At 31.8% G+C, this 144,179-nt stretch overlaps 4 protein-coding genes and 2 long non-coding RNA genes across 12 annotated transcripts; 4 read left to right on the top strand and 2 right to left on the bottom strand.

The window, feature by feature from the left end:
* The first annotated feature begins 18,355 nt into the window (after positions 1-18,355).
* LOC139488027 (probable chitinase 10) lies at positions 18,356-41,651 on the top strand. Its single transcript, XM_071273342.1, has 15 exons — positions 18,356-18,536; positions 19,351-19,607; positions 23,072-23,196; positions 24,193-24,316; positions 24,928-25,113; positions 26,278-26,388; positions 27,161-27,332; positions 28,080-28,250; positions 32,214-32,452; positions 33,464-33,588; positions 34,163-34,262; positions 34,727-34,909; positions 37,371-37,490; positions 40,337-40,649; positions 41,431-41,651. Exons 2-15 carry the CDS (start codon positions 19,353-19,355, stop codon positions 41,577-41,579), a joined length of 2,373 nt encoding a protein of 790 aa, XP_071129443.1. The 5' UTR covers positions 18,356-18,536; positions 19,351-19,352; the 3' UTR covers positions 41,580-41,651.
* Positions 41,652-47,142: 5,491 nt separating this feature from the next.
* LOC139488030 (uncharacterized) lies at positions 47,143-55,525 on the top strand. Of its 3 annotated transcripts, none has more exons than XR_011655915.1 (6): positions 47,143-47,244; positions 48,434-48,546; positions 50,297-50,483; positions 51,205-51,422; positions 52,327-52,411; positions 53,145-55,525. It is a non-coding gene; the product is annotated as an uncharacterized lncRNA (long non-coding RNA). The 3 variants fall into 3 exon arrangements; XR_011655914.1 differs by having other exon boundaries at positions 50,297-50,494; XR_011655916.1 differs by lacking the exon at positions 50,297-50,483.
* Positions 55,526-64,637: 9,112 nt separating this feature from the next.
* On the bottom strand, positions 64,638-74,790 carry LOC139488031 (uncharacterized). 4 transcript variants are annotated; one of them, XR_011655919.1, is made up of 5 exons: positions 74,359-74,790; positions 71,432-71,587; positions 70,555-70,655; positions 68,561-68,673; positions 64,638-65,953 (listed from the first exon to the last, which is right to left on the bottom strand). It is a non-coding gene; the product is annotated as an uncharacterized lncRNA (long non-coding RNA). The 4 variants fall into 4 exon arrangements; XR_011655918.1 differs by lacking the exon at positions 74,359-74,790 and adding an exon at positions 73,786-74,288; XR_011655920.1 differs by lacking the exon at positions 74,359-74,790 and adding an exon at positions 72,511-72,581.
* A 3,773-nt stretch (positions 74,791-78,563) lies between these two features.
* Positions 78,564-80,494, top strand: LOC139488029 (chitin-binding domain protein cbd-1-like). Its single transcript, XM_071273344.1, has 3 exons — positions 78,564-78,710; positions 79,073-79,141; positions 80,226-80,494. Exons 1-3 carry the CDS (start codon positions 78,650-78,652, stop codon positions 80,372-80,374), a joined length of 279 nt encoding a protein of 92 aa, XP_071129445.1. The 5' UTR covers positions 78,564-78,649; the 3' UTR covers positions 80,375-80,494.
* Positions 80,495-94,671: 14,177 nt separating this feature from the next.
* Positions 94,672-109,106, top strand: LOC139488028 (chitotriosidase-1-like). The gene is made up of 11 exons (XM_071273343.1): positions 94,672-94,725; positions 95,974-96,034; positions 99,237-99,425; positions 99,680-99,936; positions 100,872-100,996; positions 101,959-102,082; positions 102,559-102,744; positions 104,035-104,145; positions 104,763-104,922; positions 107,332-107,427; positions 108,844-109,106. The coding sequence occupies exons 2-11, from the start codon at positions 95,974-95,976 to the stop codon at positions 108,990-108,992; spliced, it is 1,458 nt and encodes a 485-aa protein (XP_071129444.1). The 5' UTR covers positions 94,672-94,725; the 3' UTR covers positions 108,993-109,106.
* A 2,614-nt stretch (positions 109,107-111,720) lies between these two features.
* On the bottom strand, positions 111,721-126,374 carry LOC139488018 (uncharacterized). Of its 2 annotated transcripts, none has more exons than XM_071273322.1 (10): positions 126,240-126,374; positions 124,319-124,510; positions 123,892-124,001; positions 121,829-121,955; positions 121,175-121,303; positions 120,145-120,300; positions 119,450-119,557; positions 115,851-115,922; positions 113,846-113,912; positions 111,721-113,184 (listed from the first exon to the last, which is right to left on the bottom strand). In XM_071273322.1, exons 1-10 carry the CDS (start codon positions 126,289-126,291, stop codon positions 112,989-112,991), a joined length of 1,209 nt encoding a protein of 402 aa, XP_071129423.1. In that variant the 5' UTR covers positions 126,292-126,374; the 3' UTR covers positions 111,721-112,988. The 2 variants fall into 2 exon arrangements, with proteins under 2 accessions (XP_071129423.1, XP_071129425.1); XM_071273324.1 differs by having other exon boundaries at positions 111,721-113,305; positions 126,240-126,309.
* Between the last annotated feature and the right edge of the window lie 17,805 nt (positions 126,375-144,179).

The raw sequence follows: 144,179 nt of genomic DNA, 5'->3' as shown, positions 1-144,179 counted from the left end.
TATTGGTTACATTTCATCATACCCAAAGAAGAAATAGAAATAAAACACAAAATGTTACGCAGAAAGTTTAAGATTAAGCTTCACAAACTCTACCTCAAACCGAGTTGTAATTCTTGACGCAAGACTGATTTTTTTCTATACTAATTCAATCAGACTGAGTAATATTTATAATGAAAACAACAACAAAATCTTTGCTATGTCGTATTCAGTAAATTTAAAGAAAGAAGAACGATACATTGGAAACGACAAGGGGAACATATCTGTGGTAGAAAAAAATCAACATGTCGTCCGTTTGAAAGAATGGTTTCAACTTTTAAAATATAAAAAAAAACCGAACTCCGATAAAAAGATCAAAAGATATCAGAAGATGTGATATGAGTGCATTCAATTTATAAAAGTAAACCATTATAGTTCAAAGTACGGTCTTCAACACGGAGACTTGGCTCACACCGAACAGTAAGCCATGAAGGGCCCCAATTTTACAAGTTTAAAACCATTCAAACATGAAGACCAACGATCTCATCTATTTCAAAAACGAGAAACGAGAACCACATGAACAAACGACAACTACTGAACATCAGATTCCTGACTTAGGACAGATGCAAACAATAACACGTTTTAATGGTAAAAAACATCCACCCTTATCTAAAAAAAATAGTGTAACATCCCAACATAAAGAATTCCATTGAATTGATAACGATGTTTGAATAGAACAAACAGACATGACAGGTAAAAATATCAAAAAAGGGAATCAGCAGTCAACATTGTGTATATATTCATAATCACTTTAAAAACAAACAAATGTGTCAAGAAAATGGCATATATATATAGTTGATGTGTTATACTCCGTTTTAGTTTGTAACCCGGAATTGTTTTCTCTAAATCGAAATATGGTAGCAATACACAGTTAGGAAAAAAACTTAAAATTGACACTCATAATTTTTAAACACCCTCTTTCCCCTCCTGTCTAACAAAGAAGGCTTTATATGTGTGTTATGCATGTATATACTTATAGAAAGAGAATCTTCCATAGATTTGATTTCTAATGGTCATAAGGGTGAAATATAATCCCTCTTGGGTGTAACCATGGCAACAATCTGCATTTCTTAGATACAAAATATAGCAAAAAAGGGGGGTGAACATGTCACAAAAGTCTCCAAAATTTGGTCTAAAGGAAAATTTCAATCAATTACAGTAATACCTTTCCTGAATCCATAGGTTTATATCTATCAAGTGGTCCCAAAAAAATCATATGCTTATCTGCTCGTTTTTCCATAAAATTGAATTGAAAAGATCGAGCGCAAAATCTTTGTTGATAAACACTACAATAATGTATGGACCTATGAACGGTACGGATAGGAAAATACGGACTGTCAATCATATAAATGGCCTATAAAACATGTTAAAAACAATCTGAATGTTCATATAAACCCACTAAGAAGGCTATATTATTCTTCAATTATCTAAAAATCAATTTTATTGTACAAAAACTTTCACATTTAAAAAATTCACAGGGGCCATAATGCGAAACTAAACTTCTAACTGTGTATTGCTACCTTAAGGATTAACATTTTTTTCCCCAATTCTACTTTAAATGGATTTCTGTTTTCTACTAGGTAAAACGAGCAAATTGGCCTGCTAGTTTTGAAAATCGGTTCAGAAATAAATATTTTATGAAGGTTAGCAGTTGACACTGAAATGCAACAAAAAAGTGATTTTATGAAACATGCCATGTCAAAGTGCATTTTCTCCTTTTTTAGTCAAATTTCTAAAACTATACCTTCTAAGTCTGTCTTTTCTTGTTTAAAAACTTAAATTAACCTTAACAGTAGACAAATTTTACAAGTTAAAGCTATTTTAAAGCTCTAGAATGTCAATTTTGTTGTGTATTACCATACCAAAGCCTTGGTTAAAATTTAGTAAATACTGAATTCATTTATAATAGCGGGAAAAAATTTAGGCTTAATTCATGCTAAATTGTGACTTTATACTTGCTAAAATAATAAATTTGATTTAGTCGCATGAAAAAATATAAAGCGTTCCCTTCTAAGGTTTCTACATAACGCGCAATCTTCTTTTCCAAGGGGTAGCCAATAAAGTTTCAATTTATGACGGAACCAAGTCTTTGTGTCAAAATGTCTATATTGGTTGCTAAGGACAATAAACAACAAAACTAACATATATTGTCATTCTAAAGGTTGTTTCTCCCTCAGAATTGTATCTATAACCTAGTTATCAATAGATTTGTGGTATGATTTGTCTAAAAAAAAGCAATTCTTTGCTTTGTCAAATGCCATAAGGTAGCAATACACAGTTAGGAAAAAAACTTAAAATTGACACTCATAATTTTTAAACACCCTCTTTCCCCTCCTGTCTAACAAAGAAGGCTTTATATGTGTGTTATGCATGTATATACTTATAGAAAGAGAATCTTCCATAGATTTGATTTCTAATGGTCATAAGGGTGAAATATAATCCCTCTTGGGTGTAACCATGGCAACAATCTGCATTTCTTAGATACAAAATATAGCAAAAAAGGGGGGTGAACATGTCACAAAAGTCTCCAAAATTTGGTCTAAAGGAAAATTTCAATCAATTACAGTAATACCTTTCCTGAATCCATAGGTTTATATCTATCAAGTGGTCCCAAAAAAATCATATGCTTATCTGCTCGTTTTTCCATAAAATTGAATTGAAAAGATCGAGCGCAAAATCTTTGTTGATAAACACTACAATAATGTATGGACCTATGAACGGTACGGATAGGAAAATACGGACTGTCAATCATATAAATGGCCTATAAAACATGTTAAAAACAATCTGAATGTTCATATAAACCCACTAAGAAGGCTATATTATTCTTCAATTATCTAAAAATCAATTTTATTGTACAAAAACTTTCACATTTAAAAAATTCACAGGGGCCATAATGCGAAACTAAACTTCTAACTGTGTATTGCTACCTATGACTTTTGAACACCGGTATACTACTGTTGTCTTTATATATACAAATAAACTCATCATATATACCGGGATTGAAATTTTTGAAATCGTGTCAGACGTGCGTTTCGTCTACAAAAGACTCATCAGTGACGCTCGAATAAAAAAAAAGTAGGTAAAAAGGCTAATTTAAGTACGAAGTTGAAGATCACTGAGGACCAACAATTCCTAAAAGTTTTGGCTAAGGATATCTATTCCTGAGGAAGAAAAGCCTTAGTATTTCAAAAATTCAAAGTTTTGTAAACAGTTAATTATTAAAACCATTTCAAAAATATTTCATTTCACCACTGAAGTGCTGACTACCGGTTTTGTTATACTCTCGGGAAATATAAAGTCCACTAGCAGTGGCATCGACCCAGTGGTTGTAATAAATTCTTCATAGATACAAGGATTGAAATTTGATATTTGTGTCAAACGTACGTTTCATATACAGAAGACTCATCAGTGACGCTCGAATAAAAAAAGTGAAAGAGGCCAAATAAAGTACGAAGTAGAAGAGCACATTAGTAAAAAACGAAAGACGAGAATACAGTATGTATAGGTACCGAGCCACGTCAAATTGATATTACCAATAAAAGACTAAACGGTGAAAGTAATATCATATAAAGTAAAAAAAATAAAATAAAGAATGGCATTTGGGAATGTGTCAAAGTGACAACAACCCGACCAAAGAGCAAAACACAATCGAAAGCCACCAATGGGTCTTCCACGCAGCGAAAAACTGATCCTGCAGCCGGAACAGGCCTCAGCTGGCCCCTAAATAAAATGTATACTAATTCAGTGACAATGGACATCATACTAAACCCCAAAACAAACAAGACTTACAAAGGCTAGTAGCTCCAGGCTTGAAACAGGCGCAAGCATTCCGTGGGGTTAGCATGTTTTTGGTGATCCCAACATTTTTCCTATACCGCTATCTAATGTAGAATAAAGAAACACATATCAATACACACAGTAAAACTAAGTATAAAAGAATTTCGAGTCCGTTGTCAGACTAGGTAACTAAAGAAACTAAGCAAGATGAAAATGATACATAAAGCAACAAAGGAATACGATCAGTAAATGACATGCCATCTTAAAACCTTAATAAAACTGATTGAAAGGTAAAATAATTATATAATACGCTATAAGAATGATAACCAACGTACGTACCTATAATATATACTGCAAGACCATCGCGTATTATTTGCGAAGTTGAAATGGAATATTCATAAACAAAGACTTAGTATTTTCCGATGAACTTTAAAAAAAAAAAGGACGATACGTTCTTCGACACACCCCTGGTTTATGAACCTTCAACTCAGACACTGGTGATGTTTAACAAAGTCTAAGAAGCAGCTGCAAGTTCTTGAGTACCACATGAACTGGGAAATGTAATTTTCCATATGCAGTATGGTATCCCAAAGTAATGAATTTATATCGAATGCTACCAGTTTTATGATCAAAAGCATTGTGGATTATTTCTTTCATTCAATATTTCAATTTGACATGGGGAATCGGAACTGAGAGATAATGCTCAGGCACCTCCATAATTGTGCTATAAATAGGTAGAAACATCCTAATGGAAAACTTAAATATTCTGTTTTGTCTTAAAATATCAAACCGCCCTAATAGCCAATTTCCAAATTTAAGTCAAAATACAAATGAAGCTTATTTCTATATGTGGTATTCATAATGTTAATTTCAATGGGAAAGATCAATTATGTCACCGAACTATGAATACTTAGTGAGAGATCATCATTTATATAGTTACAGGGTAGGTTAACCTTGGAATGTGATGTAGCAGCACAACGGGCTGGGAACTTTTTTCTGACAGAAGAAACAAGAAAACTTCTATTCTTCTAAACTTTATTCTACAATTTGTATAACGAACAAGCTCCTAATTATTTACGAGCACTTATACCACCTCCTGTATCATTTTTTGTCTGGATATTATCTTTGAAACAACAATGACCTCATAGTACCTTTTTGAAAATTAGAACTAACAAAAAATGTGTTTTTCCAGTACTATAAGAGAGTAAAATAAAATCGATAGCACAATCGGAAATGTAGATTCAATCCCAAAGATAGGTATTGCTTCGATAGTCTTCGACTTTTTACTTGTTTGGCTTTATACCTATTGATCTGAGTGTCACTGATGAGTCTTATTTAAACGAAACGTGCTTCTATCGTATTAAATTTGATTACTATTTACACCACTGGGTCGATGCCACTGCTGGTGAACGTTCTGTCCCCGAGGGTATCACCAGCCCAGTAATCAGCACTTCGTTATTGTCATAAAGATAAATTATTTGGTATTTTTTTTATATAAATTTACTGTTTACACAACTTTAAATTTTTCGAAACAATAAGGAGTTTCTCATCCCAGACATAGATTACCTTAGCCGTATTTGACACATTTTTTTTAGAATTTTGGGTCTTCATTGCTCTTCCACTTTTTACTTGTTTGACTTTATAAAAATTTTGATCAGAGCGTCGCTGATGAGTCTTATGTGGACACAACGCACACCTGGCGTTTTAAATTATAATCCTGGTACCTTTCATAACTATTACCTATGAAATATATCACATCAATTTGAAGCCCCAAAATATTATCATGTTTGAGAACATAAAGCAAACATTATATTATCAGGCTTTGAAATACATATTCAACTCTAAATTCTGACCTTTTTAAATTAAATATAATTAATTTTCCATGCTGTCGGTATTTTAACTAATAATTATATAGTTATGTATGTCGATGAATGTGCTTTTTTGACGCAGTACTGCTGTTAATCTTTTTTTTGGAAATTGTGAACTTTCTTCATTATAACTTTTGTACAAATCTATAATTATCTTAGGTTGTTGTTGTATGTCTTTATATATATCATAACTCAGTTAAATAAGGTGCATCAGATCGAAAGAAAACAACAAAAACAATCAATACACTAACAAAAGAATTAAACCGATATGAAACCGAAATAACCGATACGAGAGTTCTCAAAGTTACTGGAAACAACATGCAAATAACATTTCTAAAGGATCATGTATCTAAGTTTAAAATAGCAATCTGAAAACGAGTGTGATTATCTTAAAAAAAATGCAATTTAAAAGTTGTATGTGGAAAGAATAACAATTAAGGCAATCACAGTATATTATATTTTTTCACAATGATTGTCAGCAAATCTAATGTATTTTTTTTTATTAAGCTATAAGATAGTTATTCCAATGCAAACGCTGATGATATGCATTCGGTTCGCTAAAATTCAAAGTTATACAAAATATATGAGTTCATCCACAAAAACAAAAAGACGAAACAGTCAATAAATAAAGGCAACAGTAGTAAACCGCTGTTCAAAACTCATAAATCCATGGACAAAAAAAGAAATCGGGGTAACAAACTAAAACTGAGGTAAACGCATTAAATATAAGAGGAGAACAACGACACAACATTAAAATGTAACACACACAGAAATACTGTCTATGGAAAATATTCGTATGAAGGAGATGTAACTTAACTTGAATCATTATGGTATTTTTCAAATGGAAAATAAAGACAAAATGTATCTTTTCAATAATGTTAATAGATATAGGAAGATGTGACAGGAGTGCCAACTAACAACTCTTTACCCAACTCACAATTTGTAAAGAGCAAACCATTATAGGTCAAAGTACGGCCTTCAACAGTATGAAAATAATAGCTATGATCACATAATTTTTCAGAAGAAAAAACAGTATTTTTGTGGATTTGGTAAAAGCAAAAAATAGTTCAAAAAGATCTATGATATATAATCAAAACCAAAATTATTTATCTAAAGAAAGGACGGGCTAATTTTCCAAGCAATTTTTTATTTATTTGACAAAGCATACATGTTTTATGTCATTTTAATGGAATAAATAGCAACTTGAAAGACTTAACATAGTACTTATTTAAATTTCATTAACATTTTATAGTATTTGTTATAAAACGTGTTGTTAATATAAGATGACATTTTCGATGGAAAGAATCCGATATCTGAAATGAATCTCCTGCCATAAAGTTCTAACATAAGGATTGATTGAGTTTACATACAGTTAAAATGGTAATAAGTAGACAAATATGTAAAATAGTCGTAAAATAAATAAAAACATGTTATTATTTTATAAGTATGAAGCTACATGCTGTTTTACATAATCAGAAGGGAAATGATATAATTCACGATTTCACAATCGTACAAAGAATAATTATGATCGTCATTTTACAACCGGACAATCTGTCAAGGAACGGAAGCGTCTTCCTGATGATTAAAAGAAAGAAAACCGACATTTCTATCTTAGTCATACATATGTAATATTACGCTGAAGTACTTTTTATATATCATATTGTTAATAGTTCTTACTCTTCAATTTTGTACTTAATTTGAGCTTTAACACGTTCTTTATTGAAGACGTTACTGACGAGGTTTTTGTAGACGAAACGAGCTTCTGGCATACACAATTGTACGCCTGGTATCTAAGTTGAGTACATTCAGATACGGTCAGGATGTTTAAAATGGTACATTCTGAATACAAATTATATACCTGCTGATTGATTGAGTTTGTATGTACATGAGCAACACGACATGTGCTACATGTGGAGCAGAATCTGCTTTCCCCACTGGAGCATCTGAGATCCCAGTTTTTGGTGGGCTTTGTGTTGCTCAGTCTTTGGTTTTCTATGTTGTTTTAGGTACTGTTGTTTGTATTTCTTTTTCTTTTTTACAAATGATGACTATGAATTTCCCTTTGTTATCCTTTGTCTCTCTTTTACACCGATTTTGTGTTATATAAAAATTGAAACATAAATAAATGTTAATTGTTATAAGTTATGAACATTTATGGTCCAGCATTCTGTTAATAACTTAATACTTATCTTTTGTCAATGCAGACAAGGTCATGCTTTTGTCAGTCTGTTTATGAAGTCTTAACATTAAATTCGATGAATATATGTAGTGATTGATATTTAAGTCTTTGACACATGGTTTTATTTATTAATATAAATGGATATGCACTAGCTCGCAGTGTCTGAAAGTACCACCAGATCGGTTATTTGTTATTGAATTTCGTTCCGATCTGACGAGTAGAGACATTTCCACTGATTTTAAAGTTAATTGTTTTATCATAAATCCAGCCGTTGGCTTTTATCTTTTAAATTTTTTTTACATTTTGTGATATTCGATAAAAATTTCAATTCAATTATCAGAAAAATGGAGTAAAACACGACTACAGAATATTAAAACAGCATTGAAATAAAATATAAAAAAAAACTCAATGAAAACAACAACAAATGTTGAGGTGTCAACTTTTTAAAAGACTGTTGTTTGTCTTTTTGTCGTTTTTTAACATGGTATCGGCGAGTTTTTTGTCACGGAATTTTCTAAGACTTGTGTTTAATTGTTGTGAAAGTGTCTTCGGCCTCTTTTATTCTTGCTATTTTGCTATTTTCCTATTATTTGTTATTTCATTAAATCAATTGAAGTCTTTGTTAATTAAATCGAGCATCCTTTATACTGACACTTATTTTATATTTCATAAAAAACTTATGTTGAGGTAAATGTTATATTATAAGTATAACAAAACTTACAGTGACGTTGTTTTCAATTTGACGATTAAGTGATTAAGCAATTTTTCATAGTTGATGAAAATGTAATCTGACCTTTGATCAAATTATAAAGAATGTTGGTTGCTTTATCAAATACTTTTGATAACACGACAGAGAAAGAACAAATGTAAGAGTACATTACACGGTATATCGTTTTCGCGTGACCAACAAATTTAAATTGGACAGGGTGTATTAATAAAGAATCTTTTTTCTATTATATTACATCTCCCGACTAATGTCATCATCAATTATATTGTTATACGTGATCAATTTTAGGCGTTGGTCTAAAGGAATATCAAGAAGAAAATGTTCATTGTTGTTTAAAAATACTTCCTGCTTCTTTTGAGCCATGTATTGTCATCAATGGGTTTGGCAACTTCCTTGTTAGGGGTAGCCATCATCCAGAAAATGTTTATTTGAAAAAGAAGGCCTATGAATATTGTATAAAAAGGGATAAATATACTAATACAGGAGCCTCTAATTCAGAGGTTTTCATTTGTTGCTGCACATACTATTTGTGTTCGTCAATTGTATTGTACATAAATCAGGCCGTTAGTTTCACGTAGGAATAACGTTGAAATTGTCATGTGCAGGCTTTGTACAGACTTTATTTGAGTGTCAATGCATGCTTTGAGTTTATATTAATAGTAAGAAGTTAACTTTCTTAATTTCACCTAACTATTGCTGTAAAGGTACAAAGTATATGATTTATTGGGGAATGAAAATATCATTATCACTAATTTACTGAAATTTGATCGTGACTTCAAATATAAAGTTTAATTAAGTGTCGTTAAAAGTAGTAAGAAATTTATAAAACATTTAATTTCACGGTATATCAACATTTGCGTGACAGAAAATTATAAAAATGGACTCTGTCCATAAAATGAGAACACAATTCCGCTTTGTATTTCATCACTATGCAATATAGAGATTTGATCTATTCGATGTCCTGCATGTGGGGGCGTTTGTTTTCAATTTTTAAGAAATAATCCAGTTTTCACTTATTTTACATCCACAGACCAACGTTGTTTACTATAACCCAATCTGATACTTTTATTTTAAAACAGGGCCGTCGAAGTTTGTTAAACAAATGATTTTAAGTTTTCAATTTAATAGATAAAAATGATCTTTTTGATACATTTTTATTTTTGGATTTCTACAAAACTACTGCTTCAAACTACCATAATTATAAGAAACTGTCTCATTTTGGTTTTGTCTATATTTTTACTAGTTATGAATGTACGAAGAGTTGAATACGAATAACAATAACGGTACCAATTTTACTGCACCAAAGGCGAATTTCCAGAATAAATGTCACTTCAGTGATGCCCGAGGTCAACATTTAAAAATCAAAAACTGATTAAAAAATAAAAGAGCCGATAAAAATAAAAACGAGAAAAAGTAAAGCCAGAGCCGGCCAAGGAGTAAGAGCAAGGTTTATTTCTTAATTTCAAATAATATCCAAAATTTTGTAGCAGCGAATTATGATAACAAAATATTTGGATATACAAATCGGCAAAATAAATGATCAAACGGATAACCGAACTATTCATCGGACAATAATTCATATCGCTGTAAAAAATTCTTTTGAATTGCATGCGCAAAGAAACCATGCTTTGGGAGATTTTAAAAAAAACCATTGAAATATATTAAGCAATTAAATAAGAAAAAAAAATCAAAATACACAAGGTTCCATCATTATAATAAATATTCATAGGAAAGAGGGAACACTTGTATCTCATTTATACACAAATAAAATAAATTTTTGTATTAGAAAATTATAATTTAAATGTGAAAATAGATATGGTAAAGGAATTGAAAGGACAAGGTTTTAAATATTTAGGTTTTCGGGATGTAGCAAAGTAGAAAAGCACACACCTACGTCATATGCTATTTTAATGATTGAGGATATTATCATTTTTCGGGAAAATACACGATTTGGTGAAACTGCAAATCATCACAAGAAGGAAACGTTAACAATAAAGGCAACTGTAGTATACCGCTTTTCGAAAGTCAAATAAATCGATTAAGGGAAAACAAATCTGGGTTACAAATTAAAACTGAGGAAAATGCATCAACTATAAGAGGAAAACAATGAAACAAGAAAAACACTAAAGTGCAACAAAAAAACAAATATTTTTACAAATAATTTAACTTATCACTAGTCTTTGTTGGTTTACGTTTACGTATTGTGACTTGGATGGAAAGTTGTCTCATTGGCAATCAAACCACAACTTCTTATGTCTATTATCATTTTTGAATTTTTTAAACTTATCTATATACGCTGTTGTAAATAGTTAAAGTATATCACTAATTCAGGTTGCTACGACCTTTTACTTCAATTGTACATTGCGGTTATTTATGGGAAAGGCAAATATTAAGCTACATGAACAGAGTTGATTTTTTGATTTTTTTGATTTTGTACTTCAACCAACTCGATCTGTTTTTGTAATATATATATATATATATCTGTTGTAGAGTTGTCACTGACTCAGACGTACTTATATATATATAAGTACGTCTGAGTCAGTGACAACTCTACAACAGATTTATCCATCGGATCACCAGTAATGATGGTGATACATGGCTGTGTACATTTTTTTGTTCTTCACTCGCCGGGATTCGAACCCATGCTATTTAATTTTTTTAAACATTCTAGGTTCTACTATAGGTATAACAAATCTTATAGTGACTTTGTTTTCAATTTGAAAACGATTTAGTAATTAAGCAATTTTTCATAGTTGATGAATATGTAATCTGAACTTTGATCCATGTTAAAATAAAATGTGGGTTGATTTATCAAACATTATTGGTGACAAAGAGAAAAAACAAATGTTAGAGTGAATTACACAGTGTGTCACTTTTGCGTGACCAACAAAGCTAACAATGGACAGCTGGGTGTATTAATATGAGATCTTGTTTGATTGTGTTACATCTCCCAACTAACGTCAACCTCAATTATATTACTAACATCATGATCAATATGTAGGCGTTTGTCGAAAGAAATACCAAGAATGAAAAGCTCAGTATTTAAAAAAAAACTTCCTTGCTTGTATAGGTTGTTGGTTTTCATGTTTTTGATGGTTGGGGTCTTTTATATATGTTGCATGCTACGCTGTAACACCAACAATAACTATAACCCACGAGAGCTTACCATAAAAAAAAATAAAGTGGCCCTTTTGTCGTTAAAAAAAAGAGTGACGAAAGATACCAAAGGGATAGTCAAACTCACAATTTGAAAATAGACTCACAACTCCATGGCTAAAAATAAAAAGACAAACAGACAAATAATAGTACAGAAGACACAACATAGAAAACTAAAGACTAAGCTACACTAACCCCACAAAAAAACTGGAGGTGATATCATGTGCTCCGGAAGGGTAATCAGATATTGTGGTACCCGTCGTGTTGCTTATGTTAATTTACACTCAAAAAGACCTTCCATTTCGATTTCTGAGTGTAAGTGAAAGTATCAAACAGGTCCGTCTATATCTTATCATTTTTTCAATCAAATTTTAAAGAAACATTCACCAAGGTAACTAAACCTTGGTTAATCGTTAATACATGGCCTACATATAGCGGCCTCCTGGTTAAAGGATATGATGTGGTTATGTCACATCAAACATGCAGAATTTGAAAAGGTCCCACAAAATGTGGTGATTTTGTTTGCTTCAAAATATATTATTTGACTTTTAAAGTACGTACTTATCACTGTACATATTCTCTTCCTTTTAATTTTGTAAACCATATGTGTCAGTTGCAATAATGGTAAGAAATATATGCAACAGTTCCAATAATGGTAAGAATCAAAATTGAATGAAATATCAAATAAATAACAAATTACTGGGGGATAAAAGAGCAAGTTGTTACCCTTAAAAAAATATAAACAATTGCGAAGCCGAGTACATATCAACTCTTTTATGTTTTTTCGATTCGTTATATTATAAAATTGAGAATGGAAATGGGGAATGTGTCAAAGAGACAACAACCCGACCAAATAAAAAACAACAGCAGAGGGTCACCAACAGGTCTTCAATGTAGCGAGAAATTCCCGCACCCGGAGGCGTCCTTCAGCTGGCCCATAAACAAATATATACTAGTCCAGTGATAATGAACGCCATACTAATTTCCAAATTGTACACAAGAAACTAAAATTAAAATAATACAAGACTAACAAAGGCCAGAGGCTCCTGACTTGGGACAGGCGCAAAAATGCGGCGGGGTTAAACATGTTTGTGAGATCTCAACCCTCCCCCTATACCTCTAACCAATGTAGAAAAGTAAACGCATAACAATACGCACATTAAAATTCAGTTCAAGAGAAGTCCGAGTCTGGTGTCAGAAGATGTAACCAAAGAAAATAAACAAAATGACAATAATACATAAATAACAACAGACTACTAGCAGTTAACTGACATGCCAGCTCCAGACTTCAATTAAACTGACTGAAAGATTATGATTTAATCATATGAACATCAGGCACAATCCTTCCCGTTAGGGGTTTAGTATCATACCATCATAACATATATGAGAAGAACATAACCCGTGTCATGCCAACAACTGTTTTTAGAATAAATGTGTTTAGTTCCGATGCAAAGACCTTATCAGTGACTCAATATTAACGCCAAAATATGCAATCTTTAATGACTTGACAACAGTATCGTAATTATATCCCTTCTTAATAAGTCTATTCAAAGGTTTTGTAAGTTTCTGAGGTGAATACTGACACCTTTGTGCTTTATAAAGAATATTTCCATAAAAAATTGGATGTGAAATACCTGAACGTATTAGAAGTCTGCATGTTGCGCTATATTTTCGAATGATGTCTTTATACCGATGATAAAATTTAGTAAATGCTTTGACTAGTTTGTGATATCGAAAACCCTGGTGTAATAATTTTTCAGTAATACATAAATTTCTCTCGTTAAAATCTAAAACATTGTTACATACACGAGCGAATCGTACAAGTTGAGATATATAAACACCGTAAGATGGTGACAAGGGAACGTCACCATCTAAAAACGGATAATTAACGATAGGAAATGAAAAATCATCCCTTTTATCATAAATTTTAGTATTCAGCTTTCCATTAGTGATATAGATATCAAGATCGAGAAAAGGACAGTGGTCATTGTTAGTATTAGCTTTATTCAAAGTAAGTTCAACAGGATAAATTTCATTAATATACATACTGAAGTCGTCATTATTGAGAGCCAAAATATCATCCAAATATCTAAAAGTATTATTAAATTTGTTTATCAGATGTTGTTTCGATGGGTCTTTGCTTATTTTTGTCATAAATTGTAACTCATAACAATACAAAAACAGGTCCGCAATAAGTGGTGCACAGTTAGTCCCCATTGGAATTCCGATAATCTGACGATATACGGAATCCCCAAAGCGAACAAAAATGTTATCTAGTAAAAATTCAAGGGCATATATAGTATCAAAGCATGTCCAATTAACATAGTTTTTTTGTTTATTGCTACTAAAAAATGACCTAAAAGAGTTTGAACATATATATTCACATTCTGATTTTTTGAATGCCCATTTAATTAGGTGTGTGAATTTTTTCTTAATGAGAATGTGAGGCAATGTGGTATACAGGGTAGAAAAATCAAAACTTTGAACAGATTCAAAATCACCAATATAAGCATGCAATTTATCAAGTACTTCCAACGAGTTCTTGACACTCCAAAAGTAATTTATTCCACTATTTTCGAAGGCCTTATTTGAACAATTTATTATCAGGTTTTTAATTGTACCAAGTGTGCTACTAAGAAGAATAGACAATTTAGTGGTTGAACAATGGCTTGAAGACGAAATAAATCTATATTTGTAAGGGGTTCTTATAATTTAGATGTATTTTGAATAATCGATTTCTGTTTTGATACTTTCATTTGTTAAAATGTGAGAATAAAATTTACAAAAAGTTCTTTCTGATCCATGCATAAGAGTAGAATACTACTAGCGTACACATCAGTAAAAACCCATGCAACCTTACACGAAGGATAATAATGCTAACTGTACCTCTTTGACAACAAAAAAATATTATTCTTCAATTTTAAAATGTTTGTATGTTATCTTTCTCATTTTTTTATTTTTTCCACTGTCACTTTCTGTTGAACTCGGTCTATTTTCTAAACTAACCATTTCACCAATATGCATTTGTTAACTAATGTTTCATCTACATACACTTTTGCTTCATAAAAGCAATGGATGCACGAGTAGGCATCCTTTATTTCAATGTCAATGCATGCTTTGAGTGAATTTTAATAGTTGCAATGTAACTTTCCTAATGTTTTCATAATATTGATGTAAAGGTACAAAGTATACGATGTGTTGAGGGTGACTAAACTATTACCACTAATGTACTGAAATTGACCGTAACTTCAAATGTAAAATTTAATAAAGTGTCGTTAGAAGAAGTAAGAAATTTATAAAACATTTAATTTCACAGCAGCTCCCTTTTTGCGTGACAGAAAATTATAAAAATGAGCTCTGTCCATAAAATGAGAACACAATTCCGCTTTGTATTTCATCTCTATACGTAGATGTTATCTATACGCTGTCCTGCATGTCGGGGGCGTATATTTTAAATATATATTAATACTTATTTACTTAATTTATTTCACTTGACTGGGCGGTGTTTAAGATGTTCTCTTATTGAAGACCAGTCCATCTATAGACAGGAGTTTTGGGATAAACTCATCAGTAAAATGTCCAGTTAGTCGTCCCATATCATACACTCACTTCTTTTGTATATGCGTTTGGTGACACTGATAGGTGATTAGAATTCAATGATAATTATAACGGCAATCATCCTTATCACACACATCTTAAAATAGACTGACCGTATGCAAATTAAAACATAAGCTCCGCCCGATCAGTTGAAATAACATTGGTAATAAGAAAGAATGAATCCAGATTTCGCTTTTTCTAGATCAACAGACCTACACTGTTAACGGTAAGACAATCTGATATAGTTTTAAAACAGGAGTTTTGTTAAACAAAGATTAAAATTTGTTAAAAAGTAATGAAAGGAAAATAAAGTATCATAATTTTTTTCATAAATTTTAATTGTATTTTTTTTTTACAAGAATACAGCTTCAAACTGCAAAATGGAACTCTCGAAATTTTAACTTGTTAGGTTTTGGAAGTTGCCAGCACATTGGTCTAATGAACGACATTATAAACGAATAAAACAAATATACAAACAATCCAGCGGACAACGCTCGTTTCGCTGCAATAATTTAAGTTATATTCTTTTAAATTGCATTCGCACTTTCATCTGCTTCTGTAGAGTTTCGGATTTTTTTCCTCAAAACTATATGTAGCAATGATATAAAAAATCAAATCAAAATACTGTTGAAAATTCAAGATGCGAAATTGTATTATAACTTGCAAGCTCAAGACGCTAGTGTATATTTCAATTTACTTTTGAATGCAGTGAACACATTATATTTTCGAATAACTATTAGTATGTTACCGAATCAGAAATAATCAAGAACTTTATCGCGTTATCATTATTTTTTTAAACCCGCACATACAACTCTGTTTATAGATATATGTTTGTTTTGTAGATGGTCATAACGATTAGTGTGCTGGCTCTCTTTACTGCAGTTTTCGTACTGAACGGAATTGGTAAATCTTTATTTACATGTATATATATATATATATATATTCAAACATTTTTTTTAACATTCCTCAATTATTTTATTGGCTCCAATGATTTCCGTTTTTTTAATAACACTTTTTTCTTTTTTTCCTGTAACTTGTGCCTATAAATTGATTAGTAGTGTTTTCGTTTGAAAATATTCAGGTATAAATAGTTATCAAAGGTTCCAGGATTATAATTTAGTACGCCAGACGCGCGTTTCGTCTACATACGAAGCTCATATCAAAATATTTTTAAAGCCAAACAAGTACAAAGTTGAAGAGCATTGAGGATCCAAAATTCCAAAAAGTTGTGCCAAATACGACTAAGGTAATCGATACCTTGAATAAAAAATCCTGAGTTTTTCGAAAAATTCAAAGTTTTGTAAACAGGAAACTTACAAAAATGACCACATAATTGATATTCATGTCAACACCAAAGTGCTGACTACTGGGCTGGTGATACCCTCGGAGACGAAACGTCCTCCAGCAGTGACATCACCCAGTGGTGTAAATACATAAGACTCGTCATATATAATATATTTATTATCGATACTTCCTGCTTCATCAGATTAAGTTTAAACGGACTCGGGAAAACAAAGTTAAAAACAAGATTTATTGTTCATGACTCGGTCACGCCGATTGTAAAAAGGTATGGGACATTAAGGACTTCATTTAACTTTTTTAACAGCAAAAAAAAAAAAGAGAGGAAAAATCAACAAAAAAAATAATCAAAATATGTTACCAGCTGATCTTCAATCAAAGGAAGAGCAATGTGAACTAGAATTGCCATTGCAAGCAATAGCGGATGTCACCCTTCCCCCTATTGCCACTAAGCGGCAGCCATTTCAAACTTGTTTAACAGTAAATGCACAAATATGCATGGCTATTCATCTTTTTGTAAATTTTCAGTATATTCAGAGCATTTTAAAGTATTTCACATTTATACCGTTTCCATGGCAACGGCAGCCATTTTGAAAATTTCAAAGTCAAAAATCTCATCTTATCTTGTCAGTTACCAATTATATCAAATTTCATTAAGTTAAAACCATTTTGAGAATTTTTGACATTTTTGCAGTTTCCATGGCAACCGTGGACATTTTGGAAATTCCAACTTCAAAAGTCATATCTAGACTTGATAGTTAACAATCATATCAAGTTTCATCAATTTTGAAGCATTCTGAAATTTTTGCTCCTGTATCCATGGTTACATAGTAGTTCCAATGATTATCAAAATCATTCAAACCCTGTATATAGTGGACAACTATATTGCATAAAAATTTGATGATTTTAAGTTCAAGCATACCAAAGTTATTCACCAAACCCGGAAGTTTTTGGAGCATTTTGACCTTTTTGCATTGTTTCCATGGAAACGGCAGACATTTTGGAAATTCCAACGCCAAATTCCACATCTACCAAAGTTGCTCATCGTTATACTAAAGTTTCAAAAAAATTGGAGCATTTCCATATTTTTGAAATTTTTGGTGTAGTTGCCATGGCAACATAGCAGTTCCAAAATGTGCCAAAATCATCCAAAACCGGTATATAGTGGGCACCTACATTGTATTAAAATCTAAAGATTTTAAGCTTAAGCATTCTCAAATAATTCAAGGAACTCCAAAATTATATTTTTTCACCATTTTTCCGTTTCCATGGTGATGGCAGCCATTTTTTAGTTCCAAAGTTGCACAGACTCTGGGGAGTCAGGGTTCCTTGTTATAGTGCACCATCATTCTGATTGGTACTTTTGGTTCTGAGAAAGCGGGCGGACAAAATTAGGTGGAAGTATAATAATAATAATAATACAGAAAAAGAAACAGAGGAAAAGCAATATGTCACCCGACATTGTCGATCGGGTGACATAACTATAAAGGATAACTAGTGACCCTTAAGTGTCTGCATGGATAGAGATTCAGATGCAAATGCCAAAGTACACAACTTTTCTCATCACCTGATGTTATAAACTATCATTATATATAATATAAGATAACTTTTTAACCAATATTCCAATCTTTTTTTACAGTAGTATGGAAAGAAAACATAGTTTCCATCTGTTTTTAAGCGTTTAATTCTGCTTTCTATCACAATGTGACAGGTGATGCCAGAGCAGAGTACAAAAGAGTTTGCTATTACACAAATTGGGCACAGTATCGACCGGATCCTTTCAAGTATTTCCCCGAAAATATTGACCCATTTCTCTGTACGCATATTATCTACGCCTTCGGAAAAGTTAGCGGCCTCGATATCCAGCCATATGAATGGAATGACGCAGGTCAAAACGGTAAGAAGTACAGTATAGAAAAACATGTTATGAAATAAGTTCCGTACGCACAACACGTGTCTTTTCTAGAATCTTTCCTTGAGCTATAATGGTTTACTTTTAAAAATTGTTATTTGGATGGAGAGTTGTCTCATTGGAACTCGCACCACATCTTCTTATATCTATATAACATACATCAGGTGCGTCTGATATAAAAACGTTTAGCAAACCAAAAATATGATGCCCCTACAAGTAAAAATGGAAGCTAATAAGAACAGCCAAACCAATTATCGTTGCCTCAATTGAAAAAAAACTCCGCTTTTATGGATTTTATGCGACAAGAAAAGACCTTCATCAGGAACGGTCAAGTCAAATATTTAAAATCCAAAGATGTATAATTGCCGAAACACGCGAAAAGCTATTTATAAAAAAGAGGGAGTCGCATTCCTTTTTAGTACATTCGTAATACTGCATAATACTGCATTCCTAAGGTATGTCTCATTGAAATTGCAATAACGCAACGGCGACAGTGAAACTTTATTATTGACATACTAGTATAAGGAAATGAGAACATATGTTTTGTTTTTTTTAACATTTCAATTGAATTTCCTATCTTGATTTGTATTGTAAATATGTATTTCGTTTGATATTATTTGCTAAAATCAAAACCTTTAACAGTTTTCTGTTCTTGGGTACGGACGTCAATAGTGCATATACATATTGTGTAATACATCTTTCCAATGTAAATTAATATTCAGCACGAGGTTGAGATGTTTTAAGTCATTGTTACTTGTCATCATCATTCGAAATGAATCGCAATTTTGTTTTCCAAAAGGCATGTATGAGAGGACAATGGCATTAAAAGCAAAGAATCCAGATTTGAAAATTCTGATTGCCATTGGAGGATGGAATCAAGGATCTGGTCCATTTACAGCCGTGGTTGAAAATGAAAATGATATTTACACGTTTGCTGGAAATTCCATTGATTTCCTCAGAAAACACCAATTTGACGGGTTAGATTTGGATTGGGAATATCCGGGAAATAGAGGAAGTCCACCTGAAGATAAACAAAGATTTACAAAACTTGTTAACGTATGTACTATTTTGATAAAAACATCGAGCTATTCGTGAGGGCATCTAACGCCATCGCATGTCCGTCGGTTAACCTTTTAGGAATCGACAGCAACTTCGTGAGTTTGTGGAAAATAAAAGCAACAATAGTAAACCGGTATTCCAAATCATTGGCATGCCAAAATATTTCTGAAAGACCCTGCGTACATAGGCAATTTTCATTAACATCAATTTCACGTGAATTTAAATTCCTGTGAATCTCACATGAAGTTCACCTCAAATTAGCTTATACGTGAAACTCACGTGAAATCAGTTGATGTGAGTTTCACATGAAATTATATGAATTTTATCCACGTGAAATTCACATGAATTTTGTCCACGTGAAATTCACATGAAGTTTGTCCACGTGAAATTCACATACATTTTCAAAATAAAGTTATTCAAACACCTTCTAATTTTTAAAGTTCAAGTAAAATCATGAAAAGTACCAATTTGTTTTTTGAAAAGATCACGTAAAAATAATGTGACTTTTTCACAAGAGAATTCACAGGAAAATGTTCATGTGAGTTTCATGTATAAGCTCGTTTGAGGTGAAACTCACATGAAATTTGTCACAGTAATTTCATGTGAGATTCATGTGAAGTTCACATGAGCAAATTTTGCCTGTGTTATGAACAAGTATGTCATTTTTCCAATTGTAAGACCATCGCGAAGACATCTGGTCAAATCGTGTCATCTTCGTCTTAACCTCGTGTAATTATCGGTGCCATACAGTGTTTTTTACCTCGCGAAGACATTACGATGGAAACAAGAAGCTGTCCGATTGTTTTTAGGAGGCTACACGAAGCCTGTGTAATGCCGTTGTGTAGCCATCATATTATGATACGTTGTCATCGAGATGGGACCATTGTGTCGACGAAGACAGAACAACGTTTGTACCTCAAGCGTTTTACATGTGTCATGGTATCTAACAGGCTTGTCTCTGAACATATTCCGCAGACAGTCCAGATGAACTATACAGTTTAGAGGAATGTGTAACTGCCAAAAACTTTTTCACAATAAATAACTGCTCAGTTCCTACAGAATGGCATACTTTAATGATGAGATATTCAAGAATTAGAAGCCAGCAGTATTGCTTCTTTAGACGCATCTCAAAGAAAATGATAAGCAACTCTTACATGACAGGCAGAACCTCAGATTTCTCGTTGTCATAATTTGCTATTTACCTTTCTAGTATTCGACAGTTTCTCTATCTCTATTGGCCAGTGCATAGGAAACCGAGTTCTATAAAATTGAGAATAAACAGTGGGAATATGTTAATGAGACAACAACCCGACCAAAGAGCAATAACAACCAAAGGCCACAAATGGGTCTTCAACACATCGAGAAAATCCCGTACCCGAAGGCGTGCTTCGACTTGGCCTTCAACAAAAATATGTACTAGTTCAGTGATGATTGGTCACACAATGGATTTCGGACAAAAGAAGAGACTGCTATGACTACTATAGCACTTTACTAATGGAGCTGAAGACAGAAGATGAAAGGGCCTTCTACAACTGCACAAGACTTTGCAGAGGCGTCTACGATGTGGTTCTACGAAGAACGAAGAATATAAGCCAAATTCCAGAACCAGAAAGATGTTTTAGAGGCATTTAGCAATGACAAAGCACTAATTGATAGTAACAATGAAAGGACAGGGACCACTAGAAGCAATCCAGGAGGGGAGAAAAATTACATGATACCTAGGTTTCTACTTTACCCCAAAATATTTTTCGGTTCCATAGCAAGACAGGATGATCCAGTAATTATTCCCACATAGCGGTGACAGTAAAATCAATACATAGACACTAAGATTGTGATGATGAACAAATAATTTTCACATACTAGTATTGCATTGTAACTTTGAGCAAAATGTGTCTGGAGAAATATATATCATTTCTATAATTTTGATCGAAAATTAATTTGATACAGAAAGTTTTTAAGCCATCGTGACTCTTTATACGAAATCGGATAGCCATTGCGTTGCCTTCATGTGTCCTGCGTAATAACGTAGTAATAAAAAATCAAAACTTTGTGTTGCATTCGTGTGTGATTCGGTGCCATCATGTGACCATCTGGTAGATGGTAATTGCTTCTGCTGATGATTCGCTGTTGACCAAGCTCGTGAACACCTTCGCGCGAAATTAAACATTCCATATTCGTATGGCCATCTGATGTCAATTTTGAAACAGTGTGACACCTGTATTACAACTGTTTTTTGTTACATTTTACGATATTTGTCTTATTGGAGTTTAATGCTTTGTTGGTGTTATCTCTTATCTGAGTATACCGTTACCCTCTGACTGATACTTATTTCCTCCCTCCGAAATCTTTCAATTGCAGGACTTAAAATTTGACCTTTACTGAGTATCAGGTTAAAAACAAATCGCAAAAAGATATCAGGTAATATTTAATACATCAGTTACCTTCTCTTCAATTTTAACTACCGATTTCTGAAATACAACAAACATGTATTCACATTAGGACCATTTTCAAAAGGTCTATCGATCTTTACTTCAATTCATAGCTCCATGTATACATAAAGGTTCTAACTATTTAAGGCTTATTTCTAAACAGATCAAATTCTAAACTCTTAATATTACACACACAAAAAAAGGAACAATTTTGACAGATTCTAGCTAATTTTCACTTTTTATATTAAAACTATTTACTGAGTATATTTATATCTCTCAATTGATATTCCCGGTCTTGTATTACTATCATGATTTTCTTGATAGAGAATTGCTACTCACAAGGAAACTATTAAACCAAATGTTCCAAATGGTGAAGTTTAAATCATCCCTTCATAAATTTTACGGACGCCATCACGACTTGGTTGACCATTATGTAATAACCGTTTCACAGATGATATCGGATATGTTAATTATGTCGTAACTACAATACCCTTTCTGTTTTACGAATGTGACCTACCGAGTTAGACTATTCACCGGATTTATAATAACATAAGCAACACGACGGGTGCCACATGTGGAGCAGGATCTGCTTACCCTTCCGGAGCACCTGAGATCACCCCCAGTTTTGGTGGGGTTGGTGTTGCTTAGTCTTTAGTTTTCTATGTTATGTCTTCTGTACTATTATTTGTCTGTTTATCTTTTTAATTTTAGCCATGGCGTTGTCAGTTTATTTTCAATCTATGAGTTTGACTCTCCCTCTGGTATCTTTCGTTGCCGTCTTTTACAATCTTATCCAAATCCATTTTCTGTTAGAAGTAAAGTTTTGTATGCAAATTAGTTCAATTTGGTTCATCAACAGGCATTCTACAGCAATTTTCAGGACTTTTTTTCCTCGATTTTATTGAAATATACAAAATTGTTGATTTTTTGTTTAAGTTAACGATTGATTGATATTGATATTAAATGAAACGATACAGCGAAAATCTGTCCAATATCTTTTTCTCCATTGAACTTCAAACCGATGTTTTATAGATACTGAGAATGGAGTTTGAAAATGAGGCCCAAGCATCTGAAAGAGAAAGATTGTTATTAACTGCAGCCGTTGCCGCTGGAAAGGGAACAGTAGAATCAGCTTACGAAATCTCAAAAATAGCGGCGTAAGTTGAAACTGCTGTTATATGAGATAGATCTAGCCTTCCTCTGTTATTTTTTTTTCAAAATTTCTCAATGGAAGACAATCAAGGTGACAATAGGTCAACACAACATCAAACATTACAAGTCATGCAGGTATATGACAGTTGTTTTTCATTTGTCCCGTTGATTGATAGCGTTTGATTTTTTCAGTTTTTATGAACATCACCTATTTGAATTTACCTTAAAGTTCGTAATTTTTGCTATTCTTTTTTATATAGAAACTCACTATAGAACAATACCAACAAACTCATCGAACTATATCGTAGTTCAACATTGAGTAATGTACTTTTTCTTGTTTCTGTTTCAGTTTTAGAAGCAAGTAAAAGTGTTACATAAATTTATGAGAAAATAAAGATTTGTCTTAGAATATAAATTCCCCTGCAGCAATTACAGAATTCATTTTATTACAATTATGATAATGTATTAACAAAATAATTAAAATTGTTTCTGGTAATGCTGTAGACTTCAGCATATTTATAAGACTGATTTTCGTGTGGAAGCGATATTCTACGAACCTTTCATCACTCTGTATAACAACTCTTTTTAAATGACTCTCTCAGGTAAGAGTGAAGGTTGGCGTTTCTTATTTTTATAAAGATGAGACCGTTGATTTTCCTGTTTTAATTGTTTACACTTGTCATTGTGGGGCCCTGTATAGCTTGCTGTTCGGTGTGAGCCAAGGCTCCGTTTTAAGGGTCATATTTTGACCTATAATTGCAAACTTTTTATATATTGTGGCTTGGATAAAAAGTTGTCTCATTGGCACTTATACCACATCTTCTTATTTACATTGTGATCGAAATTTATAGCTTCGATTCCCTTTTTAGGAAATCTTTGTGTTTTTTACCAGACTAATGGAATCATGTGGTTTATGATCGAGTTGATATTAGTAGTGCATAATTAATTATTAATCAAAATTGATTTATGAAAAGGAAATCTAAATATTTATATAATCACAGTGATCTAGATTTCATCAATTTAATGGCGTACGACCTTCATGGTTCATGGGAAAAGAAAACCGGTCACAACAGTCCGCTGTATGCTAGAAACGATGAAAAAGGAGACGAACGAACACTCAATTCGGTAAGGATTGATGTATAAGATATTAAAGAAAAACAAATTTGGAACACATTTGTAACAGTGAGAGATTTTGTGTTGTGTGTTTTCCGTTCAATAGAATTCAAATTTTAACAAACAGAGCATCTAAACATAATTACGGCTGAATAGTCAAAATCAGCGACGTACTGATATAACAAACAACCAACGGAAAAGTAAAGTAATTTAGTTTCTATTATATTATTGCAGCCTAAAACAACTCGTAAGGTCTTTTTGTATCGCAAGGAGTAAATAAACTCCGACATACTCTTAAAGAAGTAAGTAATGTTACAGTTTTAAAATAAATAAAACATTTTCGATTAGACTAAACAGCGATATTACGTTAATAGCTTAAAAAAGGGTTTTATTTGATTGTACATGTTGCATTCTAATGTCTAATGAATTTAAGTGAAAATCATCCATTTCTTTTTACAGCAGGTTTATCCCGTTATAGCAACATAAAACAGTACTGCACATAATTTGATTTAAAGCCATAATATAAATCGAGTATTCAGATTCAGGTTGTTGGTAGGACATGATTTGTAGGTAACACTAATTTGATTGATTCTTTTTTTTAAAATGCATCTTATACATTGTAGGACTGGTCTGCTCAAAATTGGGTAGATCAAGGAACACCAAAAGAAAAACTTATCCTTGGAATTGGAACTTATGGTAGATCATTTAAGTTGGCAAATTCCGCGAACAATGGATTTGGTGCCGCAACTGATGGTGCAGGATCTCCGGGAAAATATACAAAAGAAGATGGCTTTCTAAGCTACTATGAGGTTATTGTTTTACAATATATATATTTCATTTTTTAAAATTCTTTTTCAAAAATAGAGCTAAATATTAAAATTAGGATATCTGTTATAATTGCAAAAGAGACATAAAGGCTATAAATGTCCCCGACATGAAAAATATTGCAAAAATTTGGTCTCTGACGGTTAGTTGTTTATTAAGCCATCATCTCACATTTCCTTATAAATCTTTTTTATATATATAAACCACAATTGCACAGTCAAATACTGGGCTTGACACAACATTGTACATATATTGTTGCCGGCATGAGTTGGGGTCGTATTGGCATTTCATGATGATAACATTAAACACTGGTGTTATTGAGTAAAGAATAACCAATTCAATTGGTTGATACATCAGATACAAGTTATTGTTGTCTTGATAATTTTGAGCACGATTACCATACTCAGGATAAGAAATCAATCGATCAAAATAAAAAAAAACATTAAAATTTCACTTTAGGCAATAGGCAACCATTGAAAGAGGTTCGTAAAAGAAGAGGGACGAAAGATACCAAAGGGACAGTCAAACTCATAAATCTAAAACAAACTGACAACGCCATGGCTAAAAATGAAAAAAGACAAACAGAAAAACAATAGTACACATGACACAACATAGAAAACTAAAGAATAAACAACACGTACCCCACCAAAAACTAGGGGTGATCTCAGGTGCTCCGGAAAGGTAAGCAGATCCTGCTCCACATGTGGCACCCGTCGTGTTGCTTATGTGATTACAAATCCGGTAAATAGTCTAATTCGGTAGGTCACGTAGGACGCGTGAGTTTTATCTGTTTTATGAGCACTTACCCCCTTTTAACCAAATGTACAAATAATGTCTATTTTAGAAAGGAAAAATAAATCACTTTATCCTGCACTCATTTATCGACGCCGGTTGTTTCATACAGTAGCATCATCAAAAGAACAGTGAGACACAATCGTTTACTGTTCAAATAGTTACGTAGTTTCGTACTCTGTGCACACTTTGGTATTGATGTTCGGACATTTTTTGAATTCAAACGTACAGTGAATAACATTGTGAATAAAAAACCAACAGCAAAATAAAAGTCATCAACTCCATCAACATCTTGTATAAATAAACAAAAAAGAGAATGTTAAACTCGTACAAAAAAAAATCATTTTATATTTTAGATTTGTTCAAACGGATGGACAAAAGCATGGAACGATGAGCACCAAGTTCCATATGCATATTTTGGAGATCAGTGGGTGGGATACGACAATGTTCGAAGTGTAACACTAAAAGTAAGTAAGAAACATGTCAGACAAGTAATATACATTTACACACCGAAAATGATAAATACGGCTCATGGTTGTACAAAATGTAACACAATATTTCAAATAAAACGAGCATATAATTCTTGGAAAGAAATAAAACATGGCAAATATGACTCAGGATAGTATATAATTATGAATGCATTGTTGATTAAAGCTGTCATTGTCAGTATGAATTTTCTAAATAGTAACCCCAAAAAGGTGTTGATAAATTTGATTAGTTGTTATGATTTTGAATACTAGTATCTATTTATCAAGTTATATACTGATATATTAGCTCTTGTTGATTGACCAATTATCATGTTGGACATCAATATGATGTTATGCGGGTTTCGTGTCTACAACACTCCTCAATTTGTATGCTGGATACCCAAAGTCGTGGAAGACAATAAAATGTATGGCAGCTAGCAAACTGGATCAGCATTTGCAGACATCTAAAATTTGTAAAAAGCAAACATTGTATCAGGCAGAAGTTAAATCATCTTTATCACAGCTACAGTGTTTCCAATGTTAAAATGATTCTAAATGTACTACGTTTAGCCATGGTAATTACGAAATTTTGCATGTTCAACTGGAGAATGTTACATTTTTTGGGGGGGGGGGGGGGGGGTAGGTTCAATATACGCAAAATTAACATTTTTTATAGCTCAATTTTATTCAACACAGGGCAATTCTGGTTCATTTAACATTACGATTTTGTTTTACAAATAAGAAATCATAATTCACAAATATAAATTTTCAGGCTAAATATATTAAAGAGAAAGGTCTAGGAGGTGCTATGTTCTGGGCTCTTGATTTAGACGACTTTATAGGGGATGAATGCGACGATGGCGCTTATCCTTTGATATCAGCTGTAACAAAAGAACTCACAAATAATGACTCACCACCGCCAAAACCAGTAACTGCTCCGACGGGTAATACATTGATTTTAGAAAAAAATTTATTGGAACCACTGCTTATTAAAACATAAAATAAAAAAAACCTGACGTCTTAATGTATGACTATTATTCATGTTCATAATCAAAGTTACATATCGTGCATATGCTATTTGATATTTAACAGAAAAAAAATGTTGGGACCTTCCGGAAAAATCATACTTTTCTACAATTTGATAGGCATTAATTAATGAATAGACTCTACAAAGGGCGATGACCGTTTTTGTTTGATTAACGTCAAGTAGCAAATGTGTCTTGCATATACAGGACGAGAACATATTTATAATGAAACCCATATTTATATGTTTTTCGAGTCATTTGGGATGAGGAGGGCAATAAATACAGGAACTGGATATGGGGGTATGTCAGATAAGAACCTTCGAAAAATTGTTGCTCTAGTTCTTTCGTATACAGAAATCGTGACACTTTCCTTACAAGAGTCATCAGATTCAGTTTTTTTCTTTTCTTCAAAATTTGGATTGTCCCTCTTTTTTTGATACTTTGAAATTTTCCGGTAAAATGTAAAGTGTAGTAGAACAAAATGTACAACATGTACTCTGTTCATTAGTTATGAAGTTAAATACTTATCTATATATGGCGAGTGTAATAGCTTTTGAAATTTGTTTAGCTGTCAGAAGAAAGTTTAACTTAGATAAACTGTAGTTATGTACATCATTATGTCATCTATATAACATTCTAAAACTTATTTTATGGTTAAATTAACAGGTTTTCACAGAGTATGCTACTTCGACAACCAAGGACAATATATCAAAAGTCCGTATACATTTGAAGCAGCACAAATAGATGGAAACCTGTGTACTCATATAATCTATAAATCAGCTAAGATAGTAGGAACTGATATCATGCCTACAGAAACCAATGATCTAGGAGATAGTGGTAAGTAATACGGAAATAATACGGAAGCCTACAAAAACCAATGATTTAGGAGATAGAGGTAAGTAATACGAAAGCACTGGAGTGTCATGCACAAATAAAATTACAACTTGTGCGCACGAGCTAACTTGTGCTCATACTATCTTCTGTGCACAAGTTGTTATTTTATGTTTGCATGGCACTCCAGGGCTTCTGTATAAAGAAATGATCATAATACTTTCTAAACCCAATATGTAAAATTGTTTTTGCATTTAAATAAGATGACTTAATAATCAGTATGTGCTTTTTGGCAAATGTATATCAATTAAGACTTCGATGAGCTGACAAATTACACAATAGGAGTTCATTTAGGACATACATTATTTCATTATATACATAATTTAAAATTGTTCCTAAGTCATATCCAGTAACGGAATATTTAGATTTTTCTGTGACAGAGTACAATTTGAAAGTCAGTCTCTTTCAGATTCTCAACAGGTTACTTATGTTGTCATACAAGTGTGCACAAGTAATGTGTTTATACAATTGAAGTACCAATTGTATGTGTGTAGTTAAGGGGGTAGATCTTGGTGCAGGGAAATAACTCTTTAAATCAGTTAAGCGCTTTTAAAATCAGGTTTTATCCATGTATTTTATGCATTTACCTTAAACAGATTTGAAATAATCTATGTAATCTGTGAGCTTAGAATATATTTATTAAAATGGTTGACACAAACGTAGTGATGGTTTTAATTTCCCCTAACCTATGTTTTCCTCCTTAAACGCCACGACTTTCAAGATATTTGCACGACTCCAATTAATATAAAAGTAAGACAATGTTGTGAGATTGTTAATGAGACAACTCACAATCAAAGACAAAATGACGTACGTTATCAACTGTATGTCACTGTACGGCCTTCCACAATGAGCAAAACCAGGACCACATAGGAAGCTCTAACCGGTCCCGAAATAACAAAAATGAAACAATTCAAAGAAGGAAACTAACGGATTGAATTATGTTCAAAACGATAAACGAAAAATCAATATAATATGTAGCAATTATTGACAGGCTCCTGATGTTGTTACAGGTACATACAATTTGTGGCGATGTTAATAATTCTTTCCAGGCGCCCAACTCTCTCCTGAACTTGGGACAGTAGTGTAACAACACAACATAACAACAAACTGTAAAAATCAGTCGTACAAGGCTTAACTTATCTGATTGGTACAAAGCACAAAAACACAAATGATACAAAGTACAAGTCTGAGAGTACTCACAGTTAGGAGATAACTGTATTGTATTTTAAGCTCCGACGGCATCAATTGGGAATTTGATGGTCGCAAATTAAGTTTATTGGCGACGCGTTAGCGGAGACAGTAAACGGGTATTTCCGACCATCAAATCCCAAATTGATGCCGTCGGAGCTTAAAATACAATATCGTTATCTCCATTCTAATGAAACTGACAGAAAACAACGTTAAAACATGTATATAAAATCTGTCATATGCCGTCTGCGCTTGCGCGTACGTCCAATAGCATCAATTAGGAGATAACTGTATTGTATTTTAAGCTCCGACGGCATCAATTGGGGATTTGATGGTCGCAAATTAAGTTTACTGGCGACGCGTTAGCGGAGACAGTAAACGGGTATTTGCGACCATCAAATCCAAAATTGATGCCGTCGGAGCTTAAAATACAATATTGTTATCTCCATTCTAATGAAACTGACAGAAAACAACGTTAAAACATGTATTTAAAATCTGTCATATGCCGTCTGCGCTTGCGCGTACTTCCCATAGCATCAATTGTCAATTGATGCCATGTAAGAAAGTGACGTTATCCAATCAAAATGAACGTTACAAACGTTGTTGCATTAGAATTGTCAATTGATGCCATGTAAGAAAGTGACGTTATCCAATCAAAATGAACGTTACAAACTTTGTTGCATTAGAATTACAGTTCTAGTTACAAGTCAATAACAACTATTAGAAAATCATGTATCTAGGACTAAAATACAAACCAGTACACAACCAATAAGTGAAATCATTACTGTTGTTCTGGAGGACCTTGAAATTTGTCAGTTGGTCGATACTTGCTTTGATTTTTTTAGAGGTGCAACTGAACGTCGAAAGTCAGTAAAGCCTATGTAACACATTACTGGATAGCACAAACGAACGCCTAACGGATGAAAATAAAAGTTGTCCGTTGAAAAAATTGTTATCCGTTGGGAGTCCGTTGATGTACTGACCGAATAAAACGGACGTGTAACGAATGCATAACGGACACACACCGGTTATGCAACGTACGAGAAACGGAAACGTACCGGACAGAACGGATGTCGAACGTACATCCAACGAACAAGTACCGCATAAAACGGACACCTAACGGAAGCGTACGGATAAAACTGATAAACAAGATATACGGAAAAAATAAAGGCGACAATAATAATACATGTAAATCGCATAAAAATTCAAATATGTTTCTGTGTAACTGGTTATGGTTTGTTCTTCAAACTGCCACCAAAGGGCAATGTCTGGTCTGAATAAGAGCTGCTTGATTGTAAAGACGTGTCCTTACTACTTGGCATTTCTGACGCGAAATTTTCAATTGGCATTTATCCGTTTCAGATCCGTTCATCATCCGTTTTATCCGTTATACGTCCGGTAGAAGTCCGTTTCTCATTCGTTCAACATCCATTTTATCCGTTAAACGTCCGATAGAAGTCCGTTGGTGAATTTAGCTTCCAGACCTCCAACGGATGTATAACGGACACGTAACGGAAACAAAACGGAAACGAAACGGACGAGCACCGTAAAAAACGGACGCCTACCGGCCGTTCAACAGACGTTTCATTAAGGTTTTGAACATGCTCAAAAATTTCCACCGGACAGAACGGACGTCGACGGATAAAACGTACGCTAAACAGACATGCAACGGATATAGGCGGACGTCTAACGGGTAAGAACGGACGTCTAACGGACATGAACGGATTGAAAAAAAAGTTATCCGTTAGGCGTCCGTTCAAGCTATCCGGTAAGGTGTGACCGAGGCTTAAGAGGGAAATGTAATTAGTTATCAATTCGTAGATCTGCTAACTCCTAGGGCTTAAATATTCAAATTCATTAAAATATGATAATATACGATATTATACTTTCTTGAAAAAAAAATGAAAGACAAGATTTTCAGCAGCAGATATTCAAGCAAATATCACAATTTTCGATATATTCTGCCAATTATAAAAACTAAAAACCGTAATGATATATAATTTGAATTCTTCTGAAACAAATGTTGCGACGACCCATAGAAGAGTTTACCCATGACTGTTTTCCGCTGTTCTACTTTCCCTTTTGTTTGTTATGCTCTTTGATTTTCGCTAATTATTAATTGATTTTCTAACTATTGGTATCAAGTGACCATAAAAGAAGAATTCTGGAAACATATGTCATGCAAACGGGTATAAAGTAGCATGTGTATTTCAAAATCCCGACTCAAAAACATCCAACCATCACTAATCAATTTGATATTTAAAAAAACATTTGATAGCTTTTGTTATTTGTTATGAAAAATAAATATAAAAAAATTAATGGTCTAGAGTACGAGACCCATCATGGGCTCTCGGATCAAGACATTTGTAAGTTCTAACCAAGTACGGAATAAAAGAGAATAGAACTTTACAAATTGTGAAAAGTAATGAATCTGGCTACGCTATTATCACTGATTTGGGAGTAAAATTTCAAAATGTTCTGATTGATTAATTGTTGGTTGGTTAACGTCCAGTGGCAAACATTTCATACAATTATTTCATGCATGTTCAAAAAAGAGTTATTCTATTATTCTATGAATGGTATATTATTATGTATTACTAATCTGTTTCCAATTTAAAATCATGATAATTCATAATCTATGTTTACATACCTACCTATTGGTGTCTTAGCGACATTCCAGATTTGTTTACATAACTTACAATGGAACTTTTTTAATTTAAGGTCAGTATGCCGAAGTTTTTTGGCTAAGAATGGCTAAGCCTGATTTGAAGATTCTTCTTGGAATAAACTCAGAAATGATAAACCCATTTAGTCAAATGGCACAATCTGCTGAAGCTATGGAAGAATTCATTGTTAACGTACTGCTGTTTGTCAGAAAGTATGATTTTGACGGCATTGATCTGATGTTTGATTTCCAAGGTTCTTCTGGTAACAAGGTCAAATTTACAGACCTCATTAAGGTGTGTACAATAAAAACGTACAATATTAATGTATTCTATATATATGAGAATCCAGGATTTTGCAAGGAGGGGTGTGTGGGGTCAGAAACGAGGCAATGTTAGGAGTGGGACATGTAAAAAAGTATATACATTAATTTATATATATATAGCTTCATAAATGGTCCTTTATCTTACACAAAACCTTATAAACTGGTTTTTGCCTCCCACTTTATATGATCACACATATGTACATTTATTTTGAGATGTACCTGATTTAGTACGTTATATCATTCAAAAACGTCATATCAGTTAAATAAACATTTCATTTCAAATTTTCGTATCAATATTTGTTTTTTGGAATGTTTTCTAAAATGTCTTATTTTCGATCTATGAGTTTCAATGTCTCTCTGGTACCTTTCGTACAACTTTTATAATATTTAAAACAATCTTCATTTAAGGTTTTTTTTACTTTCGTTAAGAATGTTTTTGATGAAGTTTTGTCAAAGGACTATAATTCATGTCCTCACAGTGGCCACTTTAGAAATGAAATGTATGTTTTAATTGAATACTGAACTATAACCTTAATTACTAATTTATTCATATAGTAGATTTATTGCCATTATCAAGCTATCAAGATATACACAATGTAGTGTAAATAATTTAAAATCTCCCCTTAAGGAAAAATGTTTATTTTTTTTTTACAGCTAAGATATATTTTTAACGTAATAATAAAACGATTATTAGCCATTCTGAGAAAAAAAGTGTTTATTTAATTTTTCAAGCCCTTTTATACTGAGGTTTTTCTAGGACAACAAATTATCAATTTGAAAGGAATATCATTTAACCTTACACATAATTATAATATTATAATATTTATTTTTCTGTGTATATATTGTCCTTATCAGTCTATCCCGACTATGACTGATAGAGGTAAAATGCATTTTTATACAAAGAGAACGTGCGACTGATTATATGTATGTATTTGCCAATCACTTTTATATGATTCTATTTGATATCTTTTATTTTTTTAAGTCAATACGCAAAATATTTGATATGGATACAAACACCATGCGTCGTCGTCCCTTGATTATATCAGCAAGAGTTCCACCGTTTGAAGTTGATGTTACATCTCGATACGATGTTGCTTCTCTAAGTCAGTAAGTACTGAGGTTTTGCTTAATTCACATGTAAGATATATACAGGTAGTATATATCGATGTCTAGGTACAATATCAGGTGTAGGAAACATGGAAACATATACATCAGTTTGACATCCTGTTAAGGACACTGAACTATCGGTGGCGGCTGTCAGTTTTGAGCTTTTAATCTTTTTGTAAACAAAATTTGTATCCCAATCTCCCATGCAGAGTTATCGATCCTTTCTGAGAGAGAGAGAGAGAGAGAAAAAAGGACCGATAACTCTGCATGGGAGATTGTTTTTATACCTGTTTCACTGATTAACAACACTTATCTCCCTTTACTCATAATTTCATGCGAATTTAGAAACATATTTTGATCGACTAGCTAAATAAATTTAACATAAAGTAAGACCCTTGATTTATGTATATTGTATGGTCATACCAGCATAGAGGGTCATTTTCTTAATGAACGATTAAATCTCATGTCGTTGTATACTCAAAGATTTTCGGCAAATTGATGACATTTAGGTCTTTTTTTTTTAAATTTCTATAGTATCACATCTAGATTATACAGGTCTATATATTTTTTCCAGATATCTGAACTTTGTCAATTTAGAAGCATTCAACTTTAACAGAGATTATGAAAATACTATTGTTCATGGAAGTGCTCTAGATGGCGATAATATGAATGTGGTAAGTTCTAATGAATTGTCAAGCGCCGTTTTGTCATGGAGTAGTATAGCTGTTATACTTAATTTCTTTTTATATATTTTTTATGACATGTAAAGCAAGTTTGGTTTTATTTATATCGTGTAATCGTTCTGAATAAAATAATTATTTCACAACTTGAAGTGTATTAAACCCAACAATAATGGAATTTAATACAAACAAGACTCCATTTTACATCCGCCAAACCTTATTTACACTGTTGTTTATTCTTGCCGATAAAAAGCATGATCTGCTTCCTTTCTTATGCACCTGAATTCACCCTCGTTTTTTTGTTGTGTTCATGTTTCTCAGTATTTATTTTCATTAACATTGCGTTATCAGTTTATTTTTCTACTTATAAATTTGAATATCCATTATGAATCTTTCGTCTCTCTTCTGTAACAGACATTGCGACATTGTTTATAAATATGAATTGCTTCTTTTGCCAGAAATCATCCATAAATGTATGGCTTAAAGCTGGATTATCAAGAAACAAACTGGTAGTTGGAATACCTGCATATGGCAATACATACGAAACTTCACCGGGAACACATATGGTAGGAGCTACTGCATTGGGTCTAGGAAAGGAGGGGCAATGGAGCCTTCAGAAAGGAAAACTGGCCTATTATGAAGTAATTATTCGTACTTGAACGATTCTGTTTATGTTAGCTTTATTGTAAAACGTACTCCTTTTAATACAAATATAAACTACACATTTGTTTTTATAGAATTGACCAGTTGCCGCTAATTAAAAGCTTGTTTTAAAAAAGAAAACATGTGGTGTTACTTTGGTGCCGTTTTACTATGTTTTTATACTAATATCCCAACTCTTTCGCTATGCTCGTGTCTGTAGTGACGTTTTGGATTTCAATGTGCGTAATCTATATATTTCCAGTAAATTATAAATTAAGGAATTTTGAAACCACAAATTACTTAAAGTCATTCCCAAATTCGTCATAGATACAAATGATATGGTTTGGAGGCTTGACTGTAGAAAACTTATTTGAAACGGAAGAGCACATAAAACATTTTACTGTGATGTTGATAAGCGAGCCCAAAAACTAAGACACAATCCGGGTAAACTTATCAATCCTTTTGATAAACGTATTCCACGTATAATTACACTATAACTAAACTTTAAATATTGATTTTATTGGTATAAATATTGATTTCGTTATCTGTAAATTAGAACCATACTGCACTTTCATGGTACTACAATCTTTCCTCAACTATATATTATAGCATTACACAATGTAATGTTTTTCTGTGACTGTTTATAACGTTTTGACACTTAATCCATTGAATGTTGGATGTGTACTGATTGATATTTTGTTCTTAGGTGCATGATTTTTTTATTAGTTACTATAGGCTTAGAACTAGCCGTCAGTAACTGCGAGAAGTCTCAGATCTTGTCTTTTTGTTGTGGGGATGTTTAAGTACCCGTCTACGTCCACTCTGTGTTTTTGTTAGATATGCTATATTTCGTTCCATCTGATGATTTAAGCCTCTTTCAAATGTTTTTTTCAGGGTTTGTTAGTATTCTCCGATCTATACTTCGTGTTTTTTTTTTTTTTTTTTTTTTTTTTTTATCATTCTGAGGATTTAAGCAGTTTTCAACTGATTTTTATATTTTGTTCTTATGCTGTGCTGTTACACTACTGAACCAGGTTAGGAAAGATTTAAGCGCCCACAAACTTGTTAACCCCGAAACATTCTTTATCTTCATTGTGTGCCTGTCCTTGGTCAGGACCCTTTACTTTAGTGGTTGTCGATGGTTCATGCCTGCCTTATTTGTTCTTCGTAAATTGTTTTGATATGAATTAGGCGGTTAATTTTTTCTATTGAATTGTTTCATATTTTTCATGTCGGGGCCTTTAATAGCCGACAATTGCAATACGGTAAAGGTTTTTCTCATTGTTGAATGCCTTACAGTTGCCTATAATTGCTTACATCCTCTTCATTTGAACTTAAGTTGATAGTTGTCTCATTGGCAATCATACCACATCTATTTATTTTTATATTCAATCAAACACACTTGCACGTAGAGACTGAGTGTGGTATTCCACATCATGATCATGTTTAAAATTCATTTCTATATTCTACACATAACTGTTTAGCTAATTAACCTGACGATATTGGGATATGGGTATTTAGTCGGATCTTAACACGTACTTGTGATTTGTTTAAAACCGGTTTTAACGAAGAAATGTCGAAACGTTCAAAACTTAATTAAATCTGTTTTTGAATAAGATGGTGCAAGCATACGATTTTTATTGCGTCTTACACTTTGAGAAGCGAATAATCTTTAGCTACTTTATTTAAATATTGTGTAAAAACGTTAATTATGAGCTATGAAAGTCAAGTGGCTCAAGCATTTTACTGAGGAAGTTTTAAAAAAATGCAAAGAAATATTTTAACAGTGGGTTATATTTCATTAGTCTTTACTATCTATAGATTAACAACTTTTGATTATATTTATAATTTAGAATCATCATTGAAGGTGGAGCGCGATTGCACAGTTAATTAATATATTGATGTGCCATTTGTATGCAAGAGTGACATTCCGTTGTATTATGTGCCAATTCGAAAAAGTTATGCGAGTATTGTCTCCCTTTAAAAGGTTCATTATTTTATAATTAAGTTCAGGTTTCTGATATTAATTTGAATAGTTACAAAATGTATCGATTCAATATATTTCAGTTTTTGTTATTGGTGTATCAAAAACATTGATGTACGAATACAATTTCATAAATTTGAAACGTTTAAAATGATTACATACCAATATAAAGAAGACTATGATTGAAATCTGTATTAATTATCCTCCCTTCATAATTGATTGATTGGGAAATGAACCAAAGTTCTCTAAAGGTAATCACAGAGAGGGACTAGCAAGCAATTTTTAATTGTAGCTTATTTAACGTTAAAACAACTTTCCACTATAAACAAATGTTATTTTAAACAAATATAAGGACCTTGTTAGCTAAATCTACAATTTGTATTAGATATTATGAATTTTTATTACAATAGATTAATATGCTACTGATAACTTTTTAGATTAAATCATATTGATAGCTAAAGACATTATGTTTTTAGGTTTGCAGGAATATTGGTAGTTACTGGACTCGAGTTATGGATACCACACAAGGCGTACCCCATGCATATTATTATAATCAGTGGGTTGGGTATGATGATACGAGCAGCGTACAACGAAAGGCAAGTGCTGTGAAACTACGTTTCCCCCTTTGCAATTCTGAAAACTTCTTTCCTTTTCAACAAGATTTTTTTTTCAAATTGAAGTAACTTTCTTTTTTTCCCTTGTATTGTACATAAATCAGGCCGTTATTTTTCTCGTTTAAATTGTTTTATATTTGTCATTTTTATAGCTAACCATATGGTATGGGTTTTGCTCATTGTAAAAAAACGTATGGTGACACATGATTGTTAATTTCTATGTCATTTGCATTAGGTCTAGTGGAGAGTTGTCTTATCGGCAATCATATCACATGTTCTTATCTTTAAAATATGTATGTAACTTTAAAAGTAGCTGATGACAAGGTATTTAGGTTTACAGTGCCTTTAGACAGAGTATTTTGAAATGATACCGTATTTCTTCATCCAGCGTTTATATATGACTTCAGCTGTATATATAAGACTAACAGTAGCTACTATTGACTTTAATTTAACGAGTCGTCAAAAATCACTGATTTAAAAGAAGCAGCGTTATTAAGATTGCAATACAAAATTTATTCCTAAAAACGACAATAATGCTTAAAAGTCACACGAGGAATGACAAATAATTCATCCGATTAAAAACAAAACACAAAATATGACAAAAATGGATAAGAAATTGTGTTTCAATGAACTAGTTCTTACATGTCTATATTTTAATCCAGTATAATTATTTTTCTATCAATACACAATTGATATATTTGGCGTCTCCCTTCCTATGATTCTGAGTATTGGTTGTTTTGAAAACAGACCGGAATTTCCTTTTCTAAATTTCGGTTAAGCAATTTTTCAGGGTTTTCCATCGGATCATCTGCCAATTTAATTTCACATAACTTTTTATTGAAAGTAGATTTAAATTAAATAATAGAAAAAGAACGTTTGATTTTTTTCTGTTTAAAAGTAGTTGGGTTAATTTTTTTGGAAACAACACAATTCCACGAATCAAACGAAAATACTTTTTATGTATTGTAAATTTGATGTATCTGCTAGAATTTTTCTTTGAAATTTTTAGCTACATGTATCAGAAATGCTCTTTAGATTATTTTTTTTAAATGCATATCTTTCAATTATGTAGTCAGATATGTTGTCGTTTTAAACAATAGATGAGGATAGAATGACAAAAGGGGTGATTTGAACTATAATCTTCTAATAAAAAAAAAAAAAAAAAATCATTATAAAACAAAACAGTGATGATTTTGACAAATATTTCCATACTATTAATTAATTTTCTAATAAAAAAAATCAAAAAAAAAATCATTATAAAACAAAACAGTGATGGTTTATTTCCATACTATTAATTAATTTGAAACGTCACTATTGAGTGCTTCTTTTAGTAGGACATACGTAATAACCATTTTTCCAGATTGTAACAGTGTAAAGATAGAAATTATGAAAAATATATATGATTATAGCACGTAATAATGACAATGAACAAATAGTCGAACCCTAGACGCTACGTATACATATTCATGAACAAAGATCGATTTGAAAGTAAAGTACAACCACAACAACAGTCCTCAAGTATCAAAGTACAGCAAAGAATATCGCATACTTAAATTGTGCCAATACAAGGAGAACATGTTAGCTTACATAAAAAGTAAAATGTTTCTATTTCCTAAATAATTTGGTAACAGCTGCATGCTGGGGAATAAAAAAGAGGCGAAAACAAACACCAGAAGGGATGTCGTTGTACAAAATATTTGAAATCTTGCGTAAATCGGCTGAAATCTATATTTATAGGCTAATGTATCTATGGTATATAAAGCTGATCCAAGCTGGATGATGGCTTATACTTGTTGATTATTTGTTTCTACGACTGCCATTTTTAATCTACATATTCTGTTTTATTAAATATTTAATTAATGAAGTTTTACATATTTTCTCACGTATTTATATTCCACCTGCAACTTTGAATTAAATAAAATAACATCTTTTACCAAGCAGGGCTGATGATATAAATTGAATGGTAAAAATGACAAACAATGCGAGTTTCCTTATCAATACGCATGTACATATATAATGCATGAAAATCCTCTGGTATTTAGAAGTAAGTAAGCCAAGGCTCCGTGTTGAAGGCCGTTCATTGACCTATATTGGTTTACTTATATAAATTGTTATTTGGAAGGAGAGTTGTCTCATTGGCACTCACACCACATATGATTTGCATAATAGGGAATACGTTGATATGATTGGTCAAGAGAACTTCCGGTAGTTGATTTTGACGTTGGTTATTTTTCGATAGACGACGTTGACCGAACTTCTTTTCGTTATTAATGTAATCAAGATGGCGGCGATGATAACACCGACGTTAACAAAATTTGTTTTCACTGCACGTTAATCGTTAAATAAAATAATACACAAAAACATTCTTTTGAATGATAATAGATTTTGCAGTTAACTTTTTATCAGATAGCAAATTTCATAGAGTACATATTTTTGCGTAAACAAACAAATATATTCAAGCGCCAGGCCTATTTATGACATAAATATACAATTTACGTGTGATTGAGGTAACGAGTGTGGAAAAATATATTCCTTACCTCTAATCTTAAAGAATTATAAGGATAAAACGCCATTTCAAAGGAATTTATTATAGTGTATAAACTGGACCAAGTCACTGACAAACTTATCATAAGAGTCCTTTGGACTTTTAATTGTTTGTGAGTGAATTGGTCGAGTTTATACACCAATATATTCCTTTAAAAAAGCGTTTAATCTGATAATACATAAACAAGGCCGATTAGGAAATCGTAAACTTTTCAAAATGAATCAATTAAAATCTTTATACGTTCATGGAATTGAACTTGTTGTTTGATGTCATTTCATTTCAGGTTGAGTACATTTTGCAAGAGAACTTGCTGGGAGTAATGATCGATGATTTAGGAATGGACGACTTTGCTGATAATTGTGGTGATGGCAAATTTCCATTGTTGTCAAAAATTAACGCCGTTGTGTCGACAGCTCCAACACCAATAAAACCTACTGTTGGTCCTTTTATACCTCGCCCTACAACTACCAAAGCAACTACAATAACTACCAGGACGACAACAACACCCAGACCACCAACGACAACAACAAGAACAACAACGACAAAAACAACTACAACAACGATGGCTCAACAACCTGTTAAATGTGGCTTAGATGGTAAGCATTTTTTTCCTGCACTGGGTCGATACCTCTGCTGGTGGACTACCAGTCCCCGAGGGTATCATCAGCTTAGTAGTCAGTACTTCGGTACATGATTTACAACAAACCTTTCTAAAACTGTCCGTTGATAAATTTTGAAATTATAAAGAAACTAAGGTTTCAACTCCCTCAAGCAAAGTTGACCTTAGATGGTTTTGGTTTTTAGGTATTTTTTGTCATTTAGCTCTTCAACTATTTCGGTACTTTTTCATAAAGGCAATAGTAGTATACCGCTGTTATATATCCTCGGATTTCAAATATTTGGCTTTGAGTGTTCCTGATGACGGTAAATCCAGAAAACTGCTTCGGCCACACGAAATTATTAAACGTGTTGTTTCAATTTTTAGCATAAATGATAGAAAAGATCCTCAATGTGGCCTTTAGAATTTGCCATACTTTATTTAACACAACACAACATCGAACTTGAATTAAAAAAAAGTCTAAAATTGAAAAAAAACTAAGTCAATGACACCATCATTAAGCATATGCACAAAGAAGTTAAATTATTTCGTTTAGTATATTATTAAGTTGTAATTATCTGTATTTCTAATCTTATTTATTTGGCGGTGCCAATTTCTGAAAATAATTATGATTTTCTAATTCTGTCACGGGATCATTTGAGCAATAATTAAATTTATATCAAAAGCTAGTATTAATACATTCCCTTCATTGATTGAGGGACTTTCCGTTTTGAATTTTCCTCGGAGTTCAATATTTTTGTTATTTTACTTTTTTCTAGGTCCAACACCATGCAAACATGGAGGATTCTATGCAGATACATGTGACAAGAATGTCTACTATCGCTGTTTATGGGGTAAACCTGTGAAAAAACGTTGTAACTGGATTCTTGTATGGAACCAAGCAGGAAAACGATGTGACTGGGCATAACATTGTTAAAAGAATTTGACTTTGAAATCGTGGAGTTATTTTTGCTTATAATAATATATTATTCAAACATTGTTTTAATGTTATTTTTTTCTGTAGTTTTCTCTGTATCTCAAAATATATTAGATTTTCCATGTTTTTTTCATGTCAAATTAAAGTATACTGAATGTCACAATGAGTCCATTATTGACCTCGAAGCAACACGGTCAAAAGTTGCTATCATATTAGAAATAGAAAAAAAATACTGTTAACTTGGTTTTGTAACGAAAACGCCCTGGACATTAGCCAACAGTTAAGAGAAAAGATACAACGTCCCAGCAAAAGGAGAAACATGAACAAATAAACAACAGTTTACAAAGTAAACTTGAGATGGACGGTAACAAACCGTTTAAAAAACCAAGGTCAAGCGCACCAGAAAGGTAGCAGGTTCTTCTCAACTGCGTTAACGATTGATGTGCATCTTGTGTTAAAATCACTGGTAAATAATACGACTGATTATGCATAATATCATAGTGGATAAAGAAAGTCGTCTTATCAAAAACATACATTCAATTAGTAGCCGGTACGTACAAATAATATTAATTAAATCATTGCCGAATATGAAAGGTTAAAGTATAACAGTTGGATATAAAAAAAATCCAGCCATTACATGAAATGAAAAAAAAATCCCAAATTCAACAAAGTAAACTCTAGTCAAATTCACACGATACCTTTTAAAACCATTAAAAGTTGAAATCGGGGACAAATGTTGATACATGTTTTCAGACATGATTATTTTTCTGCCAACAAAATGTCAAATAAAGGAAGTGAAAAGATTTGTTATACCTATTGTTCATATATTTCATGATTGACCTAGTTTCATTTCAAAGAGTAATCGGAAATATGTTCAACGATCAATTGAAATTCAAACACGAAAAGGATGTTATTGTAATGTCTATCTATAGAAGGGGAAATATGTATGAATTCATTGTGTATTTTGTTAAATAAAATTTGGGATATTTTTTAGAGCGGAGAGTCCATTTGTTCGTCATATCTCCTTTTATTTATTTTTTATCTAATAATTTTTCGGATTTATTTTGCCATGATAGAGAAATCCGAAATTCACATTTATTACAACATTTTTTCTGAACAATCTCTGAATAAAAATTTTCACATGTAAAGTAAATTTGCACCTCAATTGGTTTGTTATTTTACCCTGTTAACTCTGGGACTTTCCTTGAGCAATCTTTGATTACGCCATTGATATATCAGGGTCACCTGTTGTGAACCCGTAACTCCTCCTGAACGCAATATCAAAGTTGTTCAAATTTTCTCAGAAAATTAACTATATCATGCCATTGCATATTTTTTTAGGAGTGATGAGGGACTGAGATCGAATATAAATTCATAGATCATGTTATACGAGCATTTTTTTGCGATTAATACTACACTCATAGAGATAATATGTAAGTCATTATATTTTGCATGTTGTGGGGTGGGGTTGGGGTGGGGGGGGTCATAAAAAGAGTTTTATCGATATGCGCATCTTCTGCAGAAAAAAATGTAGCGTTAATGTTTTTACCTGCCACATCACATGTTTTTAATCTTTTTCAAAGTATGGAAACTAAACAGTGGTTTTCTTATTTTATGTTTAAAACGTGTTTGCTATTTGGAAAATTTGGTGTTGATGGCAGACCTTTTTAGTTTGTGTTTAAATAAGTCACGACTTCGCTAATGTTGTGAAAATTTGATCTTGATACGTTGTAAAGGTACCACTCTTTTGTTGGAGACTGTATCGTGTCTTATTGGTTATTACTCGATATCTCCCGGTACCTTTATTCAGAAATCAGTGGTATTAATTATAAAATAATTAACATTCTATCATATCAAAAATGAAATTGCAAGCCTTCAAGTGTGAGTGTAATCCTATTTAATTATCTTTGGTCCATTCATATGTTGTGTTAAAGCTTTTGATTTTACGATTTGCTAAGGGAATCTCCGTTTAGAATTTTCCTCGGAGTTTGGTATTTTTGTTGTCTTACTATTTACATGTTGACAAATAAAGAAATGCAGTTTGAATTTGTCAATGACATAAACAATTCCTTATATGATTCATATTTAAAAAAAAAAAATCAGGAAAAACATCCTTCTATGTTGCACTTTGTAAAAAAAACTGTTTCACAAACCTCGTCTTTTTCGTGGATAATATATAATACTCATGTATTATTTGTTTTGTTTATATACTGGTTCCCATACATGATCTCTATCCTTCATCTCATAGAGACATATCTTGGAAATGTTACTTCTGCCTTGAATTCCGAGGAAGACCCAAAGTGAAGGGAAATGTAGTGGAGAATTCTATATAAGATATAAGTGTAAACTCTTAGAAATCTGGGGCATATAAATATAATTGTTGAAAATATGTCGCACAGTCCTTTAATTTGACCTTCAAAATTTAATAGTTATATTAAAAAGAAGATATGGGGTATGATTGCCAATGAGACAAATGTCTACAAGAGACCAAAATGACACAGACATTAACTATAGGTCACCGTACGGCCTCCAACAATGAGCACAGCCCATACCGCATAGTCAGCTATAAAAGGCCCCGATAAGACAATGTAAAACAATTCAAACGAGAAAACTAACGGCCTTATTTATGCATTTCAACTATCTTTTCTAAGATATAATTTTTTACGAACTTTCATAGTAAAAGTGGTATAATTTAGCCGTAATAGGCGTTCTTATGGGAAATTTGCTTTGTTTATCATTACATTATGCAACCTCTGAAAGTGAAATGGCCATGATTTATTGGTTACACTTCATTTAACTACAGTTATATTCCGTACGATAAAAGATTGGGAAACGTTAAGGCTAGGCTGAGAAACATTTAGAACTATTATTTGAACCTCAGAAAAGTTGTTTCAAATGTGTCATGTTTGCCTATATTCAATGCGAGTTCGCATGGCGGCTGATACATACATAGACCCATTGGTAGCCTTCGGCTGTTGTCTACTCTTTGGTCGCGTTGTTGTCTCGTTGACACATTCTCCATTTCCGTTCGCAATTTTATACCAGGAGACGCGAACAAATTCATGTCGATGTATCCTGTTGTTCTCCTTTAGAAATTCATCGGTAAACCAATGTCGACTATCAAGTGTCAGAAATTAACATCATTTCATAGAAATAATCTGACAGGTAATAATGAAATTCATTCAGCTATATAAGCTATCAATATGTGTCTGAGGTGTTAGTACATATAACTGAAAAAAAATAAAAACATACTACATACAAAATTATTGTATCTAAAGAACATATTTTTTCATCCACATTCTGAAATGTAGGTTGTCATATGAGTTATCCTTTGAAAATAAAACCCTTATGCACATCATCATAAACATCATTGTAACTTCAAGCTCCAGATCTAGTAGGAGCAGCACTTGCATCCACCCGATGCAACTGAGGTTATCCTATTAAATAGATCTTATGTTAGTGGGGTTACGTTGTTCAATAGAGGGTATGGTATACCATGTTAACACGTGTTAGGGGGTTATTCTATTGAAATAGAGAAACACAGTATTATAGCCATGCTAGTATATGGTATGGGGTTATCTTATTTAAGTAAAATAACACAGCAATGGTACAAATTTTGCATATGGTATGGAGTTATACTGTTCTAATAGGGTAAAACGGTACAACGATGTTGAAGCCAATAATTTTTTTTTATCCTACATCCGGAAATTAAAACTGCGGCCTAAAAACCAAATACCATGAGACTAACACGTTATTTGATTTATTATTGTTGATCTTATGATTATAGGGTAATTCATGAATATTGGGGAATATTGTCACGAGTAGAGTATGGATTATAAAGATGGTACGTTTGATGGAACTTCCAAATATACAGCCGAGACCGCATTCGATCAAAACTCGTAGTTGAAAAGCATTAGAAAATATCGAAAATGATTATTTTTTATATAGATACGTATCCCTCTGAAATCACCTACTTATGGAAAATGTGTGATAAAATTACTTAGATAAGTTCACAATAATTTATTCAAAGGTAAAACGATAAGCACTGTTCCCTAATATAATATGCCGGATACAATAGAAATACTAATGACCATCATATACTATATGTATAAATGCTTTATTAATAACAAATATAAGAGAGAAGATGTGGTATGATTGCCAATTAGACAACTCTCCACAAGAGACCTAAATGACACAGAAGTTAACAACTATAGGTCACAGTACGGCCTTCAACAATGAGCAAAGCCAATACCGCATAGTCAGCTATAAAAGGCCCCGAAATGACAATGTAAAACAATTCAAACGAGAAAACTAACGGCCTTCAAATGATTTAAATATAAAAAAAAAATGAACGAAAATAAATATGTAACACATAAACAAACGACAACCACTAAATTACAGGCTCCTGACTTGGTACAGACACATACAAAAAAAATTGAGAATGCAAATAGTGAATGTGTCAAAGAGACAACAACCCGACCATAGAGCAGACAACAGTAGAAGGTCACCAACAGGTCTTCAATGTTTATTTTCCAATCAAAATTCAAGGTGGCTATAGTGACAAATCTAAATCGGTGACCCCCAATTTTTTTCCTTCATATATTGTTCCTCAAATCATGAAATACCTTCACACAAATATTTTAGGGGGAAATCACTGATAGGTTGATAGGCTGAATAAGTTGTTAAAGGCTTTTTCAAAGTTTAGGACTACTTTATCTTAGGAAAGGATTTATGTGGGTGAAATGACCTTGAAAAATAGTTTTATTCCCAGCATTTTCATCAAATGAGCATTTAGTGTTTCAACCTAAATAATAATCTCAAGCTGATCTATTAAAAGATGACGCGGCGACAGCTTTCTGTATGGAAATGTTCGTCAGAAAAGCAGAACGCTAATTTTATATCATTTTATGTCAGTAATGACAGTATATCGGAGGTTTCTCTCTAAGCAAGTACAAAATTTCAGAGACAAGTTGTTGTCTCCATGGTTACTTGCAAACAGTCAAGTTTTTGAATGATATACTTATGTCGACCCCCGCAACACACCGTGTTTTGTTTTTTTGGTATTTGTTTTTTTGCTTTTTTGCTTATTATCTGAAACTGAGACTATTATAACACATAACCTCAGTCTTAAAAGGCGAGATCATCGGACTCACCGTTGCACACACTTTCACATAGAAGATCATCAAGTTGAACTATATGTAAAAGACAAAGAAATAGCTCGTAGAACATTTTAAGAGAGGGCACAACCAATATATAAACTCAATGATAATGACACTCTCAAACATATTAATACAAAATTAACAATTACTAATCTAGTATAACCAAGGATTTGTATAGTAATATCTTACTATACAAATCCTTGGTATAACTGATCTTTAACCCCCCTTTATAGATGATCCATATTTTCATATGTAGAACAGGTGCTCTCTTTATATATAGTACTGCTTCTCCTTCCACCATTGGGCATCTAACCATAGTTACATGCTCAGCTCTGCCTCAAGTGCTCTCTATTTTACTATCCACACCGATATGTGTCCACACTTGTAATTTTTTTTTTCTTTTCGGAAAATACTCATTTCCATTCGGAACTTAGCTAGATCTACCACGATGTTGATGATGGGGCGCGGCCATTATCTCTCACTGGAACAGATAGTAGGTAACCAGACATTTTCAATGTAAATCTATCCTATTCTGAAAGATAAATTCCACAGTTATAGGGATGAAACTTTAACAAGCAATACAAGTACATTAATCAGGAGTAATAGGGAGTTTCACCATATATATAGCTAGTGGAGAAGAAGATAAAATTGTATAAAAAAAATCAGTTAATCTATTTTGGAGTTTTTGTCCCCTTTATAATGCTTTTTATCAGTTTTTTTACTGTGACCACGATATGTTTAGGAGCTAGGTTAAAAGTTTACTGAGCTGGAAAATGGATCAGCATGACAAGACGTATTATTTTTGACTGAAATTTGGAGAAAAGTCTATAAACCTGTTTTGGAGTTATTGCCCCTGAAATAATATACATTTCCAGTTTTTTTAGCTTTTTCCATGAAAAAATAGGAGCTCAGGTGAAAATTAAACATGTAAAAAGGTTCAACCTAACAAGATGAATATATATCCTAAAAAATTAGTGAATATTTGGTCCCGATCACTGGTGTCAACTTATATTTGAAGTTCCACTGGAAACTTTGTTATAAACAATGTCATAATATCTATACCTGTAGGAACACATATTCTATACCATTTATTCCGTGCGGAACATATACTGTAATTTTTATTCCTCTGGAAATAATATTCCAGAATATTTTTCCTTTCGGAACTTAAATTTATATGAAGGAACTTCTATTCCGTGACACCCCCTGTTTCGATTTAATCTTTTTATCAACTTGTACTATACTTTTATTCACACATTTTTTGTTGTTATTTTGAAAACATTTTTTAAATATATACATTAATTTAAAGAGAATAATTGGCATGTCGGTGATTACCAATGAGACAACTCTTCACAATAAATGACATAGAAACTAATAATTATAGGTCACTAACAGTGTACAGCCTTCAACAATAGAGGGGGGATAGGAGGGGTCTTGATCCCGAAATCCCGGACTTGAAAAAACGAAATCCCGAGGTCCCGAATTTAAATAAAGCAAATCCCGACATCCCGAAATCCAAAAAAAAGGATTCCCGGATCCCGAAAGGGTCAATCCCGAAATCCTGAGCTTAAAAACACCCGATCCCGGAGTCCCGATAAAGGTCCTATCCCCCCTCACAATAAGAAAAGTCCTTTAAAATGCATAGTCCACTATGTCACGTATGTTGATTTTTTACTTCTTTTTTTTCAGTTTTGGCTGTTATCTGAAAGTTATACATGTTATAGGAGCTTAAAGCTAAACCTGTAAATTGCAAAAAAATATATAAAAGTCTGAATTAGCAAACTGGTGATTTTATTCTTCAGGTGAGCAATATAGGCACAGATATAACTCTTGTTTGTCTTTTTAAAAATTGTTGTGTCTATTTTTGATTGCCATATTTGCATCTTCTCCCCCTTTTTTACATCCTTCAATGAATATCATGATTCTTAATAGTTAATTTCTTTCCTTCCATATTAAAATAAGGAGATGTGGTTGATGATTGCTAGTGAGACAACTATCCACATGAGTTCAAATGAAGGGGATGTTAAACCATATACCATGTATACATGTTGCCTTCAGCATTGAGAAAAACTTGTTATACATGTACCATTTGGTTGGCTATAACAGCATTGTACCAAAATGAAAAATGTAAACTAATGTGAAATTTAGAGAAAACGTGAAATTTAGAGAAAACTTGTGGTCTAATCTATAATAGTTTGACAACCATTTAAAAAATCTGGTTTTTATGTTATTATATAAAACATCACTAACATGTTAAATGACAGGGACTTGTAAAACATTGAATGAGTGATATGAGTACGTTACAGTAATCATGTTCATTGAACAATATATAGTTCTGTTACCATTCATACATTTGACTGATGAAAAACTTGACAGTAACATTCAGTGAATGGTATAAAAGTTAACAACTATAGGTCACTAGATATATAAGAAGATGTTATATGAATGCCAATTAAACAAATCTCCATCCAAGTCACTATTTTTAAAAGTAAATCATTATAGGTCAAAGTACTATAACTTCAACATTGAGCCTTGGCTTACACCAAACAGCAAGCTATAAAGGGCCCCAAAAATGACAAGTGTGAAACCATTCAAATAGAAAAACCAACAGTCTAATCTACCGGGGTATATAAAAATCGAGAAAGACTTATGAACCTCATCAACAAATGGCAACCACTAAACATCATGTTCCTGACTAGTAAAGGTGCAAACAAATGCAGCTGGATTGAACGTTTTGATAGGTACCAACCTTCACCCTTATCTGAAACAACAGTGTAACATCACAACATAGACAGACACTGAACATATGTATAATGCCTTCAACAATGAACAAAACCCATGCCATGCATAGTCAACTTAAAAAGGTCCTGAAATAACAAATGTAAAACAATTCTAAGGAGAAAAACTGAATTACCTGATTTATGTATAAAACAAAATAAATGAAAGAATAGATGTAAAAGACATTTATTTAACCAGGTTTGTTTATTTGTCCAATATATATTAAATATGATAAAACAAAGATTTTTCTACACTACAAACATGTATTCATGGTATAAAATTTAGATTTGATGTCATTTATATCCTACATTTGTACATGTGATTTACAAAAGTTGATCTTTTCTAGTATTGAGAGTTAATTTCCACCAAACTCAAATACAAAAAGGCTGTTTACTTGAAACACATGAAATTCAGGAAAGGCACTTTAAAATCTGCTTTATGATAGAGCGTCAAGTACGATAAAAGATGTACATCAGTGAACATGGTGAAAATATAAATGAAAATATATATTTTTCACTATATATTGGTGGATACCCCCATTTTATAATGGCCTCCCATGAACACCAAGTATGTTTAAATTGATCATCCCTAATAGACATCCCTAATGGAAAAAAGCATACCTAACCTCTACTTGTTTCAAGCTTTACCTCAAAGGAAAATTTACTCATTCAAATTTTATGAAAACATTGTGTTCATACATTAGTTCCACTACATCTTTTAGGAGAGATCTGGAAACTAATTTGTATAAATTGAAATCTTTATCATACATTTCAGGACAACCTTCTCATTTATAGTGGCAGAATATATAATTCCTATTAACTGACGAAAAATAAAGGAACTGTTGAAAATGCATGGAGAAATTTGTTGGGCAAGGACAGACATAAAGCTTAACATCAGAAAACCTCTGGATTCTCGGAACTGTTTATCACATTGACTTTATCAACATGATCAAATCAGATAGGTTTAAAAAAAGTATATATTGTAAAAGACTTTACACCTTTCACAAAATATCTTACTACTAAAAATGCTAGCAAGTATTGAATTGTTCCTGACACGCAATTATTATTATACCCCTTATCTTGAAAAGATGGGGCATTTATTGATGCACATGATTGTCAGTATGCTGTCTGTCCACCATTAAAAATTTTAGTTTTATGATGATGATTACAGTATCACTTGACCAAATCTGATGAAATTTAAACCACTTGGATAATACTTTATACTGGTCAAGTTTGATTATGATAGCTTTGATGTTTATTGTTCAAGAGTTATGACTAAATATGCCCCTTATATAATTATCCACGACCACCTTGAAAGTTTTTTTATAATCTCTTTCCAAATTTTTTTTAAGTTCTTTAAGAACTGTGACAATGCAAGTTGGTTCATGAATGACAGATCAAGTTAATTTTGACATTTACTGTTTTAAGAGTTATTACCCTTATTTACCTAAAAATTCAGATTTATTTTGTGTTTCTTGTTAATAATGCACCATTTGAAAAACTCTTTTTTCAATTTTATTATAATTTAACACAAGCATGACAAGTGAGGAAACTTAAAATACTGGTCACATTCAATTGTGATTTTGGTTTGCGGCAACTTAAAAATCCTAGTATGAATTATATATATAGAGTATATAAAATGTTATTCTGCAACATACACCTGTATTCCCAACTCTATTCTAGGCTTGAAGAATTTTCAGTTTCACTTGACATGAGTGCATGCAGGATGATTTCAGCTTTAATCAACACACAGTACTGGGAAGAAGTTAAGACACACCATGTGGTATATGCTGTCAGAGATGAAATAGTGAAGAAAAAAACAAGCCTGACTAGGAAATGTGACATTGATCCACTTATGACAAAGATTTCAGTTTATTGTCCATTGACCGGCATGTGATTAGGTATAGTCTTACCGGTACTTTGGATACCATGCTTTTGTGTCTTCCACTACTATTGGGAGCTGTTGGGTGTGTGTATGATTAATGGAAGAAACCACCAATCACAACAAAACTAAAATGAAACTTATTTCTCTTATTTTTTTGTGTTTATTTATAAATAAATAACTGCATATCTTAAATTTTTAAAGAAAATCGTAATATTTAATAGTTTTCTGAAAGTTGTATGTTTATTTATGGTAACAACTTAACATTATATATGTAAACCAACTTATTTTTCAGGGATAGTAGATTTTGTGGAAAGCCCTTTCCAGCTGACTTAGCAGCAATTTATTCTTGTGATTTTCAACCAAAATGCTATTGATTTCTGTTAGGAAAGACCCAAATTTTAGTTAATCCTGACAATTTTCATTCCAATTAAATGCCTTGGGTTGAACAATATCAAATTACCTAGTAAGACTGGCTTTTTATTATGCCCCACCTACGATAGTAGAGGGGCATTATGTTTTCTGGTCTGTCCGTTCGTCCGTCTGTCCCGCTTCAGGTTAAAGTTTTTGGTCGAGGTAGTTTTTGATGAAGTTGAAGTCCAATCGACTTCAAACTTGGTACACGTGTTACCTATGATATGATCTTTCTAATTTTAATGCCAAATTAGAGATTTTACCCCAATTTCACGGTCCACTGAACATAGAAAATGATAGTGCGAGTGGGGCATTCGTGTACTGAGGAAACATTCTTGTTCTTCCCTGCTTTACCTCTGACAGACAACATATGTGCCTTTTCTTTCTTTCTTAAACTCACAAAAGTTTCAAAAGTAATACTAATAGTCTACAAAAATAAGTTGTGTACAGTTTTGTAGATTTAGGATCTTCTTTCAATTATACATTTATTACACACTTTTTAATTACAGTGATATATTATATAATGGAAAGTTAAAGCTGGAAGTAAGGTGCATACCATGAAAGTACCTGACAAGTGGACTTGCAAGATCTGGTGTAAGTGAACATTTGTGAATTGTTGAAGAAGCACAATAAAAGAAGTCCATGAAGTTTTTGAAGATCTTGTTGTCAGGTTAATTTCAATTCATCCCTTTCATGCTTTACACATTTGTTTGCCTTAATTGATATATCCCCATTGATTGACATATAACTTGATACCAGCTAAAACACAAGTCACCTAAAATCGGATTGCCATCAAATCTTAACTTGTTGAAATAGTGTACATAGCTTTGTGCTTTGAACAATTAGTCCAATTAAAACTTTCAACAGGTTGTCAACTATATTAAGCAAACATATTCAACAAGTGACAAATAATATCAAAAATATTTTAACACCCTCAGCACTTTTATAATATGTACAATATCAGAATTATTAAAATTTATGTTATTTGTCCAATGATTTAACAAAAAAATTTATGAGGTTCAGTAGTTTGATTGATTTGAAATAAGATATCAAATATCAGAATGTCAACTGAAGAAAATGTAGAGAGTGCACAGAAAATTTATAAGAAAATGTAGAGAATGCACAGACAAAATAAGAAAATATATGGATTCACAGAAACAATAGTTGTATAATCATGTATATAGGAATAATAGGTATAATATTAAGACTTCTAATTCTGGATACTATTTTTTGTTTGCAGAAATCAGAGATGTATTGAATAGATTTTAAATGGCACTGTTAAATCTGACACAAAATAATCTAATAGATGTTATTTTATTTTTTTCAGTATCTGACTTTATTGGTAGATGTAATTGAACAGTTTAATAAACCAGCTCCAGAAAATCTAGATCATTGTTCCAATACTCCAGCAAAAAGATTTATCATTAGAATTCCAGGAAGTCACAACAAATTTATTTTATGGTTTGATCCTAAACACTATCATCATTGCAATGGGTTTAATATTATACCAGGCTCTTGAGTCTGAGGAAAGGAAAGTTATTTTCCTTAGTTTACTGTTAAAATAGAGAACCTGAATAATGAAAAGAAGCTTTTTTTTGGCATGTGATAGTAATTATTTTATTGAAGTTGTATACTGGGTTTACCCTGCGTCCATTTTCTTCTTGCCACGCCTTTGGCTAATGCTTTAAGTGGTTTTCATGAAACTTTGATGAATTATTTATTTCTATTGAAATGAGCTACCTTTCGTTTGATTGAAATTTTAGATTTTACTTTTCCTAGCTATGGGGATTTTTTTGTTAAAAAAAAGGGGGATTTTCCTGTTTTCGGACAAGAATTCATAAGTGCTTTGAGCAGTTTCATGGAACTTTGATGACTGCTTTATTTCTATTGATGTGAGCTCCCTTAAGCTTTTTTTTTTTTTTATAAATTTCTGATATGAAATATAGGCATTATGGAATGTTATAAATGAGAGGCATATAATGTGCTCATTGCACTGTTGTATATTTAACTAGTTCATTGTAAATTCTATTTCTCAAATTAGGTTTGTGTGTAACGTCTTTTTTATTGGGTTTTTTTTCTTAAAAGTTCCTCTTGCTCATTTTTCTCTTACTTATTTAATTGTATTTTATTGTAAACTTTAAGTTTTTAATCAATTGAAACCTGTTGACTATTTTTTTTAAACATCATTTATGGCATTTAACTATTTATTGTATATATTCTAACTATTTTGTTGTGATGTTTTTTTGTTGTTGTAAACTTTGATATGTGAGAAACTGTGAGTGAATAAATGTCCCTTGTTTCATTGTCAATGTCGCATGTTTTGTATCTTTAAGTAGAAATCAGGTATTCTTAAAACAAAACATTTATTTAATCTGAACTTCCAACCTCATTTAGTTTCCACATTTATGAAATTTATATCAAAGGTTTATACATGTATCAGCAATGTCTCATCCAAATATATCTGTTTTCAGTGATTGTGATGAATTTTATATTATATATCTGTTTTCTTTAAAATATGTAAAACTAGGTATCTAGTTTTCTTGTATGAAGTAATATGTTATGTTACGTTAATTTCAAGGTTAATTATTTTAACTTTGATATTTATTTTTTTCACTATGAAATCAAAAATACTTGACATATTGAATATGTTTTTATTATGGAAAATTTTAGTACTATATTTTTTATGCCCCACCTACGATAGTAAAGGGGCATTATGTTTTCTGGTCTGTCTGTCCGTTCGTCTGTCTGTCCCGCTTCAGGTTAAAGTTTTTGGTCAAGGTAGTTTTTGATGAAGCTGAAGTCCAATCAACTTGAAACTTAATACACTGGTTGCTTATGATATGATCTTTCTAATTTTAAGACCAAATTTGACTTTTGACCCCAAATTTCAAGGTCCACTGAAAATAGAAAATGAAAGTGCAAGTTTCAGGTTAAAGTTTTTGGTCAAGGTAGTTTTGGATGAAGCTGAAGTCCAATCAACTTGAAATTTAGTACACATGTTGCTTATGACATTATCTTTCGAATTTTAAAGCCAAATTAGATTATTTACCCAATTTCATGGTCCATTGAACATGGAAAATGATAGTGTGAGTGGGGCATCCGTGTACTTTGGACACATTCTTGTTTTAGTTCATGTTAATTAAGTTTATAACAGTTTATTATTATTACTAGTTTACTTAAAGGCACACATTGTATGCAACAAGAGCAACACAATATAGTATACAAAATGATAAATTGGTCAATAAATATGACAAGAGAAGAAAAAACACAACCCTTTTATCACTAGGGGTGGGAAAGAGGTTTTAAGTATTTGTGAAATATGGTCAGGATAGTACTAGCATAGGACAAAAAATTTCCAGATAGATATAGTATTAGTATAGTGTTTATGTACTTTGCATTGAAGCTAATATTGACCTGGTTTTACGAATCAGGTTTGTCAGTTCTGTTCCGCTTACACTTTTCCGTTGTTTTGATGTCCGACTATTTCATGGGCAAAAACTCAATCAATACTTATAAGTGTCATATTTTATGCTTCAGTCAAAAACGAGAATTATATTTATTGTTGCTTTAAGGGTATAATATGTGTTAGGATTATGTTTTCTATTGAAGATTTGGGAGTGATGTTTAATGAGTATTTCTGATGGTATATATGCTACGTAGAAATTAAATTTTTAGTTGCCTTTTCAATAAAGCAATCATTTACTATTATGAAGTTTTTGTGTTTGTTGCCAATCTCAAATGGTTTTAACAGCGAAAGCAGAACAGTAGTAAAAAAAACAAATTGACCACAGCAAGTTTTCTAGTAATTAAAGTAATAAGTAAAAAGCTGCTTTGGTCATGATGTTCATAATGGCACCATCTTCCCTATTTTGATGATTAAAAAATCTTGTATTTCCTTGATGTCATAAACAATTTGTGTACAAGTCAAATACAACTTCCAGTTGCTTGTTAACAGTAAAGAATACTACCACAGCAGAGTAGATCAAACAGGACTTTTCTAAATATTAATTTCAAAAATTAAAATCTATTTTAGTTTAAAATGATAAAATCCCAATAATAAATATGCGCAATAATTTCTGAATTTACAGTATATGAAATTAGGGTTTTCAAACCACTCCTTTTTTAAGTGAATGGTTCAAGAATGAATAGTGTAATATATATTATCTGCACATCAATGAAACAAAGCCATGATCAGCTAGCAAAGAAATTAATTTCTCATACAGATAAAATATCGAATAAGTGATTAATATAGGTAAATTTTTAGGACAACTTTCTCTTTTAACATGTTTATGACTGCAAACATTTGCAATCATAAAATGGTATGGCTATTTAAATGGTGTTTAAAAGAAAAATCAAAGTCTTTGATTCTTGGGATTATGAAAAATGCTGGATATAACTGCACATTTAGATTTTTGACCCCACTTTAAATTGGTCCATATCAAAGTCCAAAGGATCCAAATTGTTTGATTTCAACAAATATTTAATATGTGGTGTCCCTTTTAAGATGCTGAATCTTAAGTGAATTTAGACATTGATTTTTTATCCCAATTTTCAAATTAACTGGTCCATATTGAGATCTGAAGGGTCCAAAATTGAAGATAAATGGACTTCATCAAAAATTGAATTCTTCGGATTGTTAGATATATTGAATTAAAACTTGTGTTTAGATTTGTGATTTTGGGCCAAATTTTCAAAAAAAAATTCAAATATTGGGTCCATTTGATATGTTGAATCTTATTGTGAAATAAGACTTTAATTTTTGGGCTTACTGAGCAAAATTATGGCAAGCCGTTTTGCTATTTATTATAACTTCATTAAATCTCATAAACTTTATTAGATATCTTATATAGTTTATAATGTATATTATATAGTTTATAAGATATCTTCTTTAGTTTATAAGATATATTATAAAGTTTATGAGATACCTTAAATAGTTTGAGATATCTTATATAGTTTATGAGATATCTTATATAGTTTATAAGATATCTCATATAATTTTCTTTATAAGAAATCTCATATAATTTTCTTTATACGATATCTCATAATTTTCTTTATAAGATATCTCATATACTTTGAAAGATATCTCATATACTTTGAAAGATATCTTTTAAAGTATTATTAGATATCTTGTAAACTATATTTTTTTTTATATCATATATGAGATGTTTTATAAGATATCTCCTTAAATATACAACATATCTTATATATTACATGAGATTTCTTGAAATTTTAATAAATAGTAAAACAGTTTGCCATACATATTGGTCCGTTTTGAGGTCCAACAGGTCTTAAAATTAAATTTTGTATGATGAACACAAGGTGTTTTGTTATATTGTGAATCCATGGACCTGTATGTTTCTGCTGAATCTAACCATATATTTATAGGTAAATGAGATAAGAAGATGTGGTATGATTGCCAGCAAGACAACTCTGTTCAAGAGGCAAAAATGTTGCAGTCATTAACAACTATAGGTCAACTTGCAGATTTTTTACAAGGTTAAAAACCCATAAAAACTGAATAATCAGCTATAAAAGGACATCAAATTACAAATGTAAAACAATTCAAAGGAGAAAACTTACAGCCAATATATGTTAAAAATAATGAACGAAAAACAAATATGTTAAAACAGCAACAAACGGCAGCCATTGAATTAAAGGCTCCTGACTGGGACAGCCACATACGAAATGTGGCGGAGATGAAATAGTTGGATGGCGCAAAACCTCTCCTACCATGGGACATTGGTACAACAGCACAAAACAATGAACTATAAAATATAACAAGCAACAACCATTCAATTTAACTCCTTCCTTACTTGGAACAGGCACATACAAAATGTGGTGGGTTTAAACTAGTTTGAATGCTCCAACATTTCCCCTAACAAACTATATAAAAATCAGTTGGAGAATGGCTTAACTCATCAGATGGGTCAAAATAAAAATATAGAATCTTAACAAAAACACAATGTTTCCAATTTCAAAATTCTTGGACCACACTCATTTGCGGTCAGAAACCTATGCTGTCAAATATTTAATCCCAATTCAAATTAAAAACTGTATCAAGATTAAATGATGTGTATAGTTTCCCCAACTGTTCAGTGTTCGATAAGGAATAAATGTTCCATGGTTCAACGAAGCTAAGTTTTATGCAAAATATATGACATAACCAGTTTACTGTGTATCTATTTACCAGCATTACCATCATTCTAGTATACGCTAGATTGAGTGATCGTTGATTGCTTTAGTCCAGTGGCAAAAATTTCTGCACGTGAGACATAGTTTTTTGTTTACTTTAGTCCAGTGGCAACTATTTCATGCATGTGAGACAGAGTTTGTTGTTTGCCTTAGACCAGTGGCAAATATTTCTGCACGTGAGACATAGTTTGTTGTTTACTTTAGTCCAGTGGCAACTATTTCATGCATGTGAGACAGAGTTTGTTGTTTGCCTTAGACCAGTGGCAGATATTTCATGCATGTGAGACATAGTTTGTTGTTTGCTTTAGTCCAGTGTCAAATATTTCATGCATGTTTGAGACAAGAAAACTATGCGTACAATAGGTAGGTCGTGTAACTGCTATATTCCGTCTATGGACAGAAAACATATTTTTTTACATTCTATCAGACGGAATGATCTTGTCCTTTGTTAAAACTTCGTAATAACTCTGTCTCATAGACGTATATGAAGGTTATATAGGGTCTATACCTATCGAATAACTTTGTCACATTGGAGTCTTTTTTAGAGCCTATTTTTATCGAATAAATCAGATGATTCATTGTATAAAAGCTATATCCATCAAATATCTCTGTCTCAGGGTTTATACTTCTCAAATAACTCTGTCTCGTATACCCATCGGATAACTTTGTCTCGTTGGTGAGCGAATGTTGTATAGGGTCTAAAACCCGGCCTCGAAAAACTCTGCTTGATTGATGTATGAACGTAATATAGGGGCTATATTCGTCGAATAACCCTGTCTAAATGGTATATGGACGTTATAGAGCTTATAACCATCGAATAACGTTATCTCATTAGTGTATAAATGTTGTATAGAGCCTATACTTATTGAATAACTTGAGTTTCATTGGTGTATGAACACTATACAGGGTTAATACTTCTCAAATAACTCTGTCTCATATACCCATCGGATAACTTTGTCTCGTTGATGTATGCATGTTGTATAGAGCCTTTTCTTAATGAATATCTCAGTCTCATTGATGTATGAACACTATACAGGGTCCATACTTCTCAAAAAGTGTCTCATTGGTGTATGAACGACGGTTATATAGCCATCGAATAACAACCCTGTCTCATTGGTATATGAACGTTATATAGAGCTTATAACCATCGAATAAAGCTATCTCATTAGTGTATGAACGTTGTATAGAGCCTATACTTATCGAATAACTCAGTCTCATTGGTGTATGAACACTAAACATGGTTAATACTTCTCAAATACCTTTGTCTCACAGGTGTATGCACGTTACATAGGATCTATACCCATCGAATAACTTTGTCTCATTGGTGTATACACATTGTATAGGGTTTATACCCATCGAATAACTTTGTCTCATTGGTGTATACATGTTGTATAGGGTTTATACCCATCGAATAACTTTGTCTCATTGGTGTATACACATTGTATAGGGTTTATACCCATCGAATAACTTTGTCTCATTGGTGTATGAATGTTGTATAGGGTCTATACCCATCGAATAACTTTGTCTCATTGGTGTATACACATTGTATAGGGTTTATACCCATCGAATAACTTTGTCTCATTGGTGTATGAATGTTGTATAGGGTCTATACCCATCGAATAACTTTGTCTCGTTGGTGTATGGACATTATATAGAGCCTATACTTATCAAATAACTCTGATTCGTTGGTTTATGAACGTGGTATAGAGTATATGTAATTATATACCTCTCGAATAACTCTGTCTCATATGTGTATGAACGTTAAATACATTGTAGGGTCTATACACATCTTATAACTCTGTTTCATAGGTATATATATGAACGTTATAAGGTCTATAATATCGAATAGCTCGGTTTAATAGGTGTATGATCGTTATATAGGGTCTATACTAACCGAATAACTGTCTCATTGGAATATGAACTCTATATATCGAATTGATCGGTCTAATAGGTGTATGAACCTTATATACCCATAGCGCCGTCTCATTGGTGTATGAACGTTGTATAGGGTTTTTATATATCGAATAACTATGTCTCATTGGTGTATTCATGAACGTTATACAGAGAATTATACTTATCGAAAAATAAAAGTAATGAAATTATGCATTTCAAATAAAGTTGTCTTTCAGTGCGTCGTTTTACCTACGTTACCACAGTCTAGTAACCGCTAGATTGATTGATTGCTGTTTGCTTTGCGTCCAGTAACAAATATTTCATTCATGTTCAGAACGAGATCATATTAGCGATCACTTCTATAGTAAGGGTAACCGCTAGACTCTGTCCGTCCAACAAACTATTTACGTCCAGTGGCAAGTTTTGCATTCATGTTCAAATTAACAGCGAATACAATAGTAAGGTCATATAACCGTAGGACTCCGTCTGTCAAATTGACTAGAAATAAAATCAATTTTCGGCTTCTACCTGACGAAATCATTTTTTGATTTGGTCTGCAGCTTAGTATTAATATTGCAGCCAGTAAATAAGTACATCCGACGTGCAGCCACTTAAATGTCCGTCTGAATACCTTTATATGTGTAAGAAATGTATCCATACCATCATGTTACAAATATATTTTATGAACGATGGTGTCCGCCTGTTTCAATGATTTGTTATATACGAAATGAATCCAAAACAATGACATTACTGACTGTATGCAAAAACCACAGACAATAATCACGCAAGTACCATAGCAAAACTTACAGACTGTACGTAAGTACCACAGACTATACACTACTTAGACTGTATCTAAGAACCACCGACAAAACTTACAGACTGTACGTAATAAACACAGACAATACTTACAGACTGATCTAAGAACCACAAACAATACTTACACTGTATCTTAGAACCACAGACAAAACTTTCAAACTACATAAGAACCACAGACAATACTTAGACAGTATATAAGAACCACAGACTGTATTTTCAGACTGTATCTAAGAACCACATACAATACGTACAGACGGCATCTAAGAACCACAGACACTACTATAATGTTGTATCTAAGAACCACGAACAATACTCTAAGATTTTGTCTAGGAACAAAAGAAAAAAACTTACAGACTTTCACAGGATCTAAGAACCACAGACAATACTTACAGACTGTATCTAAGAACCACAGACAATACTTTGACTGTATCTACGAACCACAGACAATACTTTGCTTGTATCTAAGAACCACAGACAATACTTACAGACTGTATATAAGAACCACAGAAAAAACTTACAGACTGTGTATAAGAACCACAGACAATACTTACAGACTATATATAAGAACCACAGACAAAACTTACAGACTGTATCTAAGAACCAGAGAATACTTAAAGACTGTATCTAAGAAGCACAGACAAAACTTACAAACTGTATATAAGAACCACAGACAATGCTTAAAGACGGTATCTAAGAACCACAGACAATACTTTGACTGTATCTACGAACCACAGACAATACTTTAACTGTATCTAAGAACCACAGACAATTCTTAAAGACTGTATCTAAGAACCACAGACAAAACTTACAGACTGTATCTAGGAACAACAGACAATATTTATAGACTGTATCTAGGAACAACAGACACTACTTAAAGACTGTATCTAGGAACAACAGACAATACTTACAGACTGTATCTAAGAACCACAGACAATACTTTGACTGTATCTACGAACCACAGACAATACTTTGACTGTATATAAGAACCACAGACAATACTTACAGACTGTATATAAGAACCACAGACAAAACTTACAGACTGTATCTAAGAACCAGACAATACTTAAAGACTGTATCTAAGAACCACAGACAAAACTTACAGACTGTATCTTAGAACCACTGACAAAACTTACAGACTGTATATAAGAACCACTGACAAAACTTACAGACTGTATATAAGAACCACAGACAATACTTACAGACTGTAAATAAGAAGCACAGACAAAACTTACAGACTGTATATAAGAACCACAGACAATGCTTAAAGACTGTATCTAAGAACCACAGACAATACTTTGACTGTGTCTACGAACCACAGACAATACTTTAACTGTATCTAAGAACCACAGACAATTCTTAAAGACTGTATCTAAGAACCGCAGACAAAACGTACAGATTGTATCTAAGAACCACAGACAATACTTAAAGACTGTATCTAGGAACAACAGACACTACTTATTGACTGTATCTAAGAACCACATACAAAACTTACAGACTATCTAGGAACAACAGACAATATTTATAGACGGTATCTAAGAACCACAGACAAAACTTACAGACTGTATCTAGGAACAACAGACAATATTTATAGACTGTATCTAAGAACCACAGACAAAACCTACAAACTGTATCTAAGAACCACAGACAAAACTTACAGACTGTTTCTAAGAACTACAGACTGTACATCGGAACCAGACAATATTTTCAGACTGTATCTAGGAACCAGACAATACGTACAGACTGTATTTAAGAACCACAGACAATACTTTTATGCGGTATCTCAGAACCACGGTCAATACTTACAGAATGTATCTAGGAACAACAGTTTAAACTTGCAGACTGTATCTTAGAACCACAGACAATAAATACACAGTATCTAAGAACCACAGACAATTCTTACAGACTGTATCTAGGAACAACAGACAATATTTACAGACTGTATCTAAGAACAACAGACAATACTTACAGACAGTATCTAGGAACAACAGACAATACTTACAGACTGTATCTAGGAACAACAGACAATACTTACAGACAGTATATAGAAACAACAGACAAAACTTACAGACTGTATCTAGGAACAACAGACAATACTTTAATACAGACAATATTTACAGACTGTATCTAGGAACAACAGACAATACTTAAGACTGTATCTAGGAACAACAGATAACACTTACAGACAGTATCTAGGAACAACAGACAATACTTACAGACAGTATCTAGGAACAACAGACAATACTTACAGACTGTATATAAGAACCACAGACAATGCATATCAGGGTTTGCCATTTGTAAATTATTTGAATTTGCAGTGCAGTTGTCTTGTGTACATTTGCCTTGCATTTTTTATCATCCATATTTAACTCCTTGTTTCGTGTACATGCCTTATATCTTTTATTATTTATATTTTACCAATTGTCTCTTTTTCATTTACAAGTCTTACATCTGTCATTATCTATATTTAAATGAATTAGACTAATGTCTTTATTTATCTGCTTGTAAAGACAGTCTGCGCCAAAAACATTTTCATTTACTAGTCCGTAAACTAAAAATCAAAACTTGTCCCTATATGACTCTATAAAATTTTGAAATTTTCTCTAGTTTGAATCAATATTTACTAGTCTGGGTTATCGGATTAGTGGCTAACGGTGCTGACTACTTTAAAGATACAGTAAAAGTACATTTTATAGGCAAAAAAAATCATTTTTGATTTCTAAAAACAAACAAGAGTGCACACGCTGAAATGTCTCATATGCTTTACTGACCATTGATTTTATGGTCTTTTAGATTAAGGTTTCACTACAAGTATCACTGACAATTCATATTTTACATAAATCCTGTTAGACACACATGCACATCTAACAATAATTCAATATACCAAATATATTTGACCTATTGCTTAATATAGTACTTGAAAAAAGACCAAAACACAACAAACTTAACATTGACCAAAGAATCATAAAAATTAGATCAAGGTCAGATGAAACCTGCCAAACTGACATGTTCCCCTTTACATACATAACATATAGTTGACCTGCTGCGTCCAATATTTTAGAAATAATAAATAATGATAATAAATAAGCAAGTCGGCAAGATATACAAACAGAGACAACATTATCTCTAATGAGATTTCAACCGACATAAGAATGGATCTAATCACAGAACTTTAAGGTCAAAGTCAAAAGAATCCGGTCTGACTGAAATGAAGATCTTTGAAAAAGACACACTGATAATATCTTAGAATCACAGACAATTCATACATGTATACATGAAGACTCTTTTTAAGAAAACCATGTAATTCACAGATTGTATCCTGTTCTAGTTTTACTTATAAACAAGAATGTGTCCTCAGTACACGAATGCCCCACTCGCACTATCATTTTCCATGTTCAGTGGACCGTGAAATTGGGGTAAAAACTCTAATTTGGCATTAAAATTAGAAAGATCATATCATAGGGAACATGTGTACTAAGTTTGAAGTCGATTGGACTTCAACTTCATCAAAAACTACCTTGACCAAAAACTTTAACCTGGAGCGGGACAGACGGACGAACGGACAGACAGACGAACGGACGGACGGACGAACGGACGCACAGACCAGAAAACATAATGCCCCTCTACTATCGTAGGTGGGGCATAAAAAATAGGTGAAAATAGTAAAGTCATCATTTAATAAAAAATAATTTCACACAAAAAGTCATGCTTAGCTACAATACTAAATTCAATTCAGGCTTTGTGTTGCACTCAATTCCTTCTGTAAAGAGGAAATGAACTTTAAATATGATAGTTGAAGCAATTTTCTCTCTGTTTTCTATCTTCTGCTGTTTTATTTTCTATATGATGCAAGTATATCTATTACTGGAACAGCCTTCCTTTTAATAAACATATTGGATACAATCAAATCAATCAAAACATGTTTTATTAATTTTATTCTTTATTATAAAACTTTAAATTTTCTAAATTTGTATATATATAAATATATGTAAATGTAAATAAAAACATTATCATAAATACCTGACAAGAAAATTATCTATACATTAGTGACATGCATAAAGCACAATTTATATTTATCATGCATAATATCATGGTACAAAACAAAATAGACAAAAAAGTAACCTATTAAAAAATATGGAGCAAGAGGGCACAAAGTGTTTTTGAGAGATTTTTTTTAATTAGGAAGACAAATTCAATAGATATCTTTATATTATATTAATCTTTTATAGACCAAGTAAATTTATCAACAAATTTACAAGTTTCAAAAATTAATAATGAACAAACCAATTTATCTTACAAAAAGACACTGTTTAATACATTTTCTTTTATACATTTAAATAATTATGAATTAATTAATTGTGACTTTTTGACTGAGGCTTGTTACTCTAAGTCCTATGGCTTTTTTTTGTTTTTCAACACATATTGTCAACAATCAACAAACATAAATATGATTAGTCAATTCCAGTTTATATATTCATCTTAATTTAAAGTACAATTATTTGCAACAATGAAGTATTAGCATATCATAATCATTATGTATGTTTTTCTGTACATGTATTTATGACATTTAAAAATCACGTTTTGAGGTATATTAAATTATATGATAAACACATCCTCTATGCAATGAAGACAATCCCAATAAAAATAATAGGATTTAGAACTAACCTTTATTATACAAAAAAAAATCACTGTTGTGACACAAAGTTTTTTTTTGTATGGAGTCTTAATAATTTGTTTATATTTTAGAAATTTATATTTATTTATGCCAAGACTCTCTAATCTTTTCAGAGAGGCATTCATAGTGGACAGTCCTTATGGCATATATTTTTTTCATAACTAAATATAATTGGGGTGGATTAATACTACACATATCAAGAAATAATAAAAACACAGGTCATACTTACAAGGTATTCAAGAATGACATCTTAATCCTAAGAAATAAAAAAACAAAACAAAGTAACCTTACTAAAAACCTCCAATAGTTGTCAATAGTACTCACATAGGAAAAGGCATAAAAAAAACCAATTACAACATATCTAAAAAGGAGCAATTACAAAACAGATCGGTATATTAGAACAATACATTACATAAATTTACATAACTCTATCGTAGTGGTAAAATATCAAACATAAGCTCAAAACTAAGTGCAATAAAACAAGTCTTCTCTGTTCTTTAAAGACATTCTTGCCCTTCACTCTTTGACACTTGTATGGCAAGCACTAAGAAGTCTTGATAAATCTAAAATAGAATTGTTTTCATGTAAAATTCACAAAAACTGGTTCAATTATTGAAATAAACATACATTATAAAATGAAAAAAAAAGTTGAACTCCAAAGATATATTAAGTCAAGTTGGAATGATGTCTTAGTTCTGGTTTTAGGCATGTTGCAAAAGATCCTTTTTGGTTTAAAATATTTTACAAAGTATAATGCAATATTATATGACTTGAACATCTTAAGCTTGGAAGTTGGATCAAGCTATCAAAAAATTAAGTTTGATAAAGTGTATTTAAATTAAAAAAAATATATCCTTTTAAAATCAAGGGCAGATAATTACATTGATTTGATAGGACACTTTGTGTTTTGTATTTATTTTTAAAGAACAGAAGGCTGTGGCCCCCTATTTTTATTTGATGTTTCAAATGTTCTTATAAAAAGTAATTCTCTGATTAAATTTAAATGTAATGCAACTGGGTGAGTATTGCAACAATAAAAACTTGTATTCTAGTTACTAAAACATAGATATGTTAAGACTCCTGATTCACCTGTACTTTTGTGGAGATCTAACTTCGTAATATATGTAAAGAATATAACAAGGACTTTTGTGATCCTAGTTTGAAACAAGAGTGAACACAGAACAGCATGGATAGTATTTGCCATTCTGAGTGTATTGCATAAAACTGGGAGTCAACCCACTAAAGGGTACCCCACCCCCATTCCAATTCATCTTCTGAAATATTTCAGACCAATATGATTTTCCTTCATGCACATTCTTGTACTGTACTTGATATAAAATTTCAACAATATCGATAAAGCAGATAAGGAGAACATCCACTTATCTTACTAAACACTGTTGCAACATATTGCAACATTAAACAATTAAGATCCATTTCCCCCTTAAAATATTTCAGACCAGGATTATTTCCTTCATATACATTCTCTGGTGGTGTCAGTCTACTGTGTAAATTTACATCAATATCCATCAAGGTAATTAAACATAGTTGCACTTACAGGTCCTGTTGCCACTTATTGCAATATTAAACTAATTAGGTTCAATTATCTCCCTTGAAAAGTATTGGATCTGGACTATTTCCTACATACTCAAGTCTTAGGTTGTGTACTGCAACAGTGTTAAGTTTCAAAATCAATCAATGCAAATAATGGAACTAGGTGAGTATTTGAGTTGCACTTACGAGACCTGTTGCCACTTATTGCAATGTTAAACTAAGTAAATTCAATTATCTCCCTTGAAATAATTTAGACTCTGTAAAGTTTCATCTTATTGGTACATACATTACAGAGGAGTTAAGTTTACAAGACATATGAAACAGACAGACAGACAGACAGAGTGATTCACTCCAAAAACTTTGTGGGGTTTATAATAAGTACAAGATTATATATGTCAGGAGTCAATTTAAACAATTATCTTCAATAGAATTAGCATACAGTACAGAGAAACAATTATTTCAGAATTTTTTCAGTATTTTTTAAAATTTTGGATTCAGAAGAATAAAATGCTACAAGTAGCGAAAGTTCACCAAAGTTTCATGAGAATTCAGTGGCGGATCCAGAACTTTTCCTAAAAAGGGGGGGGGGGGGGGGGGGGGGGGGCTGACTGACCTAAGGGGGGCCCACTCCAGTCATGCATCAGTGATTCCCTATATAATCAACCAAATTTTTCCCACGAAAGGGGGTCCCAGGGTCCCGCAGGGCCCCCCTGGATCCGCCTGTGGAATTGCTGAAAGTATTTTTGAGTTATTGTCCAATAACTGGAAAATTCCCTCTTTTGTAATGAATAAAACCCCATAACTCTGAACTATAAAATCTAAAATTTATATAATTCTAAAGGGACCTTACATCAATAGATATAAACAATTCACCAAAGTTCAATAAGAGCTGCTGAAAGTATTTTTGAGCTATTGTTTGAAAACTGGAAAATTCCCTTTTTTTAATGATTAAAACCCTGTAAATGGGAAACACAAAAAATTTCAAATTTATAAAAATTGAAAGGGAGTTTATGTCAAAAGATATAAACAATTCACCAAAATTTCTTGCAAGTTGGTGAAAAGTCTTTTTAAATGATTGTCAGAAAACTGGAAAATTTCCCTTTTTTTAATTAATAAAACCCTATAACTCAGAAACTTAAAATCTAAAATTTATAAAAATAAAGGATCTCACCTCAATAAATATAAACAATTCACCAAAGTTTTAGGCAAATTGGTTTAAGCTTTTTTGAGTAAATGTCTGACATGTTGACGATGGATGGACAGACAACAGTATACCATAATATGTCATGTAACCAGGCCTATAACAATAACTGTGAGAAGACAGTTTTGTGTCATTTCTGAGTTGATTAAATGTTTCATAAGTTATCCCATGGAAACTGTTCATGGCAGCATGTCCAGTCTGCCTTACTTGAACAGAGTACTAACCAGTTTTCTATTGGTTAATAAAACATAAAATTTCAATGAAAATTATGTTAAAGATGAATTGAAACATTATCCAATATGCCTTAATTAAATGGATTTTGATGAAGTTGTTAAATTAAAGTGCTTGTTTTTTCAGAGCAACTAATCCTAGATATACTTCAGTCTCAAACATAGCATTTTTTTGGGGTGATCGATACCATTGTAGGTACTGGATTTCTTTCAACATCACCAGACAGCTGTAGGATTAACATTTTGAAGTTCTTTCAGTACCTGCTTGCTAAAACCTTCACTATTGTTACTTCATTACATCCTGAAACAATAAACATATAGTTATATATTTGTATCATATATGTAATATTAAAAACAGTAGTTTTATATATTTGATAAATAGCCTGCTGTTTAATCTGTATTGCTCAACTTTCTGGCACACGAAATGCAACTATAAAAAAGATCTCAATGAAATACCATACAAAACACACAAAAAATAAAAATAAACAAAATAATTCTATGAACAACAATGACTCAAACTGTAAGGTAACACAGGTGCTTCCAATAAATAATTAAGCATTTCTCTTGAACGCTTTCAAAACAGAAGTAAATCTCAGGTGCTAGGGGTCAGAAAGCAGTTGATATTTACTCTCCTGTTTAAATATATGATAAAGCGTACAAAACATGACGAAATCTGTATCACATGCCATACAAGATATCTTGTATAGTTAAAAAGATATCTTATACAGTTTATAAGATATCTCATATAGTTTAGGAGATAATGATGAGAAAATTGAGAATGTGTCAAAGAGACAACAACCCGAATATAGAACAGACAACAGACAACGGCAGAAGGTCATTTACACATCAGACTGTGCTGGCTACCCAAACTTTAGATACACCAAACCAGACCCTTTTCAGAAACATGCAATATGTGGTTTTAATTTTAGAATTCATTTATACATTTCAATGTGTTCTACAAGGATCGCCAGTACTATATACACCTTTCAAATAAAACTCAATTACCAAACTATATTCTATATATTTTGATATTTACACCTTAGTTATGCCTATTCTGTTTTAAATACTTTCTACTTTCAAGTATGGTTTTTTTTTCTGGCCCAATTTGGTGGTGGTACATGTTTATATAAAGTCTATTTGAATTTTTTGGCTAAAAATTCTGCTCAAACCAATGCTTAGGGCTATCTTATACTTGCAGTGATTTTTTTTTGGCTCTGTGTTGAAGGCTTTAATACTGTAAATAGTTAAGAAAAAGTGCAATCAAGCCCTGATCCTTTGATTTTTGTGTGTGCTTATAGAGCCTTGAAAACAAATAAAATCCTGTGGACATCCATACTCTTATTATGTGAAGAAACATCCTACTATATCCTACTAAGCTGTATCTCAAAAACTGTAGGAGGAGAAAGCCGGAAAAAACAATGTACTCTTATAGAGAAAAACAGACAGTGGGATAGACAGGGTTAATTAATTGAGCTTTTACATTTTGTAAGATTTAGTTTACCAAAAAAATAATGAGACAAATGTCAAAAAAATATAATAGGCACAGCAACTGTGCAAAATGTCATTGGCCTAAGTGTTTTGGGGCTTATACAAGACAAATCTCATAATATGAGATTTCTTACAACAACAAAATATACGCTAAATTTCACATTAATATAATATACACATTGCACTCCTTCCTAAACATTTTGAACATATATATCAATAAAAACAAATACTGATTTTAAAGAATCACATTAAATTCCTTACAATACCAAATCCTTAAAAATAAGTTTTTCTCAGAGGATTTGCATTTATATGAGGTCAATATTGCAATACTTTTAGAAATTGTTGACTACGGTACATTTGGTTGTGGATTGAGAGTTGTCTCATTGATAACCAAACCACATCTTTTTTTTTTATATAGAATCATTCCTCCCTTTAAGATTATTATATAAAATAAATGGTGATATGATGTTGTCAACTACATAATATGGTAAACAGACTTTTTCTACTATTCTATAAAACTGGAAAAGTCTCACCCATAATTATAAAGACTATGTTATCCTTTAAAGTTTTGCTACAGATCATATCATTAATTGTTCTCTTAAGTAAGAAATTTATGCGCTTCACAATAAGCATGATTGAAAGTTTGTCAAAGTAGCAATAAACATTACGTTAGTCATACAAGAGAAAAGTATACCTTTCTTCTCAACATCAGAAATAGGACTAAAAAAAAAGCTTGATCACAATTGTTGTCTTTTCTTTGAGCACATAGACCAACTGTTTTTGGTACATATATCCCTATAAAAAGAAAGTTAAAATGGAGATTTTAGTTATCCTGTAAGTTAACTAGGGTATGTAGAAAACCCTACATTAAACTTGCTCTACAAAACACTGTCAAGAATATTATTTTGTCTAGACCATTATTAGTTATTCCATGTGAAGGACAATTTTTTTTTTCAAAATAATATTGTAATACTAAACTCTAGTTACTAACTAAATAGTAACACATTATTCATTTTTTTTAAATTAATTTCATTGAATAAACTGTTCTGCTTGTCCTTCTCCAAATAATAACTCTTGACATGAAGATGCATGTAAAACTAATAGAATAGGCTTGACAAAATGCTGGAGGTCATGCACATTAAGTTAAAAGGTAAATTGGGAATCTGTATACTGTCATAATATTATTGAACTATTAACCCTTTTAATCAGTACAATATAAAAATGTCTTCCATAATAAGTTAATATCCTTAATCATCTAAACATCTTCCTCTTATGTCAGCAGAAAATAATACAATTATTGATATAGCTATTCACATTCAAATCATGCAAAAAACTGTAAATATGGTACATATGGACCAGTAATTCTATAGATTGAAATTGCCTTAGTACATCAGCACCTGTATACAAGTATCTGAGTATGTTTTGAAAATGTAAAAGATTAGTTTCCCATGTTAACTTACTGGTGATTCAGTAAAAACAAAAAATATTGAAGCAACAATATACCTGTGACCTGTCTCAAACCTACTTATATTCAATTTTTGCTTAAAAGTATCATTAACATCTCATATCACCTTGTAAGGGAAAAGTAAGAGTGTGCATTGAAACTGAATCAATGCCACTTTCCTCTTTTTGCTGGATGTTGAATCTTCCAGTCTAGTGTGTGGTCTGTTTCGGGCAAAAACTATCTAATCTTTGGTGGATTTTTAGTAAAGCAGATTCTTTTCATTCTACAATAAATAAACAAATTTCAATATATGTTCTATTTGTTTTACATGCAATGTATCAAGTTTCATTAAAACCATTCACATTGGGAGTTTTGCTTAAAAGATACTACAATAAGTCTTCAATTATCTCCCCTTTATAAATTATGACTCAAATAAATGGGGAATGTGTCAATGGGACATAGATGATGCACCCTATGCATATCATATAAAGTTATAAAGGGACATAACTGAAGAAGAGTAAAATTGACCCTACCCAAATGTGCATGTTGATTTGCGGTGTCAGATCAGTATTGTGTATAAGTTTTATTACATTTGTTTGAGACTAACTTATGTTTGAGAAAGGAAGCAAAAATTCAGCATTTATTTCCATTTTTTCAGCTTATTACCACAAAATACTTTTGTTACACAGCATAGTTATGATCCATTTGTAAACTTTGGGAAGTACGGATGTGCAAAAGAATGTAGACATACAGCCGGACACGGGTAGAACTTTGTGTCCTCTCATCATTTCAAGGTATAAGAGGAAAAACCTTGCAAGACGATCTCAAAACAGACAGACCAACATGTATCATGATTCCTATGTTATCGTAGTTTGTTGTGGTATTAGTTAAGAAATAGTTCATGGAAGCCAAAGATTGTTGGAAATTTACACATGGCCTGGGCTGAGATATTCAAATTTTATCCTGAGCGTTAGCGAGGAATTAAATTTATGAATTTCAGGCCATTTGTAAATTTCCAACAATCTATGGCTGCCATAAATTATTTCGATTCTAATAGGATAAATACGGTCATTAAAAAATTGAAGTGAGGGTTGGTATTTTGTGTGTTTGGTTGTTCTTTTTTATTCCTTGTTAGATCAAGCTCAAACATTCTAATAAATCTGTAGCTTGCATGGATTGTTTCGTGAATAACTGCTCGAATAAAACCTGTTTAATTCTTTTACTTCTCAATCCCAACATTTGCCATATTTAATTTACATGTGTTTCTTGTAAGCGACAGTACTAGCTGTCAAATTCAAAATTGACATTTCGTAACCAAAGAGCCGCCATGTTGACTTGCTGAAATCTGTAAATATTAGTATAATGCATTAAAATAGAAAATAAAACATATAAATACATCAGAAATCCATTTATCATACAAATTTCTATTGTTCACGTAACGGAACACCTTTAACTCTAGCGTTTTCATTTGTATGACGTCATGTTTTGAAATGACTTGAATTCGCCAAAAATATTAATAGACTTTCGTGAATTTAATTTAATTTTGATATTGTTGATTTCTCTGAACTCTTGGGCATTAATTTTTTTATTATGCATCTGAAAAAGAATAAAAGTTCTTTTGTCTTTTTTAATTGCCATTTTTAAAACAATAAAATCGGCAAAGAGTTTGCAAAGTAGGTTACAATACATGTGGATTTACGTGGGAGGTATGTTGTAACAGCCATTATTATGTACATCTCTGAGTCTGTGCTAAGTATAGATATATTGAGAATTTTATCACGGTGTTGTTTACAAAGCAAAAGCAGCCCATTATATTATGTACTTTCATTCCACTGAGCATTCATTCCGGGTATAACTGTTTATTATCACATATTTTGTACTGATATGTACGTTTTTGCATGGCCAATAATAGCCGGAAGTCAAGGTTGGTTATCAGCCCTCGGGGACGATATCGATATCAGCCCTCGAAATCCATATCAAGCCCCCGAGTTTAACTTCCGGTAATCAATCAACTGTGCAGGATTCAAATACACCATAAATCCTCCAAATAAAGTACACTGGCAGAATCAAACCACTGTTACATAACCACAGCCTTGCATTATAGGACTAGTTGCATGGTCTACAGTTAGTTATTCTATACCAGCTGAACCCTTATTATATTAAAATTAAGTTTTATAGTGGCAGTGATTCATGCAACATAATTCTGCAAGTTTTGTGCAATAAACAGATAAACGTTCTGCAATATAATGTGGGCTTCTGGATCTCTGAGTGTGGTGTTATCAATAAATAAACTAATATGTCTTGGTAAGCTTGCATTTAATGTAGCACCATTCTCATATTATCCCTGATAAACAAATGTATTTTTTCATGTTGTTTTGCCTTCAACTTTTAAGGGGGAAGTTTTTGCACTTGCAGTAAGACATATGTATTTCATTCTAATATTTTGGAGTAGATAGATATAACATTTCTCTATTAATCAACCTGATGAAAGAAAGTTTCTGTCTCCTATTATAAATTGTCCCACTTTCTAGGCCAGAATTTACCAGTCAAAGTGAAAGTGAAAGTGAAATTGACTAAACGGAAAATAAATTTCACAACTTCCGGTCCAAACGTATGAAACAATTCCGGACAGTACCACTGCCACTGTACATTTTGCTACATGTATCGGCCTCAGCTATGGGCTGACCGAGAGGTTGCGCGTTTTGCAGTTAAAAACGACGTCGTTAATCAATATAAACGTTTGACAAATATTTATGTTTAGCAAATATAACTCAATTTTTCATGACACGTTCAATTAGATTCATCGATCTGCGGGTGGGTTTTGGTTAACGTTACAGTCAAGTTAATCATGATCAGTGTTAGCTGGTTAGTGCAATAAAATGTGTTCCAGTTTAAACTAAAGACAGGCTCGTTTAATATTCTACAATAAAACGTGCTTTAAGTCAAATCAAAAAGGGACGGGTCGAGGAATAGGAATTATTGGAAAAAAACTTCGTAGTAGGTAATATGTATAATTGTTTACAAATTAAAGTATGCATTTAATTCTCAACTTACTTGAATCTTTATTTTACATGATGCAGCGTTAGTCGTATCATGACAAGATGCAAAAGTTTGGTCAATTAATGCGGTAACAATGACCTCTACACTCTCTGTTTGCATGTGGCTTGAAAGTTTTGGGGTATTGTTTTTTTTGTATGATTATACAAGAACTACAATGATTGGCCAATGTTCAGCCTCTATGTCATACCAAAATATCTGTGTTTTTTACTTGAATAAGATAACCCCATACTCAGTTTATCCTATGTGCTAACATTGTATAATTTCTGTGTTACCCTTATTGAATAGTATAACTCCATACTATATGTTAAATTTGTATCATTACTGTGTAATCTTACTTGAATAGGATAACTCCATACCGTATACTAGCATGGTTATAATACGGTGTTACTCTATTTCCATAGAATAACCCCATAACATGTGTTAACATGGTATACCATATGGTCTATTGAACAACGTAACTCCACTAACATAAGATCTATTGAAGAGGATGACACGGGTTGCATCGGGTGTTGCATCAATGTAATTATCGCGGAAACCTACTTTTTTGGGTGGAAGTAAACACGCGGAAACCCATCTTTCATTTCATTCAAATAATTTAATAAAGGACGTCTTTTTTCCCCTGATATAAAAAAAGACAAAAATAAGAATAAAAAAGGCTGAAATTAACATTGAAGAAATTATATACATGAACTATTTACACTTAAATCTATCTTTAATTGTTCAGTGTCTTTGCTAAGTAACCTGAATATAAAGACCATATGTTGATTATCATTGTGATCAATTCTTCATTAACACGTCTTTATTTAATGGATTAAAGGTTTCGATAAAAACTTTATAGTGTATATAGGAAAACATTTTGATGCAAGTATTTGTATTCTTTATTATGTTCACCATCAACAGTTAATATGAATAGTATCTACTAATAATAATCACAAAATCAAACAAAGTTTAATCTTACCGGGGCATTTCACAAAAAAAATATTGATATTCATGCAAACATACGTAAATACAAGTCTTTGTAGGTTGAGCACGTAATAAAAATTGAGAATAGAAATTGGTAATGGAAATGGGGATTTAAGAATGTTCGCTACTCTTATTTTTGACTTTTTGTCAGATGTTCGGAATCCTCTAGTTTTATCCATAAATTAACAATTTCTTTTTCTTTTTATATGTCTATTACATACAATTTAACAAGCCAATTTTGAAAGTCTTATAAAATCCTTGTTATTATGTTACAGTTTTTGAAAGAAAAAACATGCCAATGTTAACTGAAGGAAAAATCTACAGAGATTAAATTCACGCCATATCTATTTTTTTTTTTTTTAAACTTTTTAAAAAAGGGACGAAAGATACCAAAGGGACAGTCAAACTCATAAATATTTAAGTTCTGTTGTTTATACACTATCAATTTATATCAGTCTTTTTTAAAGCTTGTTATTTTTGAACACAGTAGCGTTCAAGTCGATTCTAACAATTGATTCCATTGTGTGTTATTTTAGAGTCTGATTTTTGGAAAAAAAAGTTTTTTATGCCTGAAAAAATTTGTCAAACTCCGACATCCTTGTTATTTTGAGGAAGACATCTTATCATCTATATGGAATAATAAGAACATAAAAAATCACATTATCTGTGTTGATTATAGAAGTGTGGCACACACTATGTTATGGACTGTGAATGACCTTCTAGATGGGGAAGGAAATATATTGTCCTAACAAAATTTTGAACGGCTACATACTTTTAAACCCATAGATCTTTTAGAGTACATACAATCTAGCTCTCTTTCATCTTGTAACAGTATTAAAACATTTGACTTTTCTACTCTTTACACAAGTATTCCACATTCCAAACTAAAAGACAAATTGAAAGAGTTGGTATTACTTTGCTTCATAAAAAAGAATGGCCAACGTAGATACAAGTATCTTGTCTTAGGAAGGGATAAATCATACTTTGTAAAGAATCACTCTGATTCAAACAAAAAATTCTCTGAAACCGATATTATCAAGATGCTTGATTTCTTGATTGACAACATATTTGTAACGTTCGGAGGACGTGTTTTTCAACAGACTGTCGGCATCCCAATGGGAACAAACTGTGCCCCTCTACCTGCCGACTTGTTTCTTTATTATTATGAGGCTGACTTCATAGGAAGAAAGATAAGAAGTTAGCAATATCCTTTAACTCTACTTTCCGCTATATAGATGACGTTCTTTCACTTAACATTTCAAAATTTGGTGACTATGTGGAACGCATCTATCCCATCGAATTGGAGATAAAGGATACTACAGATACAGTTAAGTCGGCTTCATATCTTGACTTACATCTAGAAATTGACAATGAGGGTCGGTTGAAAACAAAACTTTACGACAAAAGAGATGATTTTAGCTTTCCAATTGTGAACTTTCAATTTCTAAGTAGCAACATTCAAGCAGCACCTGCATACGGGGTATATATCTCCCAATTGATACGATATTCCCGTGCTTGCATTTCCTATCATGATTTTCTTGATAGAGGGTTACTGCTCACAAGAAAGCTATTAAACCAAGAGTTGGGTGTAGACAAATATGAAATAATTTAACATACAAATAAAAATTTTGAGAATTTAAAAGAAAATGTTTTCACTGCACGATAAAAGACCTAAAAGCACTAGTGGCCTTAGGTTCTTAAAAATAGCAAAAAAGTAAACGGCAATGATAGACATTCAAATTCATTTCTGAAAAGTGTAATAAAAGTATTTCAGTTAACTGTGAATGCAGAATTTTTGACAGTGTTAGAAAAGTGATGAAAATTCTAAAAAAGTCAACAATTATCCCTAATGGGCCAGGAAATACTATCTTGCCACCTTAGTTCTTTACATAAGATTCAGGTCAATGAACGTAACATTCTAATCCTTAAAAACAAAACTTGACAAAACTGTATATTTTCCGTAAACATGTGACTATATACTTAACAAAAAGGTTTGATTACTTAAAAATATTAATTCACTGTGTAATTTCCATGGTAATTCACGAGAATGTTCGGCTAATTGCTGAAGGTCGAGTAATTTGTAATTACAGCAAAGAAAAAAAGTGCAATAAAGATATTTTTAGAAGAAAAAAAAAAGAACGTAATTATATCTGTATACGTGGTCCTGCATGTTGGGCGTATATTTTAGGTATTTAAGAAAGCATCCAGAGTTCTCCTCCACATAAACCAACCTACAGTGTTCACGGTAAGACAATCTTTATATTTTTTTAATCGGGGGATTATTAAACAAATCTTGAAATTTGTTAAACAATAATTATTAGAAATAAAATATAATAAATAAATGTAACTTTTTGAATCAAATATTCATTTTCTGGATTGCTACAAGAATACAGCTTCACACTGCGATAGGGAAATCCCTACTTTTTGGCTTGGTCTATGTTTCCACTGGTTATGAGTAGTTGATAATCAAAGGTGCATAAGAATGTCAGAAAATCTGAACAAACGGTTGACTGAACATTCTAGTGGATTTGGCCGCAATAATTTCTTTTCTTTTAAATTGGATGCGTTATCCATAAAAGAATCAATGATTCAAGTTATAATAAAAGAAATAATTTAACTAATAAAGTAAAATCAAAATACTGTTTAACAGATTAAAGATGCAATATTGTTTTTCAACAAACAAGGTTAAGACGGCCTAAATACCAACACTTTTTAGTCCAGTGAACAAACTCTATTTCAAATGTTTTTTTATGAAGAATTGTAATGCATTACGTATTCTATAGAAATTGTAAACAATTTTTGAACCAAGTGTCCTTGTTTTTTAATACAATAAATTGAAAATTTGGAGGGAAATGTTTTTCTGTTGATTATTCGTAAATTAAACATTAAAACCTTTCATTTCAAAAACTATAAAAAAAATAATAAGGATTGCTGTTTCAAGTATAGGTTATAAAATTACAAAGAAACAAGAATGTGTCCCAAGTACACTGATGCCCCACTCGCACTATCAGTTTCTGTGTTCAGTGGACCGTGAAATAAGGTTAAAAATTCTATATTGGCATTACATTAGAAAGATCATATCATAGGGAACATGTGTTCTAAGTTTCAAGGTGATTGGACTTCAACTTCATCAAAAACTACCTTGACCAAAAACTTTTACCTAAAGCGGGACGAACGAACGGACGGACGAACAGATGAACGGACGAACGAACGAACGAACCCACAGACCAGAAAACAATATGCCCCTCTACTATTGTAGGTGGGGCATAATCAATAAGGGTTGTTGAAACCCTCACATACAACTATTTCTATTATTTTGTAGATGATGAAAAGGAATATAATGCTGGCTCTCCTCATTACAGTTTTCGTACTGAACGGAATTGGTAATGCTTATTTTTATTTTTATTTGTATTCGTTTTTCTCGGCTCCACTGATTTCTTTTTTCCTAAATAACCATTTTTAAACATAATTCCTTGTGCTCTATAAATTGATAAGTAGTGGTTGCGTCTGAAAATATTAATTTTGCACGAAAGAGTTGACATTTTACCAACTTAAACCTTAGACAATTAAAGATTTTGTCAAAATGTCCTATACTTTGAAACCTGTTAACAGCTTTACATTAAAGTTATCAAAACTGCAACTAATAAGTTCACTGACCTAAATCGAAATCCAATATATTTCAATGCTTCTGAAGAGCAAAAAAAGACACAAACTTATTTACGGCAAAAAATATTGCTAATTGTAGTAACCACAACACTCAGAGAGACAACTAAATCACCAGTAACTCAACAATCTGGTAAATGTGACAAGAAAGGTAAGAGTAATTGTTATTAATGGTCTTTTGATGAGCTTTAAAAACCTACTTTACTTTATTGACCGTTATATCATTATTAGAGTTTAGTGTTTTATAAATCATTAGCATGTGAATACACATGCATACATCTCCACTCATCATAATGAAACATATCCCAGCAAAAACATTAAAGTAGTATGTTTTGTCAATCTGTATATATAAAAACGAAGGTGTGGTATGATTGCCAATAAGACAATTCTCCACAAGACACAGACATAAACAACTATAAGTCACCGTACGGCCTTCAACAATGAGCTAAGCCCATACAGCATAGTCACGTATAAAAGGCCCCGAAATGGCAATGTAAAACATAAAACATTTCAAACGAGAAAAGCTGACGGCACTATTTATGTACAAAAAATGAACGAAAACCAAATAGGTAATACATAAACAAACGACCACCACTGAATAACAGGCTCCTGACTTGGGATAGGCACATACATACAGAATTTGGCGTAGTTAAACATGTTAGCGGGATCTCAACCCTCCTCTAACCTGGAACAGTGGTATAACAGTACAACATAAGAACGAACTATAAAAGGTTTAACTCATCAGATGAACAAAAATACTACCTTCTTGCAACAAATCGTAAAATACAACTGAAAAAATTGTTGTCATACTTATAGGTCTTCCTAATTTGAAGGTGCATTTCGGCATCCTTAATCAAGCTTCTAATTTCTGGAATCTATATTTCAATTGAAGTTACACGTTGGAAGCATTGACACAGTTCGTCTTTTAACTACAGTCAACAAATATTTTATTGCATCATCTTTGTTTGGCCAAGTGCTAGTTAATGTAATAATATAATTGTGCTAATAAGACATGAACACAGCATCACATACCCAACGAAAACCAGATGTCAACATCAATAAACGATTTTGTAAAATGTGTCTAAAAATAACCAAGCATATACACAGTGTACTAATTGTAAATAGTTTATTAAATTATTACTATTTGTACCTATGTTCTTATAAATTTAAAAACACCATTTAAAAAAAGAAATAACATAATATTATTTAATGCTTGTGAATGAATTCATTTTTAGGTCCAACGCCATGTACACATGGAGCATTCTATGAAGATACATGTGACAAGACTAAATACTATCAATGTGTATGGAAGAAACCTGTGAAAATGCCATGTCCTGCGGGTCTAGTATGGAAACAAGCAATAACAACATGCGACTGGCCATAAAAGTTATTCTAATACTTGACTCTGGAATATTAGACTGAAAACCTTTGATTAAGTACAAACTGTAACTAAAGCATGAGTAACTTTTGTACTGAATAATAAAAAAATTCTTGAATTAGTTCAGTTCAATTGTTTCAAATTTTTACGTCATGGCCCTTTATAGGTGACTATACGATTTGAGTTTTTCTTATTGTTGAAGGCCTAACAGTTTTCTATAGTTGCTTTCATTCATTTTATGTGAATTTTGGTGGATAGTTGTCTCCTTGGCAACCATACATATTTTACCACATCTCCTTCATTTCAACTATTGGCAATTATGGACCACATGTTTAATAAATATAACCAACGCAACACGGTCAAAACTTTCTTCATAATTAGAAAGAACTAAGAAACAGTTGTTTACTTCTATGCCTCTGTTCTTTTAATGAAACAATTAGAAGCAATTCACATCGAAAACAATATTCCAATTACAGACGACGGACAAAACAAAATCAGGGATGATTTAAGGCACTCTAGAAGGGTACCATTCTCCTCTCCTCTGATCTGATGATTATCATGCAAAAACTATTTGTTATTCATACCGGTGCTTTTGCACTCTGTCATAGTAAATAGTGAAATGTTTCTCGTCTTACCGAGAAAACATTACTTTAACTAATAATCGGAAAGTACAAATGAGATATTTAGTTCATGACCGAATGTATAATATTAGAAAGAGAACAGTAACATATTGAACATCCTAGACCTGAAATAAAAAATATTCAACATAGAAAACTGCAATTAAATCCAAACTCATCCCCTTTTACCCCCATTGACACCCATCATGCTGCTCATAGCCGGATAAAATCTAAGGTCAAATGATGTTTTCAAACATGATTATTTTTTTTTGCAAACGAAATGTAAAATATTGGAAGTGAATAGACACATTGTGCTTATTGTTTAATATATTTTATGACAGATCGAGTTTCATTCCAAAGTGTAATCGGAAAGATATTCAATTTAAACAGGAAAAGGATGTTATAGTATTGTCTATATATAGCAGGGTAAATATGTAATATTTCCTTGTGTGTTTTGTTTAAATAAAAGTATACATATTTTCTGGTGTTGCTGATTTCAAGATTCACGATCATAAACTATTAAATGTGAACACGAAAGCATACTATTTTGGTTGAAACAGTGCATCTGCAGGTCTACTGTTTCTATTATTTTGTTCCATTATTATTCGTCTTACCAAAACATTACTTTGATTAGTAGCCGGTACGTACAAATAATATAAATTTAATCGGACCGAATATGAGAAGTTCAAAGGATAACAGTTATATAAAGAAACAGTCAATACACATGTTACATGAAATAAAAAAAATCCCAAATTCATCAAGGCAAAGGAGTAAGCCAAGTGAGACCCCTTATTGTCCCTAAAATATAGCAGTTTTACAAATTTGATAACATACAAACTTTAAGCTATTTATTGAAAAGTATAATGCTACTATTACATCATTTTGGTTAATTTTTAGACGGTTTCCATCTGAAATGAAAGTGGCCGCATATGTGTTCATTCTTTATGTCTTAATATAAGTTGTATTTGATGATAACACATACATGAAATAAGATAATGGTTGAGCATTAACACGGATGCAGCCACTTTCATTTTCATTTCATATCTCGGTCAACGAAACGGCAAATAGAGGAAGTGAATAGGTTTGTAGTTCCTATTGTTCAATATATTTTACGATTGACCGAATTTCATTTCACAGTGCAATCGATCGGAAAGATGTTCAATGAACACTTGATTTTAAAACTGGAAAATGATGTAACTGTAATGTCTATCTACAGCAGGGGAAATTTGGAATATTATCTTGTATATTTTGTTTTAAATAAAACTATGAATATTTTTATATAGCGGTGTGTATACAGTGTTGTGGAAGTCAAAGTCGATTTGTTCGTCCTTTTGTTCCCTTTGTATCCACAAACGCTACTGAAGTGTTTAACATAATTTGTTCAGCTTTTGATTTTTATTTGCAGATGAACTTGTACTGTTAAACCTGTTTTTCATTATTTTATTATTGTGTTTTATTTTGGCATGATATAGACTTTTGTATTGTCCGAAACTATCATTTAGACTTTCCTAGAGGAATCTTGGATTATGTCATTAGTGTATCTAGGACACCCATTGTGAACCTGCCATTCATCATGAACTCCATATCAAAGTTTTTCAAAATTTCTCAGATAATTAACCATATCATACCATGTTCATGTTTTGGAGTAAGGAGGGACTGGGGTCGCTTATCAATTCATAGACTTTGTTATACGAGCATTTTTTTCTGGAGAGTAATACTATGTGAGCTTTACTCAACCAGTTAGTCATTAAAGTGTGCATGGTCTAGCGGGCCATACATTAAATCAGTTAAACCAAAACGGACATCTTTTGCAAAACAATTGGTATCGTCAATGTAATTAACTGCAACATGTTCTTTTTCTTGTTCAAAGAAGGAAGTATAATCAGTGGTTGTTTTATTTCATATTTAAAACGTATTTCGAAAATTTGGTGTTTATGTTTATCCTAGCTTTTGTTTAAAGTCACAACTTTGCTAGATTCGTCGTGACAATTTGAGCTTGAAACTCTTTTGTGGGAGACTGTATCGTGTCTTACAACTATCATTGCTGTTTCAATGATGCATTCCCGATATCTCCCGTCTCCCGTGTTCAGAAAGCAGCGGCGGTATGAAATCATTATAAATTTATTTTTCTATCTCATCTATCATATAAAAAGTAAAATTGCGTATTCAAGTGTAAGTTCTTTCTATTTAACTATCTTTGGTCTATTTATTTGATGTGTTTAAGTTTTTGATAACGCCATTTGCTAGAGAACTTTCAATTTGGAATTTGGTATTTGTGCTGTTTTATACTTACATGTTGACAGGTGAAGACCTGCAGTTTGAATTTGTAATTGGCATAAACAAATACTTATTAGATATATATTCTATAAAAGTAAATTTCAGAAAAAAATCAATATCCTTTATATAAGCTGTTTTATCACGCTGTATTTGGGGGGATAATATACAATATTCAAAGATATTTTTTTTTGTTATATGCTGGTTCCCAGATATGATCTCTATCTTTCATCTCATAGAGACGTATCTTGGGAATGTTGCCATTATAAATAAACAAAAAATAGCGGTTGACTTGAATTCTAAGGAAGACCCAAAGTGAAAAAAAGGTAATACAGCTTTTCAGACCTGGCATCCACTAAATATATAAAAGTGAAATGCATTTTGTGACAAACTCGTTTTTTATCCTCAAAAGTCTCAAGACGTTTATTTTCTGTCTCGAGACATTACTTATTTTGCATCATCAAAATACAAATATAATATACCGATAAGAAAAATCTATAGACATAACTATAACAAGATACAGCTGTATACAAATGATTTAAAGAACTGGAATAAGATCGTTTCAGAAATACCTGTACCAAGTTAGGAATATTACAGTTGTTCTACATTCGTTTGATGTGTTTGAGCTTTTGATTTTGCCATTTTATTAGAGACTTTCTTTTTTGAATTTTCCGCGGAGTTTTTTGGGATTTGACTTTTTTCTAAGCAAACTTTTGTCATGTTGGATTCATACGAAGAATAGAACTAAGCAAAAGAAGTTGAAATTTGCGGCAGTTATGCACCTTGAGGTATTTTTATTTTTGACTCTATTGCCCGAGTATATTTTAATCACTTCGAAAGTATTTTCTTTAACTCTTGCTACATAAATGGATCTGTTTGGTTAATATTACAACTTTGTCGATAACTTCTTTTGAATCACTTTAAGTTTAATTAGAAACATTGTTTTAAAGTGTTATCAGAACTGTTTGTTATTCTAATATTGAACATATGAGATGAACACATAGATGTTGACATTATTTCATGTTATATTCGGTCCGTCATACTTGTCACTTAACTTTTACGAAACGTCACACAACGAACAATTCACATTTTTTTTCCTGCAAACAACGACCGTTGAAATATGAAATAAGATGTAAACATTGAAAACCGAATATGTTCTGCATATAAAAAGGTCTAATTGAATACTTATGTATTGGTAGGATTCGTGTTCTCCAATCTTTTGATTTCATGGTTAGTGTTGTGATGACTGATGTCTGGATATGGTGTTGTCTGTATGTCTATCAATTACGACTTTGGATGCCCTCTGATGTTTTCTATGTATTTCTCATTAGGAAACAACTAACCAGTTGTAGGAAAAGTTACAAACCATAAAATTGTTTTGATATTCTTCTGTTATAAATCATAAAGGTTGTACTGCAGTCACATTATCAACAATTTTTGTGAGTTAGATCGACATTCATTTTATGAAGATACATGCTAAAAATGCTAATTAATGTATAAATAATTGCCATACTAATACATTCATGTGACACACAGTCTACTGCGGTTTCATACATTAATTTGAAGTTTTCTTTGTTAATCTGTGGTTTACGTGTTGTAATTTACTATTATATTATTTAATTATGCATTTCTCTGCCCTAAGTGTTTTTGCGTTGAATTAGTACTGTATTCCTGCCATGTAATGTTGCCATTTTAGTAGTATTAATAGATATAACAAGATGTGGTATAAGTGCCAATGAGACAACTATCCAAAGAAATAATTTGTAAAAGTTAACCATTATAGGTCAAAATACAGCCTTCAACACGAAGCATTGGCTGTGACACCGAACAGCAAGCTATAAAGGCTCCAAAAAATGACAAGTGTAAAACCATTCAAACAGGAAAACGAACGGTCTAATCTATATAAAAAACGAAAAACGAGACACTCTTATGAACAATATCAACAAACGACAACCACTGAACACAGATTCCTGACTTAGGATAGGTGCAAACGAATGCAGCGGGTTTATACGATTTAACAGACGCTCATTTTCACCCTAACCTGAAACAAAAGTGTAACATCCCAACATAGAATGACACACTATAAAATATTAATTGAAATGGCTTAACTTAATCAAAAGACATATTCAACAAAAATAAGTAAACATATACTGAACGAATAAATCTATGACACAATATAAGTACACAATTAATACAAGGAGATGAGATGTTAAAATCAGAAAAATAGCCATTACCTTAGACAAAATGCCGCCAAATAAGATAACATACACAGGTAAATAATTGTGATTTTGTTGTTAGGTGAACATTGAGTACAGAAATATATTTTTACAAAAAAAAAAAATGTTGTTGTTCATTGTACGAGAATCGAGAACAGAAGTGAAAATTTATCGTCATACCAAACACTTATAAAATAGTCCGTTTCTATATCATAGTTCGTTTCTGTGTGTAACATTTTTACGATGTGTTTCCGTTGTGTCGTTTGTTTTCTCCTATATTTGAGTGTGAATTCACATTACTATATGACGTGTCACGGTACTTTTCTATCCCAATTTCATGTATTTGGTTTTGATGTTATATTGGTTATTCTCATCGGATTTTGTCTAATGCTTAGTCCGTTGCTGTGTGTGTTACATTTTAATGTTGTGTCGTTGTTCTTCTCTGATATTTAATGCGTTTCCCTCAGTTTTAGTTTATTGCCCCGATTTTGTTTGTTGTCCATAGATTTATGAGTTTTGAACAGCAGTATACTACTGTTGCCTTTATCTATGTATTTTGATGTTTGTTTTTGTATCAGTTCAGTGTTTTTGTTGTAACGTTGTTTTCTCTTATAGTTGAAGTGTTTTTGTTGTTGACCCGGATTTGTTTCAGTTAAAAGGATTTATGACTATTAAACATAGGTATACTACTTTTGCCTTTAATAGCATAGCTACAATTTATTTTGAAAATAAAAAGATGGTTATCATAACAAATAAATCAAAATTTCCTACATTTACATAAAGCATCACAATTTACAATAATGTAGAAAATGTAAGTTGGATTTGGAACATTGAACCTTAACGATGATGCAATAATTTGACATTTAAATGTGAATGCAAAACTGATTCACTGGAAAAACTTGCATATCTGCTGATTTTTATATTACTAGTTAGCCGACAAAAAATATATAAAATGCTGACTAAATGATTTTAACCTAGAGGATCATAAACAACTGAGGAAAGAGAAAAGAAACGACGTGTTACCAATCAAGCAACAACAGCCCTAAACTAAAGTTTACGTATTGTATTATAATTTGTCTATTACCGGTGTTCTAATCTCATAAGAAGATGAAAATCTGAATGGAAAAATGTTCCTTTTTAGAGTCAACAAAAGTTAACTTTTTTCAGTATTATAAATCCTTTAAATCACAAAACTTTATTTAAATTGTACGGTAAACAAAACAAAAAATAATAAGATGTGAGCAATGAACAGTTAGCAAAAGCAGATCATCTGAGTTTGTTAGTACGTAGCAAACATAGCTCCTTTATTTGAATATTTTCTTGGCAGAAGTTTCTGCATATACAAGTATTTTAAAAGGAGCTACTGAACCACAGTTTCCTAAGTTTGAACTTAAAAAACGGAATATTTATCTTTCCATTCCTTGTTGGTGACATGAGTTTAGCTTCTCTTTAAAGAAATGTAAACATGACTGTCATTTTTGAATCAAGAACACTGATACAATACATTTCTTAGACATTTTCACTCAAGGAGTAGGGGCATTTAGGCATGGATATGGCCCAAAAAAAAATGTTTGATATCTATTTCAAATTAGCACATAATGTTTAGAAATGCATAGGTTCAAGAAATATAAAAGAAAAACTTAAAGATTTTTTACCAGATAACGTCACAGTTATGTCATAATAAGTACTATTTTTAAAAAAGATGAAAAATACAGATTTTATGCAGTTTTCCATGTTTATTTCTGTTATGGAAACATCGTGCGCAGGCAAGACACAACAAAATAATTTAACAGAAGCATTATTATTCCACCAAATATAAATTGGTTTCTTGGGTGCGCACATACTTTTTGAATCTAAAATATACATAAAATTTGATGAAAAACAAGGAAAATCGCGAAATTTTACAATATATGCAAAATAAATCTTGATTTGTTGCCATGGAAACTTGTTCCATGTCAAATTTATTTTGTTTTTCTGAGTACCTTGTTCTTTAGTACGGTTTTCAGTTATTTAAAAATACATATGATAATTTTTAAATTTGCAGTAATTTTTGGGCCAAATAATTCAACTCGCAAACATTAAATGAAAATACCAATTTTATTGCAAAATATTGCGAAAAAAAAGGAACCAGTATACTAACTGTACTTCACAATTTCATTACCTTAAATTCAAACTTGTGAACTTTCCATTTCTAAGTAGCACCATTCCAGCAGCAACTGCATATGGGGTATATATCTCCAAATTGATACGATATTCCCGTGCTTGCATTTCGTATCATGAGTATCTGGATAGAGGTTTTCTGCTCACAAGGAAACTATTAAACCAAGAGTTCGAAATGGTGAAGTTGAAATCATTCCTTCGTAAATTTTACGGACGCCATCACGAGTTGGTTGACCGTTATGAAATAACAGTTTCACAAATGATATCGGATATGTTCCTTACTTCGTTACTACAATCCCCCTTCCATTTCATGAATGTGACCTACCAAATTAGACTATTTACCGGATTTGTTATCACATAAGCAACACAACAGGTGCCACATGTGGAGCAGGATCTGCTTGCCCTTTCGGAGCACCTGAGATCACTCCTAGTCTATTGTGCGGTTCGTTTTGCTTATTCTTTCGTTTACTATATTGTTCCATGTGTACTAAGAATTTTGCTTTAAAAGGTTTTATAGTTTTTGATGAATGAAAGGAAATTCTCAAGTCAACTATTTATTTTAGGACTGATATGTCCATAACAAGTGCATTAGTTAACTCTGTTTGTCTTGTGCCTTTATGTATATGTTGACATGAATATCAATAATGTGGTCATTTTAAAAAATATCCTGTTTACAAAACTTTGGATTTTTAAAAAACTAAGGATTTTCTTATCCCAGGCATAGATTACCTTAGCCGTATTTGACACATCTTTTTGGAATTTTTGATCCTCAATGCTTCTTCAACTTTGTACTTGTTTGGCTTTAAATATATATTTTTGTACATAAATTAGGCCGTTAGTTTTCTCTTTTGAATTGTTTTACATTGTCATTTCGGGGCCTTTTATAGCTGACTATATGCGATCTGGGCTTTGTTCATTGTTGAAGCCCGTACGGTGACCTACAGTTGTTAATGTCCGTGTTATTTTTATCTCTTGTGGCAATCATATCACATTTTCTTTTTTTTTTTTTTTTACATTTGTGTGGAAATGTAACATAAAACTGAGAAAGAAAATGGGGAATGTATCAAAGCGACAACAACCCGACCATAGAGCAGACAACTGCCGAATGGGTCTTCAATGTGACTAGAGACTCCCGCACACGGAGGCGTCCTTCAGCTGGCCTCTTAAAAAGTGTATACTAGTACAGTGATAATGGACGTCATACTAAACTCCGAATTATACACAAAAAACTAAAATAAAACATGTTTATTGTTATATATTATATTATCTTTTTATAAATCACTTAAAAACAATCACATTTTTAAATTCAGAAGAAAAAAACAAATAAGAGTCTTGAGGTCATTTGACAATTTTTCAAAATCAATTATTTTTCTTATTTTGTTAAAGCTTAATAGTTTAATATTACTATAAGATATTTATTGTGAAATATTTATCAATTGTTGTTTAACTTTGCTTCAGAATTTCCAGTTAAAGTTTGTGTCAGGAGTAAAAAATGAATGTAATAAGTCTTAATATATCTCTCTTTTATATATAGTTATGTTTATATATATAACATCGTATACAATAATAGTATTATTCAAATGTCACCAGCCACAACACTTCAGTTTTAAAGAGGTATTTAGGCAGACATATGTTTATTGTATATATAATAATAATTCAATGATGGTAAACATCATGCCAATTTGTCCTCAAGTGTCACTTATATTGGCAGATTTATTGACATGCAAAAAAAGTGCACTTGTTTAATTTATCCTTGAACTTTATGATTTGCTAAACGATTTATAGATGAAATAAGCGCACATCTGTAATTTTTATATAGACTCTAAATGTCAGCTTTTTTATTTGCTAAAGCATTTATTGATTAATTATTTCAAGGACTATTATGTAAATAGTTATCAAAAGTACCAGGATTATAATTTTATACGCCAGACGCGTGTTTCGTCTACATAAGACTCATCAGTGACGCTCAGATCAAAATAGTTAAAAAGCAAAATAAATACAAAGTTGAAAAGCATTGATGATCAAAAATTCCTAAAAGTTGTGCCAAATATGGCTAAGGTAATCTACTCCTGGGGTAAAAAAATCCTTAGTTTTTCGAAAAAGCTATGTTTTAAATGGGAATATAAACAGTCAAGATTCTACTTTGTTAAAATTTATCTCACCATTACGCCACCTATTTTTCATAATCGAAAAATGGAAGGCATAATAGTGATGACGCGCTGTCAATTTAACGCTTGAAAATTGATAAATTTATCCGCATATCATTGCTTTTTTTAAAGACAAATGTATCTACTAGCGACAGAGCTTCATTGAATGTACTTTTATTCTTTCTTTGGATCACTTAAAACTATTGTCTGGTCTGTTGTTAAAAGGAAATTTTCGAAAGTTCAAAAATTAAAAAAAAGAATGTAATTACATAACTATATAAAGGGCAGACTAAAACTGACACAAAAATTGATACTTTTTTTGAAGTTTTGCATTTTAAAGATTCACTTGTAAAGTGTGTCGTCAAGTACTTTTAGTAATTCGAACACACCTACTCTGTTGTCATGACTCACAGAAAAGTGTTTCACTTGACCCATATATTTCATTTTAATACTGTAAATTTTAATGTTATTATATCAACTTATAGCGTATATATAAATATCTATATATACAACTCGTCTAAACATCAACCCAACAATGTTAGATCTCGCCGGGATTCGAACCCATGCTACTGTGATATCGTGACACCAAATCGTCTGCACTGCAGTCGTCCCGCTAGACCACACGACCACCTGGGCTCTACATGGCGATCCGATGGTTACATCTGTTGTAGATTTGTCACTGACTCAGACGTACCTATATATATATGTATAAAAGCGTATAATAGTAGTCAATGATCTTTCTTACAACGCACTTTACCGTTACAAGTAACGATACATGTACACAATAAATAAATTGTATAAACGCATAAAGATCAAAGCCGGCTGTTTCTTCTATCTTCTGCCCGAAATACACAAAGACAATATGTATTTACATTGTAAACGCAAAAAAAGTGTACAAAATAACACCAATATAAAACAAAAAGAAGAATTAGAGGTAATTATCTATAAATCTTTCGAATACTATCATCCTTCATTAGTATGATTATGGTTAAAAATCAATGAGATCAATCTATTTTGATTTAACTGTAATAATCTTGAAAATTTTACAGTTAAAACCGAACTCAGCAACACTTGTACAATTCCAAAATTTTAAAAATGACGTAGGTTAGGTTTTTATAAAATAAATAAAAATAGAATAAATAAAATAAAAAAAATAATAAAATTTTATAACAGAGACTGCATAGATATACTACTAACAAAAAAGAAATGTGCGATTTGAACAGGTATAATTATTTATTTATAATTACATTAGATGTATGATTACTATACGTTATTCTGATTGGCTAACGGCACATCATGTGTTATTCCTTAAGCTGTTGTATCACTCATTAAAACTTCTCATTCATGATGATACGAGGTCCCACAATAAAGTGCACAGGTAAATGAAATAAAAACTTGATAAAAGGCGTGTTTTCATGATCCTATAGGTAAAAATGTAATTATAAGTATTGAATGCTTTTTTTGTAACTTTATAGGGTTGTAAAAGCGTTGACCGTGCGCACATTTTAAGTATGAAGCGCTTCCGCACTTCATACAAAATGTACTTCGGTCAACGCTTTTACACCCCAATAAATTTACAAAAAAGAGCATTCAATTCTTAAATAAAATCTGACGCAAATTAATGCTTCAAAAATATCAATCTAGTAGCATTTTTTGGAATTATTTTCGGGGGAATATATGCTTATGCAAAAACATAAAAAATCCACATGTATTTTCACCTACCACAATAGACTGCTTTGTAAAAATTTGTCTATTATTTAAAAGTTATAAAATATGTTAACGCTAAATACCATAATTTAAGTAAACAAATTGCATATTTTGGCTTTAATATTGGTTCACTTATAGGGTCTTTGCATCGGAACTAAACACATTTATTTAAAAAAAAAAACACAGTCGTTGGCATGACACGGGTTATGTTCTTCTCATATATTTATGATAGTATGATACTAAATCCCTAACGGGAGGGATTGTATCTGATATTCATACGATGAAGACATAATCTTTCAATCAGCTTAATTGAGGTCTGGAGCTGGCATGTCAGTTAACTGCTAATAGTCAGATGTTATTTACGTATTACTGTCATTTTATTTATTTTCTTTTAGTACATCTTTGACATCGGACTCGAACTTCTCTTGAACTCAATTTTAATGTGCGTATTGTTATGCGTTTACTTTTCTACATTAGTTAGAGGTTTAGGGGGAGGGTTGATATCTCATAAACATGTTTAACCCCGCCGCAATTTTGCGCCTGTCCCAAGTCAGAAGCCTCTGGCCTTTGTTAGCCTTGAATGATTTTTAATTTTAGTTTCTTGTGTATAATTCGGAGTTTAGTATGACGTCCATTATCACTGTACTAGTATACATTTTTGAAGGGGCCAGCTGAAGGACGCCTCCGTGTGCGGGAATTCTCGCTACATTGAAGACCCATTGATGGCCTTTCGGCAGTTGTCTGCTCTATGGTCGGGTTGTTGTCGCTTTGACACATTCCCTTTTTCCTTTCTCAATTTTACATGTGTAAGATGCATAAAATTCTTAATATGCACATTCATTAAACCTTTAAAGCCAATAGAAACAGATTACCTTCTCTAATAAAGAGTTCCATTTCTTTCGTTTGAGTTCAACTGGAGTTCCTACTGTAAACACCTCTTCAAAAATATATGTCATGTTTGTGCTAAGGGAAAATATATGAAATATATGAATTAATAATTTGTATGGCTGCGATAGAAAGCAACTATTTTGCAGTTTTTCAAAAGACAGTCTGTTATACTCCCTTAAAGTAAGTTTATCTATTCTCAGTACTTGTCTATATAAAGTCGAGTTGAACATTTTACATAAATATCTCCTTAGAAAAAGATGGGATCACAAAATTACTGAACTCCAAGGAAAATTCAAGACGGAAAGTCTCTAATCAAATGGCAAAATCAAAACATTAAAAACATCAAACATACGGATAACAACTGTATTATTACTGACTTGGTACCGGCATTTCTTATTTAGAAAATGGTTAATTTAACATGGTTTTATAGCTAACTAAACCTTTCAATTGTTTAACATTACATTTCATTACATTGACAACAATGTGTGAACAAAACAAACAGACATAATATCCAAGAATGTTTAAAAATGTTTTTAAAAAATCATGGATAGCTAGAAATTTACTATTTTCAGATATAATTTTTTTTGTGTGTAATATCTCTTCATGTATTCATTAGATATTCTGAACACGTAGTAATTAATTTAACCAGCAAGCTTACTAAAAACGAAAGTACAATCGTTGTCCCCAAACTCATATGCGCATAATTTATCACATTGCAGCTCAAACAGATTGTTAAAAAAAACTCATGACTTCAAGACTTACCACTTACAATATTTAATTAAAATATGCGAGAACAGTCAATACAACAGTTAACAAGACGCGTGAATGCATCAGGATTTGGGAGCACGGAAGAATTTGCGTTCAAGAATTTATGTTTCTCTTTTGTATACCCTACCTAAGTCAATGTATCTGAACATTGAGATTGGAAAAACAAATACAGTATCTACTGAACATACCTTCCCAAATAGAGGGATGAATCGGGGGTAGAAAATTATGAAGTAATTTAACATACAGATGAAAATAAATTTTTAAGATTTTTTAAAAATTTTGTATTCACTGCACGATAAAAGATCTAAAATCACTAGTGGCCTTAGGTTTTTATAAATAGCAAAACAAGTAAACGGTCATGAAACGTATTCAAATTCATTTCTGAATAGTAAAATGAAAGTACTTCAGTTAACTGTGAATGTAGAATTTTTGGCAGTGTTAGATAAAGACAATAGTAGTATACCGCTGTTCTAAACTCATAAATCGATAGAAAATAACAAATCCGGGTTACAAACTAAAACTGAGGGAAACGCATTACATATAAAAGGAGAACAACGACATTAAAATGTAACACACACAGAAACGAACTAAGCATAATATAAAATTCGATGAGAATAACAAATATAACATCAAAACTAAATACATGAATTGGGGATGGAAAAGTACGGTGACACGTTTTATAGTAATGTGAATTCACACTCGCGTATAAGAGGAAACAAACGCAGAACAGAAACACAACGTTAAAATGTAACACACACATAAACGAACTATAACACAATTACCATATTCCTGACTTGGTACAGAATATTTAAACAAAAAAATGATGGGTTGAACCTGGTTTTGTGACATGCCAAACCTCCCGCTTTAAAGGCAATGTGAACTATAACATTAAAATGACAACATAACATTAAAGGACTACGATACAAATGAATAGGAGAACATATTGGACTAAGAAACATACGAATAATAAAATTGAGAATGGAAATGGGGAATGTGTCAAAGAGACAACAACCCGACCAAATAAAAAACAACAGCAGAGGGTCCCCAACAGGTCTTCAATGTAATAGTTAACAAAAGGTACCAGGTTTAAAATTTCATACGCGAAAGTGCGTTTCATCCCCACAAGAAAGATGTGAAATTTTTAAAAGGCTATCATTATCCCTTATGGACCAGGACATGCTATCGTGCCACCTTTAACGGTTCTTTACAAAAGATTAATGTCAAAATAATCATAAAATTCTAATCCTTAGAAACAAAACCGGACAAAATTGTACATTTTCCTTAATCATGTGACTATATACTTAAAAAAAAGGTGTGATTACTACAAATTATTAATTCAATGGGTAATTTCCATGGTTATTCAATGACTAATTCACAAGAAAGTTCGGCTAACTTCTGAAGGTCGAGTAATTTGTAATTGCAGCAATGACAAAAAGTGCAATATAGATATTTTTAGACAAAAAAAAAAAAAAAAAATAAAAAGTAAATATATACGTTGTTCTACATGTGGGTGTATATTTTAGGTATTTAAGAAAGCATCCAGAGTTCTATTTTACATAAACCAACCTACACAATTCACGGTAAGACCATCTTTATATTTTTGTAATCGAGGGATCGTTTAACAAATATTGAAATTGGTTAAACAATACTTTTTAGAAATAAAATACAATAGATATATGTAACTTTTTGAATCAAATATTCATTTTCTGGATTGCCCAGGAATACAGCTTCAAACTGCAATAGCGAAATCCCAAACTTTTGGCTTGGACTATGTTTCCACTGGTTTTGAGAAGTTGATAATCAAAGGTGCATAAGAACGTCAGAAAATTGGAACAAACGGACGACTGAACATTCCAGTGGATTTTGCCGGAACAATTTCCTTTCCTTTAATTTGGATGCGTTATTAATAAAAAAAAAAGATTTGAGTAATAAAAAATAATCATAACAATTTAGTAAAATCAAAATATTGTTTAACAGATTCAAAAGATGCAATATTGTTTTTCAACAAACAAGGTTAAGACTGTCTTAAATATTAAACAAAATGTTTGAGTCCAGTGAAAAAACTCTAGTTTTAATGTTGTTTTTTTTTCTAGGAAAAACTGTAATGCATTACGTTTTCTGTAGAAATTATAAAACATTTTTGATTCAAGTGTCCTTCTTTTTGAATGCAATTAATTGAAAATTTGGAGTGAAATGTTTTTCACTTGAATTTTCGTAAATTGAACATTGAAACCCTTTTCGTTTCAAAAACTATGAACAAATAATAAAGATTCTTTGATAGAAAGTCGGTGTGAGCCAATGCTCCGTGTTGAAGACCGTACTTTGGCCTATGATGGTTTACTTTTACGAATAGTGACTAAGATGGAGACTTTTCCTATTAATACTCATATTTTACATCTTCTTATATTATTCTGCTCTTTATTAGTCATTGCCATGTTCTAATTATTCAAGCATTATACTTTGCAATAACTACAAAGGTGATGCATTTTAATATATACAGCCTCCCCCATTAATAACTGTTGTTTCCTTTGAATCTTAAATACGAAATAAGATAGAACAATGGTTTGCGTTATAACGCAAACGTAAGAAAATGTTTTGTGAAGCTAATACTCTTCCGTAGTTTCAGGTAAGGTTATAAAATTAAGAAGAATTAAAAAAGGGGAGTAGCATGCAAATTTTTTATTTGCAATACATGGATAAAACTAGAGAGTTCTTATATCTGCCAAAAAGAAAAGAAAAACAAGAGTAGCGAACTGTTTTACGGATAATGGAACGTGTTATTTATTTGTTGAAACCCTCACATACAACTATATATCTATTTTTTGTAGATGATCAAAAGGAATAGCATGCTGGCTCTCCTCATTGCAGTTTTCGTACTAAACGGAATTGGTAATGTTTATTTTTATTAGGTCTTTCCACCTTTCCTTGGAAAGACCTATTGATTTTGTTCTGACTATTATTTTTTTTCAGCTTAATTTTTTTCTAGCGCAGTATTGTTGTTTCAAACGATGTTGCTTAGATATTTGGAATATGATATCGTATAGTTTATATGCTCTAAAAATTGACAACCGCGTAACAATATACTTTAAGTTGTAAGAGTTATCTTCCCAAACACTGTTTTTCTTGTGACCATTACTCCTTCGCAAACCTATTTATATATATAAAAGATTACGACAAATTTATTTACCAAAATGCTTGTTACATCTTCAGGATAAGGATTTTCATTTGGACCAAAGCTATACCGAGACTCCATATGAGAGTTATTCCCCCTTTTCTATTCGATTTAATTGATATGCAGTTCTAAATGGTAAACCATAAGTGATAGAGACCTAGGGTCTTTAGATGTGAGGTCCTTGGTAAAGAAAAATGAAAATTAGGTCAAGGTCATATTGTAAATTTTGAGTTTGGCTTATTTTCTCTTATTTTCAAAAACCGTATAACATATCGAAAAATTATTTTACTAACTTTTTAGTTGTCAAATACCGCAACACTTAAATTTTGATTGCGAGGGTACGTTGACAGTAAATGGTTGTTTTCCCCCTTTTATATTTAGAATAATGCGTAAAGTGATATAACTCATTTTCCATATACATATTACAGACCTAGGGTCTTTTGATTTGAGTTCCTTGGTTTATGACCTTGAAATTGAGGTCAAGGTCTTAAGCAAGTTCGACGTTCTAGTTTTGACCTTTGCTCTAAATTTATATTTATACATCATAAAGCCATAGGAATTAACATTTAAACTGAATTTCAATGTTTTCATATCAAAATATATTGTAAGTGGTGGAAAGACTTTCAATTGTTCTCTGATAAATTGGTTTTTAATTTGTTTTGTATTCTTTTTTCTCGGCTCCACGGATTTCTATTTTTCTAAATAACAATTTTTACACATAATTCCTGTAACTTGTGCTCTATAACTTGATAAGTAGGGGTTTGCGTCTGAAAGCATTTTATATAAAGCGAAACTCATTTTCGATACTTCAGTTTTCATCGGATAAAGTGTAAGCGGATTCGGAAAACAACATTTGATAAAACGATATAAGACACTTAGGACCTAGTTTATTTTGTAAAGTTATTTTGAAAATTTCAGGTTTAAATAAAACACTATAAAAAAAAATTTGTAGGGCAATGAAACAAATAACAAACAAATTTTTTTTTATCAGCAGGTAGCACTTTAACCAAAGATTTCGCAATGCAGTCCGATCTAACAAAAAACGATGTCAAGTGCCCCGGTAGTGTATGCGTGCATAGATATCCAATTAAATTAAAAAAAACCGAAGTGTACCGTATAACGTCACGCACGCTGTTCCTACAACCCCTATGATTTAAAACAGAATCTTCGAAATTTCCTCCGCAAAACAAAATGAAATGTTAACAAACACTAACCACTATAAAACTAATTCAGTATATGTTTTCCTTTATGTTCTTATAGCTCTTGGTCATATGCTTAGTAATATCTGGTATATTTGAGGATTAATACAACAAAGCTATGTGAAATAAACGGATGTCCAACGTTACATTTTTAAACAACTGTTTTATCTCTCTTATAATTATGTATAGTGATCCTATTTCTTATTCTCTAATCTTCCCGGAACTTGACAGAAGCAACGAAGTGTATCAGTTCTCGGTTAAATTAGAACCGTTCTTTTGTCGAATTTCGTTAGACTCCGTGGCTGCATATTAGGCTGGAATAAGAAAAATGTCCAATGACGTTTTCGTTGACTTAACGACTGAAAGGTAGTTTTATAAGTAGACATAGCTAAAAATGTCTAAAAACATGTGAGATAATTATAACATCTGCCGAAAGAACAAACATTTGCCTCTTTGTTCGTTAGTTCAAAAATTGTAGATTCTATAAAACCATCTCTACACAGTCGTTTTTTAAGCGGTAGCCATTTTGTCCAAGTTGATATTTAATTTGTCCAAGCAATAAATGCGGGTTGTTACCTGATATTTCAATAAGTAATTTATAATTTACCAAAACAAAAGTTAGATACACGAAAAGTACATAAAGGCTGAATTCTTTTTTATTAACTGCATGTTTGGGTCGTACAGGAATAAAATGCTACGAAACATTACAAAACGGTAGCCATTTTGTCCAAACGTCGAAAAACGTCAAAAAACGTCGAAAAATCCAAACGAACGCTTTTTTATCGACGTTACATGTGCAAAATGTGTTCCATTGTATATTCCTGATACTTAAAACGAATCGCGTGGTAAAATTTAAAAAGAAATGCTGGTTGTCGAAAAAAAACCCCACGGTGCATGTTGTGCATGAAACGAAGGTATTAACTGAAAGACTTATCTGAAACAGCGACAAAAACAGTTTCATTAAATTAATGCAACCCCGTATTAAACGGACGATTCAGGAGAAGATTATTACATTTTAAAAGCAAGCAACTTCAAATGACTGGGAAAATAATTTTCTAGATCGGGTTATAATAATTTGATTTAATGGTTGTATTTTGACAAGTTATGTGTCAAGCAAATTTTTAATACAATTCAATTCAAATTAATCAAAGGTAAATATGTTTTTCTTAACTTGCAGAGTGTCGGATATATTTGTATTAGGGTTGAATCAAGATATGAAAAATTTACAATGACAGATGATATCATGCACCATGTAATTTTAGCAGCATGCGATTAAAGTTTTGTTATAACTCATTTATTGAAAACCGTATACTTCTGTCCAATTTTCCTTCCTTCAAGTTCATTACTTACGACAATACAACATGTTAAGGTGAATTAGGGGTAAACATTATTTTATCGATTTCCACAAATTGAGGTAAATAAATTCATGTCAAATAGACATCACAAAATTAATACAGACAGATTGAGAATCAACCAACTACATAAAAATAGCAAATGAAACTTAAAAAATTAAATAAATGTACGTCAAAAATTTCATAAAACTCTCTTTGACGTCGTGGTGGTGTAACGTCGTGTTGTGGGAACATCATGCACAACGTTTATATTGTATTTACCCGATTGTTTACCAAATTATAAAATTGCCATAAAAGAAGAATGAAGAGAAACATATGTTCCATCGGTTGTTAAGCGTTTAATTGTGTTTTGTATTTCATTTTTACAGGTGAGGCAATGGCAGAGTACAAAAGAGTTTGCTATTACACAAACTGGTCACAGTACCGGCCAATTCCTTATTTCCCAGAAAATATTGACCCAAGTCTTTGTACGCATATTATGTACTCTTTCGGACAAGTTAGTGGGGTTATGATCAAGCCGTATGAATGGAATGACGAAAGCACACCATGGTCAAAAGGTAAAAAGTACAGCATAGAAAAGCAATTATGAAATTATTTCAGTGCGCACAACACGTGTCTTTTCAAGAGTAACATACATCAGGTACGTCTGATATAAAAATGTTTTGCAAACCAAACATATCACTTGTTATGCATACATCTTTTCGATGTCAACTAATTTTCAGCATAAAGTTTAGATGTCATTGTTACCTTTCATTATAATTGTAGTGAATAGTAATGAATAGATATGCATTGTAATTTTGATTAATATCAGGCATGTTCGAGAGGATGATGGCAGTAAAAACAAGAAATCCAAATTTGAAAATTATGATTGCCATTGGAGGATGGGAGCATGGTTCTGGTCCATTTACAGCCTTGGTTGATAATGAAAACGATATTGTCACGTTTGCTCGAAATTCCATCAATTTTCTCAGAAAGAATAAATTTGACGGGTTAGATTTGGATTGGGAATATCCAGCAAATAGAGGCAGCCCACCTGAAGATAAACAAAGGTTTACAAAACTTGTTAATGTATGTATTATTATAAATAATAGTGTTAATAATAGTTGTTTGACTTAACCAAGTCAGTTATTCATCTTCAGCAAAGAATGTATCTTTGACCGTTGAATTCAAAGTTTCTCAGTACCTTTTCTCCGGTTTTTACTTCGGTTACAATTTCTTCGTTCGTTACATTTTACGCTATCTGTTTATTTGGGTTTAATATCTTATTCTTATACCCTTCCCTCTAAGTGATTTATTTTCGCCTTCAAAGATTGTCAAATTGCAGGACGTTTAAATTTATCTTTACTGAGAATCAGAAAAACAATTTCACCAAAGAAACCAGGTATAATTTAATACAGTAGTTACCTTCTCTTCATTTCTTACTATCTATGTGTTTTATAGGTTCTCAATATATTATGGCTTATTTCTGAATAGATCAAATATATACGCTTAAAATATCTACCAAAAAAAACCCCAAAAAAACGTAAAATATTACCAAACTCCGAAAGAAATTCAAAAAGCAAAAAGTACTAAAAAATAAAATGGCAAAAATCAAGATTTCAATCATATTAAACTAATGGAAAGCAAATTTGAGTATCTATATTGAAACTATTTACCAAGGTCATCCTTGACCAAATCCAAATTTCTGTTAGAAGTAAAAAAAAAATAAAAAATTAAACAATTTTTTTTTTGGGTTAGCAGCATCTTTCGATGGAAAATAAATAAAAAAAATCTTCAATCGATTTTGAAAAAAAATATGATATACACTTTTCAGAAATCTATTTCAAGAATGATTTGACAACTTTTATTAATTTGCCCTGTAAAAGAGGGACGAAAGATACCAAAGGGACAGTCAAACTCATAAATCTAAGTTAACTAATACAGCGGAAATATGCCTAACCCCTATATTTCTTCTAACAAACTGTTGGATTCTTATTTATTGAAGTGAAACCTATGTTTTGTAGATACTGAGAAAGGAATTTGAAAATGAGGCTCAATCAACTGGAAGAAAAAGATTATTATTAACTGCAGCTGTTGCCGCTGGAAAGGAAAAAATAGAATCAGCTTACGAAATCTCAAAAATAACTGCGTAAGTTGGACCTGCTTTTATATGAGATACATCTAGCATTTCTCTTTACTTGCTATTTCTATATAAGAAAACTTAAGTCCGTCCATTTTTTTCTTGTTCAGGATCTATGTTGTTTAAACATGCAGCTTGGTCTATTTATCTACCATTTCTTTGCATTTAAAATCCTTATTTCAAAATGTTCTCAATAGAGGAAAATTAAGTTATCAAGCGATCAATAAAACTATCAAAGGAATGACAATTTCTTTGTTCCAATACTTCAGTCAGGAATATAACATTTGCTTGATAGCGTTTGATTTTGTCAGGTTTTTTTAGATTTGCCTTGAAGTTCAGTAATGTTGCTATGACCTTTTTTTGACATAGAACAAAATAAACAAATACCTCTAAATATATCATATTTTTTTTTCAAATATTTACATAATTTCATCAGCATAAACAGATTTATCAAAGAATTATAATCCCTTTGCAACAATTCTAAAGATGTAGTATTTAGATCCATTAATTTATTTTAATGATAATGATTTGTAAACATCATAGTTCATTTACAAAAATAATTGTTTCTGTTTCAAACTGAAGAAAAAATCTTCAATGAACCATTTCATACTACTTATTAAAATATAGCGTATTGAAGGGAGTTGGAATCCACAAAAGTTGTACACAGAAAACTAAAGACTCAGCAACAAGAATAACACCAAATCCTAGGGTTGCTATCATGTGCTCTGGAAGGGTAGCCAGATTCTGCTGCAAATGTGGCATCCTTCGAATTGCTGATGTTAGTACAAAACTGGTAATAAGTCTTATTCGGTAGGTTACATTCGTGAAACAGGATTGTAGGAACATTCGAATGTTTTTCCAAGAATAATAGAATCCTATAGTTCATATGCATTATACTTTAGAAAAGCATAGCTTATCCTTTAAAAACAATTAATTTATGAAAAGGATTAAGAATATTTAAACTATTACAGTGATTTGGATTTCATCAATTTAATGGCGTATGACTTTCATGGTAAAGATGATAGGAAAACCGGTCACATTAGTCCACTATATCCTAGAAAGGACGAAATAGGTGCCGAACGAACGCTTAATCAGGTATATGAAGTGATATCATAATACAAAAACAACAAAATTTGTAAACATTTTTGTTTTGTTTATTTTATCCGATAAAGTAATGGTTTAAGAAACAGAGTTGATATACATTAAACAAAAATGAAGATCAATGATATGCTAATATAACAAACAACAAATACAATTTTTTTTTTCAAATTACGTTAGATATTACAACTGCTCATAAGATTTTTCTTTATCTCAAAATTCATCCATTAGGACATACTGTGAAAAGAGTTATTAATTTTACTTGAAGTAAATAGATAAAACAATTTTGATGCGACCGAATTATGATCTTTAAATAGAATGCCAGTGGAATTAATCATCCTCTTATCAAAACAGTACTACATTTTGTTTTAAATATAAGAAATGTTTGTAGACACATTGTTGGTAGAACATGATGTGTAAGTAACAACAACTTGATTTTTTATTTAGAAAAAAATGTATCGTTTACATTTTAGGACTGGGCTGTTCAATATTGGATAGATAATGGAACTCCAAAAGAAAAACTTGTTCTTGGCATTAGCACTTATGGTAGAACATTTAAGTTGTCGAGTTCCTCAAACAATGGATTCGGTGCAGCAACTGCTGGTGGAGGTTCGCCTGGGAAAAATACTCGGAAAAGCGGATTTCTAAGCTACTACGAGGTTTTTACTCTTCAAGATATATTTCATTAGATTTTTTCAAGAAGATGAATCTGCAAATAAATTATATGTATGGCTTGCACATCATAAAATCTATATTTTTGTAAATGCATTATTTTACATTTTGAGGTATTTTGAACTAACCACAAGGACAATCTGCAAATTTTGTGTTTTATTAAATGGCAGAAAGATGAATATTTGAATAATTGAATGAAATATGCTCACTCATTGGTAAATTGGTGTGAGAACAAAAAAACTTTAATAAGTCTTTCTAAATATTATTAATATAAAAAAGAAGATGTGGTATGATTGCCAATGAGACAACTATCCACAAAAGACCAAAATGACACAGACATTAACAACTATAGGTCACCGTACGGCCTTCAACAATGAACAAAGCCCATACCGCATAGTCAGCTATAAAAGTCCCCGATAAGACAATGTAAAACAATTCAAACGAGAAAACTAACGGCTTTATTTATGTAAAAAAATGAACGAAAAACAAATATGTAACACATAAACAAACGACAACCACTGAATTACAGGTTCCGGACTTGGAACAGGCACATACAAAAATAATGTGGCGGGGTTAAATACTGGTCTTAACTACGTTCACTGTGATGGTTGTTGGTCATACCTCCTTATTTTCATATCAATAAAATGTTAAAATCAAGAATTGACACGTGACCTATAGATTGTTGTTTTTGTTAGCATTAATTTGAAATACATGTCGTTGATATAGGCATTAGAAAACCTGACCTTGAACGTACAATATGATGGCGAATAAGCTTAAATGTTAAAATCACTGAAACATATCAACATTGTTTCAATTATACCATACGACAAACTATGAATTGCTTACAATCCTCAGCAGAATCATTATGAAATAATGAATTATTTCCTTTTACTCTAATACTACGGCTGCATGTATTTTATATTGCAGCAATTGAGTCCTCAACAATCTGTTACTTTGTACGTGTTTGACTTTATAACTATTTTGATCTGAGCGTCACTGATGAGTCTGATGTAGACGAAACGCGCGTCTGGCGTATTGAATTATAAGTCGGTAACCTTTGATAACTTTGTATAAGGAAGATATGATCTTTAAGAATCTTCAGAGGTAATTCAAATAGATACGTAGATTCATATTCTATACTTACATTGATACTGGATAAAGTGGCAAATATAGTAAAAATAAATCATAATCATGGAACAACATTTCAGTTACATATACAATAGGAAAATCATAAACAACATGAGGACACTCTTATTTCAGATATTTTTATATTTCAGATTTGTTCAAGCGGATGGACAACAGTATGGAATGATGAACATAAAGTTCCATATGCATATTCTGGAGATCAGTGGGTGGGATACGACAATGTTCGAAGTGTTACGATTAAAGTGAGTAAGAAACATGTCAGACGTTTTGTCGCATACAAAAACATCAAAATCTGTTAATTGCCAAATTTGTATAAGACAGTCGTAAAATTGCTTTTTTTTTCACAAATACATGACTAATCAATATATTAAAATGATTCAAAATGATCATTTTCAACAATGCCGCTACCGTAATCATGGATGAGTAATTAATGAATGGTTTTTACTCGATCCGTTGGTTGAATATAAACTGACTTTGCATTTTTGTCGTTCTTTTTTCCCCGACTGTTTATTTTTCTTTAGATACACGATATAAGATGTGATACTCGTACATAAACAGTGACAATTCCCCTTCCCTTTCCACGAATGTGATCTTACGAATAAGATTATTTAACGGGTGTGAAATAACATGAGTAACAATACGGGTGCCACATGTGGAGAATGATTGGCTTTTCCTTCCGGAGCATCTGAGATCACGATGTTTAGTCTTTAGTTTCCTATGCTATGTCTTATGTACTATTATTTGTTATTTTGTCTTTTTTGTTTTAAGTGTGACTGTCCCTCTGGTTATATTTCGTCCCTCTTTTAAGAAAGGATTTTACAAATAAACAATATCATAATTGAAAAATAAAAATTTTCAGGCACAGTATATCAAAGAGAAAGGACTAGGAGGTGCTATGTTCTGGGCTCTTGATTTGGACGACTTCACAGGGAATGCATGTCGTGAAGGCGATTACCCATTGATATCAGCTGTAACAAATGAACTTGAAACATCAGGATTTCGTCCTCATCCTAAACCGGGTAATTATAAATACATTGTTAAGACTAGTGATCAATAAATGTACTCAGATATTCAGAAATATATATATTTATATATTCAAATCAGCAGTGGTAAATTTGCGTAACATGATATATTTTCATTGATTAAATTCCCCTTTGACAAATTAATAACTCACTAGAAAATAAGGTTCATACTCTGTCGTGCAAAGCTGACCTCAGCTGAAATTAGTATTTAATTTTTACTCTTTTTAGGTCATATAGCTCCCTTCATTTTTACGTATTATTTTTCTTTGTTTGACCATTGCTAATAAAGGATAATCCAGTAAAGCGCAGCCAACGCACAAAATTTATACATTACATATTTTTTTTTATCAAGTTTTGGTCGGAGATTATATTTTTTTAGCTCACCTGGCCCAAAGGGCCAAGCGAGCTTTTCCCATCACTTTGCGTCCGTCGTCGTCGTCGTCTGTCGTTAGCTTTTACAAAAATCTTCTTCTCTGAAACTACTGGGCCAAATTTAACCAAACTTGGCTACAATCATCATTGGGGTATCTAGTTTAAAAAATGTGTGGCGTGACCCGGCCAACCAACCAAGATGACCGGCATGGCTAAAAATAGAACATAGGGGTAAAATGCAGATTTTGGCTTATAACTCAAAGACCAAAGCATTTAGAGCAAATCTGACGGGGTAAAATTGTTAATCAGATTAAGATCTATCTGCTCTGAAATTTTCAGATGAATTGGACAACCCGTTGTTGGGTTGCTGCCCCTAAATTTGTAATTTTAAGGAAATTTTACTGTTTTTGGTTATTATCTTGAATATTATTATAGATAGGGATAAACTTAAACAGCAATAATGTTCAGCAAAGTAAGATTTACAAATAAGTCCAATAGACCGAAATGGTCAGTTGACCCCTTTAGGAGTTATTGCCCTTTATAATAATTTTTTAACCATTTTTCGTAAATCTTAGTAATCTTTTACAAAAATCTTCTCCTCTGAAACTACTGGGCCAAATTAATCCAAACTTGGCCACAATCATCATTTGGGTATCTTGTTTTGAAAATGTGTGGCGTGACCCTGCCAACCAACCAAGATGGCCGCCATGGCTAAAAATAGAACAGAGGGGTAAAATGTAGATTTTGGCTTACAACTCTAAAACCAAAGCATTTAGAGCAAATATGACAGATTAAAATAATCTATTAGGTCAGGATCTATCTGCCCTGAAATTTTCAGACAAATCGGTCAACCTGTTGCTGCCCCTGAATTAGTAATTTTAAGGAAATTTTGCAGTTTTTGCTTATTATCTTGAATATTATTATAGATAGAGATAAACTGTAAACAGCAATAATGTTCAGCAAAGTAAGATCTACAAATAAGTCAACATGACCAAAATTGTCAGTTGACCCATCAAGGAGTTATTGCCTTTTATATTCAATTTTTAACCATTTTTCTAAAATTTTAGTATTCTTTTAAAAATTCTTCTTCTCTGAAACTACAGGGCCAAATTTAACCAAACTTGGCCAAAATCTTCATTTGGGTATATACTTTTAAAAATGTGTGACGTGACCCTGCCAACCAACCAAGATTGCCGCCATGGCTAAAAATTGTACATGGGGCGAAATGTAGATTGTGGCTTATATCTCTGAAACCAAAGCATTTAGACCAAATCTGTCATAGGATAAATTGTTTATCAGGTCAATATCTATCTGCCCTGAAATTTTCAGACAAAACAGACATGTAACACAAGAAAAGTTATAACACATGAACAAATATTCGAATTTTGCTACACCATATTCGATTATTACCAATATTTTTGATACAACAGAAAATATAAAAAAAGTGTAACAATAATAAGAAGTCGTATACCATGGAAAATAAATAATATCGTCCTTAAACAGACTATGCTCATTTGCATGTACAGGATTAAGCATCGGTTGCAGTCCTCGTTATCAACATTACTGAGTCAAACCGAGTAATATTAATAAGAGATATGAATAAGCTTAAGACAACACCGATATTGATACCTGATTGGTACTAGTAAATAGATGGGATCTACGACTTCCCATAAACACTGAAAAATGTCTCATTTTATTGAGGGCTTTAAGTATTGCGGGAAATATTTACCATAACCACTTAAGATTTTCCCAAACATAGCACGATTGATCTAGAACGATTCGAGCTTGACATTTGTTATTATTTACAAATTTCTGTCATCACTGCGGTTTAACTGATGTCCGGAACTGTAATTACGGACATCCCCGTTAGAAATGATGCTTTGAATTTTTCCCAGTGTTTGTATTAAGGTCTTCTTGTCCGTAATGTTAATTTTGATGGAAAGAGTTGACGTTTTACTATCAAAAACAATAGCAAATTAAATATTTTGTAAATATTTCAAAGCTTTTGAAGAGCAAAAATGTTTCTTATTGTAGTTACTCCCAAGGTGCCTGCAGAACGAACAACCACAACACCCAGAGAGACAACTAAATCACCAATAACTAAGCAAACTGGTAAATGTGGCATGAATGGTAAGCGTAATTGTTATATATATTCTTTTCATGAGCTTTCGAAGATTAATCTAATTTATAGACCATTATATTTGTATTAGAATGTAGTGTTTTACAAATTATTAGCATGTGACTAAACATGCATACAACTCCACTCATTCTAATGATACATTTTTTATACATATACCAGCAAGTACATTAATGAAATGTTTTGTTTTTGTCAATACGTGCCTTCTTGCAACGATTCGTAAAGTAGAACTGCATATATTGTGGTCAAACTTATGCTCTTCCTAATTTGAAGGTGCATTTCGGCATCCTAAATCAAGTTTATATTTTCTGGAATCTATATTTAAAATTGCAGTTACACGTTGGAAGCATTGACACAGTTCGTCTTTAACATAACTAGTGTCAACAAATTTTTTATCGCATCATCTTTGTTTGGCCAAGTGCTATTTAATGTTATAATATAATTACGCTAAAAAGACATAAACACAGCATCATATACCCTAAAACAAACAGGGTCAACATCAATAAGCGTTTGCATGAAATATGTCTACAAATCAAAGCACTTAGTGTCAGAATTATGAAAAGTATGAATTAATATTCAAAACAGACCATGTAAGTAAGGTGTAAGTAAAGTTTAATTAGGAATTACAAATTTGACTTTTAAGCACTTTTAATGGTTCTTTTACTGAAGCTGTATTAATCAATTTGAAGAAATTTCTAAATAATTCTTAGATTAACGAAAATATGGCATACGCAAGATACTATTGACGACAATGTCCACGTGGTTAAAAACTTTTGTAATCGGCACTCAAACTGTATGTCTTTATATATTTATATAAAATTAAAATGACAAAATGAAGTAATAAGAAAGGAAATCTCAATGAAGTACAATTTGCTACGAGTGATTTTGATAAATAATTCTTTACAATATAATAAAGGTTATCCCGTTTTTATTTCCGATTGATGAATAATTTTGCATGATAAGCAGAAAAAACGAAAATTTCTCCTCCTTATGTATCTAGTTCAAGTGGTTTTCAACACGTGAAATCTTTATGGTCTTTTATTTAACTGTCTAACTTTTTCATGATAATGTAGATGGCATCATTATTTTATTGTTAATACACATAGTTGGTATTATGAATTGGACCCTATTATGTATATAATATGTGTTTAGTAACGTATAAAATGACATACAGTTTGTAATTTATTAATTAATTACAGTCAATCTTAATATCTGTCTTCAGAATACATTATTATTATTACCTTTTCAATTAATGAAAACCAGCTTAATTTGGAGTACTTATTTACCTTTTTCAGACTTTTTTTGCTTTTGCAGTTTATTAAATTATTTCTATTTGTACCTATGTTTTTGTCGATGTATTCAAGTAATGAGTAAAATTGCATCAACATTTTGTTACATTACATTTTTAGGTCCAACGCCATGTATTCATGGGGCATTCTATGAGGATACATGCGACAAGCATGGATACTATCACTGTGTATGGGGGAGACCTGTGAAAATGTCATGTAATTGGAGTCTTGTATGGAACCAAGCAAAAAGAACATGCGACTGGCCATAAAGTTATTTTAATACTTGACTCTGGAATATTAGACTGAGAACCTTTGATTAAGTACAAACTGTGACAAAAGTATGAGTAACTTTTGTACAGAATAATAAAAATATTTTCAACATCTTTCCGTTTTCTATTGCTTGCTCTATATTTCAATTATGGAACTCATGTTTTATAAATATAACCAACGCAACACGGTCAAAACTTTCTTCATAATCAGAAAACTAAGAAAAGTTGTTAACTTCTATGCCTCTGTTCTTTTAATGAAACAATTAGAAGCCATTCACATCGAAAACGATATTCCAATTGCGGATGACAGATGACAGATGACAGACAACAAAAAGGGATGATTTTAGACATTCCAGAAGGGTAACAGTCTCCTCTCCTAGATCTGATGTTAATCGTGCAAAACCTATTGGTTATTCATACCGGTGCTTTTGCACTCCATCAAAGTAAATAGTTAAATGTTTCTCGTCTTACCGAGAAAACATTACTTTAACTAATAACCGGAAAGTACAAATGATATGTTTAGTTCATGACCGAGTGTATATTATTAGAAAAAAAACAGTTACACATTGAACACCCAAGAACTGAAATAAAAAACAATCAACATAGGAAACTGCAGGAAAACCCAAACTTATCCCTGTTGTACCATTGGCACCCATCATGCTGCTTATGGCAAGTTAAAATCCAGGGACAAATGATAAAACTTGTTTTCAGACATGCTTATTTTTTCTGCCACCGAAATTTCAAATATGGAAAGTTAATAGACACGTTATGCCTATTGTTCAATATTTTTTGACTGATCGAGTTTTATTCCAAAGTGTAATCGGAAACATATTCAATGATCACTTGAATTTCAAATAGGAAAAGGATGTAATCGTAGTGTCTATTTATGGAAAAGCGAAATATTTTATATTTCCTTGTGTATTTTATTCAAATGAAATTATACATATTTTCTGGTGTTGCTGATTTCAAGTTTCACGTTCAAATAGCTATTTTTCGTGAACCTTAAGGCATACTATTTTGGTTTTTGTAGATGTTCTGTTATTTTTATACATTTTTATGCCTTAATAGTTACCTCTAGCAATGTTTTGTTGTACTGTATTTGACGATACTGTATGCAATACAGCCATTGATACTAACATGTATGATTGCATTAGCACTCGAAGTATATCAAGTACTATGTTTATATAGAATGGTATATATGATAAGGAGTTTCTGGTCTGTAAATTTTAACAGAATCTTATTCACAGATAAACTGGTACACCACCTATTTCATTCCCTCATTTGAAGGATTTTTGGATTTTCATTTTGTCATGACATATACTTTTGTCATATCGGCACGACTATACATATAGTTCGCATTTATATTCGTTCTTCCCTATATATCGCTTAAGTGTATGGACATTTTCTCGGTCTCACTACTTAATAATAAAATTGTGAATGGAAATGGGGATTATGTCAAAGAGACGACAACCCGACCAAATAGCAGATACCAGCCAAAGGCCACCATAGGGTCTTCAACATAGCGAGAAAATCCTGCACACGGAGAAAGGCCTCAGCGCTGGCTCTGAGTAAACAAAACTGTACTAGTTTAGTTGAAATTGTTTTTGCACCCTTTAAAATATTAAAATCTAGGGTAACCTTTTAAGATTTGCAACTCCTCCGTAACCCCATATTAGATTTTATCAAACTTTTTAGTATTCAAACCATATAATTGCAGCATCCATATTATCTTTTTAGGGGGAGGAGTAGTTGTTTACTGTTTTTTTTTATAAAGTCATGAACATTTAATTGAAGTGAACTATACATCTTGTCCATTAGTGTTTCTCTTTTTTTTTTAGATAATATAAAAAAAGAAGATGTGGTATTATTACCGATAAGACAACTCTCAACAAGAGAACAAAATGACACAGAAATTAACAACTATAGGTCACCGTACGGCTTTCAACAATGAGCCAAGCTCATACCGCATAATTTATGTACAAACAAGAATGTGTCCCCAGTACACGGATGCCCCATCCGCACTATCATTTTCTATGTTCACTGGACCATGAAAACAGGGACAATCTCTAATTTGGCAGTAAAATTAGGAAGATCATATCATAGGAAACATGTGTACTAAGTTTCAAGTTGATTGGATTCAACTTCATCAAAAACTTTAATCAAAACTTTAACCTGAAGCGACACGCACGAACGGACGGACAGACGGACGGACGCACAAACCATCAAACATAATGCCTATAAATGGGGCATAGAAATGATCGAAAAACAAATATTTAACACATAAACAAACGACAACCACTGAATTACAGACTCCTGACAGGCACATTTGTTTTCCTGTTTGAATTGTTTAACACCAGTATTTGTTGGCCCTTTATAGCTTGTTGTTCTAGGGGAGCCAACACTCCGTGTTCACGATCGTACTTCGATCTATATTGGTTTACCTTTTACACACTGTGACTTGGTTAGAGAATTGCCTCATTTGCAGTCATACAACATCTTCTTATTTCTATATATACCTTTATATTTTAAGACTGTATGTAGCCATTAAGATATAGTTGCTGTCTCATCGAGATATTCTTGACAGTTCATGTTTTCCTGGTCCGAAATCAAATAGTATTAATAATTTCATTTCTTTCTATCTTTCATTTTGAAAAAAAATGGCTTTTATTAAAGTGTAAGTTTAATTCTTTTTTAAACCCAATTAAATAGAAATAAGAAAATGAACATATTGATAAATCAAGATTTTATTTAACTGATGAGCATTCTATAAGATATACAATCAGGCAAATGTTAAAAAAAACTCTTATAGCGAAATAATGTTAAATAGTTTCTAAAATATTTAATACCATGACGTTGTGGGTATCCTTCATTGAATATCCATTTGGAAAAAAGATGTTATTTTAGACCGGTATGAGCATAAAACCACAAAAATATATTTCACGTTTCTTATTTGGTCATTTACATTGCATGTTCATTAGAAAACAAATATAAGAAAGAAGATGTGGTATAATTGCCAATGAGATAACTCTCCAAAAGATATCAAATGACACAGAAATTAACAACTATAATTCACCGTACGGCCTTCAACAATGAGCAAAGCCCCTACCGCATAGTCAGCTATAAAATGCCTAAAAATGAAAAAAGTCAAACAATTCAAACGAGAAAACTAACGGCCTAATTTACATACAGAAAATGAATAAAAAACAAATATGTAACACATCAACAAACGACAACCACTGAATTATAGACTCCTGACTTGAGAAAGGCACATATAGAGAGTATGTGGCGGGGTTAAACCTGTAAGCGGGATCCCAAACCTCCTCTTAACATTGGGACAGAGATGTAACAGTACAACATAAGAACGAACTAAAAAAAATGAAAAACGTTTTAACGCATCAGATGGATACAAATAGAAATATATCTTACAAAAACACCAAGTGGACGTGGCCGGGTACTTGTATATCCCAACAACAAATAAGACACCAAGTAATAATCTGAGAGTACTCGCAGTTACTAACAGCTAGTTCAAAGCCACCAAAAACTTATAAAATAATCATGCATCTAAGACTAAATTGTCAATCAGTACACATCCAAATTCCAATGAATTTAGTGTAAAGACGTCATTAACATTCAAAGAAAAACATGACCTTGTGCAATGTCAAGATACAGGGATCGACCGATTGTAGATTCATGAATGTGTATATGTATATAAAAATAATATTTAGTTTGCTTTTAATTCACTGATGACAACAAAGTAATATTAATACCAATAAAACCAATATTCAATGATCGAATTATTAGTTATTAGTTATTCTATGGCGGCTTAAAATGATAACAACAAACAACAAAAATGATTTAAAAACTTTACGAGATACTTATTTTTCTTGGTGGTTAGTAGATTTAACTGGAAAAAATAAACATTCCCTAAATACAAAATGATAAATGTCCAGTACATTTTTTCGTCAATATTCTTATAGAAGTAGGTTGTCATATAAGTTATTCTTTGATGATAAAACCTTTGTGTACATCATCATACACATCATTGTAACTTCCAGCTCCAGGTCTTTTGGGAGCGTCACTTGCGTCAATGTAAGTATCGCGGAGTCCTACTTTATTGGGTGGTAGTGAAGCGCGTGGGAATCCATCTTTCATTTCATTTGAATAATTTAAAAAAGGTTCTCTTCTCTTTTTCCTGATATAAAAAAATAACACGTAAAAACAAACATGCTGAAGTAAACAGTGAAGTACACTATATCCATGTATTATCTATACTTAAATCATTCTTTACTTGGGCAGTGTCTTTGCTAAGTAACCTGAATATAAAGACCACAAGTTTATTATTAGGATCAAATGTTCATCAATGCAACTTAAATGGAATAATTTATTTAATAAAAGCTGCGAATATTGAAGCATGTAGGGCAAAACTTGGTTTATACAAGTTGTTGTGCAGTACATAAAACAATTCAACATAGGCATCAGCATTAGATCAAATGTATACTTTGTATGAACATCAAATCAAACGCAACCTTTTTCTTACATTTTGCAAAGATATATTCATACATTGACCACTAATGCTGATTCTCATCTATGTAATACAAACATATTATAATTATTAAGTTAAACACCGTTTTTTGGCATTTCTACAAGAAATGCATGTCAAATTTAAGCATGACTAGTAGTCAAAACTGAAATATAAATTATTCGGTTTTAATTGTGTGCCTTGCTTTTTTTAATGTGTTATGATTTTGGTGTCGCCTGACCTTTTTTAATTTTGTTTATTGTTATAATTTAAAATAAAAACACTCTAATAAGATATACATCATGACTCTTTTGTGATTAAAGATTATACTCACAGTTTGCAGGATAGAAATATAATAATCATCATGAGTAAAAAGATGAAAATTCCACCAGCAACAACCACTGTAAAAAAAATTATAACGCTGTCTAGATTTTTAAAACTGAGAATGACGAGGTAGAATGACAAACCTAAAGGCATGAAACAAAATTAATTTTAAATAACGACATTTGTATATTCTGTAGCGTAACATAAGATATTTGTTTTTCAATTTAAGGGAGTATGCATCTTCAGGCAAAACTGAGGCAAGGTTCACCAGTCGTTCCTTAAAATTAGATATATAATCTATATAAAAAAGAAGATGTGGTATGATTGCCAATGACACATCTGTCCACAAGAGACCAAAATGACACAGACATTAACAACTATAGGTCACCGCACTAAACTCAAATTAAAGAATAAAATAAGGTAGTTGCAAACTTGAATGGTTTAACACTTGTAATTTTGGTGCCCTTTATAGCTTGACATTCGGTGAGAGCCACGGATCTGTGTTGAAGACCGTACTTTGGCCTATACTGGTTTCTTTTACAAATTGTGATTTGGATGGATAGTTGTCTCATTGGAACTCATACCACATATTCCTATATCAATTACCTGTGAAGATGCTACATACTGACAACGACAGATACACCATTAAACCGGATAAATTTATTATATGAATGAACCAAAAAAATACATTAAAACCAAAGCTAAATATATGCATGTTTCTTTTTGACACGCATTTACAGATACCTTCCTAATGACATGTTTTAGAAAGAAACACAAAATCATGAAGGGGATATGAAATTAAAAATGGTGATCCTATCTTTAATATATTTTTATGTTACTTCCTAGAGTGGAGAGAGGCGGAAAATAGCAAAGACATTCAGAAACGCATTCGTCGACAATAGTTAAGCAATTTTAAGCGGTATTTTGAAAATAGGATTTCAAATCATTTGATAATAGAATTATATTCCATATCACTCCAGACACTGACACTGAGGAGTACTTTTACTGACTATATTGGTATAGTCTCAAGGAATTCACATTACAAGGATTCATTTGTTTGTCTTTAAATGAAAAGGAGTAAAAATCGTATGAAGGAAATTATGCCAGGTTTCGTATTATTATAAAGTAAAAACAAAAACATACTAGCTCCGAGGATTCAAAACAGAAAATCCATAACCAACGGCAAAATCAAATGCTCAAACACATCAAACGAATGGATAACAACGCTCAGATCTTGACTTGGGACAAACATTTTCTTATGTAGAAAATGATGGATAAAGTCTGTTTGTTATAACTAGCTAAACCTCTCAATAACGGTTTCTACAAAAACAGAATATTTGATTGTTCGACTCCATCTTTTCATTTAGCGATATAAGAGAAAGAATGTATTTATTGTAAAAGAATTTTCAGGAAGACAAATATTGTGTCTTTAACAAGAAATCAAGTTCCATGACCCATATTTTCTCTCCCCCCCCCCCCCACATCCAAATTGCGTCCTAATGTAATTAACATTATAAATCCACTTCTCCATCTATTCGTCTGTATGGTTGTCATTCTATCGGTAACTTCTTATGAATAACTTTAATAAAATTGAATTAACACAAGAAACTAAAACTAAAAATCACACAAGGCTAACAAAGGCCAGGGGCTCCTGACTTGGAACAGGCGCAAAAATGCGGAGGGGTTAAACTTCTTTTTGTTTTTTATGTTTATTACATATAAATTGGTATTGGCCCTGATTAACCAAACTCTTAATCATGCATTCATGGTACATGTATTTGAATTTTCTATCAATAGTGATCTTCAAAATAAAAGCTTAATTTAGCATCTATTTGTCTATTAAGGTTTTAGTGGTGTTTATATTATTCAATCGTTATTTTTTTCTGTAATGTAGTGCTGTACGGACCTTTGGTTGCGTTTTTGCTTTTATCTATTTTAGCTATGGTTTTGTTTTTATGGTTATTGATACTCCTTGAGTATGTATTTCCTACATATTTACATTGGATACAACTTACCACCTAATGGAAGATTGATGAAGCGTGGATATCTATTTTGCGGTGTACTCCTATATATCGTTTTCTTCTTTTCTAAAAATACAAGTTCCACTAGATGCTTTCTATACTAGTTTAATTAAACTAATTACTGTTAATGAATAAATAAACACGTTTGCAGAGGATTAAAAAAAATATTATTGAGGTTAATGACATGTGTTGTAATGATTGAGACTTTTTTTTTATTTTAAAATTTTGTACAAGTGAAACCCATTTTTAAGCAATATTGTGTGCATGTTATAACTTTTATTTTTGCATTGTACAAATTATAACCTGTATAAAATCGCAACTTGTACATATACATAGTTTAAATTAAATAGTATTTTAAAATATTTTTTTTTTATAAGAAGCTGTTTGTGTGTCACATTAGAACCAATCGAACGTATACCAAAACCGTAAATGACTTAATAACATTAACTATTTCAATGGTGCAATTCTGAGACTTGCAATTGTTCATATCTTTATCCTCTAATGGATAGTTATTCATAATGCGCCGAAGTTTCTGTCATTAAACGCTTCATAATTGTTTACAACAAGGGAGGAATGAAACTCAAAACACTCAAGAAAAGAAATAAGACTTGCGATACTATTTAAACCACTGTTGACAGACCTTGAAAAGATATAAACATTCCATAGCCACTTGTCTATTTACAAGGAATTTTATTGCTAGTTAGCCGTCTCAGGACAAAAACAACATTCTTTTCTATTTGGTGCAATTAGTCTTCAACTCGAATCGAGAATTTATGTTCACCAACTCTTTGGAGTCAAATATATATATATTTCTGATGTATCAAGAGAAAAATCATTTCTATAGATTAAAAATGGAAAATCATTTCCTTTCAGCCATTTTATATTTTTTCCCTTATTTTGGTATGGTAATTCAAATATTAATGAATACATTTAACCATCGGACAAACAGTAAAACACTACAGATCAAAATGACTGTGCAGAGATGGGTCCGATTACTTTCAATGTAATTGATTAAATTACAATTACTTTGTCATTTGTACGATTAAATTAAATTAATGATTACATCATTTCTGAAAGTATCTGATTAAATTAATGATTACATTGGCAAAGTAATCATGATTACATCTAATTACAATGAATTTAAAAACAAACAATTTTGAATGATGTGAATGAATAAACGTTCAATATAACTATAGCATTTTTGAGAAAGTATTTTATTTGGTTCAATTATTAAATGATAACTTTAAATTAAACTTCATCTATTCAAATAAACAGCAAATTTCACTACATATATATACAGTACACTTTATCACCAATGATCTCTGAATTATTTTGAATTAAATTTAATAAAGATATATCATAATCAAGAGTTTTTTTGTTTGTCTGCTGACCTCTTTCATAATTTATATGTATTCCAAGTTGCAGTTTATGGAAGTTTAAATATGGATGAAATAAAGTTACCAGTTAAAACTATGTTAAATTTTAATAGAAATGTTCAATCAAATTGTAAACAATATGTAAGTACTAAAAATCATTGTATTTTACATGTCCAGTCCAAATACATTTTTAAAATTTTTTACACAACATATTTGTCCAACTTTTAATTTAGTTTGTGCTAATTAGATAAATTTTCATGTCTGATTTATCTTATATCATATATATTTCCCTACAGCTATACTCAATTGGTAATTGCAATAAAAACAAACCTTAATTAGTCTCCTACCTGTCAATTCAAAGTTGACAAAAATCACAAAAGATTATAATTCAGGGTTAAAGAAAAGTATTACTTGAATATATAACAGTTATTATCAAATATTAATATGAAGATCATTATAAAACGATGAATATACATGTACATGTATGTACAATATCTTTTACTAAGATAAAAGGTATATAATTGTATCATATGTCTCTGCTTAGACTAATGATGACTTTTTAATACTGTAACAGTTTATTTTTTTACTGAAGTAGACATGCTTAAAGTAAACAAACCATTTTAGTATGTTAAAAATTTATCAAATATGAATAATGAAGAGGTTCATTTAATGACCAAAAACACAATTTTAGATTTTTTTCATTGTAATCAGAATGTAATCAAAAAGTAATCATGATTACAGGGTATTTTGAAAAGTAATTGATTAAATTAAATTACATGTAATCAGATTTTTGGCTGATTAATGACTACACTGATTACTTGAAAAATAGTAATCAATTACAGCTGATTAACGATTACAATTACAATTACCCCAAGTCTGTGACTGTGATAACTCGTCTTAAATATGCCTAAAATGTTGAAACTGAACGGCAACAAAGCAACATATAATCAACCTATTTATATGAACTGCATAGGACCTGAATTATGAATGTAATGTTTACTGGTGAATATCATAACAGTACTGACTAATTATTTAAACTTTCTACACGTTGTTGAAGACCTCACAAACAATTATAAAAAGAAGCTCGAATGAGCCTGTGTCGCTCACCTGATACTTTTATTTACTATATTTTTGTATTGACTAATGAAATAATGCAACCGTTATACTTTTGCTTTCCTTCAGAGATGTAAGTAAAAAAATGAATTTCTCCACTAATATCTATTTTTAGCCACGTCTGCCATGTTGGTTGAAAGACAGGGTCATCGTACACATTTTTAAAACTAAATACCCGTATGCTGATTGTGGCCCTGTTTGGTTAAATTTGTCTCAATTGTTTCCGGAAAAGACTTTCGTAAAATATTATAAAAGTTTAAAACAAATTGTTAAATTTTACTATAACATGTATAAGGTCCATAACTCCTGTTCGAGTCAATTGACCATTTTGTCGTGATTGACTTTTTTTGTAGATCTTATTTTGCTGAACATTATTGCTGGTTACAGTTTATTTCTATCTATAATAATATTCAAGCTAATAACCACAAACCGCAAAATTTCCTTAAAATAAATAATTCAGCAGCAGCAACCCAACAACAGCTTGTCTGATTCGTCTGAAAATCTCAGGAAAGATAGATCTTAACCTAATGATAATATTTATCACATGTCATATGTGCTTTTATTGCTTCAGTTTCAGAGATATAAAGCAAAACCTGTATTTTATCGCTATGGTCTATTTTTAGCCATGTCGAGATACCCTAGTGATGGAGGTGATCTTGTATGGTTAAATTTAGCCAAGTAGTTTCAGAAGAGAGGATTTTAAAAACATTAACAGAAGACGACGACAGACGACGGACGCAAAGTGATTAGAAAAGCTCACTTGACCCTTTGGTGGGCTAAAAATAAAAACTGCGACTAGAAAATCATTTCCTTTGATCGCTCTGTCATGTAAATCATCACCAAATACGTTTTTTTCCCAATTCATAAAGACTTTATTTCTGACATGTTTGTATTTGAAATATACGTACCACAAAGCTTGGCTTTGAGATTATGATTCTTGCTTTTAAACAGTAAAAAGAGTTGTGTTCATCAAATTATTATCCGAAGTAGTTTTACGGGTCATAAAATTTGTCAAGTATAAAAATAAAATCTGTAATAACTATAAAAAAATCAACATAAAATTGAAAGCATGACAACAAATAAAAATAAAAAGTAAACACTTACGAACTCCTGAACATAGAAATGGAAACTGAGCTGTACAATTTTCCACAATAAAATATTTCGATTCCTTTTTTGAGACGGTAAGACATACTTCTTTTCCTGTAACTATTTCTGTAAATATAAAACATAATTATAATAACCGAATGTTCCCTTGACTAGAACAAGGGGACGGGTGCCGACAGTTAAAAATGTGTAAGAGCAGCTGCGACGTTTTGTGTTTCTAAGGAAGATTTATTATTAAATCTTTGAAACAGATGATTATTTTTTTCAGAATTCCTGTTTTGAACTGAACAATCTAATTTTTCAAGGTCTCTTTTTATTTTTCGCAAAAATGGATATGTGCAACCAACATTTAATATGCAATAATAGATGAATCAAAGAAAAGCATTTACATTGTATGGAAATTGAAGATATAAACATTAACAAACAATAAAAAATACTTGTCAGAAAATATTCCTGAGAATGATTTGAATAGTTAAATCAAATAATAGTTTCAAAAGAACAAGTAAGATATACCAGCACGAGGGGATGAATGTCACCAAGTAATGTAAGTTTTTATATCAATTTGACTTCACTGCCTAGAGTGCATCTTTACACATGTTGCACAATGAACAGATAAAAGGAAACTATAAACACGTAAATAATATATCTGACGATAATGTGCAAAATCAAGGCAAAAAAATATATAACAAAGTTACCATCAACTACGGTATGTGACCTAAAAATCGGAGTCCAATAAGAGTTGTCTACTAAAGCGTCGTTTCCTATTGTATTTGTGTTATACAATACGGAAATTTGATGTTTTGTCAAACAATACTCTTGATAGTCATACCATGACCTGGATATCAGCTCAGCTGCAATAATAATTATAAAACTATCAGACGCACATGCAATTATAAATAAGCAAATATAAGACAAATAAAATCGTTAATACATTTGTATTACCAACCCCGTTCACATTATGATACGATGAATGTAATTTATAAATAATTTTTTTTATGACGGACATAGGACAGTACTATGCTTTTAAAAGTCTACTGTTTACAGTACACATTTGTTTACAGATATTTTGCTCATTTTTAAAGACATCGAGGTTAAATGTTGCACTTCTTTCACGCACATACAAATAATATAATGACACATTTATCATAAAATTGTTACTTTGACAAGTTACTTTACTAATGATAATATCTTACTACTTTTCGTATACGTAAACTTTATTTGTCGCGTCTGAAGTTGTTTTAATACCATCATCAGGATTTGTCTCAACCAAATATTTGACAGCCAAATCTACTTTAATTGACGAAAACACAAGTAGCTGTATGACAAAGGGAAATACAAAGTATTGTCAAAGCTGCGTTCGAACGATTTTCTTGATATACTTTTATCAGAAACATTCACAAAAATATTGAAAACCTATAACTATCAAACTCTTGGACATATGAGACCTATGTGACCACGGTTAATAATAGATTTATAAAATTGAGAATGGAAATGGTGAATGTGTCAAAGAGACAACAACCCGACCATAGAGCAGACAACATCAGAAGGTTCCCAACAGGTCTTCAATGCAGAGAGAAATTCACGCACCCGGAGGCGTCCTTCAGCTGACCACTAAACAAATATATATACTAGTTCAGTACGCCATACTAAACTCCAAATTGTACACAAGAAACTAAGATTAAAAATAATACAAGCAAACAAAGGCCAGAGTCTTTATAAACTTACATGACGTATTTTTACATCCAAATAAGTTTTTTTCATTGCAGTCACGGATAATAAACTTGCTTTTCTCTTTGGTTGTTGTGATACATTCTTTTTCAATATACGTATTAGCTGGTTCAATGTTTTTTAAATCTGCAAATAAAAAAAAGTTGCCTTTGAAAAACAACATAAATTTCTTTTCAATTATCTTGTAGGTTTGTCTAAATGGTGAAGTTGAAATCATCCCTTCGTAAATTTTACGGACGCTATCATCAGTTGGTTGACCTTTTTAGAATAACCGTTTCACAGATGATATTGGATATGTTCCTTATGTCGTAACAACAATCCTCTCCCCTTTTCATTACCTAACGAATTAGACAATTCATGGGGTTTGCAATAAAATGAGCAATACGATGGGTGCCACATGTGAAGAAGAATTTGCTTATCCTTCCGGAGGTCAATCAGTTTTGATGAGGTTCGTATTGCTTAGTCCTTAGTTTTCTATATTGTGTCTTGTGTACTATCAGTTGTCTGTTTGTCTTTTTCTTTTTCAAAGGCGTTGTAAGTTTATAATCTATCTATGAGTTTAACTGTCCCTCTGTTGTCTATTGTCCCTCTTTTCCAGGCAAAAATGTTGAAAATTAAAACACAAATATCTACAATAATACAAATGTTTACCTTTAACAAATTTAAACACAAGAGCTGAACGATCGGAACTACAAGGAGTGTTGCTGGCATTAGTACAGCTTGTTCTGCAGGTACCACTAGTTTCGGGTTTATTGTTAAGGCAGTAGCATCTAGAGCTCTGAAAGGAACAGAATCTTACATTTTTATAATATGTACAATAAAGAAGATATTTCTCTGTCTTGAATGTTCTTGCATTTATATTTACTGCATCCTGTGCAATGTTGTCATTTTGATGGTTTATTTAACATGGTTATAACAGGGTGAGGATTTGCTCTCCACAAAACCAGGATTAATAAAAAAAAAAAAAAAATAATGCGGTATGATTGCCAATGAGATAAATCTCCACATGAGACCACCATGACACAGAAACTAACAACTATAGGTCACTGTACTGCCTTCAACAATGAGCAAAGCCCATACCGCATAGTCAGCCATAAAAGGCCCCAAAATGACAATATAAAACAATTCAAACGAGAAATCTAACGGTCTTATTCATGTACAAAAAATAAACGAAAAACAAATATGTAACCCATTCACATACGTCAAACACTGAATTACAGGCTCCTGACTTTGGACAGGCATATACATAGATAATGTGGCGGGGTTAAACATGTTTATGGAATCTCGACCTTTCCCTCTCATCGTTGACAGTGGTGTTACAGTTACAACACAAGAACGAACTACAAAAATCAGTTGAAAAAGGCTTAAATCATCAAATGGATAGAAATTCAACATTTTTCAAATTGTTGCGTACCGAGTCAGGAAAATGGCATTTGTTATCTTTTAGTTCATTTCTGTGTGTGTTGCATTGTAGTTTTTGTTGTAGATTTTTGCATTTTGTTGCACTTTAGTGTGCCGTTTGTTTTGTTGTTTTTCTTTTTGAATAATTGACATGTTCCCTTCAGTTTTAGTTTGTTTTCTATCGGTCGATTTATGACTTTTGAACAGTGGTATACTGCTTTTGCTTTTATTAATAAATCTTCATCCAATTTTTTAATTTCAAAAATAGAATTCAACACGATTGGTTGTGAAATCAAAAGAAAATATTGTAAAGCAATACAACAATGAATAGGAGATACCACTTTTTAAGAGTTGAATAAAAGAATGACTAACACAAACGACAGACGTTTTATAATTAGATTAACTAAAGAATTAACAATTTATCTAAAAGCAATCTGGATACTTATTCTTATATTTTAAACCATGATTTATTTCAATTCAATTGATTTCTGTAAAGGGTTATAAGCTGTCAAATTTATGTTTATCGATATGACCAAAATCCTCATGTTTCATTTGTAACACAAAAACATATATCCATATTTGAAAAAGTAAAAAAATACAATTTACAGGGCATTGGTTCGAGGATGTGTAACTTCGTTTCGTGTATATTTAATTCTAGACGCCATCTTATTATTTATCGAGTTGACCTCTGGAGTATTCAGATCGTCAAATAAGCGATAAAACATAAATAAAGATAGAAATAGAAACGAACTCGTGCATTACACTTTCACTGTTGACTTTCTTTTCCTTGAAACTCAACACGTACGAAGCATACGTTACCCATCTCTAGCTCAGGAGTTGAATTGACGTTCGCATAAATACGGACTTAATGAGGTCGAACTATATACTTGGAAGTTAATAATTCACCAGTAATGTTTCTTAGTTTATCTTGAAAAAATTAAACAATACTGGACGCTAAAATCGAATTATTATAACACTATTCACTTTTATTAATTATTTTACGAAACAAAAAAAACATCTCATTTTAGATTTTTTTCATATATCTCGTAGCTAGTGCCACTTAAATAGCAAATCATGATTTGAACATTATTTTTCTTAAATTTGATCATGGCAACGACATATAACATGAACTTGATAACTTATGACTACCATATTTGCTAGATAAAATAACCTGGTGGGATTGCAAAGATACCATTTTGGTTAATGATAAATAAAAAGGATACCAAGAATCGAACAAATACTGTGCAGCACAAAATAACTAAGCTGGAGAAGACTATTCTTTTACCTTCTGGTGTTTGAATTTAAAATCATACCTTAATAACAAAGGAGGTAGCAACTGGATATTCAGAGCAATGTTTTAAACAATCCTCAACCGTATTAACACTTATCCCCGAATCTAAAGGCGAAAGACTTCTGCCACAGCCTGTCAAATAAAACATTAAATTGATTCATCTGCTTTCTTGCAATGCTTTATATCAAACTGTCTTTGCAAGCAAAATTGATTTTCGGACCGGAACAATAAAATAAGTTGTAACAAATAACAGAGGGAGTGTTTCTGATAAAGAAAATTCCAGTCTTCATTTGTAGAAAATATTTGATTATACAATAAAACTTTTAAACAAAGTGTTCTTTTTTTAACTCAATTGCTTAAATTTTTCGAATTTAAAAAAAAATATTTTTATGTTCAACATCATCTTTTAATAAAAATTACTACAGATATAATTCAGACACGGAATATACCTATAAAGGCAGCCCATTTTGTGTATTTAATTACGGTTCCTGTCCAAGCTTTTTCTACATTTTTATAAACCATGTAATTCGATGAGTTATTAAATATGGTAGAGATGTTTATCTGTTCTATCAATGGATGTGTGCACACACGGGAACTCGTTGTCCAGTTACTTTCTGGAAATCCAATGAAGACTGAACATCCTAGTAACAAAAAATAAAACAAATAATGTTCAGATTACACCAACATGATTTGTACATTGAATTACTGTCCATACCTTTAATAAACCAAAACATTTACCTACTTTATGAGTTAGGTCACATGCTTTCCTGAGGATACATCTACAGCTAAGGGAAGTCTGTATTCCAAAGGTTGTATTTCAATTATGATATGTTGATAGATATTGAAAAACGAAATTTAAATTGAAGCTATTGTTCCAGAAATTCCTGATAGTTAATCTGAAGACATATTGTAGTATACATTGGAATATTTCAATCTATCCTAATATGGGATAGATTGCTTTAACTCTGTGAAGCTGCCGTTTCAGTTATTCGAGTTACCTTTCTTTATACAGTTTCTTTATAATGTAGGTTTGCAATTTTCTGAAAATCAAACTACGTTTCTCGAAAAAGGGTCATGTGGCCTAGCGGACCAATATCGTCTGTGACGTCAATATATCGCCTGCATTGGCGTTCAGAGATTTAAGAAGAAAAGGCAGACATTTTTCGTCAGAGTAAATTCTGGGTTTTGTATTAATATATTTCTATGTAATGTAAGAAAAATGCACCCGATGTTGTATGATGATTCGTCATGGCTCACCAAGTGTAGAAATTCCAAGATGGCTCAAGATGAGATTTTATTCGCTATATTCCGTTCAAATTTTGATCGTGATTCTATGGTTGAACTTTGTACACCTTAACTAATGGACAAATGTTGAAATATTTTGACACAGAAGCGTTGGATTAATGAACTTTTCATTCTATTAACTTTCAACTAATTTCTTGAAGGACTATCTGAAGAACATTTGCGGGAAAGCGACACAACGCCAACAATCTTGCACCATGTTCACATAATGGACTCTAATATCCGTTACCGAGCTTCTGTTCCCAGAGCCAGTATTTTTAAAGTCAATGTCAGTATTGGACAGTAATGATAAAGTGCTCTTTTTGTACAGATGGTTCTAATTGATCATTCTTGATCCATGCTAATGTTATAAATGATCAATCGTGATCCATGCTAATATTTTAGATTGATCAATCGTGATCCATTCTGATATTATAACTGATCAACAGTGATCCACGCTCATGTGTTAATTTTGATCATTTGTGACTCATGATCATGCTAATGTTTCATCTTTATTGATGATAAATTAATGTTTGATTAATTTGTGAGCCGTGGCCTTTATTTTGCCAATTAAAATAATAATTCATTTATATCTCTTTGGTATTTATTCAAGCATGAATCTTAAGTTAATTGAAATATGTGTTTTTCAGAGATGATTAAAAGTATGTTTCAGTTATCATTGCAATCACTTCCTCCTTACCACAAGTTTTAATCTGTCATTAATAACACGCACGGTGCATTTAGTAGATCAAGCTTAACCGTCATGTTTCAAGATATAAGTTGACTCTTTTGTCTTAGTTAAATTGTTTAGGTATTTTCAATTTTACAACTCTGTTGTCTGTTGTTAATGGATTTATAGATTTCGATTGCACCATGCTTTCTTACTTTTTCTATGGTATAACTGCTGTTTTACAATATACATAGTTGATCAGTTTCAAGAAAAACCGTCAACATTTAAATTAGATGAGTGATTGCTAATTTGAATGGCAAATAACTCACTGCTAGGCAACAAGTATAAAAGGGAAATATATGTTACTATCAATAAAATGTTAACTCTTTAAACAAGGATTGATTGAATAAATAACTTACCAGAAACTGATATTATAGTTAACAAAATATATAGCTGCATTATATCAATCATTTTTGTTAAATGAATGAATATATTTTGTTGAAGTATATTTCAATAATTTCCTCACATGACTTCATATATGACCTCATTGCGCCGGAAAAAGCAATTACATCTAAATTTGGTTAACTAAATGTTTATTAACAGAACTCAAACTTTGAGTGACAAGAGGGGTGGTTACATTAAACATGTATTGAAAACCTTTGTGACATTTTGTAGTATCAATGGTTTCCTGTAGTTGATCATTGATTTTAGTTTCGCCTTTTTGGTTAAATATCTAATGCAATTTGATTTTGAGGTCGAACTGTTGAAACTAATTTTTTCGTACGTGATGTCATTAAGGAGACTTGTGGGTAGTACAATTTCAACAAAAAAATAAACATTTGTTTCCTCATTACAAATTTTGTTTGTTACACTATTAGTTATAACTTTATGATATGGTACAAAATTTAACCAAAAAAACAAAACGATTCGGTTTTGCACCAGATGACCTTTAAAATGTTTATATCATTGAAAAAGCTCCAAATTATATCTCTTTGGTGCAAAAATGCATTTTTTGGGGGCATTTAAACTAAAATATCTTTTTTTAACTCATATGTGACCTTTATTTTTTATTATTGTTTTCCAATAAGCTGTACACAAACCAAATAATTGTAAAATTTAAGCCATTTCTGTAATTTAGTTCTTTTTTTATTTCGATATTACCTCTAAATCTCCTATTAGTTCAACAGAAAAAAAGGACATTAACAGAAATGTATGCTTCTTTTGGAGGCAGATTGTGAGCTTAAATGAACTGTGAGCATTTATTTATTTCATTTTTCTATTTATTAAGTATATGATAAAATTGATTTATACAAAAATATAGCGAAATCCTATATTACAAAACTAAATTGATTTATACCCGCGAGCCCCCTTATGTTAAGAAACACATACTGTTCAAAATACTTACAACTTACCATATCAACCTACTGCCACTTGATGTCTTTTGCTGGTGGTAGATAAAGTCATCATAGATACCAGGATTAAATTTTGTATTTACGCCAGATGCGTTTTCCGTCTACAAAAGACTCATCAGTGACGCTCGAATCCCTAAAAATTAAAAAGGCAAAAAAAAAAAAAAACGGAGTTGAAGAGCAAACAAGACCAAAATTCCTAAAAGTTTTGCCAAATACAGCCAAGGTAATTCATCCCTGAGGTAGAAAAGCCGTAGTATTTATTTCAAATTTCAAACATTTTGTAAACAGTTTATTAAAACATATGACCATATCAATGATAATGCATGTCAGCACAAAGTGCTGATTACTGAATTGGTGATTCCCTCGAGGACTTAATAACTCCACCAGTACTGGCATCGACCCAGTAGTTGTATATAAACTTATCATAGATACCAGGGTTAAATTTGGACTGTCTCTAGTTGGAAAATCTACTTCATAAATTGTTCGTCATTTCTGACAGGATAAAAAAAGATTGTGTGTAATCTTTTAATTTTCAGTTTGATTTGGAGATGAACTAAGACTAGACTTCGTTTCACATGTTAATCAAAAGATTGAAATAATGCTTTGGGGCATAAACTTCGCTAGTTTACTTTGTATCTTGCTTGGTTTTTTAATTTCACTTTCTGGATTATTGACAATGTCGTATAACTCAATAATCCATATTTAAATGACTTCTTGATTTGAAATCATCCCATTGAACTTGCCAACAATAGTATACTGCTAAGTCTAGAAGAAGTTCGCCTTCTTATCTTCATAGAAATAAGAAGATGTGGTATGAATTGAAATGAAATAACTAGTGAAATAACAATGTGTTAAGCGGCAAAAACTTACTTTACAACTAAGAAAGAAACACTATATGATATGATGAAGACATAATTTTTCAATCAGTTTAATTAAAGTCTGGAGCTGACATGTCAGTTAACTGCTAGTAGTCTGATGTTATTTATGTATTATTGTCATTTTGTTTATTTTCTTTAATGACATGTTCTGAAATCAGACTCGGACTTCTCTTGAACTGAATTTTAATGTGCGTATTGTTATGCGTTTACTTTTCTGCATTGGCTAGAGGTATAGGGAGAGGGTTGAGATCTCACAAACCCCGCCGCATTTTGCGCCTGTCGCAAATCAGGAGCCTCTAGACTTTGTTAGTCTTGTATTATTTTAACTTTTAGTTTCTTGTGTACAATTTGGAGTTTAGTATGGCGTTCATTATCACTGAACTTGTATATATTTGTTTAGGGGCCAGTTGAAGGACGCCTCCGTGTTCGGGAATTTCTCGTTGCATTGAAGACCTGTTGGTGACCTTCTGCTGTTGTCTGCTCTTTGGTCAGGTTGTTGTCTCTTTGGCACATTCCCCATTTCCATTCTCAATTTAATTATACCCCCGCTTTGAAAAAAAGGGGGTATACTGTTTTACCTCTGTCTGTCCTTCCGTCAGTCAGTCAGTCAGTCCGTCAGTCCATCAGTCCGTCATTCTGTCAGTCAGTCCGTCCGTCCCATGAATATTTTCGTCACATTTTTCTCAGGAATTGCAATGCCAGGATTTCTGAAATTTGGTTTCAGGGTTTATATAAGTCAGCTATACCGTGTGATGCATTTTCAGATTCATCACTCGACAACTTCCTGTTTACCGAACACTTATATCATTTAACACATGATGGCCAAGTTGAAAATTTTTCGTCGCATTTTTCTCAGGAACTACAATGCCAGGATTTCTGAAATTTGGTTTCAGGGTTTATATAAGTCAGCTATACCGTGTGATGCGTTTTCAGATTCATCACTTGACAACTTCCTGTTTACCGAACACTTACATATTTTTACACTATTGACATTATCCACTTGCGGCGGGGGTATCATCAGTGAGCAGTAGCTCACAGTTACACTTATTTTTTACAGAGTTTGTCTTTAGTGCTGTGATAAGACAGAAGAGTGCCTCCCCATGCTTTAGGTTTATGCTCTTATAATATACTAGATTATGGAGTGTGTGTCCGAGCGAGAACTTCTCTAGTTCATTACTTTAGGAATATTTATCAAAAAGTAGTGCTTCAAAATTCAGCCCCATTCTACTATTTAGTCATACGTCAGTCGCTACCCTGATATACCCTATATTTTTCGGGTAATTAATACGGATAGCGTTTGACATCTTTAGCCGAACAGATTTATCATTTTTACATAACATAATTTATTGTATGCTGGTTCATATTCTTGACGCCAGTCTTTGCTCCTTTCTAATATAATTCACAAACAAAAAACAAATATGAAGCTTAGAAATGGATAAATATTAAATACTAAACTCGTTCAAAGGGTATATTCACGTCTCAATCTTCTTAATCGCTTATCTAAAAATACGACCATCGCTAACATTTTTAACAATAAAAATCGTGGTTACCCTTCTATCAATAAGTGTCATGCCAAAAAATGACTTACATGTCCCCGTCTTTCCACCAACAATACAATAAGGTCCACATTTAATGGTCGCACATTTTTTTTTAAATTTGAAACTGATATAACTTGAAAACCCAACAGTACTATTTATTTACCCACATGAAACAAACTGGGATGCGGTATTCAGTACGTAGATGAAACTGGACGATATTTATCTAAACGCACTCAAGAACATGTGTATCGTTTTAAAAGACCCAATAAATTCAAAAGTATCATTTATCAACACCTTAAGAAGCACAATCATCCTATTAAATTGTGGCAATATTGGAATTAAGAGTTATTTATTAGCTCCCTTTTTAGCTTGAGCATATTTACATTGTTATATAATTACTATTGTTTACATGGAAACTTTCACCTGTGTGTATGTACACAATAACTTTACTCATTTTCTAAACCGGTTATTAAAAGTTAAAGGTAAGATGGTGTTGCTTAAATTGCAAATCTTATTTCAAGAAAGTACCATTTGTTAAGTCATTTAGTTATTAATTATAAACTGAATTCACATTTTATACATTGTCCAGAATTCATACTTTCCTCGAAGGTAACTATCAGTATTCATTACAGCCATGCTGTTTACTATTACTGTTCTGGACCAATTCGTCTCTTAAATGTTTTGGCTTCATTTTGGGTTTAAACTTTAGGACTTGGGTATAAAATGGTTTAAATGATACAGTTTAAAATCCCTACTTAAAGTAAGACATTTCCCCCACTTTATTTAACTTCTGTATTGTTGGTCAACTAACTGCCATAATATTAGAATATCTATTGTGTATTTTGGTATGAAATAAATATGATTATTGAGGTATTATTTCTTTAAGACTTCCTTTCCTAGAATGCTGGCTTATACTTGCCCAAATCATTATCCGGCCAAGTATTAGCTTTGTCCTCCCAGAGAATTGTCCATTATGTCGGTTGTTGTAGACACTTGTCCCCTAGTGTGACAAGGTGTCCAGGGCAGAACTGGTCTTCATTGTTTATGTAAAGAACCTGGGTTTATTTGGTATTTCGTGGCTGCGCTATCATTAGATAAAAAGGTATCCGGAAAACGTTACTTTTACTTGAATGTTAGATCAGTCCGTTCACATTTTGGTGCCGTGACCAGGAACGTGAACCGCTAGCGGTCATTATTTTCTTGTGCCAATTCAGACATTATTTATATGGCCAAAAATATTTACTTTGCGTACAGATCATGCGTCGCTCAAGTGGCTAAAAAAATTCAAAAATCCGGAAGGTATGATCGCGAGATGGATTTCTATCATAGACACATACGACATGGATATTCAACACAGCAAGGGTTCATTGCATACAAACGCAGATGGTTTATCGCGCACACCAAAACGGAAATGTAAACGAATCAATTGTCCAGAATGTACCGAAATGAAAAAAGATATAGAATATTTTGAAAATGTCAAAACTACGGATTGTATTGATGACCTGAATACCGTCAAGGATGGCCATGCCTCCTGCTTAAGTGTTCAATCAGTTATCAATGACACGGAAACTGACGGCGACACTGATAGCGTCAGAGGTTGTCTTGCGACCCATTTAGCTATCAGACCGGTCAATGTCAATACAGAAGAACTTAGTTTTGACATAACATCAAACTGGCTCAGTTATTGGTCGAATTCGCAATTAAGAGAAATGCAAGAGAATGACCAAAATATAAGTTTTATATTGAACAATTTGTTACAATCTGACGAAAAACCCAAAAAGTCTGAAATTCAAAACAAATCAAAAGAAACAAAAATTCTTTATGGGTTATGGGAATCCTTGACCATTCAGAATAACCTGTTATGTAAATTTTTTGAAAGAGAAAATCAGGGGCTGGTTTATCAATTTGTAGCTCCGGAACAGATACGAAATTTCATTTTTCAACAGTTACATTGTACAAAATATTCAGCTCATTTTGGAAGAGACAAAACTTTAGATCTCATAAAGAAAAGATTTTATTGGCCAAATATGTCAGATTCTGTAAAGTTATGGATTAATAGTTGTGATGTTTGTGCTAAAGGGAAACCTGGACCAGGGAAAGGGAAATCACCTTTGAAATCCAGTGTTTCTACGTATCCTTTAGACAGAATAGCAATTGACATCATAGGTCCTTTGCCCATTTCTACGGATGGAAATGAATACATTATGGTAGTGGAAGATTATTTCACTAAATGGACAGAATCTTATGCAATACCAAATCACCAAGCTCTTACAGTAGCTGACAAACTTGTTACAGAATTCATTTGCAGATTTGGCTGTCCATTCCAAATTCATACAGATCAAGGCCGGGAATTTGAATCTGGCCTATTTGCCGCCATATGTGACAAATTAGGAATTGACAAAACTCGAACATGTCCATACAGACCCCAGTCTGACGGAATGGTTGAACGTTTCAATCAAACTTTACAATCAATTCTACGTTTATTTGTTAATGAACATAGAAATGATTGGGACGATCACATTCCATTCATTAATATGGCATACAGAGCCACTCAACATGCAAGCACAAAATGTTCTCCAAATCTCTTGATGTTTGGACATGAATTAAGATGTCCAATTGATGTTATGTTTGGCTTACCTCAAGGATATAAAAGTATACCTTGTCCAATTGCATATGTTGAGTGGGTTCAAGAAGCTCTTAGAAATGCATTTCAGTTAGCACATACACAATCTGGTTTAAGTGCAAATAGACAAAAGGAAAATTATGATAAAAATTTGAAAATAAGAAGTTTTGAAGAAAACTCATTTGTTTGGAGATGGTATCCTCCAGAAGCAAATAAGAAGCTTGGATTAGGCTGGACTGGTCCATACAAAGTTATTAAGAAAATTACTGATTTGACATACAGAATACAGAAAGACACAAGTACTAAACAATTAGTTGTACATGTAGATCATTTGAAACCATACCAAGCTGCACATACTCCAACTGTACAAGAGCAAATCGTTACACCACACGAAAATGTACAAACGTTAACTCCACCAGTGACATCTCGCTTTGGTCGTGTTATTAAACCCCGACAAATATTAACACTGTAATTTTGTTTTATGTTTTCGCTCCTTTACTTTTAGTACTTGTCTACATTACTGTTTGTGATGTTGTGAAAGGGCCCACACGCCATCATAAATGGTATTGTTAGAAGGTATGCATATATACATAATTTTTGTGTTTGTATATAATATATACAGGAATAATGAATATTTTTTTCTTTACTGTAGATTTTTGCAGATTAAAGTCAGTGACAAAGATATATATAAATATATATATATATATATTACTGTGAAAAGATTTATTGAAAATAGACAAATTTATATGTTTATTAATTATATATTTTCAGAATGGAGTTACAATTACATGTGTGTGATAATGAATACAAAAGTTTTCAAAATGATCACTTGAGAGTTTTATGGCCAGCTGTGGGGGCGTATTGTAATATAGAAGAATGTGGAAAAAACCAATTCTTTCGCTCATATAACGAGTACAAGTCACACTTTGGTAGTGTACACAAAGAAAAGCTGACCTTATATACCTGTCAGATATGTGATTTGTCTAGAAGGAAATTACAGGTACTAAAGAAACATCTCGTTAATGACCATAAATGCTCTGAAGATAGATATAGGTGTATAGAGGTTAATAATAAAAATTTCATTGATCCGAAGGATGTTTTGCCATATCGAGTCGGCGACGTAAAGGAAAGGGAGGAGGCAAAACAAACGAGGGAGAAAGTTGAGGAAAGGAAGAGAAAAGCCAAGGAAGAGGCTCAAGAAACACGTAAAAGATATGTGAATTCGGGAAAGAAACCAAAAGTAGAGGACACACACTATAATTCGAGGGACGAACATTTGAAATTTAATTTCGACAAGAATACTTTGACAAGGACAGTAATAAAAGCGAAGAAACATTAACGTTAAGTGACCAATTTTTGTTTATATTCCGTTTATATATTTATGGATATTTTGATGCATATTTTTTTTAAATATTTTGATACATATTTATTGAACTTTTGTATACATATTTATTGAACATTTTGATATATTTTATATACATGTACTATTACGTTTACAGATTGCTTCATATATTTTTGTTAGATAAAATGATGACATTTGATCTTTAAGTGGGGAGGAATGTGGCAATATTGGAATTAAGAGTTATTTATTAGCTCCCTTTTTAGCTTGAGCATATTTACATTGTTATATAATTACTATTGTTTACATGGAAACTTTCACCTGTGTGTATGTACACAATAACTTTACTCATTTTCTAAACCGGTTATTAAAAGTTAAAGGTAAGATGGTGTTGCTTAAATTGCAAATCTTATTTCAAGAAAGTACCATTTGTTAAGTCATTTAGTTATTAATTATAAACTGAATTCACATTTTCACTGTGTCTAAACCACACCGGCAGAATTTGATCGGACTCGATGGTATCTAACATCCGGCACAATGACGGAACATCAATAGACAGAAGAAAGATAGGTTTCTCCTTATTTTCTTATTTTTTTAATGATATCGAAGAATATATAAACATATACAACTATTTTCTATTGTGAGATGCAATATTTTCTACAACCGTTCTATATTAACGGAGAAATAAGTCAAAATGCATGTCAAAATGACGAATTGAGTGAACCTTGCCTCGAAATTGTTTAATTTCTCTTTAAATTGTTCACATTGTACGGAAAGAAAGGTACGGGTAGATAGATACTGACACAGAGATTGCAAAACTAGTCATTATGAGCATCACAATACTTGTATTTATGTGTATGGAACGAAAGAAATGGGTCATGTCAAATTAAAATACACCGGTTTCGTCATTGTTGTTTACTACACAACACCCGGTTTCGTCTATATATATCACCCGGTTTTTTTTATATTTTTTTAAAACCAACAATTTATGAAAAGCAACGTTAACACGGATCTGAACATTGTCTTTCGAAAGAATTTAAATATATATGTATTATAAAGTAAACTTGGCGTGTTTACATTTATTTACATTAATATGGTAATTATAGTACTATACATTTTCCTAATGAAAGTCGTATCCGTTATTTCACTGATCTTCAAACTAATTTTAAATGGAATATAAATACTCAATAGCAAACACTGATATCTAATTATTTTTTTAACATTAACATTATGATATTTTTTTTATATAGGTTTTGGAAACATCGCAGTATGTGACCCCCTTTTTTTTACAAAGAAAACCTAATTAACGCTTAAAAAACAAAATTTAAAAGATCACCTTAAAGTATGCAGAAGTTAAGATTTATATTACTAAGAAGTGTGTAAAGTTTGATGCAACAATGATAAATCATTTTGAGATATGGCGCGACATGTTAAAAAAAAAACACACTCCTGTTTTACTTACAAAGTTCTGTAACTCAAAAAGATTTAATTTGATTTTCACTAAAAGGTTTACAAATCGTTTGACCATTTCAAGAAATAACTTTGTTAAGTTTCATGAAAACTAGATAAGCTGTTCTCAAGTTACGGTGCGACATATTTACGCTGGACAGAAAGATAGACGGATAGCTAGACGGACGGACGGACGGACGGACGGACGGACGGACGGACGGACGGACCGAATGACTGATAGATGGAGGAACGGACGGATGGAAGGACGGACGGACAGACGGGTGTATACAATAATACGTCCTGTCAAAATTGGGACGGGCGTGTAAAACGCAAAGAAATGAAAAAAAAATCGTAATTAAAGGTCAATAAGTTTTATTAGGATATCGGCCAAGTCGATTTATTTGTATATTTGTCTGCCTTATCATTTTCCTATATAACTTTTATATATATTTGTGAAAAATGTATAGAAATCGATAAAAAGAACTTGATATTCGGCATTTATTATAATAAACATAATCCAACTCACATAATCCGATTTCCCGGGTGTCCCTGTTTTCTCATTTCTTACAATATTTTAATTCGGTATACACTTTATAAGATAAGTGGCGAATCTAGATGACGTATAGGTTGCACGCCCCGACCCCACCTTTGGTTGCCAAAACTATATTGATTCCTGTATTTAACGATTTTGTAAAGCAAAAAATAATCAAAATATTGTTCGACTAGCTACGCTCGGCGGTATGTAAAAGTTGTTCGAAATACGCCCACTTTGAAATAAACTGAATCCGTCTGTCCGTATATATTGTCAAAATATATTGACCAACGTCAGTGTACGATCATCATAACACAATGGCGACAGTACAGACTCGGTTTTTTTAATAGTGTTAACAAAATAATTATTATTGAATTTTATCGATGACCTGAGACTATTATACTAATTTGTACATAGCAGTATAGTTACAATTAGTGATAAATAAATTTTTATTTTAATGCATGGTAGTTGTAGTCCTACATTAATTTTCTATGTCGATTATGCATGCATATACATTTGTCTTATCATAGATGTAATAGTCTTATTATCAACGTTTATCCTTAAGAAGATTTATTTTTAACGATGGTAGAAAAGATTACATACATGGAATGATTAGATTACTTATAAAGGTGTCCATTCTTTTGTGCGAGAAAATCACATATCAATTGTGCGTTTCGATTTTTAAGACCGTAAACTTTAATTTCAAGTTTAAACATGTTCAACATATTTCCCCATAACTCATATAGAAAACGCATATTTAGAGAGCTTTAATCTCAATATGCTGTTAAAAAAGTTCGGAATGCAAAGTAAAATTAAAGTATTTATGTTCTATAAGAGTAGGAATTTGCTTATTATTTATTTGAATCTGAGACTCATATAAATAATAAGCCGCTGTCCGGTGAACGAACTTGTTTTCGAACGACCCACAAAACTCCTTTTGAACGCTGAAGTTAAATAATCAATTATAATGTAATGCGATTATGATTTTTTTTATTTGACCAAACCGGGTTATGCATTTTGAAATCTATGACGAAACCGGGTTGTATACATTGACGAAACCGGCCAGTTCCATTTTGACATGACCAATTTCTTTCGTTCCATACACAGAGATACAATTATTGAGATGCTCATAATAACTAAATTTGCAATCTCCGTGTCAATATCTATCGTCCCGTACCTTTCTTTCCGTACAATGTGAACAATTTAACGAGAAATTAAACAATTTCGAGGCAAGGTTCACTCAATTCGTCATTTTGACGTGCATTTTTACTTATTTCTCCATTAATATAGAACGGTTGTAGAAAATATTGCATATCACAATAGAAAATAGTTGTATATGTATTTATATTCTTCGATATCATAAAAAAAAAAGAAAATAAGGAGAAACCTAGCTTTCTTCTGTCTATTAATGTTCCGTCATTGTGCCGGATGTTAGATACCATCGAGTCCGAACAAATTTTGCCGGTGTGGTTTAGACACAGTGATTTTATACATTGTCCAGAATTCATACTTTCCTCGAAGGTAACTATCAGTATTCATTACAGCCATGCTGTTTACTATTACTGTTCTGGACCAATTCGTCTCTTAAATGTTTTGGCTTCATTTTGGGTTTAAACTTTAGGACTTGGGTATAAAAGGGTTTAAATGATACAGTTTAAATTCCCTACTTAAAGTAAGACATTTCCCCCACTTTATTTTACTTCTGTATTGTTGTTCAACTAACTGCCATAATATTAGAATATCTATTGTGTATTTTGGTATGAAATAAATATGATTATTGAGGTATTATTTCTTTAAGACTTCCTTTCCTAGAATGCTGGCTTATACTTGCCCAAATCATTATCCGGCCAAGTATTAGCTTTGTCCTCCCAGAGAATTGTCCATTATGTCGGTTGTTGTAGACACTTGTCCCCTAGTGTGACAAGGTGTCCAGGGCAGAACTGGTCTTCATTGTTTATGTAAAGAACCTGGGTTTATTTGGTATTTCGTGGCTGCGCTATCATTAGGTAAAAAGGTATCCGGAAAACGTTACATTTACTTGAATGTTAGATCAGTCCGTTCACAAAATATTAAGCAGTTCAACCTTTGGTAGTTGTAAATAAGCAGCCTGGTGGATCTCATTCAAAGTTTGTACGATCACGGAAAATAATTGAATTAAATTGGATTAAAAAATTACTGACAGTCTACCCTCTCAGTCTTACTGATAATATCATGGGAATTGGCAAGATTTATCAAGAATCGATTCTGTTAACATTTTGGATATTGTTTCTAAAACTGTTCGAAAAAAACGTTCTCATGGTCGTAGAAAAAATCGCAATCAAAGAAAATTTCGGTCCAATCATACCAATATTCCGGACCTAATTTCTATTTCAAACATCAATGGCAGACATTATCTGTTAACAAAGCTCTGTTCATTACCGATTAATAAGTTAAATAAAATTTTAGAGGATTGCAACACAATTTCTTATAGCATTCCTAAGTATGAAATCGTTCAAAGTATAATGGCATTTTGTTATTCTAAACTGTTTCCTAAAATTAATCGTCCTGAAGATCATAAAAAACATTTTATTAAAATAAAGTATGTCAATAAAGGTTTCGATTTTGTAAATATTGCTAGTATTTTTAACGATCATTCTGTTAACGAACAAATTCCTGGATATTTTGATAATACTGAGCTCAATCTAACACACGGCCAAATTATATATCATTTGAAAGCTACACATCTTTACTTTCCGGTTTGGCCGGTTGTAAAAAAGCGTACGGTGCAATTTCCGGCAAATCAAGATCAAACCACCAAGGACGAATAAGAGCATATTTTCTAAGATTTAAGCTTGATTGCATAATATGACTTTTATATACTAAATTCACATATACAAACAATTTATACGTTTAGCAGAGATATTAACAGTCATTAATCAAATGCATTTTTAAATATTTAAAGCGTGTTTTTGATAGGCAGCACAAGTTTCCTGTAATTCGAGTAAAAGTTTACAAAATGTGTAAAAACCCAATTTTTTCTTTCTGATGCAACTTCTAATCACTTAAAACTAAGTAAAATCCTGTAATAACTATCAAAGAAGTTTTTGACATCATAAATTTTGTTAAATTATGCTTACTTCTAATCAAACTGTAAATCATAACAACTCATACAGTTGCCCAAAATACCGCTATCTGCGAAAAAGACAGCTTTGGAGCATTTTTTCCTATTTAAACATTGAATGTGGGCAAAATAAGATTTGATGAACAAATTCTGAAGAATCTGAAAATTTAAAATAAAAAAAGGAATAAACAAATGTGTGCGAATCCTACTATTGCTTGAAATAAAGGGGGCGAAACTAAGAGAATGCAATCTGAATTGTAACTACCAGACTGAAATAAACATCTTTCGACTTTTCTAATTGTTTGATTTGTAGTTTCGTTATAAATATTGATGTAGTGAAAAGACCTTCTAATTATTTAATGTGGACCATAAAAAATAAAATAAATAAAAAAGGAAAGAAATTGATGAAAATTGAAATTTCAAAAAAAATTAAAAAAACAATAAACACATTATAAAACTTGACTTCTTGATTGCTTAAATTGCGTTGTTCATTGTTTAAATGCATTAACTCACTAAATAAGAATAATTTTGAAGAAATAAATCCATTAATACGCAACGATTCGAGTTACAAGTAGACTTCCTAAATGGCTTGAATGACTAGTTCATTTTTCATAGAAGGTTGACTTCATGCAAAAGCTTCTGATGACGACTCAAAAATCGCTACCATTATCTTAAAACTTCATTTTCCCCTATATGGATTATGTCATCTCACTGAATAGTGCCAAATTTGTGACAATGTTGGATTCGTATTTTCCATTCAAATTAAAAAAATATAAGACTCAACAGATACAGTTTACTCTATTACTCTATCACGTATCTTGATATTGACGAAGAGGGTTGGTTGAGAACAAGTTTAACGAACAAAAGAGATGAGCATGAATCAACCAATAAAACACTCCTTACTACCCGATTATAAACTCTTCATTTCTATGAAGCAACATTATAGCAACGCCTGCATATCTATACTACTAAAAGGGGAGACAGATTTCATTGAGCCTCAACTATCTCTAAAACAAAAACAAGTCGGAAACATTTATGATATGACATATAAATGTATGGTTTTGTATTTCCTAAATTTGTCTTTGCATGCTCAGTCGACATAGTGCCCGCGAAATTAAATAAAACTCTTTATTTAAACACTTGCCAAATTGTACATAACGCGATTTCGCAGCATCTACTAGTGGAGTATTTATCGCCAATTTGATAGAATATTCCAGAGCTTGCATTTACTTTCACGATTTTCGTGATAGTGTGTAACTGCTCACAATGAAGATATTAAGTAAAAGCAACTATAGTATACCGCTATCCAATAGTCATTTATTCATCTACTAGTAACTGAAACAATTCCGGGTCACAAACCAAAACCGTGGGAAACGCATCAACTTTAAGAGGAGGAACACGACGGAATAACAGAAACACTGAACTGCTACAAAAACAAACGCCAACATACAAAGAAACAGATTATTCGATACCAACTGCCATATGCTTGACTTGGTACAGGACATTTGAAGAAAAACGGTGGTTAAACCAGAGTTCAAATGTAAAGTTGAAATCATCCCTTGGAAAATTTTATGGACGCCACTACGAGTTGGTTGACAATTATGAAATATCTGTTCTGCCGGATGACGACTGATAAGTCCCAATTGACGTAAACTACCGTCATCTTTGCCTTAAAGGTCACCTATGGAATAAGACATTTTTGAACTTAGAAGGCTATAAATAATATAAATATGAAATTTTTAATACTGGAAATGACATTTTTGTCCCTAGCAACGACATATAAGTCCTTAGCAATCACTTATTTTTTAAACTTGAAAGACTATGACTTGTACATATGACATGTTTAATACTGGAAGTAATATTTTTATCCTTAGGAATGTTTTTGTTCTTAACAACCACTTGTTATAAACATAAAAGACCTTCGCAACCATATATTTTTGAACTAAAAAGGCTATCAATAAAAGAAAAAAGGAAAGACCTTCCAATTGTTCATTAACAATTGACTTTTTAATTGTGTTTATCTTTTTCACTTTACTTTGAGGCGATTTTTTTTTTTCAATTTGTATTACTGCAAGTTATTGTCATTAAAGTAAAATAATACCAAAGGAACAATCAACATATCAAACCATGAATCAAACTTAATTAAAACTATGAACAAAATAAAAGTAAAGTCCAAGAGACGAACAACAGTCCACAAAACACAGCACAACAAGAAAACGATCACTGCCTTAAACAGCGAATGATCTTATGAGGCTAAGAAGGATATTCAACTTTTTCAATTTTTTTTTATTTCACAAGTCAGAGCTTAAAGTGTTTTACATACACAATACAATGACCTGCATTTGTATTTTAAAGCTTATGTTGAAAATACTCGAAGAATCTTTCATTCAAATAATTAAAGAGATTAAACTTCTAAACACATTTAATATGTCTAACACGATTTTAAACTAAATAAGAAGCAGCAGCATTATATTTAGTTCGTTTACATCCCGCTTTAGAAAACCAAGTGTTTCTAAACAAGGCTACTTATTTCAATGATGCCTACGATTTAGTCGCAAAGTGATGTTTGCAATTAAACATGATTACAAAAAGGAAATAAGTTTCCCTTCGTAAAAAAAACATATGTTTACCTCAATTAGCTCGTATATATTCTTTTCGAACTTTAAATACCCCTTCTTTTATTAAGGAAAATCATTCTCCTCCCAGATATTGACAATTAGCGATGTGCTATCTTAACATAGAATAACAAAATGATCTCTATTTGCAGATGGCAGATTTTTTGGGCAACTGCAAACACTTCAAATGAAGGCTGTTCTATGAACAATGATTAATAATTGCATCGTAAAATTACAAAACAAATATTCCTTGACCTAAAACATATACATTTATCCTTTTTTTAGAATACAAATATCGATACCCCAAGATATATTTTGCTTTTGGAACAATTTTTTCATTTTTTTTAGGATTTGTGATGCATCTCAATTTTCGGGACATATTGCGCATCTAACCTCTTATTTTTTGTTTGATTTGGAAATAATGTTACATGTTATATAAAGTTTATATGATCTTTTGGAAAAAATTTAGCTACAAGAGTTAGACAATGGTTTTTTGTTTAGTAATTGCAAAAATTGGAATGTTTACACACGACCTTTGACCTTGATTTAACAGAAAATGCACCGTACGATTTTTTTACGACCGGGCAAAACAGAAAGTACAGATTATTAGCTTTCGAATGATATTTAATACAGCCGTGTGTTAGGTGGGTGCATTAAAGTCGTTAACTAAGTCTCTTTTTGAAATAAGTCACTCGCCTACATGATTTTCAATTAAAAAGAACATAGAAAGATTTTTTTTTCAATGAAATCTTCTTCTTGTGATGAAAAATCTAGTTGCACAGTTTTATTGAAAATTAGTGCAAAGTTGAAGAGGCAACTATACATACAAACGTAATATTTTTCTTTAAGGTTAATATTTTTATGGCTCAATTGTTGACATTTAGGTAGAATACGTATAAAATGAACTTTTGGTGAAAAGATTTCCAAAAAATGTTCATTTTTCATGAGTCTATACTTCTTTTCCTGTCTGCGGCACTGCATTGTTAATTGAAATTTCTATATTTGGGTTAAAAAAAAATTTAAAAGTAGGATTTTTCTAAAACTATCCTTCTTGACAAGGATTTTTGTGATTAGGTGTGACAAATAATCAATATTCTTACCAAAAACACCAACTTCGGAATTCATTTTGTTTTTTCTTGAATTTTATTTCAAATTTTATATGCATTGGTGTGTCAAGTACAGCCTAAAAACCATGATATAGTAGGCATGTATAAAGACCAGTATAGTCAAAAAAGAGAAAGGTTTGGTCTTTCTTGTGTTCAGATAGTTGTAGTGTAGCAAAAGTCTTCAATATGAAAAAGTTTTGAGCATTTTTTCAATTTTGACTTAAACAAGAGACCCACTTTGGTAGATTTCATTGAAAAGGGGGGAGGGGTTAACTATTGAATGTGCTTCAATCAAACAGAAGGAAAAAGTAAAAATAATAGATAAGAATACTCTTCTAGCTTCACAGTATCCAAATAATAAGAAAACACTCATAAAGATAGACTAGAATGAGATTTACAGATCATTTGATAGACATGACTAATTTCCAAATTTTGCCTGTTTTCAGAATGGGGTACTGCTTTCATAGTGGGGTTATTTTTATTAATACAGCCAAACAGTTCTTCTAATAGCATTTTTTATGTTCAAATATGGCTACTTAATGAAACTTAGAAAATGATTTATTTTTTAAAGACCTGCCATTATTGTTATAGATACCAGTCTTGTATTACAACTCCAGTTTCCGGTGCATGTCAAAACATGGCGGGAAACAAAATAGTGCATTTTTTTATTAATTTTTTTCTGAACTCAATCTTTTCTGTTTGATTATAGGTTTAGGCTGAATTGAAACATATATATAGACTTAAAAAAATCTTTCATCTTTTGGGGATATCAATCAAGGAAAGTAGAAGGATATCATGTTTACTGGAAGTGGTGCGGCCTAGTAAAAACAGCAACCAGAAAGTAGAAAAAATGTTGTGACTTTAGGTTTACGTAACTTTTTATTCTTCGTAGCATGACCCACTTTTTTTTCGATTAAATCACAATTTCACATTAGTTCATACATGATATGATCATGGATTTTTTTTTCTATCTAGCATTTTTTATTTTTTTATTTTCAAAGATCAGCTGTTTTGCATGTAAGCCTATGTAGCAGTCAAGTACAAGACTGCAACCTTTTAATACTAAAATGTACGATAAAAGAGATGATTTTTCTTTTCCTATCGTTAATAATCCATTTTTAGATGGTGACGTTCCCTTGTCACCATCTTACGCTGTTTATATATCTCAACTTGTACGATTCGCTCCTGTATGTAACAATGTTTTAAATTTTAACGAGAGAAATGTATGTATTACTGAAAAATTATCACACCAGGGTTTTCGATATCACAAACTAGTCAAAACATTTACTAAATTTTATCATCGGTATAATGACATTATTCGAAAATATAGCTCAACATGCAGACTTCTTATACGTTCAGGTATTTCACATCCTATATTTTATGGAAATATTCTTTATAAAGAACAAAAATGTCAGTATTCATCCCAGAAGCTAACAAAACCTTTGAATAGACTTATTAAAAAGGGAAATAGTTACGATACTGTTGTCAGGTCATTAAAGATTGCATATTTTGGCGTTAATATTGATTCACTTATAGGGTCTTTGCATCGGAACTAAACACATTTATTCAAAAACCAGTTGTTGGCATGACACGGGTTATGTTCTTCTCATGGGAATAAAGCAGAAACTGTACTACCATCACACCAGGACGAACATGCACTATCCAATAGATTTGGTGAATTCTTTGTTAGGAAAATAGACACAATTCGCAACAACCTGAGTAATTCGAACAAAACATCAACAGCAGTTGATAATGCTCTTGAAGCCG

The sequence above is a fragment of the Mytilus edulis genome, chromosome 9 (genome assembly GCF_963676685.1).
Source record: "Mytilus edulis chromosome 9, xbMytEdul2.2, whole genome shotgun sequence".
Lineage (NCBI taxonomy): Eukaryota > Metazoa > Mollusca > Bivalvia > Mytilida > Mytilidae > Mytilus > Mytilus edulis.
This window is presented reverse-complemented; position numbering and strand designations above follow the sequence as displayed.

Coding starts and splice junctions, on each gene's coding strand:
- LOC139488027 (XM_071273342.1), top strand. CDS start 19,353: ATGTATGAGAGGACAATGGCATTAAAAGCAAAGAATCCAGATTTGAAA. Junction 19,608..23,071: donor GATTTACAAAACTTGTTAAC/GTATGTACTATT, acceptor GATGTTTTATAG/ATACTGAGAATGGAGTTTGA. Junction 40,650..41,430: donor TGTTAAATGTGGCTTAGATG/GTAAGCATTTTT, acceptor ACTTTTTTCTAG/GTCCAACACCATGCAAACAT.
- LOC139488029 (XM_071273344.1), top strand. CDS start 78,650: ATGATGAAAAGGAATATAATGCTGGCTCTCCTCATTACAGTTTTCGTA. Junction 78,711..79,072: donor TTTCGTACTGAACGGAATTG/GTAATGCTTATT, acceptor TGCTAATTGTAG/TAACCACAACACTCAGAGAG. Junction 79,142..80,225: donor TGGTAAATGTGACAAGAAAG/GTAAGAGTAATT, acceptor ATTCATTTTTAG/GTCCAACGCCATGTACACAT.
- LOC139488028 (XM_071273343.1), top strand. CDS start 95,974: ATGATCAAAAGGAATAGCATGCTGGCTCTCCTCATTGCAGTTTTCGTA. Junction 96,035..99,236: donor TTTCGTACTAAACGGAATTG/GTAATGTTTATT, acceptor TCATTTTTACAG/GTGAGGCAATGGCAGAGTAC. Junction 107,428..108,843: donor TGGTAAATGTGGCATGAATG/GTAAGCGTAATT, acceptor TTACATTTTTAG/GTCCAACGCCATGTATTCAT.
- LOC139488018 (XM_071273322.1), bottom strand. CDS start 126,291: ATGATTGATATAATGCAGCTATATATTTTGTTAACTATAATATCAGTT. Junction 124,511..126,239: donor AACTATAATATCAGTTTCTG/GTAAGTTATTTA, acceptor TTTTGTTACTAG/GATGTTCAGTCTTCATTGGA. Junction 121,304..121,828: donor TGTGTTTAAATTTGTTAAAG/GTAAACATTTGT, acceptor TTTTATTTGCAG/ATTTAAAAAACATTGAACCA.